Source organism: Pelmatolapia mariae, linkage group LG22, assembly GCF_036321145.2.
Source record: "Pelmatolapia mariae isolate MD_Pm_ZW linkage group LG22, Pm_UMD_F_2, whole genome shotgun sequence".
NCBI classification, from domain to species: domain Eukaryota; kingdom Metazoa; phylum Chordata; class Actinopteri; order Cichliformes; family Cichlidae; genus Pelmatolapia; species Pelmatolapia mariae.
In genome coordinates this window covers 10,365,219-10,509,397 of record NC_086245.2, presented here as the reverse complement: position 1 = coordinate 10,509,397, position 144,179 = coordinate 10,365,219, and the positions used below count along the sequence as shown (strand labels likewise).

The following is a 144,179-nucleotide window of genomic DNA, read 5'->3' as shown; positions in this document are numbered from 1 at the left end:
ATCTCTGTTAGCGAGCTAGCACGGATCGCCCCATGCGTGGGGCTGAACGGCGTCAACACGTTAGCGCAGTTAGCTCGTTAACGCGTTAGCGCCCCACGCACGGAAAGGGTGGAAAGTTTTGCTTTTTAGAGACCTGCATTTTTTCACTAAATGCTAGGTGCTGCTGTTCTCGAAGGATTTTAGCATCAGGTAACATTAGATCCAAATATAGTCAGTTTGATATCTATACTTCAGGCTTCAAAACTGGACTTCACTGACCAACTGACCCCCGTCGGTCACAGCAGGTGATTGCTGCTTCCAAGTCTGGTTCTGCCAGAGGTTTTTCCTGTTAAAAAGGAGTTTTTCCTTCCCACTGTCACCAAGTAGTTGCTCTGAAGGGGTTTTTTGATTGTTGTTGTCTTTTTTAGCTATTGTAGGGTTTTTACATTGCAATATAAAGTGCCTTCAGGGGACTGCTGTCACGATTTGGTACTAAATAAATAAAACTAAATTGAATCGAACTGGTGACATTATTGTGGCTATTTCCATCTTTTATTTACAGCCTTCGGTTGAAGAGTCTGTGTTCAGTTTATGTGAAAGATGTTGCTGTGTAACACATGTCTCGCCATGTGATTGCAAAGGTCAAAGGGTCCCAGTGGCCTCTGTGTGACATCTTCCTTGTCTGACCTCAGGTCAGATTAAGGTCACAGAGTTGCGTCAGCCTTATCTAAGATAAGCGCTGCATTAGTACAAAAACTCCCTACTGAGGAGTAAACATCACAACAGGATGAGATGACATCTCAATCAGTCAAAAATACATAGTTGAAAATACAAATGATGACATTCTCATCATGTGGGTCTCTGCACTGGAACCACAGACTGGCCATAACTGGTCTAAATAGATTCAATGAGATAAAGACAGATAATGTATGCTGTGCTTTCTTACTAAGAGAATGAAAGACAAACCTTATCAATATCTGTGCAGCGAGTATTAAGGTAACGTTGCACCCAGCAATGGTTAGCTTAGCATGACAGATGGGAACCAGCTAGCCTGGATTTGCCCAAAGGCGGCAAAATTCACTATGAACACCATTAAAGTTCAATTAATTTAGACTACTTATTGAAATGAGTTAGATGAAACTAGTTTAATCTAGAACATAGTTTAAATAGAGTGTTTTCTTCAAAATAACAACTTATCATAGGAATAATATAAAAATAATTGTCATGTAGGAAAAAAAAACCCTTTTATATTTCTGGATGTCAACTTGAATTTCGAAATAATGTGAGTAGTGTCCTATTAATACTAATGATTGTAGGTATAGGAAATATAGCCTGTGGTTGATGGTTTCAGACTATTTTAGAGCCATAGGCATAATGTCGGTTCTTTCTGTGTGACTGAGTTACAAGCTGATACTAACAAGCTTAATTAGCAAGCTCCATTTATTTATTAGCAGATACCTGTTAAATTTATAATACTGGTGTCGTACCATACAGAAAGCCTCATTTATCATTTAGTTTCTATAAAAATGTTTGAAAAGGCTCCAATAACACTGATAGCCCTGTTCAATAACTTGAATTAGAGTAGTTAATTTGAAGCCTAGCAGACAATGAGGACCACCTTTCAGTTAACGGGAGTTTAATTCAGTGTCTTACATTTGTTATGAAGAGTGAACTAAAACCATTTTTTGTACTGAACTGTAAACATGCTTATTCCTGAGAGTCTCTGGGGACTGATTAGCTTTTGAAGCCACCCTCAGGTCTGATTTTCAGCCCTGGAGGTGGCTGTAAGACTGCTTTTACAACAGGTTAATTTACCTGTCATTATGAAAAAAAACCCCAAACAAAATACAACCACAATATAGCTACAAAGTACTTAGAGACTACTGTAGCTGACCTCATAATAAAATTAAAATCAGAATTTGTCAAAGGGCTTGGATTCCTTGGAGGGGAGGGGGTAACCTGTACAGGAACAGGTAAAGATATTCACCATTCTCTGGGGTTAATGAGGTTGAGGCAATTTCTTGCTCAGGTGCTTTCACTTCCAGGAAAGCGATTGCATGTCTAATAGTAAGGCAACTACATTTTGAGTCATCACACAGCCGGTTGCTTCCAGTTAATGTCCTCACTGTGACAGGGATGTTAGCCAGATGAGGGGGCTTTTCCAGATGACTCACCTGAGGCCACGACCATCTGCCTGAAGGGGGCGGAGGGCAGAAACGCTAGAAGACAAGCACGCTGAGAGAAGGGATGACAGAAAGACCGCAGCGTCGGCGGATAAATGGGTTCACGGGGGACGATATCTCACCTGGCAGATCGAGTTACACAGAGGCAGAAATGAGCACAATAGCCTTCATATATATGTTAGGTAAAAGAAACAGGTCCAAAATACTGCAGGTCCTCACAGCACCTCAAGCTGACTGAATGGATCTGTGAAGGATACGGTGACATCTCATGTTGCCCCCACCCCAAACGAAAAAATCTCCCGCTTGTGTGAAAGGGGGCTCACATGTCCTCACTTTTCAAAAGCACAGAGTGACACTTCAACAGTATGCAATAACAGATGTGTGAGAATATGACAATAGCAGTCAGTCATGAGTCACGTCCCCAAAAAAAGCCAAACACAGTAATTCAGTGGCCTTGTAACCCACTAACCTTAAGTCATTTTGTTTTCCAGACGTCTTTGTTGGAAAAAGGAGAAAAAAAAAACAGCCCTCTTATGGAAAACTACAAGTAAGGATCGCTTTGAAAAATGGGAGAAGGAATCCACCTACTGGCCAACAGGAGGAATCATCACTCTGATTAGAGCAGGCAGATTTATAATTGAGGAAGTACTTCAAAGACGGGAGATGTTTAACATGACATTTTAATCTGTCTGCTGCCCTATTCAGTGAGACTCATTAATCATGGTTCTGACCTAATTCAGGTTTGACCTTTATTTTAGCATCCAGCCGGCAGTTCATTAAATCAGCACGACTCAGACTGCATTTGATATGTTAATAACTTGTTTGTTTTCCATGTGTTCCTTCAGTAAACAAAATTGGGGTGTCTCGGGGGTAAAGCAGAATTATTTTTCCCAGCTGGTGTTTGTGGTTATTAGCTGACAGCAAACTAAAAGGCGAGACTCTTTTTGTTCTTAGATTCATGCTCCAGGACAGATCAATTCAAAGACGCGGCTAAAGCTGTGGGAGAGTCAAAGGACTCTTTCATCCCACTCCTGGACCCACTGATGTCTCTGCACCCTCATAGCCCCTCCGCCCACATAGAGCTCGCCCTGCTGACCCTCACATGGGTCAGCAGGATCAGCAGAAAAAGAGAAAAAGAGCATCCGCAGTAAATTTACCATAAAATCCACCACAGTATAATAAGGAAGGATAAAAACAGATAAACAAGGGCAACCTCCCGAGACTAATTAACTTTGTACTGTCTGCTCTGCAGTCTTCTGAAATAAATGTAGTAAAACTGCTAATATTTGGGTCACTGAAACTGAAGCTGATGCTTAAAATTGTCGGTTGACTCTAGTGTTCATGGTTTGCTGCTAAGTCAGATCCAGGACCAATGCTCTTAACCGAAAACAGAAGTGACTAAAATACACTTGAATTCTGGTTAAAATGACGCAAATGAGGGTGGGTGCAAATGTTCTTCCTCAACTGTACTGAAACGGTATCATATTATCTCCATTTTACCTTTGACCTTTGAACTTTGATCTTGAATTTGACTTTTCTAGTAGCAACAAATTTATAATGTGACCCACACATGTATTCTATTTTCTTTTTATTGACTTTCATTCCTCTTCTCTCCAGCACATACCTCTGGATCAATACTGCGATTAATATTCTCAGGACCAATCACAGTGCCATGTGTGAACACCATACTAGTGACTCTTGCTTGATCTCATCTGTCAATCTGTCCATCACTGCTGCAGACAAGAAGTGCCTAAGAGCCGATCCCTGATGTAATCCCACCCCCACCTTGAACCCATCTGTCATTCTTAGCCACTGTCTCACTGTTGTCATCCATGCCCTGCACCTTGGATGGTCCTGCATGCTGTTTGACCACCCTGACTTCTTCATGCAGTACCACAGTTCCTTCCTTATCATATTTCTCCAGATCCACAAAACCACACAGCAGTTCCTTGTGGCCTTCTCTACACTCCTCCACCAAAGCAAACATCACAGCTGCTGGACTACTGCAAGCCCCTTTGCAACCCATTTCCACCACTGCTCCCTTTTCCATGCTGTGTCATCTGCTGTTATTATAATGCCTATGCCCATAGTAGGGCAAAAACAGCGATTGTCTTTTTCTGACTGAACTAATATTTCACCCTTTCTATATAAGAAATTCAATTTTAGGATTGCAGTGTTTGCAGATCAGTGTTTTCATTTGTTATTAAATGTATTTTAGTTTTGACTTAGCTCATTTTATTCTGCTTCTGGGATCCTGTTTAGGATCGTTTAGAGAGTTAAATATTTATTTGATCATTTATGCTCATCTGATGTGAACCCTGTTATAGAGATGGACTGGATTCTGGCTGTGTTGCTGTGATGTAACCAAGGGGGAAAATATTCTTTCTGGGGAATTTCATGGTGGAGAAATGTGCACTTGTGGTGGATGTTGTTTGAAAAGTCAAGCATCCCGTGGAAACAGAGGTTGACATTTGCTTAGCAAACCACCCAATGTCCTCACTGAATCTTTGCTGTTGTCTGCTCGTTCTCCCAAAGCCCAGTGCTAGAGTAAAACAGCGCTTTATTTCTTTAGTAGATTATATTGCATGTATTTAACAACATAATGCTTGGTTTTCCATGATTTGCTCATTTTCTATGTATAGATCACAGTTATATGATAATGACAGATTGTAAGAAAAACCACAATGATGTTTGGTTTGTTTGTTCTTTCTTCTTCTCTGAACCTTTTCCTAAGCATGTTAGTCTATCTTAAGTCCCGAGGGCAGGAAGAGATGCAAGAAAAGGTTACAACAGAGCTGTGATGAAACATGGAGGAAGGAAGAAGAAAAGTGCTAGAAGCATTTCACCAACACTTTGTATGTATCTTATTTCAGTGTGTAAATACAGGATATGGGTGAAACGTCTTCTTACATTTGTGATAGAAACACGTGATTCACAACCATATCACTGGTTCTGTTTTTTTAAAACAATTTACCATGAAATCCATTATCCACTATTCAGGACAGCACTTGGCTGTGTTTTAGAAATTTTAATTTACTCTCTACCAGACAACATGCCTATAGTTGCAGTGAAATGCAAAGATAATGCAACCTTGTGAAAACCTGACAGGACAAAGCAATCTGCTGAGTGCCCACAGAGGCAACCCAGCAAACGTGGTTAAAGCAGTGATGCTGTTCGTGAAACTATTCGCGGTATGATGGCTAAAACTGCTGCGCAGATGGAAAATGCTGATGTTTCCACCAACAGTAGTAATCCACTCAGGCGGTCTCTAAAAAGGAGAGAAATATTTCTTAGCATCGCACTGAATTAAACAAATGTGTATCTGATTACTGAAAGGCTGAGAACCAACATCCACATATATATATATACATATTACAGGATGCCTGTGTTTTTAAAGTGTACGCAGCAGCCTTATGATGTTTATCTGTTCATAACTTTTTTTTTAATGTTTGCATGGTGAATTTACCTCTTAAGACTTACACAAATATCACCTCTCTGCCCCTGATGCAAACATTACAAACCATATAGTTGAATTACCACTAGATCGGTAGGATCGGTGGAGTGAAAATAGGACAGCAACCTCCTTGCGCCTAAGAAAAATCGGTGGTTGCTTGGTGATTGCATTGAACTTTATTGGTGCCTGAGACCAATTGCAAGTAGTTGCTGCAATCAGTTGGTTGCCTACAGGTTGAGCATGCAACTCCCTCAACTTTTGTGCAACCATATACAACTGCAACTGGGAGTGCACAGGTTGTCTGTTGTGAGACAACCTGTCTCCAAACAATTGCGGTCCAACTTCAACTGATATCTATCACCTGTCTTCCTGTCTTCCTCCTCTTACCCCAACCGGATGCAGCAGATGCCGATGCCCCCCCCCCCCACCTCTCTGACCTTGGTTCTGCTGGAGGTTTCTTCCTGTTAAAAGGGAGTTTTTCCTTCCCACCGTTGCCAAAGAGCTTGCTCATAGGGCGTCATATGATTGTTGGGATTCTCTCTGTTTTCTTTGTACAATTTTAGAATCTTTACCATGCAATGTAAAGCGCCTTGAGGCAACTATTGTTGTGATTTAGCACTGTATAAATAAAACTAAATTGCATTGAAATGAATTACTGTCTAATTTAGAAATGCAGACAGATTGCCAAGATATTGCAGCAAATCTGACTCAGTAAGCAAATGGTTAAAGGCTAATACATAGCACACAACTTCTAGGTAGTAATAATGAAAATTTGTTGGTGACAAGCTCCACCTTGTTGCATCAATCTGTATTGTTGCACATCTCTTTGCAGTAGGGACTCAGCATTAGCTCGTTGCCGACTGGTTGCCAACTGTTTGCTGACCATTCCTATTAATTCATATGAATCATTCATATTAATATTACAGTTAAATCACCATGTTGTAGAGGAATTTCTGTATCAGATGTATGAAGTTCTGGCTGGACTCTGAATGTAATGTTAATTTCACTTTACTCAAAACTATGGTGACATCTCCAAAGCTCCCAGGCAATACAAAAGTCAGCAAAAGCAAGCGTTCTTTTATTGTCACTGGTCATATAAGTGAATTTATAGTACACTGTGCAGTATAGTACAGACTCGGCGAACCAAAAGGATAACTTGTTACCTTTCAAAAACCATCATCTAAAACAAATATATCCAAAAATGTAACATGATTAGATTTAAAGAAGTTATGTGACTACTTATTTTGGCTTCATTTGAAATAAAATGACTTATTGTGCTTTCGTCATACCTAATCACAGCTGAAATTGCCTGTTATGACTTGTTAATTTTGAGTTTTAGTCTTGTCCTTATTTGTGGATGCATATATAAACATATAGACTGGTTTAAGCTAGTACACTTATGTGTATCAAAAAGATTGCTGTTTTGGAGGAAAGTGTAAATAAAGTGTTAAACTTGCCTCCTGTCTCCTCTACAGTGAACGTTCTTTAAGAGTACCCGTCATTGTATTTTCTTCTGTTGCACGAATCTCCTCGTGATCCAGCTGTCTGTTTAATCCCCCCCTCTGTTTGCGTTTAGAGAAAGATCTACAGATTTAAAAGATGTCAGATGTCAGACGCTTCCTCGCCCTCGTACCTCTGAACTGGGACAGTTCGTCTTAAAATACTGCGCTCCTCAGAGAAATGTGCCAGAACATTCAGCGTCTACGTAACACCTTGTTCCCTCCCTGACTCCCCACATCACACTGTTATCTTCTTTTTTTTTTAAACATCTGATATGAGATGATGATGAGGATAAAAAAAAATTGTGTAAAGGTTCACACTTTTTAAAATAGCTTTCACCTGCTCTGATTTCTGTCTTACTGGGTTTGTCAGACTGGCTCACCACAGAGTTTTCTGAATATTTTATTCCATCTAAGTTAAAGCTCTAAATCAGATTTAAGCATTTAGGGGTTCTTTCTTCATATTACCAGATAACCCTCTATTCCTTTGCTTACATTCATCCTGTCATATTACTTTTTTATATCAGGTGTTTCGAGGTGACCAATAAGCGCCACCTTCCACTGACGTCATGACCAACGCTGCTTCTAAGGTCATTTAATTTTAACGTAGACTTAATTTTAATATCACTACAGTTGAAATAAAATAAACATTAATAAATCAACTAATAATACTTAGTATATATGGTATTTATTTATATATTCTCTGTTAAAGTAGTCTTTAGCATTAGCATTGATTTGGTTATTCGTTCGAGAGGTAACGTTATTACGTTGCCTAGCAACCACTCTTTCGCTTCCTGCTGGCAAATACTGTATAACGAAAAAAATAAAAATAAAAACATTAAATCTTTCTACAGCGTCTAAAATGTTATTTTTAGTTAGCTCTTGTCAAAATATTGATGTTGTTATTATTAGTATTTTATTAATATCCTAATATTAGTCACAGTGCGTCGTAATTACGTTACAGCGTCCCCCCCGTAGCTATATCCGAGCCGCCATCGCCACTACGCACGCTTTCTGCGCACACGCCACCGTGCTGTCCTTTGTTCCTCATTCATAAAGCGGCTTCACGAGCACGGGGATGTGTCACCGTGAACCCCTCGCACGAAAAGGACCGCTGGCCCTTTAAGGGTTATGTAGCAGGGCTAGCTGATGTAGGACGAGCCGACCGTGCGTTTCTCTGCTCGAGCTCCCGCTGCCATCCTCGTCATGGCCTCCGTACACCCGCCACCGACACCACCACCGAGGATGAACCGACCAGCCATCGACCCTTCCCTTCCCGGAGCGGAGACGGACGTCAAGCCGAAGCAGAGGCACCGGTAGAGGCGAGCCGCGCCGGGGAGAGCCGCCTCACATCCAAATGCCACCCCGGTTTCCTCATCCATGCCTTCGTTTAAAGCCAAGTACAGCTATACGATAAAGAGGGGTGCGAACCCGGGCGGCGGCGGAAACATGACAACGGACAAGGATTATTCTCTTAATCTGTCGGTGCAGCAAGTGCTGAGCCTTTGGGTGCAAGGCTCGGCGCTGCACCACTTCACAGGTATGCGGAATGAAAGGTGCCGCTATTCTGCTGCTTCTTCTTTTTTTTTTTTAATTTAAATGTGTTCAGTGAAAAAGTCATCACCACCAGCAGCATGTGCAGCTTCCTTTTTAAAGCAGTATATATATATATATATATATATATATATATATATATATATATATATATATATATATATATATATATATATATATATCATTCAAATATATATATATATATATATATATATATATATCATTCAAATATATGTGGTCATTTTTCTTGTAGCCAGCAGGAAGGGCATGGCTGCTGTCATGCATAGGGGGCATCTGTGTGCCACCTTTCCATCCCACCTCCCCATCTCTGTCTCTCCAAGCTGGTGTGTTTTATTGGTGATGCTGGGCCTGAACCACAACATCAACAAAACAAAACAAAATCTCACTCCTCTATTCAGGCGTGCAGAGTCCGTCAGGAAAAATAATGACAACATTCGGCTAATTAATCTTTCTGCTTCGTGAATGCGTAGTAAATGTGGCCTCCTCCCCCTCCTTTGTCTTTCAGTAAAGGGGCAATTAGAGGGAGGGTCCTCTGAGCGGGCAGGGATGCTGTCTGGGATGGTCCTGACTCTAGAAGTAGGGAGGCTGAGTTAAAATCCCTGTTTTATTTGAATGCAGTTGAGCCAGAGCATGTCTGCTTTGATATTGAAGGTAATATGCAGCTGTAAATACGAGATTAGGGCATCTCTGTGGGCTGATGGCTGAACTGTCACTTGTTGATACAGATGATTGAGCTGCTGTCAACAATTATGTGCTTTGTACCAAAACAAAATGCTTACAAGATTACTTTCTTCCTCCTTTTTTATTTGTAAGGAGGTTTAAGAAAAGTGGAAGAAATGCATGAAAGTTCCTATGACACAAAAACAGATCATGGGGCACCAAAAAAGCAATGTGTGGGCATTTTATCTCTTCTTTCCAAGCAGAATGAACTTCCTCAGCAAGAATTATTATTACTTGCCAGTTGTTCAAAGCATTGTCATCACTTTTCTTTTTTCTTTTTTTTTCTTTTGAGGAAGTGGACGGGGGACCGTGTGTGTTGCACAAACACAAGATTATAGAAATTCTTTCATTTCACTCTGCAAAGTGAGGAGCCGGACGTGTAGTCATGGCTGGCTTGGCACAGACCGGTTGTCTAATATGCAGCTGACATCCTGTGTTGAGAAACACATCATGCAGGGATGGAAGGAAAAAAAAGGCACAGTTGATCACGCTGACTCAGCAGGAAGTTGCAGTGCAATGTAGAAGTTTGTGGTATCTGAGCTGCAGTGGCGAGAAGAGAGCTGTGAGGAGCTAACGCCCCGGGGCTTTACAGAATACTGTTCACAAATCTGCCACCTGACCCCCCCTAAACCCCACCGTTCAGCAGACAGGTGAAAAACGACCTCCTGAGACATTAAAGAAGGTCAGGGGGGACAGCTGGGGAGCCCTGAACGTATAGATAAACTTTTATCTGTGCCCCTGGGGAGTGCTTCCTGTTTATGAGGTGCGCGCAGCAAGCGGTTTCACTTCAGAAAACCAATGAAAAGAACATATTTAAATGTGAACAGCTACTTTGAAATTGACTCACTTTGATGAATCACAGTCAATAAAAACATGCTGTTCTTCTCACTCATTTATTATCTGTCTGTGGGATTTGTGGTACGATTGAGATGCATTTAAGGAAGTGCCATTTACACACAGACCTTTCCGATGTCAGAGTGTGTAACTTTAGAAATCTGGGCAGTTCTTTTTCCGTTCGAATGCAGATAAATATCCAATTCTTAATCCAGCATGCACCAGATGCTGTTAATCTGCCGATTGCTAATTGTGTGGTGACACAGGCAGAACAGCAGAGCTGCTCATGTGCAGCTCATGAGGAGAGAGGAGGAAGAGCAGAGAGACCCTAGCATAAAGTATTGCATATGCATAGATATTTACCAGCTGGAGGGCACTGAAATGTATTTAACCTCATTTAGTACAGCAATGAGTGCTTTAGCCTGTCTTGATTAGAGTAAATAAGTGTATGAATATCGGTTGAACAGGGAAACTCATATAACATTATGTTTATTTTGTGCTTTAATCTCTTTTTTGTAGTTTTTTTCCCAGCTTTGGTCTTAGAAAATGAAAAATATTCAATGCATTAGCCTACTTGGGGGGTGGTTAATTGACACCCAGCGGGTTAATGAACTTGCAATAGACTTGCAGAAATCCTGTATTATCAGTTCATTATAATAATGTCAAAAGGCTTTCTTAGTTTTAATTGTTTGCCTGCTGTGATTACGCGATGATCAGATTGCTAAAAAGTCATTTTATTATCTCACACGGTAACATGTTGTGTAGCTGTTCTTCGTGTAAAGCTAATCCGTTGTGTTCACTCTGCATGTTCCCTGATCTGCAGCTTTTTAGCTCAGCATGTCTGGTGTTTAGCTGTTTGTTTTAGCCTTTATCTCTTTGCAAGCAAGCACACAAAAGCAAAAAGACTCAGGTGAAGCTGTAAAACATACACACAAAAACAGAAAGCACAACTTGGCTGCTCGGTTAAAGGTCCAGATATTTCTGTCAGGAGTTGGCAGAGAACGAAACAGAAGGTATAGTGGAGTTTAGCAGGTTCAGATAAAAGCATCGAGTCTATGTATGGGCACATGCAGCTATATTAGGAGTTAAAGCTTTGTGCGAATGCCAAGCAGCAACCTTCAGGATTTATAAACATTGCGCCAATGCTGAAGTGGCAAAAGCTGCAGTTCCACCAGTGGCCACTTGAGGCGTTCTCCTAAAACAAGTCAATGCCCATAGACTCCTGTGTTAAAATAAACTTTAAAGCATTAAAAGCATCTTTACAGCCTCACTGGATGTTTTTCCACATCATAACTATCAACACAGGCTTAAATTTTCTTTTCTTTCTTTCTTTTTCAAAATAAATTATGTATCTGGATGCTAAAGTGAAGATCGTGGTCGCTTTGAGTGACAGGCGTTCCCAAAGCACCTGGATTTGATCACAGTCTGCTGGGCCTCACCTCCACTGCCATGTTTGTGCTGTTGGTGCCTTTTGGAGCATTTGCAATGGCATTATCTTATTGGTCTGTTACTTTGCACTAATTAGCAGGTATGCTTTTCTATGTGGTGCATGTGTACAGTTTAACGATACTGCTTGCTACCCAAGTTTACTATATTGTTACCTGATAACTTTACGTTACATCGCATCACGTCATGGTAGCTTGGTCCTCCAAAAAAGAAAAAGCATCATCCGAAATGGAATCAACATTAGCATAATCCTCTTCTTGTTCTGCATCACATGACAGAGTCACTGCCAGATGTGTCAGGCTTGCTCTCCCTCTCTCCACGTTTGGACAAATCCATTCCTTCATCGTCTTGAGAGGTGAACTCGGCAGCCTTCTGCTTCAAGAAGCTGCGGCTTCAACACGGGAATGGTTCATGTTCTGCAGCCGCCTGTGTACTCCAACCTCTTATGAGGCACCAAATACACGAGCCCCTGCTTTTTAAAAATTCTGTCCTGTTCACAGGCGAGCTCTAAAGCCGCCGTGCTGACAAAGACCTCGGCCTGTAGTTGCGGATTAGCAGAAGTTAATACTGTGCTCTCACTGTGTTTTAGCCTGTGTTCGCTCCTATCTCTGAACATGACACAGCACTTTACTGCACTCATTTCTCACCCCATAGGTGCTCTTTCAGAGCTGTGACCACCTGCGCTGCCTGCTGTCCCCTGAAACTAAATGTGCACCTCACCTTCCAGCATCTGCTGTAAGGCAAAAAAAATTAGCTGCCATGGATAATTTTAGTCGGCTAAGATAAATAACGAGCCTCGTGTCTCCACTGAACATTTCACCCGACCCATTTTCTCTCTAAATCAAGCTTGTAATTCATCAAGAAATGCAACAGATTTCCTCCAACTATGCTATTAAATATTATTCTGACCAGCATGACAGGTTACTGTTACAGAAGAGAGATCACGCTGACATTTGGTCCTCAGTAGGTGTCCGGGTCAGGCTCCATCCATCAGTGATGGTATTTTATCAGTAAGTAGAAACACAGAATATCCCAGCTGTCCTCTCCATTTGTGAAATTTTTGGCGAAGTTGATCTCACTGAACCCTGAACCCTTACATATTGAATCTAACCCTGAAGTTTAGAGGAGAAACTTCTGGCATTTGCGGCTGGTTACTGTCAAAATTATTACGAAGCACTTCACATGTAAACCGTCTCAGCAGGCTTTGATTTTAATGTGGCATTACTAACTGAAAGAACAGAACTGCACGTTAGCGAGTGTTCGTTTCATCCAGTTTGCCTCACGGTGGAAACAGACCAGCTGCTAGCCAATCAGCTTACCTGCCATTCACCGTTAGTTACGTTGAACTCCACATTTTTCTTTTCTTTTTCTCAGACTTCTGCTAACCAACTCATTCCCTTAACTACACATAAACTAATGGTGTTTATGATTGTCTGTTTAACCTGTGGATGTCTGTAGTTCTTTTGACCGAGTGGGCGATATCACAGTCTGTGTGCGATGATGTTAGCATTGCATAACCTCCTCCAGGATCTTTGAGTTTCATCTTTTCCAGCCTGCATTAAAGGCCGGCTCGCTCTACACGATGCTGAATCCTGATCAGCTTTCGTGTCGTCGGGGCTAAAGTTAAGCGGCGCTCTCTCTCTCCCTGTACTTCCTGTATGTGTGTCTCTCTTATGTCTTGGGTCCCATCACAGATATCCCTCTCTCCTCTGCTGCTGGATGCTTGCAGAAAGACAGCAGTGGATACACTGCAGCGTGATCTGCGTGCTCAGTCATTTAAGACAAAAAGCCATTGTGTTACTCCGCTGTCACGTCTCTCTCCGCCTGGCCCAACGCTCGCCTGCCGGATCAATAAGTAGATGTAGGCACTCAGTGGACTGTGGAGGAGCTCGGTTAAATGGATATGCTAAAGAGCTCCTCGTGTCCCAGAGCTCTGAGAAATACTTGGTAATAGAATTGGGTGTTCTGATGTTTACACTGCAAAATAATGTCACGTTTCCTGTTTGCATCCAGCCCACACACAGACAGCATTGCCATGCTTCGGCTGGGTCATCCTTTCTCACTTGGTGTCTTTTCTTCTTCAGTTATCTCACGGCCAGCTGGCTCCTTCTGGCTCCCACGGTGCCAGGGGTTCAACCAAAGGCCCCTCGCTGGCAAAGTGCAATGAAGCCGGAGCCTTTTTAGACAAAGCTGGCCTGTGCCACAGAAAGACAGGGAGAACGAGGAGGAGGAGGAGGAAGAGTGTGATTTTTAAATGCTGTTTACTGTTCTCATTTTCAGTGGAGTCCGTTATAACGGCAGCACAGTCTGGACCCTTGCAGGGTGCATTATGTGTATTCTAGGAGAACAGTCGTGTTTGGTGGAAGCTAGATGATTTTGCTGGCATTTTAGGAATTATCAGCATTTTTAGTTTGCAGACGTTTGTTTCTACGATTACATTTTTTTTTTTCAGAAAGCTTATCTCCAGTCAGGATGGTCACAAAAGGCGGCCGTACGCTATTGTTTGAGACGAGATTTTCCATTTACCGCTTCATGTCGGGCTCGCTGTCTGAAATGTCGCTCTGAGCGGTTTTATACATCTCCACCACGGGTCCATCGCCACGGTCGGCTGCCTCCTTAATGAGGCTTGACTTAGACGGTGGCTGCTATAGATTGAAATCCTCCCCTCGCCTCACAGACGTGCAGCAGCGGCTGTAGCTCTGCATCTCAGCCGAGCTGCAGCGTTTCATCTTGGAAGCACTCTTTATAAGCAGTAAATGTGAATTTTTCAAGACTAGAACGGCATATTATAAGTTGTCTTCCCCCTCTGGATCACTTATTGTCGGCGTTTGTTTGCATGAAGCTCTTTTGTTCAGACGAGCTTCTTATCACTAATGCGGTTCAGTAAGGTGAAGGCCTGCCTCCCACCACTGCATGACTCTGAGACAGTAATTCACGCTTTTACTACCTCTCTTAGACTTTCGTAGCTCTTTATACGTCGGCTCTGATCAGTCGTTACTTCGTTGTCAGCAGGCTGTAGAAAATGCAGCAGCTCGCCTTTTGACAGGAAAGAAACATGGTGATCACACCTTTTCTGGCCTCCTTACACTGTCTTCCTGTCCATCAGGATCCAGTTTAAAATGTACTTGTTTTTAAAAGTCTTATTGGTTTGGTGCCACCTTACTTAACAGAACTTTCGGAGCCTCTGACCAGATAGTCCAGTCCAGGCTTAAAAGCGAAGTCTACAAAGTCTTTTTAGTGGCAGCTTCTAACTTTTGGAACAACCAAACTTCCCACATAGATCTCAGTCATATTAAAACAACTGCTTATTCTTGTTTTCTTTCAGGTCTAGATGAGCAGGATAGCCTGATGCAAATACGGCCTAATTAGTTTTATTTGTTGATTCTTATTGTATATTTGCTGTTTATTTATTGACTGTATATTTTTTTATAACCTGAGGTTGAGGTTTGTTGAGATAGTTAAAAAAAATTAAAGCAGCTGATGTACAGATATCCCACTAAGCCCCTGCTTCTGTCTGAGTTCAGGTTGCAGTAGTAAATAAGCAGCTTTTATCTATAAAGCAGGTTTTCTGTTACAAATCTGTTGTCTTTAAGTCCTGTTTCAAGTTTCATGTGTAATCGACGTTATGCAAACCAAAGCTGACCTTTGTATGTAACTGCAGCAGAGGTAATATTTCACTAAAATAAAGGGAGCATAATAAATTACAAGGGCTTAAATCACCGTTTCCCAGTATCATTGTTTTGATCATTGTGATGTAAAATCAAATCACTGTACATCAAGGATGGACATGATCACTGCTTTAAAACTTAATTAGATTAAATCAAGCTTGTAATGTATCAAGAAGTGCAACAGATCTCCCTCTGACTAAGAATTCAAATGTTATTTTGGCCAGAGTTTTTTGTATGACCATTACAGATTTATCCACTGAAGGCAGATTTCACTGACATTTGGTCCTCGGTGGGTGTCGAGGTCATCCATCTGTGTTTGTGCTCCATAATGGTGGAAGGAATATTCAGAAGTACCAATACAACTGTGTTAAAGTGCTCCAACACAAGAAAAAGCATTGTAAAAGTATAAAAAAAGAAAAGTGAAGCCTTAAACGTGCTTTCTGTTTACAGACCAGCAGGAGGCGACTTTTATATATACTCTGTGAAACGGTCAGAAACACATAAAAACATTAATAGCTGGGACCAGTCTGTTTCAGGATAGTTTCTTTGGTAAACAATTCATAATTCATTTTGTAAGTGAAAGCTGCTTCTGTTCCTGAGATCGATATTTAATTTCATGCTTCATCAGAAATGAAAGTACTCTGTTAAAGTCATTGGAGAGACCAAACAACCACTTCACAAGCGCATGGCACAACATAGAAGAGCCACCTCCACAGGACAAGACTCAGCAGTCCATCTGCATCTTAAGGATAAACGACACTCTTTTGAGGATGCCAATGTTCACATTTTGGACAGAGAGGACAGATGGTTTGAAAGAGGAGTGAAAGAGGCCATCTATGTCCACTGTGAGCGACCATCTTTGAACAGAGGCGGTGGTTTACGACATCAACTGTCTGCCATTTATAACCCAGTTTTGAGTTCCCTCCCCAGACGCCTTAATGCCCACTCACATCCTGGGCCATCTGACCTCAGGAATTCACATGACAAGGTGGGGCCAGGTTTCACAATGAGCACACCCGAAACCTTGGCTGATTAGATCCCACACCCACTTTCACACCTTGGCTCATGTGATTAGAGGATCACCAGGGGGTCCTTTGTCCCTCTTTGGGGGGATACTCCCACTTGGTTTAAACCTGGGACTCTCGGCCATTTGACCTTAGAACTGAAGAAGCTTCTCGGATGAGAGGTGAAACGTTTTCAAGCAACTTAAAGAAGTCCAGACGTTTTTCTTTGCAACTCCTTTGACTACGATGACCTGGATGACTGAGAACCTTCACAGACATGTTAAAGTCATATATATTAGAATACGGGATTGTTGTTACTTTAATGTGCCAGCTGACTGATTTTAAAATGGTGACATAAACCAAGAAATAGGGAAAAAAGTAGTCTTTATGTTTGCAGTAACTATCATTATACATCATCATTGTTATTAACCAGTAAATATAAAAAAAATGTAAAAATATTTATTTCAGTGCAAGCGGTGATTTCTCTAATTTGTTGCCATGTTTGATGTTCAGGCTAAAAAATGTAATTGTCTGATTAATATTTATGAAACTAATCGATAATTTATTTACTGCAGTTGTTACATTAAGAACCCCTAAGACATTATATCATACTGTACTGTAGGATATACTTATACTACTATGTGCTATACTTATACTATATCCGGAGCAACTGCGCATTGTGCTCGAGAGATATTACCTGATATTGAACTTCTGAGGCTGAGCTGTACTTTTATATAATACTATAATATAATAGATGGCGCAGGTGGTCAGTGCAACCTTAATTCAGCGAGTAAAAGAAAAAAGCATTTAGAGGAGAAAACATTTCAGCACACTGCCCCCTGCTGGTGAAAGCTTTAGTTAAATTGTACGTAGAGCACCTTTAATGTAAGCGGTAAATCCTGTGCTTTCAGGCTGTATCTGATCTGTGTTGTTGGCTCTCTCTCCCTGCAGAGATGTGGTACTGGGTCTTCCTGTGGTGTCTCTTCTCCTCGCTCTTCGTCCACGGGGCGGTGGGGCTGCTCATGTTAGTCATGCTGCAGCGCCACAAGCGGGGACGCCTCATCACCCTGGTGCTGGTCAGCGTGGGTTTCCTGGCCTCGCTCTCCGGAGGCGTCATCACTAGTAAGCCCATTTACTTCCCCTTTTGTTTTCTTGCTGACGGTTTATTTTTAGAGCGACCTCAGAGTGCGGCGTTCAGCACCCAGAAGAAGACAGGAGGTGACAGGAAGGCAGAGCGAGCGCTGGGCGAGGCGACCGTGTGTTAACTCGTGTCAACTAGAAGAAAACAGAAGCTGACAGAGAGACATGGAGGAGGAAGATTTTTAGACCAATCTGCTTCTGTGTTTACCTGCCTGTTTGTTTATGTGGCCCAGGAAACTTCAACATGTCGGCACGATAAGGGTTCATTTAATTTAACATTTTTGTGATTGGCTGGACTGTTGTCGCTGGTAGGAAGTGTTTGCACCCAAAAAATACCAACCAGAAACACACACACACACACACACACACACACAAATGAGCTAAACACTAACTTTGAAGATATTCCAAACAACAACAACAAGAACATTTAAAGGTACATTTTGGAAAATCCCTATTCAGATTTCTTTTTAAATTCACACCACTAAGTGTTAGATTCGTCTATGCACTGTAACAAAGACCTCTAACTAATCTTCACCTGACTATTACAATGTTTTATGTTAAGAAATCAAGGATATACTGTCCACTTTCACTCTGTCTGTTAAGCAGTCAGTAGTCCAACCAACCATCCCAGTGATGTAATGTTCTGTACGGGCAAAAGATGGCGCTAAACATGTTCTGTAACTTTAAACACTTCTTAAATCCAGCTTTACGTGCAGTGTTACATTTGTGACAGTTTTAAGAGTAGGGCTCTGGTGTAAAGTAGTCTTTATCGATGTAGTGTTTCATGTCCACTTTAAAGGCGTGGAATAAATACGAAGGGCTGTATAATTCTGGAAGAATGGGTGAATGTAGAAAAAGGGCTGTATGGTAAATGGTTCTTATGTATCGCTTTATAGATCAAGCCTTTTCAGATTCATACCCTGATGAACGCATCAGAGAGCAACTTTTGTTCAGTATCTTTCCCATCTTTGCTTCCTCCTGGGCTACAGTTACTGCCCCCCCAGCTTGGCAGCCTCCCATCCAAGTACTAACCAGGCCCACCCTGGCCAAGATCAGCTGAGATTGGGCGTTTAGGGTGGTATGGGGATGAGCTGTGACATGGTAGTATAAAGTTAACAAATTACACTCCTACCTGGTCTTTGAGCTGCTTGGAGAAGTCTGGCGTGTTTCCTTTTTTTGTTCCAAATGCTCAAACGATTTAAATGCGGGTGTTTACTCATTTGCTTGAAGCAGACTTTTAGCTGCATCTACAGATTTTCTACATGTTGCTGTTCATCAGATATCTGCAGTAACCTCAAAACAAATGGGGAAAAACAAAAAACAAAATCTTAGTCTTATTTCTTGACACCACCCCACTTTAAGTTAACAGTCAGTTCCTTTAGTCGAGTCTAAGAGCTACATCATTACATCCAAGTGAATGTGTTAAGGTTTGGGCGGCTTTGAGACAAATTCTCAAATAGCGACAGGCTGTTACAGTCACAGTAGGAAAAACAGTGGTTGGAGAATGGAACACAACCAAAATGAATGCAGCTGACAATTTGATGTGTCAAGACAGCGATAAAAAGGCAATAAGATGAAGTCTGACTGTGATTAGATGGGGTGCAGTCAGTCGATTGAAAGTGGTGGAAAGTAAGCATGCATCCTCAGACCAGGAGCTGTTGGTCACTGCAATTACTCACTCAGAGCAAAACATTTTTCTTTTCCTTTTTCTAGTCGCAAAAAAGGTGCTTTCCTATTTTTACTCTAGTGTGACTGATCCATTAGGGTAAGAAGTTAAGAAGTCCCGGTGCACCTCAGGTCACGTTCCCTGCAGAGTCCATGGGTATCACATTTCAGCACTAATGATGATACCTGCAAGTCTGCATTAGAAATGAGGGGCAGCGGATCCTTGAAGACCAGGGGTAATTAGTCTGAGGCCATCTAATTCATCTCTCTTTGTTAACACTTAATATAACACAGTAGAGAGGTGCAGATAGTTATCTATAATATATGATGACATCTGTGGTGACTGTGAAGTAAAAATACCCTATAAGAAGGCAGAAATCAGGAATCATTAATCATTTATTTTCTACTGTGAATCAAAATGGTGAGGAAATCTATTCGCTGTCTTCACGTTTTAATAACAGGCACTTGTTTTCATTGTTATACCAGGTTTGCTATATTATCTTGAGCTAGGACAAATATCAGTATTTTGTATCCAATATTTTGGACTACCTTAAATGGGGATCTGTAGGATAAAGAATTTATGGGCGAAAGCTTGTTTCAACATTCTGACTTTAGTCTTCTGAAAGCAGATTCTGCATCAGGACCCAATTTTTATGTCCCTGCATTGCCTGAAATGAAAGTTAAGCTAATGAACTATTTACCTTAACAAAATTGTAGAACTGGTCTTATCTGATCATATTAAACAGGAGTAATCAGATAGTTTATAGTTTAAAAATTTGATATATCTGCCAGTTAATCATAATTTTTAAGCACAAAATTATTCACTTTATTATTTTTTTAAATACTGCAGGTGAAGATGATATCCAAGCCTTGTTTATTTGCCTTTACCTTCCCCTCACTGTATCAGAGTGTGAGCACAGGGTGTGTAAATAGACCTGCGTCTATCGTAGTGTAGGGCTCTGTGGATGACTCACTCACCGTCACAGATGTGAGCTGGTGCCCCAAAAATAGAAAAGCCGCTTTATTATTAATGTGTAGCAATCAGAGTGAGCTAGACTATTGACTGCGTCACCAGCCATGTGTACGCGAGCCCGGCACAAAATCAGAGTGTGTGTTTGTGTGTGTTTGGGTGTGTGTAGAAGGAAAAGAAAGGTCATGCAGCACAGAGGAAATGTCAGCCTTTAATAGTTGTTTTAAAGTCCTTTTCTATAACATTAAATGTCCAGGACTCTGATTTGAATCACTGAATGCTGGAAATTTGACCAAAAAACCCCAAACTGTTTGCCACTGTTTAAAACAGATGTTTGTTTGAGCTACAGTTTAGAGTCTACGGGCCTCAGTTGACATGTTACATGTTTTAGTTTATGTTGTGTTTGCAAGGTTTGCATGGTGGAACAGCTTCGTGTGTTACATCTAAGCAAACCACAAGACTTCTGGCACATTGTCCTTTAGACAAATGAGTCTAAATCGGAGATATTTGGTAATAATGCAAAGTGCATAATATCAGCAGCACAAATAAATTTTATTGTCATGCACAATGGAGGAGGCGTGATCATTTGGGCTTGGTTTGCAGCCAATGGGTCCGGGCACCTTCCAGTGCCAGACTGATGTTTAGGACCTGAACACTAAACCCCTGTTGATACTAAAAGCTGAAGATTTTGGCACAGAAACCAATCTCTTTCTCTTTTTAATCAGGACACACGTGCAATTTTTCTTTTAGTTTTTAATACAAACACAAAGCAAAGATGAGAAACAGTCCAACTTTAAAGCCAGTGTGATGCTACTTTAGAAATACTGGTTTTCCTTCTGCACACATTATGTTTTCTTTATATCCGCCTGACGTGCAGATTACTGAAGAGCCTTTTGTAACGCATGTAACAACATAATATAACTCTAATCTAATTGCTGAGTATAGCACAGTAACCTGTTACATTACTGTTACTAAAAAATGTAATGTGATCACTTTGTAACGTATTACACTAAAAACACAGTCTACAGTTTTATCTGATATAATCTGTGTGCGTGCTTCCCCCTGCACCTCGAGGCGTCTTCAGTATCACACTGCACTGCTTTTTACAGGTAACTCTGTCCTGATGCTTCACTTATACAGATGAACTGGGATGATCCTCGTTAGTAATTAGAAGAGAGCAGCAGTTCGTGATGTTCATTTATTAGAATGTGCATCAAAAGTTACTCAATTATGTCTGCTCCCTTAATACATTTAAACTCAGTACTTGGAATCCGGTCAGAGGACTTTTTAATATAGCGATCTGATTCACTGTGAATTTAAATACTTAAATACTGCTGCCTAACGAGCTATGAAACACTATGAAGCTGCACTCTCTGGTTTCATTTGGACATTTAAAAAAGTGGCACGTGCTTCTCTTCATTTGTGAGCGTGTGTAATATGTCTGTCTACATTTTTGTACACACGAGTCTTAGTCAGGCTACCTGCCTAAAAGAAGGATTGATTTGGTGGATTTTGAGTGGGGGTAGTTTTCTTTAAAAGCACACAGTGAATATGATAACCTTGATGAAGGGAGGATTCGCTGGAGCGCTGCTGGTAGCTTTAACTAATAAACTTTGTTTAGATGTTCTCGGCCTTCGAGTCCAGCAGTTTAAAAATAGCTCACTCGGCTTTGGTGCCTGGATTAGAGAAACGTCCTCTCCTGCTGTTTGTCTCAATCATGACCAGATGGACAGCGTGCAGTGAGAACCGCTGCAGGAAGAGCAGCGAGTCCGCTCAGAGTGTGGCTGCGAGGAGGCATGCACCAACGCTCCTCCTTCACTGACAGAAGGGCGAGATCAGGAGGGACATGTTTGTCCGCTGATCCCCTGACTGTGGATGTTCAGTTGGGTTTAATGGTGACAGACAGCTGTGTGTGTATCTTTCTCTTTGCCTGACCTTATATTAACATTGACTTTTTAATTTTTTTATCTCCCTCAGGCGCGGCCGTGGCGGGCGTTTACCGCGTGGCGGGGAAAGGCATGGCACCGCTGGAGGCGCTGGTGCTCGGCGTGGGCCAGACCACCCTCTCCGTCGTCATATCCTTCTCGCGGGTCCTGGCCACGCTGTGAAGAAAACCCACGACGGGGTGAAAGGGAGACACCGACACGGGAGCAGAGCGGGCAAACCGAGCCGGGCAGAGACTTTAGGCCTGCTTTTATGGAAGGAGATGAGGCACAAGTCCTCTGGACCTTTGAGGGCCGGATCCAGGGCAGAACGCCCCCCCAGCGTCTCTGCACTGTGCAGGAAGGTCGTCATCGTGTCAGAGAGCAGCGCCGGGCGGAGGCTCGGCCTCAGCTTCTGGACCTGAAAGCCATGTTTCTGAGTTTCCAGAGTTACGCCACTTCTTCGTGCCAAAGCCTTCTCTGTGAAAACAGCAAGCCTTGGTGGCCGACTGACTCTCAAAGGCTTTCTGTTGAACTTTTGAGGGAGGAGGAAAAAAAATCTATTTTTTAAACAGCGACCTGTAATCGTGAGCTGATGATCTCCTTTGGCGATCGGAACAAAAGAACAGCAGTAAAACACCTTCATCAGTATTAAACCGCCGCCGCGCCTCTAGGCCTGCATACAGCTTTTCACTCCTTCTCCTGAGATGGCTCAAAAGCCGCAGCGTCCGACTCACGAGCAGGAAGAAGCTTTGAATTTTTGCACTTTGTAAATGTTGGCGAAGAGGCAGAGGAAAACCAACATATGATGATCGATTTTAAAGCGTGCCAACAACAACTCGGAGTGGAGTCAGAGGAGCAGTTTGGGGAGTGTGTTTATTGGCTTTCTTCCACAGACAGAGAGAGAGGATGAGATCGATGTCACTCTGATGTCTTTACTGTAAACAAGGGTGGAGCCGGGAGACAGTAAAGTTATCTACCTGCATCTGATTTATCTCTATTAAACAACATAACATTTTAATGATGTTGGTCGAGTTGCAGGAATTTGCTGTAATAATAAAAATATTTTCATTCGAAAAGTTGGAAAAGAACCAGATTAGAGAAAAGAAACGGAAATTTGACCATCCAGTATTTCCTGTGTGTGTGAGGCAAAAGTAGGTGTACCTGTGCTGTCAGTATGCAGGTTTTACGCCCATGAGCAGCAGTAAAGGCAGCTAAGTGTTCCTGTAATCATCGATCAGTCCTGCGCATCGACTCGGAGGAGTTTTTAGCCCATTCCTCCATATAGCAGCGTTCAGACTCTGAGATTGCGGCGCGTTTCCTCGTGTGAACGCCTCGCTTCAGGTCTTACTTCGGTCAGGGATTTTACTTTCAACACATGACCTTTATTCTTCTTTGATCCTTCTTTGAGGTTCAGGTCACGCACGCCTTCCTGCTGAGAGGCAGCGGGCCAGGCTCAAACCTTGGCACCCCTCTTACATTTTATCCTCTAACGCAGGGGTGCCCAATCCTGGTCCTCGAGAGCTACCGTCCTGCAGCTTTTAGATGCATCCTTGTTCCCACACACCCGAATCAAATGAATGGCTTGTTATCAGGCCTTTGCCAAACATGATGGCATGCTGACGAGGTAATCAAACCATTTGATTCAGCTGTGTTGGAGTAGGGATGCATCTAAAAGCTGCAGGATAGTAGCTCTCGAGGACTGGGATTGGGCAGCCCTGCTCTAACGTCCCTCTAACGCAGGGGTAGGGAACTCCAGGCCACGAGAGCCGGTGTCCTGCAGGTTTTAGATCTCACCCTGGGTCAACACATCTGAATCAAATGATTAGTTCATTACCAGGCCTCTAGAGAACTTCAAGACATTGAGGAGGTCATTTAGCCACTTAAATCAGCTGTTTTGGATCAAGGACGCATCTAAAACCTGCAGGACACCGGCCCTCGAGGCCTGGAGTTCCCTACCCCTGCTCTAACGTGTTTGATAGATCCCCTTTGTTTAGATATAATACACCTGATTGGCATCCTGTTGACTGAAAACATCCTGAGCTTCATATTCACAGTACAGACATCAGAGGGGCATCATAAAAAACTTAGCAAGAAGGCAAATAAACGGTTTGTTGAACAAAACAGGAGGACGGCCCGGAGGAGGCGTCTGTAATAGGGAGTGATTTGGTTTGGCTCTTTATAGATTAATTCTTCCTTATTCAGGGTAAGAGGAGTAAAGGTGTGTCAGCATTGAAAAGGGTCACTTTGCTGCTTGAGAATCAGCATATTCCCAGAGAAATCGCTCCGAGTGAGTCTGTGAGTCCTGCAGGTGCAGATTTTCTGGAGCCCCGGTCCTCCTCGGCTCACCGTAGTGCTGCTTATGTCTGCACTGCTTCAGTATAAACTCCCCGTGGAAAGCCATCCCTCCCTCCCCGGAGAAGGTCACAGATTCTGCTGCTCTGATTTATTTTCTTCTTCTTCTTCTTTTTTTCTATGCCGACTTTTTTCTTTATTGTTTTGTTTATGAACCCATGCTCCTTAAGTTTAACTTTGCACGTTGCACTGACTTTAATCTGCCTTGTTTTAGATCAGTGTGCATTGACCCGATGCTATACACACGCAGACACAGATTATGATGATGATGTTTTGAAAAAAAAGGAAATAATGTGAAGAATGTGCTGGAAGTTACTGTATTTAGACGCCAGACACAGACGGTGCCGAAGAAAGTTCAACTTTGCCCAAAACTTCACCCAGGAGGTCGAAATGCCAAAGTATCACTCACAGTCTAGCTTTACTCATCCCGTTTTCTCATCTTGCTGACGTCAACATAAAGAGTTAGTGGTTTTATGTACTTTTTAGGGACATTTGCACATTCAAAAAGATGCTTGCGCTGTTCAGATTGTGTGATTTTTATTTATTTTATTTTTTTGAGGTTTTGTGGCTCTGAAGGTAAATTATGTAATGATGTAACACAGCTTACCTTCACTACCAGCTCAGCACACAGGAGGGCGATATTGCACTGGAATGAAGTAGCAGCAGGAGCCTGAATGCCTGTGAGATGATTGTGGGGTTTGGAAATATTGAACAAAAAAAAAAAAAGGTAAACGAGGAGTCACCTGAAGCCCCTCCCCCTGTTTGTTTTCTCCCTGTATCACTGGGTTGCTCTGCACGTGGTCTGCACCGCCCGTTTGAATGTGTAAGCTCAGCTTTCAGGGACCAATCGTGACTCACCTGCTGTCATAGCAGTGAAATCTGTTTCTGCGGGGCACTTTGTGCATGTTCGTATGCGGCTCACAGGAGACTGATGAGCATCGTTGTCGCCGTGTTCGGTGTCGGTCTGTGCGGTCGTGATTGTGAGAAGAATAAAAGGATTTCCATGTGTTTTCTTTCATTGTGCTGGTGGTCAGGGGTGTTTAAAGGGTCGGAAAAGGGGTGTGAGGACCTCCAGTTTTACTGTCTTTACATAATGTGATTTTTTTTTTTAAATGTGGCGATTAAAACTGCAAGAATGGACTCGATGCTGTCAGATCTGCACATCCAGAGCTGTATATAGTCGCAGTGTGCTTCGTAAACAAACTAACCGCTGAATAGCATTCACACCCCGTGCCATTACTGGTCATGACGGGTGTGTGTGTGTGTGTGTGTGTGTGTGTGTGTGTGTGTGTGTGTTTTTCCGCTCCAGGTTCTGTGATTGAGCCGTGTGACCGTGAGTGTGCGCTGTAATATCTAAAGGAGACACCCAGCAACTAATAATCCCCTCTAGACTTTTAAAAAAGTAACGCCATCACGCTGCAGAGAGACACCCAGCTCAATAATCCTGTCTCTTTCAATAGGCTTATGATAGAAGCTGCACCCACCGTTCGTACCACCACAGCCACCACCTCAAGTCTGCTGTTGCCCAAATGCCACAAATCCCAACCCCGGACACATACTGTGTACCCGCCGCTGTGGCTGCATGTGCAACGCAGCTCAGGTAACATGTGAATGGACTAACATGGACAATCCACCCAGAGACAAAGCTGTACATAAAACCCAAAGTGGCACTTCTCCTGTAGATAATGTACAATATCTTCTTTTTTAATTTTGTACCAGCCAAACTGCTGATATTTATAACTATTGCCTATTTATGTACAAACTGTTCTCCTGTACATACTCAGCAGGCGGTTGAAATAAAAATCTTTTGCAGCATAAAAAGCTCAGGAGTGTTGTTTCTGCTCTTTATCGATCGTCTTCGTCTCACAGCACTAACAGGAGCAGTGTGGAGGGACCCCGGTGATAATGTGATGATATGTGTATCGTATTTAATGCATCAGTTTTTGAGACCTCTACATCATCAGTGTGATTTGTCTTAACCGTAACCCTCTTATATGTTTTCATAATAGCCAGGAAACCTACGCCTTCTTTGGGTAAACTGATGGCCAGCAGGGGGCGACTCTGCTGGGTGTGGAAGAGTCTGCGGGGAAAGCGGCCCTCTGCTCTCTGGTTCTGTGACCTCATTGAAACTCTTTCCTGTGGGCTCAGTCAATAATTTCTGGTCATACTGAATAAAAAATGAAGTTAATTTAGTAAATTATTGGTCACTGAGTGAGAAAGTGAGCAGTCCTTCAAAGCAGGCCTTCACCAGCTACTGAGTTACATTATGGTGGCTGCATCTGTCTTTTATACTGTGTGTGGTTAGAAAGTGAGTGGAAGATTTAAAAGTGTAGATTCAGCAGAAAAAATTGATACTTTTGATGGAGATGTACAGTCAGGTCCAGAAGTATTTGAGTGGTGGCACTTTTTTTCTTTTGAGCACCGCCTCAGTGGATTTTAAATCAAACAGTCAAGATGTGACTGAAGTGCAGACTTTCAGCTTTAATTCAAGGGGTTTAACAAAAGTGAACCATAGAAGAACTGCAGTCATTTTTGTTCACAGTCCGACGTTTTCAGAAGTTCAAAAGTAACGGACAACAGGCAGTTTCGTGCCCAGGTGAGGCTGGCCATGAAACTAACCAGATAAAAGCTTTGGAGTTGATTCCAAGTGTTGTTCTAAGTGCATTCAGTATGACGTCCAAGAGCGGGAGGCCATCATTCAGCTGAGAAGCCAAAATAAGCATATCAGCATATAAAGACCATATTATTGTCCAAATACTTAATGGACCTGACTTTATGGGCTTTTTAAAGGCTGTAAAATTTAGTGTTTACGATCACTAACAATGGTGACTGTGCCTTTTAATCTACCTAAAAGTGATAAAAGTTGTAGTTTTCTTTAACAGTTTTATTGGATTTACTTAATTGAAATTGAAATTTGAGCAATATTTCCCCCTTTTTACATATACAAGGATCAAAAATTACTCTTTAAATCTGACCAGCTCCCTGTTTTTATTCTTGGATTACTTCCATATGAGCAGCATGGACTAATAATCCTCATTTGTCTCAGAACTGGCCCTTGGTGCAGCCTCTCAGTTCATCCTTCATCTGAAACAAACTGTTTCAGCTTCTTTTGAAGATCAAAGTAATCTTTATTAGGGGTATCTGCTCTCACTGACATCATGAAGAGCCAAGATCAGAAAAACTGTGTGAAGCTTTGCTCTTATAGGGATTACTTGCCCGCGTGCTCGCCTCATTATTTCAAACATGTTTAATGACAGAAAATAAGCCAAACACAGCATTTTTCTAGCTTTGTTGACCACTAAAAGCACTTAACACATTAATATGGTGCACTTTACTGAACAGTTATCGCACATGCTTACACTGCAGCTTTGAGCCTCTGTTATGTATTTAAACTCTCATTATTTTTTACATTGTATGACTTATGTGTTGTTGTGATTGTTGGCAGTAGACCTGCCACATGTTTGCTGATTGCTCATATTCTGTGAAATCTGTCTTCTATGTTTACATGCAGGTACATTTAGTTGGGCTAATTATTAGACTGTAAATGTAAAGATGTCTTCCTGTGCAATCACTGTTTGTTCTTTGTGAATGCCAGTGTGTCTTCTGGACCGTCGCCTCCGCCCAGTGCTCGTCTCCCGGCGTTCCCTGGCTCTGCTGTACGTGCCCTCCCGCAGCAACCATTTTTAGAGAAGGTAAAGTCATGTTTTGTCTCCGCACGGACTCGAGGAAGTTGGCTGTTTTCATTTGCTGGTATGATACCCAAAAAAAGCCTCCGGTACGTGATGCCTCCTCATTGTAACGGCGGGGGCAGCGCCTCCTGAAACATTTTGATTGTGGCCGTGACTCCAACACACAATTGCTCATTCTCATATCTGATTTGACATTTGGTTGCTGTTCCAGCCGTGTGATCTGCTTTCCTCTTTGGCTTGAACAAGGTTTTCTTTCCCTTTTTTGGGTTGCATATCCAGCCCACTGCACACACAGGTTGCTGCTGAGTGTAATGTATTTTTAATTCTGCAGGGACGAGGAGGAGAGGAGGAGGGGGGCTGTGAATAACTGTGATGGAATTTAGTCAGCATTCTTGTGGGCTCAAAAGGACAAAGGTCTCGAGTTGTTATCACCTTGTTTTTTGTTATTTTATTCTTTAATGGCTGAGAACAGAGCCTGTGACTGTGGCTTTGGTTTCCACTCATCAGCCGCAACGACCAATCGGAGAGAGAGGCTGAGGTGAGCTGATAAGAAGTCAGCGGCAGCTACGGAGGCAGGAAGTGTTTCATAAGAGGCCAGGGAATGTAGCTGTGGTATTTATGAGTGTTTGATGGATGTTTGGTAAACTCGGCAGCAGAAACAATGATGTTTATGCTCTTAACTGACCTTAAATCACACTGAAATTGATGCATCGATGTATTATTACAGCGCGTCACCCGGCACAGCACATAAATACAAGCTTTTGATAAATCGTTGCAAAAATATGTGACAGGTTGGGATTTCTTTGGAAACTGTACAAAGATCATCCAGCAACGTATTTTCCTTATGTCACCAAAATAGCTCTGACCTGTCAGTGCTTGGAATTTGCAAGACTTCTGTCCTCTCGTATCTGAGAGCAAGACATTAGCAACAGATCCTTTGAGTCCTGTTTGCTGTGACGGGTAAACCATGTACAAGGATGTTCAGGTAGGTGACATCCACATCAGTTTTCTTATATCTGTGCCTCTGTGTCTCCTCCTGCCAGCACAATCTCAATCACTCTCAGTGCATGTATTGAAGGATGTCTCAGTTCCTAAAATGCAGAGGACAGGGCAGGCTATAAATAAAGATGCATAGGTGAGGCACAGCACACAGGTTGTCCTTTTTATCTTTAAGTTGTTTCATAACTTTAATGTCAGGAACTGCATGAACAAATCATCTTGCCTTTGACGTTTGTCCTTAACAGGGTCGTGGGGGGGCTGGAGCCTCTCCCATCTACCTTAGAGCGAGACGGAGGGAACACATCAATCTGACAGCCTGAACAGAGAAGCCCAGACCTCCCTCTCCCCAGCCACTTCCTCCAACTTATCCAGGGGAACACCGAGGTTCAACAGCTCCTCCAGGAGAGACACCCAGGAAACATCCTAGTCAGGTGTCAAAACCACCTGAACTGTCCTCCTTTACTGTGGAGGAGTAGCATCAATACTGGGCTCGTCACCCTGCCTCTAAGACAGAGGTAGGATGAAGGCCAGAAGGTTAGCTCATGCAGTTCACATGCACACTCTGGTCTGGGTTTCAGCGTGTTGCCCAACATGCAAGTACAGGGAGCCAGGGATTGAACCACCAACCTTCTGATATGTAGACAGCCTGCTTAAACTCCTGAGCCACAGTCGCTCGGGATGAGGTTACCTAGGCAACCAGAGCCTGGAACACACTATTGACTAACCATCAGCTACAAAGTGATGCTCAACGCCGTTTGATCACTGATATAAATAAATTAATGACAGGATTCATTATTTTTTATATCGATTCCACAGGTCACAAAATTTGAATGAACTGAACAAAGTCTGTAGCTCAAAGTGCCGAGCTCACAGCTTTCTTTTTACATCAGCATTTCTTTATAGTGTCAACAAAAACTGAGTGATAATATTTTTCTTGAGGCAGTTCAGGCTGATTGATTCATAAATCAATAGTTCATTAAATGTGAATGCTTTCAGCAGCGTGTACTCAAATTGATAAATTCTAAAAGAAAAAGAGGTTTGGAGGTGCTGTTTTTAAAGGTTATTGGACAATAGATTTACTGGTCCAGCCCTCATGAGACCAAACTGAGCTGTATGTAGCCTGAACCAAAAAAACAAAAAACCTTTGACACCCTGGTCTTAGATAAAAGCAACACTGACACAAAACACAACACAAAGTAACGCTGTGGAGCCCAGTGGTGGGACACGGTTCCAGCTACAGTCTGTGATGATCAGCCTGCTTTAGACTTTATAGACTTCTAAATCACTTCATACCACTGTCTGGAGTTACATACTAAACTAAACTAACAGCCTAAACACACAGCTTCTCTAATAATCCTATAAAATCTAATATTTAAAAGTAGAATGGGAGACAGAGGCTTTAGATTTCAGATTCAGGAGACAGACACCATCTCTACTATTTTAAGGCTGGAACATGTGACCCTGAATCCTTCATTAGTTGTGTTGCAATAGGCCTAGACTGCTGGGGACTTCCCATGATGCACTGTTTCTTCTTGACTCATTATGTTTATACATGACTCTGCATTCAATAAACAGTTATTATTTTTCTCTAACTTTCTTCCACAGTGGGGTTTTTTTTTTTGTCTTCCTCACCCACTGGTCGCAGCAGATGCTGCCTCTCCCTGAGCCTGGTTCTTTCTTCCTGTTAAAAGGAAGTTTTTCTTCCCCACTGTTGCCAAATCAAAGCCAAAATGGGTTTGTTTGATCGCTGGGGTTTTCTCTGTATTATTGTAGTGTCTTTACCTTACAGTATAAAGTGCCTTGATGTGACTGTTGTTATTATTTGGCCCTATATAAATAAAACTGAATTGGAAAAAAAGGGTTAATCTTTGTTAACATTAAAGCAATACTTTAGAAATAACAACAACTGTTAAATAAAATTTCCCCCCACTTGGCCTACAACATATAATTTCAAATGAAAACTGGTACAGTTATTCAATTTCTCCTTCATTGACTTGGAGCTGGAACCTTTAAAAAGAACTCAGGAAGCCTGGGGACTGCTTTGGCGCAAGCACCCTTGGGAGAAAACAGGAAGGTAAGAAACAATCTTGTAGTCAATATATTCACTCATTAAGGAATAAATTGGTTTTGCTACCCCTTAGGATAAAAAATCAGGTAAAAATAAATAATATATTAATATGTTCGATTAACCGCAATTGCTATACTGTTCCTGACGTTCACCAGTACCGTTGAGACGCTGGCAGTAAGAAAACATACAATAAAATTAAATTAAACAAAAAAAAAAACATGTCAAACCTCTTTGTGTGAGCACATTTTATACAAATAGTGCTAGAAGTACCCATGTGTAAACATATACTGGATAAACTAGATGGTACGGGGTGTACAGAGGCACACAGACTGTACGTAAAGATGGCTGCATGTTGTTTACACTTTGTCCAAACAAAACTTCTTTGCATCATCAAATTATTTCATGATGAAGCCAGATTCCTGAGAAATGCCCCCTTCGCGCTGACCACCGAGCCACTTGCTGCTATTGTCTTATTGTTTCCTCCACGGGAAATACTCAAGACTTGAGCGTGAGTGCAGACGAGGGGATTGCATGCTTGCTTTGAAAAAAACACCCTTCCAACAATGGCTGGCAGCAGGCCTAGTCTTTTGACCCTGCGGATCACTTCACATTATTGACCTTGCCTTTGTGCTGCCTGACTTGACTCCAGCTGCTCATAATGTACAGTATATAAAGCGCAGACAACATACAAACAGTTCATGAGGCCAGTCTCCATCGGAGGCCCGGCCCGCTGTCAGAGCAGCGCCGGCCGTCTGGATGAAGCTGTGATCTCTGTCTGGGTTTACTTTAAGACAGATCCTCATGGACTCTAATATCCTAAACATGGAAGAAATTCTCCAGCAGTGACCACACAATGAAATCTGAGTCGGGATGTTTACAGTCTAAAAAAATGGCAGAAATCTATGTCTTTATAGTTTGGTTTTTGTGCTGTGATTTCAAAGAGGCCATTCGCAGTTTTTCAGCTTTATAATGATCCTTTTGATGGATTTATCAAAGCAGAGCAGCGGCTGGTCGCAGCAGGTGATGGAGATAAACATGTTCTCGTTTCTAAATTAATAACTGAACTATAAAAAGGAACAAATACTGACACGGCCGACGATCACTGAAGTGGCAAATGGAATACAAACACTGAAGTTTAAACAGCGGTTTAAAAGGGGAAAAAATGGCAGGTTGAAATGCCACTTATGGTGGAAGTGCAGGCTGTAATTGAAAGAGGAGTGGAAGCTCAGAAAATGAAAGGTGAAGTGCTGAAAAGAAATCAGAGGCAGTTTATTTATTCACTGAATGAACAAAAGCATTGGCCCACACCTCTTAATCAAATTTGGGTAATTTCAGTCCCTTTGCCACAGGTGTATATAAAAGAAAGCACCTGGCTATGCAATCTGATTTACAAGCACCTCTGAAAGGTCGTTCTTAAGAGATCACTGAACTTACACTCAAATAAGGTGTAATAAAATGTCGCCACTGCAGTCAGTTTGAGAAATGTCTTAGACAGTCCATTAGCAAAGTGGAAACGGTCACCAGTGTTCTGCTGCATAATAACTGCAGAGCTCCAAACCTCCTCTGACATTAACATCAGCACAAACACTGTGTGCTGGGAGTTTCATTGTCAAGCAGCTCCTGTAGGTGTCATCTTCAGCATATTGTGCTCATGTTACTTTGAGTTGAATTCTATGTAGATAAAACATAATAATGCTTGGAATAACCCAAACCCAACCCAGAATTAATGACCAAAGGCCAAGGCAATCAGTCCAAAAAGAGAGGGAGAGAGAGAAAAAGGAAAACGTGCAAGGTCGAGGTTGAACTACGCACAGGGAGGCGGGAAACCCGAACACAGAGAACATCTGCAGCACAGCAGCAAGTATTAACAAACAGTGTGACGGGGACCCACTGGGCTGATGTGGGAATGACCAGCAGGGGGTTAACAAGACACAGTCACCAGCAATTAGGCAACTACGGGAAGACAGACAGGAAGCAAAAGAAGAAAAACAACAAACTTCAAAGTAAGAGCCATAAATATGGACACCAAACAAGATGTACACGACAAATGGAACAAAAGGGATGGAAACACAAACACAGTGTGAGACAGAGAACGGCATAGATGACACACTGTGGATGCCACTCGTACTAAATGACTGTAAACATAGAAACGAACCAAAAAGACAAGAAAACAAAACCTGATGACTACAGAAAACAGACAATGAAACAGCAAGAGATAACCAGAACTAAAGAAGACAAAAGAGGAATCCAGAAAATATAATAAACACAAAACTTTAAACTTTATATACAGGAACACCAGGAGAACCCAAACGGGAAGCAAAACTTTAGTTTGCTGATATTTCAAAACAGACAACAAGGACAGTGTTTTACCTCAGTGAACTTTTTTCAGTGTTTAATGGGACAGCAGCTTCTACTTTAAATCAAATTATTAGCATGTCAATTGTGATTTTAGGTGGTTGCCAGGCAACATGATAACATCGTATCATGCACAATTCCCATTTTATATACATAAATTGCAGGTTATTGTTGTTCAATTAAAATATGTGACATGATGCTTTTATGCTGCGTTACAGGTGCCAGATAGGTGATTTTAGCCTGTTGGTAGGTGGTTGCTAGGCAACAAGACAATGTTAGAATATATGATCTAGATAAGAACCTTCAGGGGCCTGAGATGTACCTGTGTGTCAGGTTTGGTTGCTCAAAGTTAATCGTGTACAGATTTCAGTTATTACAGTATTTGAAATCTGTGTCAGGAGTCTCTCATAAAACAATAAAAATGCCCAGTAATGTATTGATGATCATATTCATTAATAAAGTATTCTCATTATGATTCTGTTTATTGACTAAACCATAAAACCTAAAAAATATTAAAAGAATAGATTTGGCTGCAGTTTTTAAAATACTTTTATTATTTTGTTCTTTTTGCTTTGGCCAAACATGCAGTGTTTATAAGATTTTAATGAATGAATTTTATTCGATTTGACCTGCTGAAAGTAAAACCGTATAAACAGTGGACGGTTTAAGAGTGAAGGTGGATCAAGGCTTGCTGGAATTTTTAACTGGAGGTGAGAAAGCTCGATGCGTCAGCAGTTAAAGGACAGAAAGCGTCAATTTTAGTGATAATAAGCAACAAATGTGAGGAAGTTGTCAATTAAAAAAGGAGTAAAAGATGAAAGCAGATAAAGTGCAAACTGAAATATAAATAATTAAAAGATGAAGCAGTGAAGACAGCTAAAATAAAAGCAGTGAAAGTGATAATTGGTCATCACTTTCTGACTTTGTTTGTTTATGTGGAAGAAGCAGCAGCCTGTGGGTTTCTAATTATAGGTAACACTTGAGCATTGTTTCTTATCATCATGCTTTGCAGACAGGGTAACCTTTAAAGCAGCTAAAAGTAATCAGCTACAGGAACGTTTAAAAGAAACCACCTCTTCCTGTCTTCGGGACAGTTTTTCACCCCCTGACTTTTTTATTTTATTTTAAATGATGATGACAGTGTGGAAGAAAAGGCCTTTTTCTTCACCCCCATTGTTCCTCGGAGCGTCGGCTCGTCACTCCCATCGTTTCTCCTCTTTGAACAATGAGGAACAACCTCCCCCTGCCACGTCTCCCACCCGCCGGGTTTCTCTATGGCGATGATTAGTTTCTGATGTGAGACCATTGTCCTGACCAACAGTGGTCGCGTGCGAGGGACAGTGTGACAAATATACAATAACACCCCTCGCTCTCTGGCTCTGTCTCCAGCAGCAGACAGGAAGGACTGCGAGCTTTCATGATTGACCAGAATCCAGGAAACTCTGAAAATCACAAATATGGGGATGTGTTATTTAGGAGAAATAGGACAGGAACTTCGTGTACCCAAACTCTTCAGTACACCTCTGATCTCTCACAACTAGCACATTCACATTTTCTAAAAACAGCCCTGTTGCATCATCAAATATTCCAGTGTGTGTTTAACCAAAACCAAACAAAGCAGTTGATAACATTCAGCCTGCCATTCCAACAACTATAATCTGAAAATAAACACAAACACTGGTCTTATTCTTTATTATTATCTCAAACAAACAGTGCATTAGTCCACCTGTCAGTGTTTTGGAGCTGTAAGCAGCAATTTGTAAGGATCAAGGGCCAAATAAGGAGCAAACTGAATCATTAAAGACCACAGGTCCTGATTCTGAAGGATAAAGGTGATTTAGTCAAAACATACCTGAAAAAAATACTTAAATTAAATTTAAATTAACTAGAAACTACTACTTATTTACAATGTAATTAAACATTACTTAATCTCAAATTAAGTGATTAATCTGCTTGAAAACTACAAAACTGAGAATTCAGAAGTGATTTTTTCAGTAAAATTTTTTTAAGTCTTGCACCACTGCAGACAACCAGAAATGGCTTTGAGTAGTCATGGTGGCAGTTATTTTAAAGCACTATCTTTATTATCTTTAATTTCAGTGATCGCCAGGCACATTTGGTAAAATAAAGATTAAAAAGTTTGCTAACATTATCCCAATATGTTAGCAAACTTCTCTCTGGAAGTTACAAAAATCCAACAGATTTCCATTCCAGGATTATGAAAAAAGGAACCTTTAGAGTCCAAATGTAGAATTCATCTGTCGTTCTCCCCAAAATCCACAAGAGGGCAGCATAACATGTCTTACAGAGCTGTGGTCTGCAGTCCAGCTCTGACTTTTCTCACCCGCTGGGACCCTCACAGTGACTCATCCTCTGTGCAGCTGGGACTGGCAGCTGAGTCACACAGCTCATCACTCATTTAGCCAGTCAATATCGGATCCAGGCGGCGATGATCTCCTGTAAATCGAGGCATTATCCTTATATTCACCTGTGGCACTGTGCTAACTGGAGTATAAAAAGAGGGGGTGGGGCTGCTGCATTGGTTCTATGGTTTATTATTATGCTTCTTTTTTTATGCCACAAAGGTATATTTCCACTAAAGCCTAATGCTCATATTAACTAGATACCATCACCACATAACACATTTGACTGACTGGGACTGAGGTGCCTGACCTGTCATAATAAATGCTAAAAAAAAAAAAAAAAAGCCCCCCAAAAACCATTTGATTGACAGGTAATTATCCATACTGGCTTGTCCTGTGAGGCCTCCTGAGGGGCTGCAGTCTATTCCACCTGACAGGTGGCGTACCTGTCATCTATCAAACAGAGAGAGGGAGCTGTTATTGTCTTAGAGTAGTTGCTTCGTCTGTGCTGCTATACCCAAACAGAAACAAGAGGGAAACATGCAAACTCCACAAAGAGATGCCAAAACCCATATTCAATATACATTTTCTTCCTGAATTTATTTGTTAAAGCTTCTTTTAGAGTTAAAGTGGGCCTGTTCTGCTTTTCCTTACTTTCTGTTATATGTATATGCTGTTATAATGGTCCACTCTCAGATTAAACATAGGTAAAGTTTCGATAAAGACGCCAAAGCGCATCTAATCCACTCGAGTTAGAGGTGGATGTATCAATCCAAATATCGATAGTATTCACAGTCTGATCCTTATCACCTCCAAAACTAAAGAGCTGATTGGTGATTTTGGAAGGGAGGCAGGTCAGTGTCTTCACTTCTCATCCATAGCTAGGTTCTTTAGAGGATTTAGAATAGAATCGCCCCTTATTGTCTTTTTACCTGTATAACAAAATTATAGGTGCTCCACGCCAACTTTGCAGGATTAAAATATAAATAGTATGACAGCAGGAATAAATAGCAAACAGGAGAGATATATACAGTCTAGAGGAATATATGCAAAACAAGAGAAAGGCACACATTGGACAGCAAAGTGTTTGGAAACAGTACAAAAAGACTTGGTCTGAGTAGTGAGTCTGTATGTGAGTGGCCTGAGTGATGTGGGTTACTTACCCGGGGGAAGAAGCTGTTTTTGAGTCTGGAGGTGTGGGACTGGATTGACCTGAGGCACTGACCAGAGGGCAGCGGGTCAAACAGGTGGTAGGCGGGGTGCAAGGGGTCACCTGTGATGGCCCTGGTTTTCCTAACACAGGAGGATCTGATGATGGCCTCCACGGGTGACAGAGGGCAGCCAATGATTTTTTGGGGAGGTGTTCCTGTTCCTGTGCAACCTTCCTCTTCTCGGTTGTGGCCCGAGTACCAAACACCCAGGCAGGGGCGGTAGAAGGCCAGCAGCAGATTCTGGTAAAGGTTATTTTTCCTCAAGATGCGGAGGAAGAGCACACTAAAACTGCTGGAGTTTTAGTGTGCTCCATCATCGGGCTACCTGTAGATCTGAGATAGCTCTCTGTTCTGTGATGATGAGCTAGCAGCCTGTCTAAGGTGTAGCCCGCCTCTTGTCCAACCACTGCTGCTGGCCAGTGTGACCAACCTGCTGGTCAGAGGGACAGCCAATCAGAGGAAGTCTGCTTAAAAGAAGGGTGGTCTTCAAAGGACAAAATAAATAAGAATATAAACAATATGCTACTATAGCACATAAATGACCCAAAAGAGTCAGTTACAAGCATAAAAAATAAATAAAATCACATCACATGAAGGAAATCCCTTAATTTTCCCACTTCAGGCTCGCCCACCTCACCTGGGTGCCTATTACAGGGTAAAAAAATTGAAGTAATTTTGCAGTAAAATCAAAACCCATACTGCTCAATGCCAAATTTTCCCACTTCATCACTTCAAGATGCATGCTGAAGTGGAAACTGACATTTGAACATCTACTATTTAGCAACACTACGTACACTAGGTTTGTTCCCAAAGCCTCAAACTTGCAATCTGTGAAATTTAAATTCTGCACAGCATGAGACACCGATAGATACTTAGATCCTTCTTCCAGAGTGGACAAGCATTTGCTTCTTATCAGACTCAGACTCCCAGCTATTTTGGCCTTTCCCTTCTGATCATATCGTAAGGACAACACAGCAATTCTGTACTTAAACTCCACTGCACATCTTTTTAAGCCCATCAGCTTATGTAAGTTTTGGGAATTGAACCAGCCACCATGTTGTCTTTCTCTGATATATTTCAACAAATCTCCAGAAATAGCTCCTATCTTTCCACCCATTTATTTTCATTTCTCGTTGCTTTTTCAGACGGGCAGAAGCGATCTGGTGTTGTGATAAGAATCTCCATCAGATGCGGCGTGTGTCTTTGAAGATGACACGGTTATAAACACTGAGATGGTAAGACAGGGCATGTCTCAGCTGATAGCATCACGCTGCTCACTGAGCGACTGTGTCAGATGCTTCTCAGATACAACACCAAAGGATTTCCTCCTCCTTCCTCCTTGCTGCTCTGTTATGTAATGCGCTCGCATCAGTTGTAAGTGCGGAGCGCCTCGAGCCAAATGAATGTGCTCTAAACAAGCTTCATCCTCATCAATAATGGATTCACGCCGTAAAAGTGTCAGCCGTCCCTGCTCTTCAGGACCACTCAGCCTAACGCGACGTCCCACAAGAACAGTTATGCAAGACCAGGCGCAGGTTGAAAAACTTCTACGAGCTTTAAATGTTTGAATGTGGACACAGAGCTGCTGTGTGTCTGCAGCTGTGGACACATGACAACACAAAGCCTTCCACCTCTTCATCCGGACTCTCTGCGTCATTTTGCCTTCTTGTATTTCCTTTTCTCGCTGTTCTGTTTACCCAAGCATGCCAGCACCATAGCGTGTTGGTAGACTGTAGGTGTGAAGCAAAGCTTTGCCGAGATGCGTACTCACCACCAGAGGGCAGTGTTATAAACATGTGAAACGACCAGAGATATGGACTGCTCTTATTTCCATTTAAGCCGTTTTGGATCGTTTAGCTTATTATTCTGCAGTCTTTGTAAACACTGCATGGTATTTGCATTTGCTTCTGTTTGTTTGAGACGCATTTGGCCCTCTTTGTGCTCATTTTATATCTCTTTACCTTCATTTTTCATCTTTTTGTGCCAATTTGTTTCTTATTGTGGTCAATTTGTCTCTCTGTGGGATGGTTTTAATCTCTTTTTGGTCATTTTGTGTTTCTTTCTGACACTTTTGTGTCTCTTTGTAGTCATTTTTTATCTTTTATGGTCTTTGTGTTTTCTGCTGTGGTCATTTTTTATTTCTCTGCATTCAATTTGTTTCTCTTTGTGTTCATTTCTTTGTCTTTTTGTGTTATTTTGTTTTTCATTGTGGTCCTTTTTCATTTCTCTGTAGTCAGTTTGTATCTCTTTGTGTTCATTTTTGTTTTTTTGTGTCATTTAATATTTCTTTGTGGTCACTGTGTGTCTCTTTGTCATCATTTTGTGTCTCTTTGTGGTCATTTTTCATCATTTTGTGTGCTCAGGCATGTCCCTTTGGCTCGGCCTCTGTGTGGATAATTCAGTAAAATGCCACAGATGAACCAGTCTTGTCTTCAGAATAGTTTGCACAATGGTGGACCCCTATCACCCCTCTGCAGACCTGCCTACTCGGACCCTCAGTCTTCCTGCCAGGCCCAGGCCCTGACATTTTGATTGAGCACACAAGGTCGATGGCGGTAACAAGCCACAGCTGAGATGTCGCTGCTGATTTGGGCTTCGTCTGGCACCCTGTGACTTTCACTCAGCGAGGAGGTGGGGGCAGCTGGGGCATTTTTATCCCCGTCATTACTCTCAGTCCGCTGGCCGGGACGCTGACCTTTCAGGCACTGCTGTGCTGGAAGTAAATGGCGATTAGCGCTGTTGTATGTGACAGCGATGTTCTGGCAGGTGTGAGCTGAGCCTGCAGGTTGCTAAGCACAATGAGAGCGTTTCGGGCAGGTGTAGCATTACGTAATAAAACCTAATGCTGGATTCTTGCTGACTGCAGTCTCTTAAAATAGTGACTCTGCACCAAATCTGATCAGTTCTTGTCAGAGACAAAGAAGGGAGGGAGCGAAGTACACTTTACTGTGTGTTTGAACCACTGAACACACTGAACAGGAAATAATCTGCAATGGTGGGGGAGATGGTACTCAGTTTGTCATTTTTAATGTATACACATATTTGTGCAAATTTAGATGATTTTAAACATCAAGACAGACTCGGTCATACAGAAAATACGCCAGCATCACACCTCGACATGTGACACCGGAGCCAGCCTGCTTTCAAGAGCTTTTTACAGTCCATTTTTATCTCAGTTTGGCCGTAAAACACATTTTTAATCTGTTCTAAACTGGTGGTTTAGACCAACCACTGCTCTACAATCTAGATAAAGATCTGCAGATGTTTGTGATTGTGCAGATGTTGGCACTGGACAAGAGTTTTGGGTCAGGAAGCTCTCTGGGTTACATGTTTGAGCGGGCTTTGTTAGCTTATAGTTAGTGTGGAGAGCAAAAGAAATACACCCAACAAGCATCTGATAACATCTTAGTCCATTATTAGCTTGTTCTCAGTATTTGTAAACAGAGGAATAAGATAAGATACCTTAAACCAGACATCCATCATTCATTTACCAACAATCCTGGCTATCAGCCCTAATAATATGTCCTTTGTCCTCAGAGTGTGTGTGTGTCTGTTTGTTTGTTTTCTTTTTTTAGGGGGGGGTTAACTTCTGTTTTGTTCAGAAAGTGAACTGACCACTTTGTTAGGTACTTATTAGGTAAGAAGTATGCTTGTTGGTCTGAGTATTTTAGACACTGTTGACCTGCTGGGTTTTTCCCACATAGCCATGGTTTACAAAGGATGCTGTGAAAAACAAAAGAAACTCGTTACATCCAAGGTGCAGAAGAGCATCTATGAACGAACAGCATCTGAAACCTTGAATAAGAATAGCTACAGCATTTGAGCAGTTTGAGCTGAGTACCAACTAGCACCACAGCCTACCTGAGTATTGTGGCTGAGCAAGTCCATTCCTTTACAATGATGCCAAAAAGCTCAAATAATCTCAAACTGGTGTCTTGAGCATGAAAATGATAACCTTTGGGATGCGATGGAAAGCAGCAAGTGTATCTAATAAAGTGGCCTGTCATTTGGATCTCAGCTTCCAGAAAGACATTTAGATACAGATTTATAGTTTATAGAGAGGAATGAGTATTTTCATGTGTTATAATTTACACCGCAGTGTCATTTATGTGACAGTCTGACTGATGAGATTAATCTGGAATGAAGAAGTCTCTGCTCTCACTCTGATGAGGCTGCAGTGATATTTTAACATCACTGTACAGATGGGAAATTCTGAGCTAATATACTTTTTTTTTTTTTTACAGCTCCCTGTTCTTCTAAGAAATAGGTGGTGGGTGGGTGGGCAGAATGTGGGGTAAAAATAAAGAGCAATGAGAATGAGTCATAGCTCCTTCAATCCCAGGCTGGATATAAATACATCCACATAGACACGCGTACGTGCATACGCTTCTCCACGCGTGGCTGACATTACATAAGCTGCAGCGTGGGAGGTGTGATGCGAGGCATGTACAATTCATCAATGTGGGACTGAAGTCGGGGGTATCTCGTACACCCAAGTGAGCCCCCCGAACGCATCACCGTAGTTTTGGGTTTGTTTCACGCTCCTGCGCGGACGAACCTCGGTGTAAAATCGTCGAGTTTAAAGTGACGGATGACCCCAAGGCTCCACGCTGCGGCACTGAGCTGTTATCAAACGTGACTGAAAAGTGAGGAGAGTGATCGGACTGTGACAGAAGTGGAAATGGGAGGTTGTGCTGGAAAAATCCTGGAATATGGGGCTTATTTAATTCTGAGTCGATACAGCTTATATTCATATATGAACCACATTCACAGGTTTTTGTTTGGGGTCCTTTTTGTGTTCAATATTAACTTTGTATTAGCTCTAGTCTGGGTCTCCACCTGCTCCTTGTCTACTTTCCATATGTAATAGTCACTTCGGTTCATTCAGAATCTGGAATCTGGATAGTTGATATTCCCAGAGCTGAACAATTGATCAAAGAGTCAAAAAATGTTTTTACATCAACAGCCTTAACTGCTTGAAATTGAGGCATCTGGACTTCTGTTTGGTTCATGAAGATGTACTTTGGTAGAGGTGGTCCTGAGACTAATCATGTGACTTTCATGATTAGTCCAGTTGCCTGCATTTAAGCACTTGAGACTACCATGACTTCGACCACTGAGAACCTACACAGACGAACTGCAATGAAAGCCTTTCGGTAGATGGCTGCTTATCGCTGAGCCTGGTTGAGCCAGAGGTTTCTTCCTGTTTAAAGGGAGTTTTTCCTTCCCACTGTTTCCAAGTTTGCTCAAGTTGGGGTTTTCTCTGTATTATTGTAGTTTTTACCTTACAATATGAAGCACCTTGGGGTTGAATTGAATTGGATAGACTGAACTGAAACAGGATACAAACTGTGGTCTCTGAGTTCATAGCCACCACCAGCTATCCTAATATCTTATTCAGCCTACCTGTGAAAAACACCCCTGCATTTTCACAACTTGGACTCACCCACACCTGCGACTGGTGACTTCATTAACTCATGCCTTTTTGATCTTCTAATTGGATTCAAACTAGTTAACCCAAAGTATAAGCAGTTGCAGGAATGGCTGCTTTTCGTTGAGGCATTGCACATTTTCTGCATAGATAAGTTTTAAGTTAACTTGTCTGGGGAAGCATGTCTTCCCAGCTCTAATGTGTAATGCTGGAAGGTTTGATTATGAACACATTAAACATAGCATATTTTATCTACACACATATTTGGTACTTTTACAGTAATACGCATTCCTGGAATCCTCTCACATGAACAACAAAAGGTGTTATTATTATTTCAGTTCAGAATAACAAGTTTAAAATAAAAATCACAAAAAGGTTAGCAGCTTTGGCAGAGTTTCTCCCAAGATGGAGAACATATTGATATCTGAAGCAACTCAATAAAGCAGGTCTTCTTTAAACTCCAAGATATCTTCAGTTTTTGTTGACCTGGACTATATTACATTATCTTGAAAGAATTATCAGGTTTCTGTATGTGTAAACTCTGTAATAGTGGCTTTTTTGGCAGAGCTGCTGCCCATGTGTTTCTAATAAGGCACTCAGTCCATGTGTATATATACACTTTCACTCAGAGCGGAAAATAACAGACAATACCTTTTGATGCCTTGAGGAGAAACTTGTGGAGCGTATCATCGTCTTGTTTTATTTGTATAACGTGCAAGACCAGATTGAGCCTTTAACACACTATGATTATCGGTTTCGTCTAACCTTTAACAAATCTGTCCGTCATTCTTCTTAACCGCTCGTCCAGGGTCGCCGTGTGGCTGGAGCGAGAATCATAGTACAAGTATAATACAAGACCTGAATTTCCACTGATTGATCGTGTTGGTATTATAAGGCTGGATGGAACCATGTTTTCCATCCAAAAGCTGCAGCAGAAATCAAGATTCACCCGATCAAAACCTTTGTGTTTAATTGTTCCAGTTTGTGTGAATTGTAGCCTCAGTTTCCTGTTCTTAGTCCTGGTCCTGGTCTTCTTCTGCAGTAGTCCATCTCCTTCAGGGTCTGACATGCTGTTCAATCAGAGATGCTCTTCTGCATACCTCGGTTATAATGAGTCAAGTTGCTGTCGCCTTCCTATCAGCTCAAAGCAGTCTCCTCTGACCTCTGGCACTGCATATTTCTTATTTTCAAACCAGCCCATCTGACGCTAACAACATCCACATTCGCTTTTCTTTCTCACTCTGATGCTTAATCAGAAATTCAGCAGGTCACCATGACCTTGTCCACATGGCTAAATACGCTCAGGTGTTGTCACATGACTGACTGATTAGAAATTTGTGTTAAAGAGCAGCTGAACAGGTGTACCTAATAACGTGTGATTTGTGATCCTGTTTGTTGTTATTTTACCCGTTGACATCGACACCGTCAGCTGTTTCCAGGGTGATCTGAATTTTTATCTCCTCTGACACATTGAGTCAATGTCCCACATCTTGATGAGCTCCCCTTTTCCAAAATCAACACTGTAATACGGACACTTTCCTAAACTTTGGCTTTTATTGAATGCCTGTGAAGACATCACGGGCCTCCTGCAGGTTAACATGGCACGCTCCGAGGTGGAAAATTACAAGTCGGTACAAAGTCTCATGGGACTAGGATGAAAACTACCGCAAACAAAAGGAATTTCAGCTACAATAAAGACTGGAAAATATTTAAGAACTGGGGAAAACTGGTGAAAGGAGATTCTTAAAGAGGCTTTATGCTTTTTATTAATTATTTATTAATTATTTTTGAGCCTAACAAGAGAGCTGTGGCTCAAAAAAAGACACCAGTTGATGAAGTCATGCCCACTGAAACCTGAGTGATTGCTCGATGGAACAGTAACTGAGATAACACTGAGCAGTTTCAAAGGTTAACAGGTTAAAAATCTCCCACACAAACATACTCTTTGGCCCACATTTAGTTTGTTGTGATCTGGTCACTCCGACTGCTTGGCTGCTCTTATAATTTTAATTAAATCTCCAAAGGGTTATCTAGATGAGACATGAGCATTTACCATATTAAACCATATTTAAACCAGTCCATTACTGTATAAAAAATGTGGGTAATAGTTACAGCAGTTAGTTACAGTGTGTGTAAGTGTGTTTTGTCCACAGGGGGCATGAGAGCGCTTCAAACCCAGTAACCACTGTATGAATCTGCACTGTAGCTTACTCCTCAGCAGTAAACCCACAAAGCCCACAAATTGTAGAGTTTACATGATCCGGGATGTCTGCGGCACTCTCCTGAAACAGTTTAATTTTTCACTAATAAGACTGAAAAATAATATGTGGTTAAAACGTATCTTCCAGGGGGAAAAAAGCAAAAAAACTTACTTGAAAGGCAGAGTTGCTGCCAGCAGTCGTATCCAGAGAGCAGTAAAGATTGCACTGGGGAAAGCCTGTATTTGATTTTGATTGCAGCTAATATAGTTAAACTGCATAATGTCCCATGTTTCCAATCCCCAGCCCTCAGATTGGAGTGATTTATTACCAGTGAAGATGAAGAAGTGAAATAAGTGTTGCTACATTCAGGAATTACTGACTGAGGAAACCCAGCGCAGAGGTTTAAATCAAACAGTAAACTCTTCTGTTTAATGCGTTTAAGGTTTAATGTGAAGACAAACATGACTAAAGAATATAATTAGTGTATATGGTTGGATTACACTTTGGGAAGACCTTTAAGGCCCCTGTTTGACCTTGACAGTTAGAAATGACCCACTTTTAAACATCCTGTTTTTTGTGGGGGGGAATACTTCATTTCATATGTCAGCAACAGTAACCGAGACGGTTTCATTTCCTCATTAACTTCAGATGACAGTGCGGTGAAAGAATGGAGCAAGAAACCAAAACAAAACAAACTAGTTAATCCCAAATTAAATGATACAAATATGTGAAATATGAAGCTGCAGCCAGTGGCTGTTTGTCTTAGCCCGACATGCGGACAGCAACGGGTAGACAGCTCGACTAGTCCGAACAAAATCTGCCAGCAAGGACCTCTAAAACAAACACGTTTGATTAATCTGCACAAGGAAACAAAGTCTGTGCTGGTTTTATGTCGACCTCATTCTGACAGGACTGAGGAAAATTTCTGTACCCGGCTGAGAAGGTCGTTAAAAAGTTGCAGATTTTTAAATTTTTTTGGTGTTTGAATGCATCCATTTTTATTTTTTAGATACTGATGTTCACAAAAATTTAAAAAACAAACAAACAAACAAACAGCTGAGGTCTGAAAAATACATGCAAGATGATCTGTAGCAATGATGTCTTAGTCAAGGTTATTATAGGTACACTTTTCTTCTAACGTAAATTTAAAAAACAGTAAAATTAGGTATCAAAATCCTTTAGATTTAACTGAAATAAAATTATAAGCTGGTCATAAAACCATCAGTTTGGACAGTTAAACTAAATTATGAATTAGTTTCAGTCTTTTTAGCTTACAGGGCTGAAGGACCGGTGAGCTCGTGCCATGGCGAGGTGCCAGTTCACAGTTCAAAAGAATCGCTGCTCCCCCATTGGTCAGTGATCACCTAACGGGTCTTCATTCAAATTCTGCTGTCAGTCTAAGACGTGTAAAGAGCAGTGTTGCCAACTTAGCGACTTTGTCGCTATATTTAGCGAGTTTTCAGACCCCCTAGCGACTTTTTTTTTCTTAAAAAAGTCGCTAAAAAAGACGTGAAAGCGCGTATCGCTTTTACTCTGAACAAGCAGCGGGTGCTGCAACGCAGTCAGTTCTTCTTTTACTCTTTTACTCTTATGCTCTTTTGTGGATCACAAGGTTTAAAACTACTTATAAACACACACACACACAAAGTAACTCCACCAGAGTGCCTATTTCGGGTCACTTTTGCCGGTCCAAGCCCGGGTAAAGGGTTGGAATTGTGACATTAAAAAAACAATAATTGCTAAAAGAAATTTAATTTGTAGTTCTAAATAAACTCTAAATGCATTTAGGACGTTTTTTACTCACTTTATGTCTCTTCCACGATGTTATTTCTCTCTCCAACAACATAGGTTACAATTATATTAGCATGACCAATTATGCAAATTAGGCGATGACGTCATTTAGCGACTTCTAGCGACTTTTAGGACAGCCAATAGCGATTTTCCTTACTGAGGAGTTGGCAACACTGGTAAAGAGGTAGTACATCACTGATGTTCTGGTTGAATTTAGTCTGAGCAAGCTTTAGCTCACTGAGGATTTTTTTAATGCTCTGAACTTCTTATATCCTGACAGAAAGCAGCTATATTATAATAAAGAAAAACTAAGCCTTTTTATGTCTTTTGTACACATGTAAACTGAGTTTGCGGTCAATGAAAAATCTTCAGAATTTACATGTGGCAAAGAAAAATACAGATTTTGTTTCAAAAGTCAAAGCTGTGTACCTTTATTTCCTTTCCTTGTCAGAGTGTGCGATGTGTTATAGCTTCTGGTGCTGCTTTAGCATGCTGTTGAAAAATGCTGGACATCATTTTGTTGTGTGTTTTTCATGTAACCACAAAGAGATTTCTCAAAGTAAAAGTAGGGAATTTCTCTTTATCATGTACGTGTGGTGTGGATGTAGCCCAAAAGACTCAAATAAACTCAACTTAAAGCTTAACATTTTCAACCAACAAAACACTAGTACTTGCTAGCTTGTTACTTGTTAGCATACAGGATGGTAGCGAGGCTTTATGCCATAATGCTATGCTAGCTAAACAGTTGCAGATTGATTGAGGGTACAAATATCACTGGTAGTTAATTTGACCTTTTTATAGGACATGAGCATTGATAAGAAGCCAAAATGCAGGACTTTGAAGTCAGACGTGACTGGATGATAGAGGTTGGTGTGACATGTTTTTGTTTGTTTGTTTACTTTGTACTCTGATCCCCAGTAGAAAAGATAGCTTAGCTCACAAAAACAAGATCCGAGTTGTAATAAGCAGGATTTATCTCGTAATTTGACTCAAATGTCAGACGTTCGGTGCCCCTGCGTGGGTTTGTGGAGAAATGTGAACCCCACAAAGGTCTGACCTCAGATTCAAGATTTTCCCTCCAACTCTCAGCGAACAATTAATGACTCCATAAATTGTGTTGTGGAGGTTTCCCACTGACCTCCAGAGCTCCCAGCTTCACACACTGTGCTGCCTTGATGCTCCCCAGGGCCCACACTCACAGGGACAGTGGAGGGTCATTAAAAGCTGTGTGTAACCCATAAATCAGCTCATAGATGAAGTACCAAGGGAGCTGCATCCGGCTCCTCCTCACCGCCTCGGCTAGTGCAGCATTTTCCAAGCAGAACCGCTGGGTTTGCTTCCTGCCCTCTTTTTTTTTTTTTTTCCAGAGAAGGATCTAAAAGTAGCAACGACGCAGATGACTTGATCTTTTTTTGTTTTGTTTTTTCAATTATGCTTTTTCCGGGAAATGTTTTCCAAGCATTCAGAGTTCAAACAAATGGCACTGGGAAGACTTTAATGACTTGATGTCACATGGAAAATGGACTTTTAGAAACCCACGCAAGCTCACTGTGCAGCTTTCAGAACTCCCGACTACATAAACACACATTAATTTCAGAAAAGCCTGGGAAAAATATTTGGAGTCGTTTGAAAATGTGGCAGTTTCACTTCAGTATTTCTATATCTTTTTTTCTTTTTAAGAAAGCAGTCCAGTGCTTGCTGTCAGAGGCATGTTTACATCAGCAAATGTGGACATCGCAGTCAGTGGAGGCTTATTTATAAACTACAGTGACAGGTAAAAGTCAAAAAAACACCTTAATAAGGTGTTTGTCCACCAAGCGCCACCAGAACAGCTTCGGTGCATCTGATTCGACTGGACACGTATATGAGGTCACACGCGAGGTCACACATGATGTCACGGTGCCTTTAAAGACGTTGCCTAGCAGCAGCGGAGAGAAGACCTGTAAAAATGAGACCGCCACTCATCTAAAAGACCTCAAACTCTGGTGCCCACAGTTGCCAAGGTTTATGAGAAACACAGAGAACAATAGTGACAATGACTCACTGCTCATTATACGTAGGCCGGACTTAAATGTCCCTGCAGGGATCAATAAAGACATCCTCATCCAACTTCTCCTCATTTCTAAAATGTCAGATAAGGACACTTCACCAGGTTTACCAGGTGTCCTTATTTGTTCAGTTCAATTTCATTTTATTCACAAATCAATTAAAATGCAGTTACATTATATTAGATTATATTATATTAGATTATAATTCTGCATAAAAATGGGCATTTGTTAACCAGGACTCCACAAAAATCTATCTAAGAGTTGTTAATAAGGGCCCAGACATCAAATAACATGCATAAAACACAAATGTCTAAAGGCCTCTAAAACAAATCCTAAAATTACTGATGTACAGAACCTGCTGTAAATCTTCAAGGTGTTTTAAACATTACATTACATCACCAAAACCAGCCTGAACCGTTGAACCGCAGCAGAAATAGAGAATCATCAGATCAGGCGCCGTGTGAATTGCAGCCTCAGTTTCCTGTTCTTACTCTGCGGGAGTGGCAGCCGGTGTGATCTTCTGTTACTGTAGCCTGCTTTAAAGTTTGACGTGTGTGTTCAGAGATGCTTTTCTGCATATCTTTGTGGTAACAAGTTGTTATTTGAGCTGCGGTTGCAGTTTCTAGCAGCCTATCTAAGTGCAGGCTGGCTATTCTCCTCTGGCCTCTTACATCAATAAAGCATTTTGACCCAGAGAACCTCTGTTCATTGCATATTTTCTCTTTCTTGGACCATTCTCTGTAAGCCATAGAGATGGTTGTGTGGGAAAATCCCAGCTCAGCACCATGGGTTCACCATACCTAAATGCATCTGACTGGTTGTGTTAACGAGTAGTCGAACACCCTCAGTCGCACAGCGTTTTACTGAAGCTGTTGTCTTAAGATCCTTTTGACAAGCGTCTTTTCAAGCTCATCCCAAACCTGTGGACCTAAACTAGAGAAGCTGGTTGCATATCTGGCTTTTAAAGTATGTTTTTGTTGTGAAAATGTGTATTTTACTATGATCCCACCCCAATACCAAACATCTATCAACATAATTTACTGCCTAATCTTAAAGGAAAACCAAACAGCTACAGAAATGGCAGAATCAACAAAGAAATCGGCAGTTTACGTTTTCAAACATAAAATAAAGCGGGAGAAAAGATTAAACGTTGTCAGTGATAATAAGCTATTCTTGGAAGGTTCTAGGTTTGAATCCGTCACCTTCTGCGTGGACTTTGTTGACCCTGTGCTGGTGTGGTTTCTCTCTGGGTACTCTGGCTTCCTCCCACAGTGCAAATACATGCTGGTTAGGTTAACTGGTGATTCTGAACTGACTGTAAGTGTGAGTTTAAAAGGACTGACAACCAGAGCAACTTGCTATATGGTCTGGTAATCATTTGTGTTCCCGTGGGGATGCATACCTGAACTCTTTGAGCCAAAGAGATTCACTCAGGCACTAGAAATTTTCCAGTTTTTATCATACCTGTGTTTCCTTTTATTTGTGGTAGTTTCCAGTATAGTAAAAAAAAATCTGTACATCTTATGAGTTTGTGGTTACTTGATGCAAGTGTCCTTACTGTGTTGACTTTTAAAAAAACTCAAAATGTGGGACATTGTCTCAGCATTTGTGGACAGTATTGCTGTGCAGTCCTAAATGAAACACACCACCTGGTCAGTGTAGCTGCAGACAGTCCTCCTCCTCCTCCATCTGTACAACTTCCTCCAGATGCTACCATCTCTAAAGTTTCTGGAGAGTTTTCGCTGCCGTTCCTGAGATTGCCCAGACTTGTTCACAGCACCAGTGTTTACACCTGGCTCCACATGACCGTGTCTCCCTGCACACTTCCTAATGCGAACGTTTGTAGGTTTTTTTTTGTTCTCCGTCACTGTGGAAATCAGTGCTAAACCGTTCATCCGGTGAGTCAAAAAGTGAAACTAACGGGGGAACACCATGCACGAAATATAAACAAGAAGGGAAGTGGGATGGCCTCACAATGAGATCGTGACTCAGAGGAAAGCAGCCTTTCAGAATGATCAACAAAGAAACTTTTTCCCCCTCGTTTGAAGTCGTTTCAGACAGTTTATGGTGCGCTTTGTTTTTTTTAATTTGGTTCGGTTTGGTGGTCAGAAACAGAGCTACTGTAATGTAATGCCGCACACTAACAGAGATACACTGAAAAAATACAAAGCACATGTCATTAGCTTGATAATATGGCCCATTTGAAAACAGAGGTGAATATTAGACGTGGCAAACCTAACATCAATCGTATAGCTAAACAATTATATTTCAAATTAGATTAAAGAAGATAAGATACTGTCTGATAAGCTGCTTAGGCTAGCATTATCATAATTAACTGCCAGGTGTAAGCATTTCATGCACATCAAGAAACAGCTGCGAGTCTTCAAATGTTATCCTTAGAGAGAAGCTCGGTGGGATTAATGGATTAGATGCAAATAAACAACCTGAAGAGATAAAAAGATGATAATTAACCATTAAAAACCCAGATTGGACATGCTATATGCTAAAATGCTATAAATGGCTAATGGACTTTATGATTTTTAGTTTGATTTGCCCCTAAACAGCCCGTGTGCTTTGGTCCAAACATGCAGCTATGTGTAAATTCTACTTTTACCCAGCCTGATGTGATGCTACTACAGCTACTATAAAATAATGCTGTCATGACTTCTGAGAAGTATATTTGCAGTGTGTATGCATATATAAAATATATATGTTCCATTGTTTTGTGACATGATCTAGCCGTTAAGCACAAGTAGTGGCCTGTACTGTGAATGAAGCAGGATTTACTTTGATATATTCAGGGAAACTCAGGTGTTTACAAGGTTACAAAGATGGCTCACTTCTGTCATGGTAACATGTGTTGCTCAGGAGCAGGTTATGTTTGAGAAAAGAGATCCAACCACTGCGTCACAAATCTGGTAGAATCCCAGTAGGACATTGATATCGCTCTTTGTTTAACACCGCTGGGGCTGCAGCTAGAAGAGTAAGGCTAAAACTGTCTTATGGACATCTAAGCAACATGTTAATTTAATTGAGGACAAAATTAATTACAGTCGGATCCTGCTGTGTCTGTGATGCTGATACGTCTGTTAAAAACACAACATAGTTGCCATCTTTTGTTGGCTTCAATTTTTGGCTTCAAATCAGCTAAACTTTGTTAATACTGAGAAAAACACTTGAAGGACACACACATTCATACACTTTTCCTCTCGCCCTCACACAGCAATGATTTGTCTGCAGCTGCTGTGTTGCTTTGAGCCTGTAGCGAGTGCGTAACCTCTTCATATTTTCCTTTTCTAATAGCTTTATCCATCCATTTTCTTCTGCTTATCCAATCCAGGTCAACGAATGTATTGTAGCTGTCATAAGGCAAAAGGTGGGGTATGTCTTGAGTGGACCACCGATCTACATCTTTGGGGGGGAGCTGGAATGCCTGTTGAGAATCTGTAAACGCCACACAGAAAAGCCCCAGACAGGATTCAACACAGGATCTTCTTGCTGTGAGGTGACAGTACAAACCACTGCACCAGCACGTCACCCTAACAACAAAATCAGTTGCTCTGCCATCGACAAACCTGCCTATCTTTCTGATTGGTCAGACGCTGCCAGTGCTACACCTTTACCATGAACCTGCTCCTGCCTAAGAAACCCTAGGTTGACTTCTGTTGTCTAATTTCTGACGTTAGGCCAAGTGAAGCCAGATAACTTGGCTTTGTCTAACATGCTCCATATACCAGGCCCCAGTCTTCGGTTTAGTGGTAGCTATGGCTCTGTTTACAAACACTGCTGTCAGAATATATATTTATTTTTTGGCATCGAGTCCTCTAATGAAGTACAGCCCTCTTTAATATGTCTTTCTGTTTATGTTTGGGTGGAATATCTGAGTGTCTTCTCCTGCTTTCCTCTCAAAATACTTTATATATACTGTCATCTGACACTCAAAGCATTTTCCCTCATTAGTACTGCCTGGCCTTCTTGGCTGCTGGGATTTTTCCCTCTGTGGCAACGTCACTGGAAATGTTGACACAACACAAGGCTTCTCCTGAAAACACTCTTCTACTTAAGGATCCAGGATTCCGGTCTGGCCTCCCTCACCCCACATCCTACTCGGCGAAGCCGCTGAGATGTCGTCACGGCCCCGGCTCGGTGTCGTGCGCCAGTTTGCAGGTTTGTTTCTGCAGCTGAATGGAAAGTCTGCCAGCGATTCACTGGCAGGGACTCAATAAAGGGCAACAAAATCCGAGAGAAGAAGAAGAAGGATGTTGGCCGTACTTTAAAGACTGGCTTAAAAAACATTGGATGTTTTTTTCCTCTGGACTCATATGTGGGTCACAAGGGAACAGTGAAAAAGGAGAATTTATTTTTCCTAAGGGCTCTTTTTGCAGTTCTGTGGAGCCTGAAGAGGCCACAAATACAGCGCTTACCTCAGCTATATATTTTCCAAGGAGGGCTGTGTTTAACGCTGGCTAAGGTGATTTCTTTGTCACCATGGATTATAGCAGAGTGAACAATCTCTGTGACATCTTTCCACCGTCAACTCCACATGCTGTACAATGCTTAAAGTCAGCGTAAAAGGTGGCTTTTACTTGAGGTATTCCCAGCTTTAACCAAGACGGTTTGCACAAACATTTAAATAGGTAGAGACGTCAGTTTCTGACCACAGTGCTCGATTACTCTGAGCTGTCTAGCTTTGAGACGCTTATCATGCAATCACTGCACAGCTCAGCACACCATGATGAACAGAAAAGTTCAACTAACATAAACTTAATTTTTAATGGTGAATATTTCTCCACAGAAGTCCAAAAAAACACATGTAGACTGCTTGGGCAAATTACCGTCCGCCTTCAAATATTCTCAAGAGGATAAAGAAACCGCATTGTTGCTCCTGCATCTGAGGTTCAACTAATCAACTGAGGTTCAACACCCTTAGAGTTAGGGTAAAGCGCTCAGTCATTCAAAGGCTACTCTTCCACACTGAAGGAGAGCCAGTTGTGGTTGCTCGGCTATTTGATGTATCCTGGGCGAGATGTTGTGGCAATGTTCTACTGGAACGAGTCCCCGGGATAGACCCAGGACACACTGGAGAGATTATATCTCTTGGCAGGGAACGCCTGGGTGTTTCCTCGGATAAACTGGAGGAAGTGGCTGGGGAGAGAGAGGTTTTGGCTTCTCTGTTTTTCATGCTGCCCCCGCAACATGGCCCCGGATAAGCAGAAGAAAATGGATGGATGATAAATATTTTTGGATCTGTGAATGAGACTTTTGGGAGAGTTCAATTAGAAATTGCCAAGAGATGTCTGCAAAAGCAAGAGAATCCCACGGTTAATTTCTGTTTCTGTGAGACAAATTACCTATATTCCACACAGGACCAATGAGAATATTAGCCAAGGAGAACTAATTCTAACTTGATTTAATTATAAAAGATGAACGCAGCCACCACGCCATCCACCTCTGGTTCCTGTTATGAAGCCTCGAGCTGAGCGGTTTTGCCATTTTGGCGTTTTGAAAACCAGACGAGTGAGGGATGGATACTCATGTCCATCTTTTATATACAGGCTGTATATTGTGTTATCGTCCCTTGTAAGAAACCTAAAGTAGCTTGGTAACATTTCATATTACAGCCTGTGACTTATTGTGTAAATTCCCAGCATTTGTAATTCTTCTGCATTCGTGGTGCCATTTTCATTACAAAAAATTCCTGATGATGCTAAAGATGTAGGTTAGTGAGTGGAAAAAAGGAATAACAACTGGTGGTTTGAAAGGAAAGTAGAAACAAATCATGCTCCAAGTATCTGTTTGAGTAATGAGTACCTTTTGGGTTGTTGTTTTTTTGTTTTTTTTTAAAGGGACGGGGACGGGGGGTGGTGGTTTGCTAATTATATCACAAGAAAGAAAGTGATGGGTAATTTTGGAACATTTTAAAAGGAAGGACACATGCCATCTTTTTAGTGTTGGGATTTGAGTAAAGGAGAAAAATGTACCTTATTTTTATGATGTGTCCTCCAGCTGTTGGCAGCTGTGTGCCAAAACCTACGATTTCGCAGATGTGGCCCTCTGAAAGTCTTTGGTATTACTATCGAACAGTCCACAGGCTCTAAACTTAAAGTTAATTAGATCAGTGTTACTGATTTTTATCCTCACGTACACTCAGTATCAAAGTTGCTGAACAGATTGCTTCGTGTCAGGTCTGGGTTGAATTATAGCCTCAAATAGTGCTGTAACAGGAAAAAATACAAATCATGGCATGTAATAACAAAATAAAACTTCCTTCCTGAGCCCGGTTCTGCCGGAGGGTTTTTCCTATTAAAAGGGAGTTTTTCCTTCCCACTGTCGCAAAAGTCATCGATCACACAGGGTCATCTGATTGTGGGGGTCTCTCTGTATTATTGTTGGTCTTTAACTTCAACTTTAATATGAGGCGCCTTGAGGCGACTGTTGTTGTTGATTTAGTAAATACAGTTACATATACATAAATACAGTTAAATTCTTTTAAACACCAAAAGGCAGCACAAGATGTAGCTGTAAAATAATCCATATTAATTAGATAATGGATCAGTTTGCTTACAGATATCATTTTCTTATCCTCACATGTCGTAAGTCGTTTCCACAATTTTATTTTGCTTTCCTGATTTATAAATAGCTCTTTAGATTGCATTACATTTCTTATTTTTCCTATACTTTTATGGTATTTTATTTAGATTTTTAGTTATTGAGAAGCTTTTTTTAATATAATTTTTATTACTGAGAATTTATTTTTTGTATTATTATTTGTGTTTTTTGTTGTAAGTTGTGTTTAATCTGTTTGGCCGCTGTGTCACAAGAATTCCCCCACTTTTCAGATAAAATATATCTTATCTTTGCTGTGTCGGGCTACATCCTGGACAGGTCATTAGATTATCGCACAGCTAAAACAGGGAGGAGGGAGAACCAGTTATGCTCACATCCACGCTCATGGCCATTTAACCAAACAGAACATCTGAAATGAGTATATCAGAGGGACCAGGAGGGACAGTCGACATAATGGACAAAAAACACACAAATGACATGGAAGGAGTACATGCAGAGGGTTGGTGTGATCGAGGAGGAAGATGATCTGCTGTGGGAGTCCCCAAAAGGAGCAGCTGAAAGCAGAAGAAGAGGAAGACCATGATAGTGATTCTCAAACTCTGTGCTGGTGTGGTGGTGAGGGCAACCTCCAGAGTTTAAAAGTGAAGCCAACACTGAAGTGACAAAAACTGTAGTTCCTCTTCTGGCCTTTTGGAAAAAAAAGATTGAATTTCCATAGAGTCTAATGTTAAAAGTCCAACATCATAGCATTAAAAAGCATGTTTACAGCCTAATAAAAACACTTCGGACTCTATGGAAAGTTTTCCCTTTCAAAACAGCTCAGAGTTGCTAATCGACTTATGGGTGTGCCTTGCTGTTTGACAGGTCTCCTGACACACTGACCCGGAAGATTGTACTTTACTTTTGGTGAGAGAAGTTCTGGAATGATTTTTTTTTTAGTCTAAAACTTGGCAACTTATTAACAGATATGTGTGTGTCTGTGGGTTACACCTGTACAGTTTATGAATGGAGCTGTACCTCCAAAAAAACAACATGCTGATGCTGAAGCTTCAAAATGCGAGTTCAAAACTGGTGGTTAATGTCACCATGGCTGTTTTTGAATACCCTCTCTTAAGGTTTTGAAGTCATATGATGGCTAATCACATGACCACTAACCATGTCATTGTTTAGACCCTCTGAAACCTTGTTTCTTCTACTGAAAAGAAAAATTCATCCACATCTCAAAATTTTGAATTTATACATTTAAAAATTTAAGACAGTAATTAAAAGTTTCGAGTTACCTCTGCCAATCAGGAAGCTCTGTGAAGATATATTATTTCCTTGTTACCTGGAAGAAGTAGGCTGAAAGCCTCAACTGTCCAACAGTTCGACATGAAGACATTGATCCACACGTTTATGCTGTTATGATTTGTTAGAAGGTATTCAAAGCTGAGGAACCTGGCACCAAGTTGTTCATGTTTCCTATGCATTGGTAGCTCACCAAGGCTGATTCTTCTATAAGTGCCCCCCTCTGCCTTCAAAGTAAAAGTTGCATATTTTGAAGAACACTGGTTACTGCACTGAGACACAACTTTTGGTTCAGAGTTGAACATGCTCCGTTTGGCTGGTATTTGGCGAGTGTTTACAGAAAAGTCGACGCCTTCCATGCAAACTACAGGCAAACGCAGCAATCTGCTTGCAACCACCAGAAACTATTTTCCAATAACCACTTTTCCCTAGCAACTGGTTATTACGCATAACAATTAATCATGTTCACATTTCAGCTTCCAATGAAATGTTCACTGCATAATCTACTGTAAGCTTTAAGCTGTCATTGTTTGTATTGTCACTGCTGCAGTCCAACATCGTCTCTTATTTAAATATGCAGGAAGGCGATGAAATTACCAAGCCAAATCTCTCTGGACGGACACATTACAAACAATTTTTAAAATATGTCAGATGTGATCAAAACTTTGAGAAGCCCGACTCCATTGGGAGCGGGACCATTGTAACCTGGAACAGAAGCCTTCTTGCGGAACTGTCAGACGTGAATGGCACTTTGAGACAGTGCTGAGAGCTGAGAGAGTACTCAGTGCTGTACCTTTCAACACAAAGAGACAGCTCTTATGTGGGGAAGTCTGTTATTGTATGGCTCAGGAAACCAGGAGTGCCTCCCTGACCTTGAATTCATCTGGCTGAGCTGATTGCTTACACACAGTAATGAAAGCTGACACACACGGTTGCCATTCACCCACTGACAACACGCGCATTGTACGGGTTGAGAGCTTACATCACTTTTTCTTTTCTTTTTTTTGTTCTGTTGGCTGTGCTCTGGTTAAAAGTCATAAATAACAGGACTGTTCCTGCACAGGTAGTAAAATGTGGTGAATGTTTAATTTGTTTATCAAACAACACCGCGGTGAGCCATCATAGCGGAAAGATGTTTCTCCTCTGGGTGACTGTTAATGATCTCTTAGGAAGGAGGATTTCCAGCCACCAGAGAGAGGCCATCTTGTTAGTAGCGTGGAATGCCATGGATGTTAAGTCGTGCGGTCCTGTTAGTCCAAAAAAGTGTGTGTACGTGTGCATGTACACATGTGTGTGTCCAAAGTCTGGTTGGGTAGGGAAGGGGTGGAGTCCTGGTGTTGCCGTAGCAACAGCCTCAGTTATGTAATATCATATGATGTGTTGTAAACAAAGCGTCCAGCAATGTGCACACCCCACCTTTTAGCAGTGCTGTGGAGGATACAAACCAGTGAGCTACATTTAAAACCGCTCTGCTGTGCCCAAGGATCCTGCATGGACACAAATTAGTCTGAGAACAGGTGACATTACAACCTCAAAATTTGCCTTTTACAACCATGCATGGCACCTCTAATTGAAAAATCCTGAAATGTAGATAGAATCGTTTGCACTCTGCTTCCTGACTCTGTAATGGTGTTTAAGTGGAAAACCCGTCCAGGGTGATATGTGTGTGACGCACAGCTTGTCTCCACAGGACAGCCTGGGTGCCAAAACCATTGTACTGTAGTTGTATAGGGTGTTTATGTGGAAATGGGAAGTGTACTGAGAAATCGGGGGGGGGGGGAATGAAAGGACAGCAACCTATAAATACTTCAGCGACATAAATCTTTATCCAAATGCTTCTCTGTGTGCCAAGAGAAATAGGACACTCAGGCATTCCCTTATGAATACGCTCTTTCTTTGGAAGGTCGCATTCAGTAAATATCTATTTTTGATACGAAGAGAAACAACATCTCAAGAAACCCCATGAACATGGGTTACAGAAGGACACACACAGCAGTGCCTTCCCTTTACATAAGAGCCTATTGTTCAGGAGGACAGTTGCGGGCAGCTGTGCTTTTATTTATTTTTTTCTAGCCACTCCAGGATATTAATAGCCCTGCCGCCATTCACTAACACTGATGCAGGAGCAATTGAAGCAGTCTTATTCTTTTAATATAAAGTGTAATCATCCTGCTAGCCTGTCAGAGTTTGATCTCACTTGGCAGAGTTTGGGAATGTCAGGGAACTCGAGCTACTTTGGGCTGCTCCCTCATTCACAAGGGGTCAGCACAGCAGTTGGCTCAGCATGTTTCATTTGGCAGGATTTTATGCTGCCAAATGAAACCCCACAGCGAATACGGGCAAAAATAAATAAATAAATTTTTTTTAAAAACTGTATTCGATAATTACATTCAGAGAGATGGAAATGAGACAGAAAGGGAGCCTGCTTGAGTCTTAGATCCTTCCTGAGTTGATTTGCATTATCTTTAAGATATTTAAGGTCAAGTTTTCAAACTCTGTTTCCTTCTGACCTTCGATTTGGATAAGGAAGGACTATCTAGCCGGTAGTACTGAAGGCCAAGGAACTGACATTCAGGGTGAGTTTCTTGTTTACACCATGATTCAAAGATTTCTACAGCCAAATAGGGTTGTTAAAAAAATCAATACTCAGTAACTTTTAGTATTGATTAGTGTCTATCAGATAATCATTTACAGCATTATCGATACCAACATTGCTGGCTATGCTTCCTCCAGCAGACGCACAACTTCCCTGGCCACACCACTCGCTAGCAGCTGAAAGTAACATTCACAACACTAAACAACACTTTATGAGAAATTTTGTAAAGTTCCTCTTTCAGCATCACTGAAGTATTTGTTTTCATAAAGGTGAGGCTGGCTGGCACACATGTTACTGTTAGCCATTTAACTGTTAACAGATATCCAATAACCACATTAGCCATCTGTTAAGTTGTCAGTAAGGTGGCAGCTAGTGATGTAGGAGTAAAACAGCCGGTAACAGCCCTTCCTTTTTGCACCATTATTAAATTAGGAAAGCATGTTTCTGCTAATTAAACATTTTTTGGCCACCCAAGAGTCAAAATGTAAGTTTGGTATTTAAACATGTCAATTTAAAAATTAAAAATTATCTCCAAATTCCAAGTTGTGTATCTTGAAAATTAGACTAAAAGCCATTACACACTGAGTGTGTCGTCGAAAAGCAACACGAAATTCAGAAATTTCCAGATCAGATAAAAATCCGTCTAATGTAAATACAAACCAAATGCAGCTCAAAAAATCAAAAAAAAAAACCCCACTGTGATAAAAAATAAGTCAACATCAGACCATGATGAGCTCATCCTGATGTTTTTAAATAGGAAGAGCAAGAAACTGAGAATCTGGGTCCAGTTCACAGGTGAAGGCCATTACTCATAAGTAGGTGCAAATTTGGAGTTACTTAGTCAGGAAGTTAAAATATTGAGATAAGACTTAGTTAAACCCGTTTTGCTTTTTTAAAACTGCGTATACAAGCTTCCATAATAGGCATAATAGGTGTTATTTTACCATGATAACACAATTATTACCCTATTTGACTAGCAATGACAGTTACACAGCACTACCTGTTTATTTTCTTAAAATCGTAAAATATCTTAACATATTTGTCACATATAATATACACCTTCCTGTATTTTGTTCACCATATAAGACAACATATAAAAAGTGCTGTAATTGTTTGTGTTCTTCTACATTTTATAGAAGACTAGAACAAACAAACAATGTGTGGCATCACACATGGTATTGAGTATTTTTTGGGGTTATGCTATCAAGTTTGAAATGCTAGTATAATGACAACCCTAGAGCCAAATATAATGTCACACAGCCCCCAGAGGTCTTTTGGACATGTCTGTAGTTTAACTAATCCATGTGTGATCAGGTTAGATGGATAATTGATGCAGTTTTCACCTAAAGGAAGCATGTTTAACATAAAAAGAATCGGCCCCAACACAGAACCCTGTGGATGCCCATGAGATGATTCTCTGCTAAACAATTGTATATAAATTGGAATCTATCAGCTAAACAAAAAGAATAGGAAACAAACAAAGCTGCCCATGTTATCATTTGCACATGCCTCAGTTTCTATCTGTCTAGAAAAGCTCAAACACAAATCTTGGCGTTTTCAAACAAAAACAGGGTCAGCAGCGCTCACAAGCTTGCTTAGAGTCCTGTAAAAACCCTTCTCCTCATGAGTGTAGGGCCTTTTTAGAGCGAATGAACCAAACAAGTCAATTCACACCTAATCAGATAGAACCTACGCGACAAGTAGATTTGCATGATGAATTTTAAGCTTTCGTGACAATACCTAGTAATTGTGAAACTGTGCCCCCTCAGAAAAACTGACTACACAGAAACCCAAGGGGGCCGGACTTAGACAAACAGGCAATAAGAAGCAGTTTTTCACTGATGCCAGCGCAAACCTCTGTCGGCGCGATCAACTGTCTTTACAAGCAGATTACATACAGTTCAATATAATCAATCCAGCAGTCACAATTCATTCAGGTTTTTATTTGTTTGATAGGTCTGCAACAGCGATTTCTGCCTTCACCCGTTGTAATACTATAAATCTAAACAACCTTCCAGGCTAATAACACATTTCTGCTGATCTTTAGAGACACACGTGGATCGGCTCAAGCTACAACCACAAAATTATTATTTTTTTATTGGATCACTGCTTGCATTGACTTTGGCTAACACGGAGGCATCTGAGGGCTCAGTTCATAAACAGTTGTTCTACTCTTGGCATTGGGTTAGCTCAAACCAAACAAGCTATCTTCTCAGGAAAAATGTGGTTATGTAAACACACACACACGATACCCTCCTCGCTATATTCATCTTGAGCTGAAAACCCCAAAACATTTCAGTTCCAATGAGAGTGTACAGACAGCAGTCTCATAGAGAAGAATGAGAATCCTTTGCAACAGCGGCCGCTGCCATTTTAGCCGATGTTAATTGACAAAAAGCCTTGTTGTATTCGAGAGAGAGGAACCGAATCACTGCAGCAATTTTCAGATCTGACTGTGAAAAGACAACAATTTGTTCCTGTCCTTGCAGAAAAAAAGTTCCACTATTCAAATGTGCCATTTTAAGTTCTTACAGTTGAAACAGGTGAGTCATAAAGCTGAACTGAGCCAGGAGTCCTACTCTGCAGACTGCAGGAAGCCTGTGATATGGTGGTGGGCGGCTGTCACAAAATAACTTATTAATGGGTAGATTTGCCTCACTGCAGCAAAGTTTCTTCGAGTGGTGGTGTGTTTCTCAGAGACTTTTTGCAGCATATGCAGCTACTGACATATTGAACAATGAGTTCAAGATGCATTTTATCTCATTGTCATCTTCTTTTTTTTTTAATACACTGTTGCAATAGGATGGAAATTATACCAGGAGGCTTCTTAGACGTAATCTTGCTTTCCTAATGCACTTCGAACAACTGGTTACCGGGCGAAATCATTCATTTTATTTATGCATTTATCTGAGAGCTATTTTGGGGCATGGGGTAAAAAAAATAGCATGACCTTTTGCATTCAGTGATGTGTCATTGCTGGACTGGACCAACTCACACTCACCGTGACTGTGGAGCCAGGAATACAGACATGGGATAAAAATAACAACACCAGTGCACCCAGGCAACTGCTGCAGAGCGTTCTGCTGCGGATCACATTAAAACACCCACAGCTTAAATAAATAATAATAAAATATATCATTAGAGTCATTTTAACGGTTCGTGTTGTTCCACAGACCTCTGTGTGTGCCTGAGTGGGCTGTGAGAACATGTAGCATTATTGTTTCATGCTTATTAAAGGAAACTGAGCAAGAAGTAAAATTTCCCTCCATGCTTGCAGGTTTCTCATCACCTAAATGGCTCGCAAAGATGAAGCTGCAGTGGAAACTGTGAGTTAAAAGCTGTGTGTAAAAGAGAGTGTGGAATCACAAAGGTCATGTAAGACATAGCACATTTGACACTGTAGAGAGAGACCAGCAGATTTGTACGTTTTGTATTATTTCTGTTAAACAAACACAAAGACAGTAGTTTAACTTATAGTTCCTGTCAGGTTTGGTCTCATTAGGTCACATTAGCTGTTATTTTTCATTAACTGCATTTAGTGAGGAATTTAACTCAAAAATCAACAAAAAATATTTATGGTAAGACTGCCAGCAGGGTCTCACGGGAGAATATTTTTTTCATCTTCTTTTTAATAATGCAATAATGCTGTTTATTGCCAATGTATATGAATTTGTTTTAAAAAAGAGAGCTATTCCTTAACTCTCTTGGTTGCCTTCATTAGCTGGTGGACTGATTTCTATGCGACGGACATGGGTTGAATTTTATGCAAGGAATGTGACGCCTAGTGAACAATTCCAAGTGAGGTCCAACGAGCTCATGTTGAGGACGAGAAAATAAAAAACAATATGTATTTGAATAGTTCTTCCCCCGTGATAAGTTTAGCATGCTAGGGTTAAACAAAGGTTCAACTTTAGAAGGAAATGGGTGGCCAAAAACACAGGATGTTGATGTGGTGATGGGGTGTGTGCACTGACAACAGGCTGGCAGAACTGGAAGATACAAACAGCCTTTATGCAACAGGTGGGTGAGCAGGCACTATCTCCTGAGGAAGCTGAGATGTTTAAAAATATGCAACAAAATGCTGGAGATTTTCTGTCAGGCAGGTGTGGAAAAGTTTTGAAATATTTTAATTTGTTATAGTTTTTTAAATTTAAATGTACGCTTCCAGTACCGTGCAAAAGTCTGATTTCTTTGTGTTATATTAGGCAGTAGCTTCATTTTACAGCATGACAGTGAGCCCAAACACAGTGCCAGTAGAGTAAAAGCATACCTGGATAGAAAAACATACAACGAAACACTATCAGTCGTGGATTGGCCAGCCCAGTGCCCGCACCTCAGCAGTACTGAAGCACTGTGGGGTCATTTTGACAGAAAACAGAACAAAAGTAAGACAAGATTCAGAGAAGAGCTTTGAATTAGCTTCAAGAAGGCTGGAGCACTCTTCCTGAAGACTACTTAAAGAAATGACAAGGAAGCTTAACTAAGAGCGTTCAGGCTGTGTTGGAGAGTGAAGGAGGTCATACCAAATATTGACTTTCAAGCTCATTAGGATTATACAAACTCTGTTTTTGCCTTTTATTGTGCATTTCCATTGATGTTTGTACATTAAATTAAATGGCTAAACCTAGTTCTCATTTTCCTGGTGAAATATAAAGAAATGAGAACGACTTCGGCTCAAGACTTTTACACAGTACTGTACTGCTTAAGCCCTGTTCACATATACGTGGATAATTTGGTAAATATTATTTGGTGACCGAAAAATAAGCTTTTGAAAAACTCCTTCCAGGGTGAAGATTGTTAGAAACTTGATTTTTTTCATCAGGCATGAGGAAAAATAAAAGTGTGCACCTTTTTTGATTTATTACTATTATTATTATTATTATTATTATTATTATTATTATGTTGTAATGTGTGTCAGTATTATTTGTGGGCTTCTGATTGACCAACACTTCTATACAGTTAGGGTTATATTGTCACCTGTTGCTTTGGCATGTTCTTTACTGTGCTCGACATCATTTTTGAGTTTTTAATGTAAATAGCAATTAAACAAAAAAATCAGAAAATCCAATTTTAAAAAAACACATGTATGCATTGTAATGGTTAACATATTCGGCTAACTTGCAAAAATTCCCAGTTTAAGGCTGGGAGATAAACTCTCCTGGTTTTCTCCTAATGCTTGTCCTTAAGCCTGGACAAATGGGAGGACTGTGTCAGGAGGGGCATCCAGTGTAATGTCAGATATGTGGATCCATCAGCTATGGTGACCCCTTGCTAATAAAGTACCTTTGCTTTGTTAAGTTGAATTTTTAACTCCTGTAACAAAGAAATTTCCGACTTTGATATAGCTAAGCCATCCAGCCTAAATATTATCTACTCATATAGTGGTGAAACGCCTTCGCGAAATGTAAAGAAGTCCAGTCTTGCTTTCCAAGCTTCTTACTAGAGAGAACTACAGTCTACATCAGCTAGGGTTTAATGGAGGGAGCGTTTAGTTTTCAGGATCAAATCCAACCCTGTTTTTCTTTAAGCTAATGTTAGCTAATGCTAGCCCACCTGTTAGCTTTCCTGCTGACGAACTGCCGGCTAGCTCAGATAGCTAAATACAGTTTTGAGTGGATAATGTTGGGTAATTAATCCAAAAGATTTACTTTATGAACTATAATATGAAACTTTAGTGTCTGAACTGAATATATATCGTGTCTGTAGTGCGCACGTTATCGAGACTTTCTAGAGGGAATGCATCAATCCAAAAAAGAAAAGCGGTGTCACAAATTGTGATACGTAAGCATTATCGCATTAATTGGTTTGTTACGCTTGAAAACCCACAAGCGATCACATAAAACAGCAAACAAGCAGTTAAACTCTGAATATTGAACAGATGAAAACCTCCCAGCAGAGATGAATTGTTTATCAAACTTTTCCCTGTCAGCTCAGGAGAATCGGTTGGTGTTTTTTTAGGTTACTGTGGAGGAAATCATAAGTCACATATAACAAGGGCCAGTAAAACTCTTACTGGCCCCTTTGATGCTACAGCTACAGACTTACAGTACATATCTGGAGAGACACATTCATATTTCAAACAGACATATGAACACTAACTGAAGGAAGGACACACCTGCAACCACTGATTCAAATCACATTTAACATTTTACTCACTCAAGTGCAGCAGCAGCACGCTTCCTGTTTTTACACAATGTTGTTTTAATTCTTGTACAGCAATGTCATTGTATTTGTGCTGCGGAATAGGGACCTTTAATGAAACCCTTTAAATTTTTATAATAACAATATGAAATCAAAATGAGTCCTAAAAATAGATTTCTGCCCTGGAGTATTAGTATAGGACTATTTTCTTTATTATTTGTATTTGTCAGGAGATCAAGCACAAAAACTCACACTGAATACAAAATACAGATATATAAATATGTAAATATATAATATTTTTAGATGTTTTACATTATCGACACAAATAATTGAGACCCATCTGTAAAATTACAGCAGAGTTGCAAAACAAATAACAAAGACGCATACTAAAAAATAAAAAATACTATTTAAAGTATCTGTAACTGATAATAAATTGTACAGAGCATGCAATAACAAATAAAGCTTACAGAAAACGAGTCACTATATATTTTAATTGCAATATGTAGGAAAGATTTTCCAGATTTTCTATCTTTTTGGGGCTTGTGGAAAATATTTAATCTATATTTTTTATGTTTTAAATTACATAACAGTCTGAAACCTGATATCCCACAGTTTCAAATCTGATTTAGGTTTCAGATGGAGATTCCCAGCCTGGGAATTAAACCCATATGAGGTAACAAAATCACTTAACTGGGAACCCAAAGGCACCCGAATATCCACACTTTCACTGGTGTTTGTGGCTTTATATGTTAGTGGAGGAAGAAATCCCATAAAATAGGCCTTCTCGGGGAGTCATTTTGAACTGTATGCATTTCAGAGGCTGTTCGGCACCCGTGCAGGCCACGGTTTATCCCTCTCCTTTGTTTACCGCCACGGACAGCGGTCCTGGTGCACGAAGTCCTCCCCCCCGTTCACGCCCGTGCAGCTGGATCCATGCACGGGGAAGCCCGGCCGGTAGTGGCGGAGGGGCACAACGTGACCTGACAACAAGGAACCTCCGGGAAAACCGTCAGTCCTGAGCTATGTGCAGAAGAGAGGCTGAGTGGGGGTCCGGCAGGGGGGTTGCAACAAGCGACGCGGAATGCGGCGCCTCACCTGCAGACGTGGAGGGAGCGAGCACAGGGAGGAAGAGGAGGAGGTGCGGCTCACTGAAGGGGCATCGACGAGGAGGCGTCGGGGCCTGCGCTAACGTGGCGGCCGTCGGGAGCCCCCCGCTGGCCTGGGAGGACACCCCTCGTGGCTGGGAGGCGGAGACGGGACCCCCGCTGACGTCAGTAGGCCTGTCTGTTTCCTGCAATAGAAAGTGAGAGAGAAGGTGAAGGGAGAAAACACAGCGGATCCCCTTCTTACTCTAAAAGGTGTGCTGCGGCCCTGACACGAGCCAAACCCGCACCTGTGAGTATCACCGCGTCCCGCGCGCTCGCTTTGCTCCCCCGCGCGCGTTTGCGGCTGCTAAAGGTCGAGCTCGGCTGCTGCAGCCGGAGACAGTCCGACATGCTTTTATAGCTGTGTGTGTGTGTGTTGCCCGGTTTTAGCCCGTCGCTAACTTTGAGGGGGGGGGGAGAAGGAGGGGGAGGAGGAGCAGGAGGAAGGGGGGTCTGTTACTGAGAGAGGAGAGGTGTGAGTCTGTTTGTGCATTTATTTTATTATATATTTTTTGCGCAGTGTTGTTTTTGGACCCTGCAGCACAGAAAAAAAGAAAAAAAAACTTGCGGCTTGCCGGGGTCGCCTCTCTGCGCAGTGCCCGCTGTTGCACTTGGAGGTAAGCCAAGCAGCTACACCTGCTGCTCCTCAGTGTGTTTGTGTGTCCGCTGTTGCCGTGACAAACGTGTGTGTTTGTGTGTGTGTGTTTGAGTGGCTGAACTGGAATCTGACTGCATTTTGTTGGATAAAGGGAAGCGTCCCATTCGAGCGCTGTTGCAGCGACAAGCGAGGGGTTTTCCCTGGCTCCTCCCTCCCTCACAGGGCGTTCACGTGTTGCAACAGGCACAAAATACGCTATTCCCACGCATTGTTTTTGCTGACTTCATTGCACGCAGTTAAATGCCAGTAATGCCCTTTTTTTCTTTTTAGCTCTGCTGTGCTTCTAATGACTGCACTGCATGAACCCGGAGCACACATGGTCCTGCAGCCCGCTCTGCATCGAATGCTTAATATTTCTCAGTCTTGTGATTAACTCAGAGCCAGTGGGGGCTGCTTTTGCATTTCGCCCCTCAGGTGTGAAATCATCACTCTTTGGTCACCTGAACGGGACGCAGCATTGTATGTTGTTCTCCCTCGCTCTCGCTCCCGTTCTCTCTCTCTCTCTCTCGTGTCAGTATCGGGGTGTTTCCTCGCATATCTGTGCGCGCACAAACACACAGGCAAGCAGTCAGGCTGGCTGGCAGACGGACTGACAGACAGACGAAACGTCTCTCTCCTCCTCCTCCTCTAGCTCCTCCAGCTCGTCCGCGCCGTCGACCCCTGCGCTCAAACACCACCCGGCGAGGAGCCCCTCTTCATGCGTCTGCTGAAGCCGAGCTTGCATGTGTTTTTGTGCGACCTGCTGCAGCGAGTGTGAGTACCGTGAGATGATGTCATTGCTCTAGCGCCACATGTACCAACTGTATGGAGACAAATCATCACCATCATCATCATCATCCAGTTGTAGTAAGTGTTATGTAACATTGGTGAGGAAGAGAGGAGGGGGGAGGAAACAAAAGACTTGATTCCTGAAGCACTGCTGCTCACTGCAACGTGCACGTCTCCTGCAGGGGTAAGGGGGGTGTTTTGGGGACACGGTGGTGGAGATGATGCAAGGGCAAAGGCAGGCTAATGGTGCCATTAAATGAGAGGTTTTATTCATGATTTTTAGTGATTTCCTGTCTGCGCAGAGGGGGAGCGTTTGCTCTGCGGTTGCTTGTGCATGTCAGGTAGCTCTGTGGGTTGACATCTGGGTAACATTTAACTTGAACGCCCACCTTTTTCTGTCAGCCGGAATTTGCATTGCAGCCATAATAAGCTTCTAATCTTCCACTTAGGGAAAGGTCATCGATTGATATCGGTGCGAAAACAATTGATGGAGGGTGCAGACCTGCAAGACTGAACTTTGACAGAAAGATCTCTGACACTTCTTCACCTGACGCTCAGAGGGGGGGTGGTTGTATAGTTTGCATGATTTGAGATCCACGCTGACGTTCGTTAAAGTGATGAGCAGTAACTCTATCATTTCTGTGTCAGCCTCGAGATCAGAGCGGCAGATAGCAGCCGCTGCAGGGTTATGTTGATATCGACAGAATGTCTTCACACCTCCTCCCCTCTGACGGCAGAGAGCAGGCCGAGCCTCACCGCGCAGCGCTGCACGTAGTTTCAAGGCGGCCCTGAAATGGGGGAAAAACTCCGACCCGGGCACCTGTTTGAGGAGCACGCTCAATCAGCCGCTCTGTCCTGGACTCCCAGACAGCTGCCAAGTGGGAGCAGGAGAGGCTGCACAGTGCCTCATTGATCTGTGGAGCTCATGTTTGGCCTCTGCAGACTTGATGTATTCACAGTATATGTGTGTGTTTGTTTATTCCCCTCTAGATGTGCCAAGACCGCTCAGGAGTCGACTCACCTCAAGGTTAACAGCCACTCCCCCCCCCACCCCTCAAGATGCACCTGTGAACTGAGGCGGAAAGATGCCGCGCACCAAGCAGAACAACCCCAAGAATTTAAAAGGTGAGTTAGCGACCGTCCTGCTTCGAGGTTTCCTCAGATACTTTCGGCTATAGGACGCGTTGGTTTGGATGGAATTTTTAAGGGGAAGTGCTCTGTTGACTCGCCGCCTGGTTGTATTTCTTCCTTCAAGATGTGTGATTCGATTGAAAATAGCATCTTTATTTCCTGAAATGTCAGGCGTAGAAGAAGAAGAAGATGAAGAGAGGAGCAAGGCATGAGCTGAATAAGAGGAACTGCAGCCTTGCTGGTTGTTGCTGTGATAACATTATTTATGCTTATCTGAGAACTGAGTGTAGTGTTGGAATAGCTCTCCAGTGTTTGGGTTAAGTTGTGCTGTTTCTCCTTGAACTCCAGGAATTTTTATTTTTTTCATGAGATGGTGAAGTAGTTTTGGTTCCTCCATTTGCTGTTATCGTCTTCATGCTGCGTACAGACGTCAGTGCGCTTTGTTGCTGGTTTTCGGGCTAATGCGGTCGCCTTGTGGGAGTTTAATTTAGAGTCTTTGTGCTCATTTGCAGCCTAAAATTTGAGATTTTCTGCAAAGTTGGCCTGCTGACAGCTTGTGTGCTGGAAAAGTAACCCTGATGCTGGTTTTTTGCTCTGTGTTTCTAGACAAACAAAATAACCTGTGTAGTTTACCAGTGCACACGTGGTACATATACCTGCACTCACAGCGTGCACAGGTCAGCAGTTTGCCTTTACACCGATCTCCTGATTTTCTTAGTAATGTTGCTCTGCAACCATCAATGCAGCTGAACAATTGTGTTGCTTTGATCTCAACTTTGCAACTTGGCATTGGACGCGAGGGGACGTTAAACCCTTTAGAGCACTTCTGAAGACGAGGCTTTGGTGGATAAAAGGCTCAAAAGCAGAACTTCCTCCTGCGTGAGACCTGGCATTGTGTCCCGTGTGAAACCGAAAGCAAATATTAAAATTATTATTTTCAGATGTTACACAAAAATATTTTGAGTTTTCAGTCAAACTCTGGTTTAGCTGAGGCCACAAAACTACTTGGTTAGGTTGAGGAAACTTGTGGTAGTAAAAATAAACACACAGGTTTGATGCTCTTCATGGAAACAGCCACAAAGCTAATCTCGTAGGCTCAGCTCTGTGGTGGTTGGAGATCTCACAGTATTAGTTCTTATTACTCAAAGATGAAAATTCTGCAGTAGGATATAGACTTAAATAATAAATAATGCTGTCAGTAAAATTCATCTTTAATTTTAATTTTGTGTATTTCTGTAAATTACATTAAAAGTAAAAAAGAAGGCTAATAAAAGGACTAATCTAATAATAAATATAATAGAATTTTAAAATATTAAAGATATCAACGGTTATCTTTATGTTCCAGGGATATGATGATTGTGTTTCTGACTATCCCGGTTACCCTGATCAGGCCTTTTTCTTTCCTCTCTCCTCCACCTTGCTTTACTTCATATTATGGATCGAGTTTAAGGTACTTTCCAGTAGTGGCTGCTTCATTGGTGTGCCCTCCCTCTGGTCACTGCAGCGAGAGCAAACTGAGAGGCTTATTTTATCGCCGGTCGAGTTATCGGTTCACCTGAGACATCCCAGTGCTCCCTGCCACCAAACGCTTCATGTAAAACTTGTATCCCCATTTTAATTTTTTTTATTTTAAATTGTGATGTGATGCATTTTTGCTTTCACATCTTTGTGTCCCAAGTTCATTAATGTAAACAGAGAATTGTGGCTTTTGTTTGCCTTTCAAAGCGCAGTATTAACATAAAGCGAGCCAGTGTTTTGCTTTTAATCTCCCTCAGTGGCTCTCATGGGCCTGTCACCTCTTACACAATGGTGCATTACAGGCAGTTTTTGGCGCTTGTGAATGTGCAGATATTTACTTTAATACACACATTTAACAAAGTTGAAGATTAAAGGCCTGATGGAGGCATGCTTAAGTCAAAGCATCCTCCCGCGGAGCACCAATTGGCTTGAAGGATTCCTTGTTATGTCGAGAATTGACAGATTTGTGTGTCAACAGACGTTTGCAGTTCACAGATCGACAAATGTGCAGCGTTACATGCTGGGTGTGAAAATGTGCATCACTGCCATTCCCCAGCAGTCAATCCTCACAGATTTGTCCACGAGCAGCCAGCCAGAGTCCCTCTGTTTATCTTATAAACACTTCCTGTGTGTGTGTTTTGTTTTTTTGCTCCTCGTGGAGCCTCTTTGGACAAACCACATAAATAATTGAGCTTTACAACAGTTCATTACTTTGCCCGACAGAGGACGATAGAAATGGCGGTCGAACGATGCTCGAGTCTGTTTAAATGGTGTTGGTGCAGACGGCGGTGCTGCAGCTGCCGCAGTGTTTGTGGAATTTGAATTTCAGAGTTTCAGAGGATGATTAGCAGAAATTTGATGAGCGCAGCTGATCGTTATTTCAGGGGTGTGTTTAGAAGATCTTGAATGGAAGCCAGAATTGTTTTTAAGTAAAAATGTGCAAAGAATGAAATTCTTGTGACTTTGTATCTGTGTTTGGCTTCTTGAAGTTGTCCTTGAAGCAGAAGGTGACCTGAACCTGATGTTTTTTGCACACGTATACTCAGATCTGTTCTATCATGACTATTTGAACACCACAAACCACACGAATCTGATAATTTTCACTTCTGATTAGGGTCGCTTTCATATGTGCTTCTTATATTAGTTGTATACAGAACACGTGACCTTTCCATCGCTCACCTGAGTGTTTTGCCACGAGTCTTGTGGTGGAGATGCTGACATGTGTAGGTAAAAGTGACCTTTCACTTCATGAAATTTTGGTTTCAGTAAAGCCATTTGTGTCAAAGTGAAACCGCTCCCTGCTCCAGCTCCTCATCCACATGCAGCTCTATATGGGAGAAGCCCGTAAGTTTAAGTTGACTCTGTTTGTCCTCTTCAACCTGCCTGTAAAAGCTCTATTATTGTGTCAGCTCAGGAATGTTTTTAAAAACAAAGGAGAGAAAATCAGACCGGAGCAGCAATGTGAGGGTAGGTTATTCTGTTTGTCTGGGGGCATGTGATGTCTCCCTCAAGCCATTTTCTGTGTTTGAACTTTTTTTTTCTTGCCTTGTTAAAGTTGGTTTGTGGTTCTTCGTGTGAAAGATGAACTGATTGTGGAAATCTGGGCCGATACAGGTGCTTTTAAAGAAGAATCTGGCTCACAGCTGATGCCGAAATTGATGTTTTTAATTGATTTGTGTCTGTGTGTTTTATCAACTCTTCATTTTTCAACATTTATCCAGTACAAATGCTGATGTTCGTTTTATCATTACTGCCCAGCTTTGTGAGCATATTTTTTATATTTTCTTTTAGGTTTTCTGGTCATTTTGACCCTTTGTAGGTTTGTTTGATGCATCCAGCCCACTTCAGTTGATTCCCAAAGTCCAATTTGCTTTTCTTTTTTTTTCTTTTTTTTTTTTGTACAGCAAATGTATGAAATGTGAAGTTGTGTTGGCTCTGATATTACAGAGATAACATTTGGCAGTGGTGCAGCTTTTCATTGTTTGCCTAAGTAAACTAGGAGGGGTTTCCACAGATTTGGATTGTACTTATAGCAGATAGTTGTTGGTGTTTTTGTGCATGTGTTGTAAGAAACATAAGTTTTCCTCTGCAAATATTTCAGTCTGAGCCCCAACTGCACAGTCTTGGGCTGCAGGTGGAGACAGGAGTCCCTGTTCTGCTCTGCAGCTTTGGTTAGCTCGGTGTAGCAGCGCTCTAAACCAGCCTCTCCACCTGCTGTAGGTTGTGGTTAGAGAGGCCTTCAAGCTCATAAATTAATCACATACGGTGCTGGTCTGAGCCTGCCTAGGTGAAGTCTATGTGTAATTTCTGAATGTGCGGTAATGAAAACTATAGCCCGAGACATTGTTTTTTGGCAGTCTGCTCTAATAAACTGTACATCAGAAAAGGCTAAAAGGTTTTTACTTAAATGGAAATGTTAGTTGTTCGATGGGTTTCTGTGGCTGCTCGGCTCATTTTTGTTCAGTAGGAGGAGAATTAACTGTTTTGACATTTTAATGTGGAAGCAAGTGTAGAAACAACTGCACTGTGGGAGGATTTTTACATAAAAGTGTGTTCAAAATTTACGATTTGGCTCTTTATTTTTGGTCAGATGTTCTCGTGTGGTGGTAAAATCAAACCTTACAGTTTAGATGCAACTCTTTACTCAGTTTAAAGTAAAAGTCTCTCTGTGTTTCTCATCTTTTAAATGCAGTACATTGTCAGCTAAGTGCTGACTTATTTCCATCCTCCGTTCTGGTGACATTTCTGAACGTCTTGTGGGGAGTACCCACTTCACTTCCTCATCACTTGATGACTTGTTGAGACATTTGTTTGGCGTCTCCTCATGCCTTTTGACCCAGTTCATCACCTCTCCTCAGGGCTCTGCTCTCAAGGGGTTTTCTTTATCAGACAGGAAGTGCTAATTGCATGGCGTGCAATCACATGCTTAAACACTGCTGTGGAGAATTTCTTTTTCTGGAAACTCAAAGAAGCCTCTTCAGACTGCCCTGAAGCTGTCACATGATGATGCTCAACGCCCAAGTTTTAAAAAACACCCCGCTGCCTTTAACACAGAATTTCCTTTGCATATTAACACTCCAGTAATTCATCAAGCAAAGAGGTGCTGTTTAATTCTTTTCTCAGGTCCTCTCTGCCTTACAGGCTTGGCAGCATCTGCCTGGGATATAAAAAGAAGCACAGTAAAAAAATTTTCCCTCCAGTCAACTGAAATCTGACTTGACAAACATTATACTGTTAGGAAACGAAGAACGAATGTTTTCAGAGTGTTAGTTACATTATTTCTGTTTTCTTAAAGTCAGTTTTTATTGTTTTAAGCCATATTTTACAGAAGTGTGAGCCCCGTGGTGAAGCTTTTAGTGGAAAAAGAAAAGCGAAGATGAGTTTTAAGCTTCATTAATTTATATACTTCAGAGAGCAGGTGTTTTTTGTTTTTGTTTTTTTAAAGGCTACGGCTCAGGTGGTACAACGTGCTTGCCACTAACCTCAGTTTAATGGTGGTTTTGTCCCCGCCTCTTCCACGTGTCAAAACGTCCTTGTGCAAAAACCCAAACTGACTCCCAGGTCTGCTCTCTGTGTGTGAGAATAACTGAGAAATGTAAACTACTTTAAGCACCACAGAGGTAGAAGTGTTCTAAAAGTGGAAACCATTAATCATATCTGTTGCATTCCTTTGCGTGTTATCTTAAGGTTAAAATCTAAAAAGACCAAAGCATGAGGATTTATTTGAAAAAGAAACAAGCACACCTGAGAACAGCATTCCTCCTCCAAGGCTGAAAATGCACTCAGCTGTGCATGAATCCAGATTAGTTTGTGCCAATTTCTTGAAGTTATGAAGTGGTGTTATGATGGCAAATGTCCAATATAGCCTTTTCTCACAGTGGAGATGAGTCCACATCAAGATCCTGGTAGACTGAAGTTAATCACTGTTAAGTTGGGCCAATCTCTGGTTAAATCCATCCATAACTTTTTGAGTAATCCAGCCAAGCAAGCAACCCACCCACACATGGAACCTCCTTGGCGGAGGTAGTTATAGCCATGTATCAGTGATGTTTTTGTGTGAGTGAGAATTACCCGCCAGTCAAAACAAGATGATGTTTTTTCATTTTAAATTGTCTGTCAACTCATCTTTTCAACCCAAAATGTCCAAATGTTCAAAGTTGCAGTTTCTCTAGTGGCCACTTGAGGCTAGCTACAAAAATGAGCTATTTCCCACTGACTTCTGTTTTAAAGTGTCAAATCTGTTTACAGCATAGTACAAAAAACAACCTGGTATTAACACGTAACACCCTCTTAGAGTTTTTCTTACCTTCACCTCTGCTTATTGGAGTCACAGAGCTGGACTTTTTGACTGTGTTTGTGCCTTTTGTTGTGCTTTCAGTGAAAATATCTGACTAATAATACGGCTCGCTGTGTGGTACAGACATCCAAGAAGTCCGTGCTTTAGCGTTTGGCGAGTGAAAGTTAAATATTTTATTGGTTTGTTACTTGGCGTGAATCAGCAGGTATCTATGTCTGTGCCATGCCCATGCATAGATGTTCAAGCTAGCGAGCAATAACTCAGAGACAGTATGGGTGCAACTACCATGATGTCACCCGCTGGTTTCTGAATTTCTGTTATGACCCCTTTGAGTTGAAGGTTTCTGCTGTGGCCATCTTGATTGTAAGAAACGGGAAGTGACAATGAGGGGTGGGTCTGGGTGGAAAACCGCTTGCTTTTTGGCTGACAACTTGTGACTGACAAGTCGTCAGCCAATGAGTGAGTGGAAAATATAACGGCTAATGCTTCTTAAAAAAATAAAACTGAATACTGAATAAAATGGGTTATTTAGTATGACCCAAAATCAGTGACTAAGCCTGCAAACTCAGCAGCAAAGTGTTTCCAGAGTTCAAGAAAGAGACATTTTATTTTTTTTCATAGGCCTTTTATAGGACCTGAAGTCTTTTTGCAACCACAGCTATTGCATTCTGGTGCCTTTCAGACAGAATGCAGGTTTAAGGGATTTCCACATTGGCTTAATTTTTCCGAGCAGGAAGCAACAACCATCTAACTTAGTGGTCTACCCTCTTGTGTGACATGACCACATGACCGCTCAAAAAACCCCCAGCATGCTAACTTTCAGTCCAGACACCAGTGAGCGATGCCACAGTGGCTACATCCTTCTTTTACATGCAGTCTCTGGCTACCACAATCTATTTTAAACTTTAAACGACATAAAATGTCAGTTAATCATGATTTCTATTGGCTCATTGTTACTAGGATTTTTTTTTTTTTTTTTTTTTTTGTTGCTGTTGCCAGGAGTTCAACGCTGGTGTCAGAATGGACTTTCAGCATTAAACTGGATAAAAATAACAACCAACTGATGTTCAAAGCAGGATCACTGATGCTTAGTTTCTATAAATTACTATTTTTTTTTTTTTTTTGTAGAAAGAGAAAAATCTTTCTACACTATAAGGACAGGGTGTTCAGTTTAAGATTAATAAATACTTCCAGAAGCACTTGGAGGACCTGGAGTGACTGATAAACTGGTCACTTGGTGTTTAACTGTGGGACTGAATAAGAAACACGCAGATCCAAACAAACGGCCGAGAGGAAGGAACTGTGAGTTTGTTTTGTTTCTGTTAAATCTGTGGGCTGCTCTGGGAGAGCATTCGCTGGCTGTATTTTTGTCTCAGTCATAACAAACCATCGCACACAGAGCATTTTTCTCATGTGAGACACAAAGAAGGAAAACCCTGGTCCCAGGTGATCAGTGAATCATTTACCCTCATGGGAAGGCTTTAAGATTGATTAAAGAAGCTGAACTTCCAAACTAAATTAACTTTTTAATATTCTTTACTGCCAGGGTTGCATCAGGCTCCCTTCAGTATATAGATCATGTGTTTGTGTGCACAGTCAGGAATGATCTCGTGACGCAGGTTGTGGGTAACAGTGCAGGAAGTTAGGAACTCCTGTCCTCCCTCCTCTGAGTCTTTGTTTACTTTTGTGAAACAGCTGCTCTCTTAGCTCTGCTGCAGTGGTTTCCCCTTCAGAGGAACACACACACACACACAGACAGAGAGAGAGAGAGAAACGCAAGCAGAAATACAAATAACAGTTGGTGTACTTAGTTTTGTTAACGTAAACAGTACAAGTGCATCAACCTCAATTTATCCACTGTGAATTTATCCTCAGTGATTAAAAGTGACTTGCATACTGGATTCATGCCCACAAGCTAACAAACTAAATGGAAGTAATGCCCGTGCACTTCTGCTGGGAGCTTTACTCACTTTTTTGTACCATGTGCACAATTTTCACATTCAAATTGGTCTGTGGTTCGCAGCTTAAATAGATGTTTTCAAACTGTGATACTTTCTGTTACATATCAGCTTTCACAGTGGGGAATACTCATATTAAACATGGCCAAAATTTCAGCTAATCAAGTCATGTATAAGTAATCACTGTTAGTCATTAGCTCAGGCTTTAAACGACTTTAAAGACTCAAGTTTTTTTCTCTCTTGACTTGTAGGTGAAAGCAGATGTCCCCAGTATGGTCACCTTGGGCAGCTCTGGGTGTGAGCACAGAAGCCCCATGTTTAAGCTTTCTTTTTTCTGTGGGGCAGCTAATCAGAAGACAGATCTAAAGAGAGAGATAAAGCAGCTTGTTTCAGACAAATGATTACCTCAGAGTCTCCAGCAAGGCCTGATGTAAGATAAATAAGGATTACTTTGAACTTTGAGTCATGCAAAGCTAGTCCAAACGAGAAATGAGCATGCATCATCTTTAAGCTTGTGTTTACAGTTGAGCCGATGGCTGGTGATGTGAAATGTTAAACTTCAGAATATCATTTGAGCCAAACATCTATAATAAAGTGTATGTAATACTAAAATGTTTAACATCAACCTACACTGACTGGCCTATCAGAGCTTATAGGACTGAATAGGATAACCTTTGGTATACAAATGCTTGGTAGCATCCAGTGTAAGGTTTCTGGTGCTTCAGATAAAAACAAAAACAACAAAAATGTCGTAACTGTAAGATACAGCTCGTCTCGCGCTACGTTGAGGCGTCGGCCGCTTCACCCTTGCTGGTCTGTTTTGGTTTGTTTTTTTTCCAGACCTGGTGAAGAAGCACAGCCACAAATGTCCTTTTGATCCTCTGCAACGACATTAGCAAGGAGGGAGGTCGACAACCTCAACAGCGTCACAGCGATGAGGAAAATCCTGCACCATCTTCATGATATTTTTGCACTCATGTAAACAGTCGGGGGCAGCGAGGCTTAAACGAACAGAGCTACGACTCCAACCTCAGACCTTCAGTTAAATCTGGACACTTTAGTTTAATTGTGCATCGATGAGCCTTCACTTTAATAATATTCAGATTTAGAAGCACAATAAAATTATTAGTTGGTCATTAAGTTGTTGCATTCGACATCCCATCGTATGTTTTAAGACAACTGACTTTTATTTTTAAAAGTTTAACTTCTAAGTTTGTTGCTTTAAAAAAAACAGCACAAACAACTTTATCAGTTAAATTTGTGTTATTTGTTTTATAAATTTATAAAATACAGTTGCCTTCAAACCCTTTGTACACAGTGTGCAACAACATTACAGAGTGGGAACCAGGAAATGTGAATAGACAGAAATAGTTTGTGAATTTTAACGGTTCAATTACAAAGTTAGGTCTCTAAAATGTGATCTATCGATAGCATCTCTTTCTCTAAAAGATATATGCTATATGAAAGTGTAGCACGAAAAAATGAAAAGTGTGTGAAAGAGAAATGACAAATAAACATAATACAAAAATGTTCGTTTGTTGTCAGCACAGTGTACCTAAACTTGATATTTAAAGTTCAAGGAGGTGGGTGAGATATCCTGTGCTCTATACTGGGAACTAGGTTGACCATCTACATGTGAAAGTACTGTTTTAAATGGTGGTAAAATAAACACCTTCACCTGAGCGACAGCTGTGAATGTCAGATGTGTTGTGCGTCTAAAATAGGATGTTTGGCCTAGTTGCAGTGGAAAGTGTGGCCTTGAATTCAACTTGCTGATTGAGAATTTTTATTTTTTTTTTAAAATCTTTGTGACAGTGTGCACCGAGCTGCGTTCACTGTCTGTCTTTAGAGTATTTATGGGCCATTTTAAAAAGTCTGAAAATATCTTAAATTCACAGTTACTAACAGAAACCCCTCAGATTTTCTTACATTACATTTGGAGTTATAATTGTTCTTAGTCACGTCACAATGCTGAAGGTCTTGCCCGGGTTGATTTTAGGTTCAGTGGGCTGATGCGCTTTCAGTTCACTGGTGGAAACCCTGAAGATGAGTTCAGCGACACATGGCTCAATAAAAATAATACTCTTGGTATTTAATCTGCACTGTGTGTGCGTACTATGAAATATTTTCAATTTTAATTTTTTACTGAAATTCTCATGTTTCATATTTTTTGCATTCCATTGCTGGTTTCAGTTCAAGTGGTTATAAATGTTTATGAAGTGCAGTATAGGAAGGATTTGCTCTTTTCCTGATTTCTTGGGGTTTTGGATATTTGTCACTCTTACACGTTTCAGATCTAGTCAAAGTCAGACTTAAATCACATTGAGATTATGAGGTTTATTTTTGTCTAACATAAATTTTTTCAACCTTGGAAACAGTTGAGTGTGAGAAATGTGCAAAAAAAAAAAAGAAATCAAGAAGGGGCCAAAATGTAGGGTACCTAACCGTAAAAGGAAGCCGAAGTTTTCATTCTGCGATAGTCTTCTTACTCCTACTAGTCTTTAAAGCTGCTGTTTTGTCTGATGATCATTTGTGTTTCCGTGGGGATGCCCTCATAATCGTCTTTGTTGGGCACAGGTTTCTGTTGCATTCAAATAAATGACAGAAACAGGAAAAACCTTCTGAGAATAACTTTCCATCGGTTTCACCCAGTCACCAGAAGTTTCCCAGTCTGTATTTGTATCTGTACATCCTTTTTGTTTGTGGTAATTTTCAGCATAGTCCACAAACATCTGTGTGGTGGTTCGTGGTGTCTTCTAATTTCCCCTCTCGGGGGAAGCACATGTAGAAATAGACAGTGAGGTGTTGACCTGCAGGAGACCCTTTCTTTTGCAACCATTTAATAAAAGCCAGACTTTAGAAATGTGCTCATCTTACATTGTTGGCGTTTGAAAACTAGAGCCAATCAAAACGTGTCTCAATATGAGGGAGAGGGGATTAAAAATGCTGTGTAGTCCCAAATAAAGAGGCACACCTGGTACCTGTAAGACCATCTTCCAGATGCTGCCTTCCATGTGGTGTTTATCATCTGTCTGTGTGGTTTCTTGGGTTTTCTCTCCCGTTCCTGGACAAGTCTGCCCCTGAAAATGCCCAGACTTGTTAGCAGCTTCAGTGTTTATTGAACTGACTCTGCATTCCTCGTCTTATACAAAAAAAAGATCCTTACACCGAAGCCCTACAGGTCTGATTTTAGCTTTACCGGGCATCACGCTGTGTGATTAATGGTAAACAACTGCAGTGAATGCAGGTACATTTAACAAGGTGAAAAATGTTTACCCTGTAAAGCTGATGCAGGGAAAGGGAGATGGTATTTCCCATCCCTCAGTGTGCTGACACAGATATAAATAAAGCTTCTGCATCTTATTACTTTAACCTGTTGGCTGATTAATGTGTAATGTGTGAGAATGGGGACTTTATTACTCTTCAAGCAGGTGCAAAATTATCTTTACAAGCCAAATTCTGGATTTGATTTGTCTTTAAGCTTGTGTTGTTTTTTTTGCTTTTTCTCTTTTCGCTGCTGCAGTAATTTGCAACAAACTGCCATCAGTTTCCCGTTAATGATCAACCACTTCTCTGACCTCAGCACTGACTGTGGTTAAACATCCACGTCCAGAATCGGCTACAGCAGCTACTTCCCTTAATCACAGTGGGCACGCTAACCGACCCAAGGCCGACACTGAACACAGGAACAGAGTTGTTTGTTGCTTGAAAGCTGCAACAAAAGTTGAGCTTCTCTGGTCTCGCCGCCTTTGTTTTTTAGCAGAACTGACCTTCTTCTAACCCTCGGGAGTGTTTTGCGATGCCTCTTTGTCAGCTTTCTGCACTGGCCTTGTGCTTTGGCTTTGACCTGCTATGCATTTCCTTCCCAATCTCCCTTAATCACAGAGTCACACCAAGGTCAGGGTTTCTTGAAGATTTTCAACTGAATGTAAATCATTAGGCTTATCTAGTAGTTTCATTTTTCATTTAGACTCAAATTAAAAATAAATCTGATGTAAAATCTTAAAAAATGGTGTCTTGTATACCGATAGGAGGAAAAATAAGTTGGTATTAAATTATATTTTAATGTGAAATCATGATAAAGAGCTTCATTTGCAGCTCACATCATTATAGTAACCTTTCTTTCACACCTTCATAGGTTTGCTTCATTTTAAAGGTTTAAAAAAACACTACAGACAACCTGCTCAGCACCACACAGCCTTAAGACACAATGAGCTTCGAACAGAGTGAAGCTGGAGGCAATCTCTGCCAACCGTTCCACTTCCTGCTAATCAGAAATACAGAAATTTGGTTGCACAACAGGGAGCGCTCCTAAAATCGTATTCCTTAAATACGAGGGAATGGAGGAGAGCTGCTAAAATAATTATATAAACCTGCTTCTAGACAAACAAGATGTTATTTCAGTTTTCAAAAATAAATTGTCACTATGTCCAAGTAATTCAGATTTTGTCCTTTAATTTTTTTTCAGCTACATTTTGACCATAAAATTGTATTATTCTCATAATACATATAGCAGCACAAAAGTACTGAACCACCTACACATACAGCTACAGGAGCTGCTTGGCCATGCCATGAAGCTCCTGATGCACAGTTTTCTGTCCCGATGTTAATAACAGAGGAGGTCTGGAAGGAGTTGTTGTGGTTCCAAACACTTTGCAATAACACCAGTAATAGTTGATGGTGGAACATCTAGGAGAGAAGAAACTGACTTGTTTGTAACAGAGAGCTCTTCTGTGAAAGAATGAGTCGTGCTAATTTTTGTAAAGGCAGTCTGCACGGCTGGTTGTTTGTCTGTGGCACCTGTTTGTAGACAATAACTAGACTTTAAAAGCGTAGTTAAACTACAACAGAAACTTTGATGTGTAGTTTAACTCGTACTGCTTGCGTCATGCCTGAAATCAAATTGGCAGATCCCATAGAGTAGCCTACGGTGCTGTGGTGGCCTTTCTACTCAAAATTAAAATGTGAATTATCCAATGTTGCAACAGCTTTTATCAAAAATATTTCCAAAAAATGAGGTTGACTTCACTCTGCATGAATACCTCCCTATGAAACTGGAAGTCTAAAGAGTGGAAAACTCTAAACTTAGAAGTTCTTAGTGGAGTGTTTAGCTGCTAAAAGGCCACACATTTGACTCAGGAGTGGGCAGAAACCCCAAACAGAGTTAAGAGAAGAACAAACACAACTGCAGAAAAATGACGATATTGGTGTGTATTTGCTGGATGTGTATAATAATAAGGGGGGGTTGTTGAATTTAGAGTGTTGGCCCTTCTTTATCTTGACTGATCGATGTTGGGCCTTAAAGCAAACTGTGATTACTCTGGCGGTGAATCCTGGGCTCCGAATATCACTGCAGCGATATCAGGAGAAAGATGCATGAAGGGTAGGTTAAATGTTTGGCATGTAGGGGTTTTTTTTGGTCACTACGCTTGTCTACTGAGTGTAGGGGATTTGTTAGCATGCACTTGGGTACTTCAGACTGCAGGAGAGGATACTGGGACAGAGCCATGATTTAGGGCAAATACAGCAATGAGTGTGCAGGTGACTCAATGTGAACACAGACTGATGTCTTGTGGGAACGTCTGAAGTTGCTAGCCTGACTAGCTTCTGCTTTCTTTGTAGAAAAGAGAATCTGGCTTCATCTTTGCAACCAATCAGGGCAGTTATTGAGAAGCTCCTATCTAGAAAACAAAACACAAACACTTAAAATCATTGAGAACTTTGAGTAAAGTTTAAAAAGCATGTTTTTTCTTATTTCTACTACAAATGTGCTCACAATGAGCGTATCATAGCATAGATCATTCTCTTTTCTGAAACATAATGACCAAAAATTTAAAAAATGAAGATGATATTTTATTCAGTAGGACTTGAAATGAGGGCTTGAACCCTAAAACTCATCAGAGAAGTGTTTACAGAGGTTAAGTGTGAGGGTTGTTTTTCCTTAGACTTCCTAGCGCCAGAAGTCGTTGTGCAACCACTGGTATCCCCTCCTTCCCCTCCCATTAAGAGTGTAGATTTTAAGCACTTCCGCATTGGCTTCACTTTTTAGACATGGAAGCTATGTCCATCTGTTATACTGTCTATGGTAGATATGCCCGGCATCACATGTCTGAAATGGTCGTAAGCATCAGAGCAAAACAAAAATTAAAAGTGTCCTATTTAGAGTCTTGGCTGGCTCCTTGCGGTGGCAGGGGGTGAGTCAAGCGCCTTCTTTGCTGTTATGAAACTCTCACGTTTTCATTCAGAGTTCGTGTCTCTCTGTTATGTCTTTAAATGGCACAGTGGCCTCTTCCAGCTGTGTGTCACGGTGACACCTTAAGTTTCATAGTGTTCATACTAAGTGGTATTGTGGTGGTGGTGGGGGGAAACACTCTGATTGCACATTTGAGGGAAATACCAGAGATATTAGAGGTTTTCTTTTCACTTCGCCTTATTTTCAGTTAGTTAATAAAGCGGGTTTGCTCATTTCAGTTTAGTATTATTATTGTCAGGGTTATAGTTTTTTGTAAAAATATAAGGTGGGCAGAAGTTCAAAGTAGATGCTACCAGATAAACATCACCGTGTGGTAAAGGGCACGACCTCCTGCCGCGTAAGGGTCGTGAACCTGGTGCAGTGCTGCAGGGAAAGGGTTAACAGCCCGGCCTGAGAAAATGGATTTTTACATGTTGTGTCACGCTTAGGCAGCCAAACCAGTGTTTCCGTACAGTCCCTTCAAATTACAGTGTGCGAGTGCAGCGAACTTCACACAAAGGGAACTTCTCTCCCAGAGGCAGGAATAAACCGGGGTTTTAGCAACAGTAACTACAACAGACAGGCTGCGACTAGTTCAGGGATGCCTGTTTAACTCGGTGGCAACCTTGGAGAAGGTTTCACTTTGACACGGGCAGAGCTGGGCCGGGGAGGAACCCGCCGGGGAGGAATTTTTATGGCCATATATTGTGTGAATGAAATTGAATATGGTGAGAAGAGGAAGGCAGCTGCTCCCTTTGCCATCCCGAAATGTGGGTTAATGTCTATTCCTTGTTTTTAGCAAAAGAATGAAGGCTTATATTTTAGCCTCTCTTCACAGTGAGCGGGCTTTAATGGCAGACACACAGGCTCAGAGTTCAGACGCTGTGCAAAATGAATTTTTGATGATGGAAAGTGATGACTATTGGAGACCAGAGACTTTTGCCCTTTCTTCATTTGCTATGAACTCTTAATGTGAGATGAATCTCGCAGATGGCACGGTGGTTTTAATCACCAGGGGCTAAGTGGAGGGCGGTTTCTCCCTCAGGGTAATTATGCTGTGGCAAACCTCCTCAACACCTGGTAACATCTGTTTTTTGAGGAAGCCAATTTGTCAGTTAAGTTGTTAGGACTTGTTTATGTAATTTGTTGTTTTATAATTAGTTTTGCATGTTTTTCAGGGGTTTATGTCAACACAGTAATTCAGAAGAAAAACAGATTTACAGGTTAGTCAGTAAATGAAGATATATTTTATTTAATTGATAGAATCAAATCACTATCTTCTAACCTGTTACGCCTTTATTCTCCTGGTCTGATCATGTTTAACCCCCAAAAGGCTAATGTGATTTGACATAAAAGCCTTTGCTGGGAAATTTAAGGATGCCCTCTTATGGTCTGCCTTATTTTCTGTCATAAATATGCTGTTGCAATGGTATAAGCTCATATTTAACATGGCCAGAGTTTCAGATGAGGTCATCTAATGGAGAAAAAATCCATGAGAGGCAAAAGCTCAGCTTTAGACAGTTGTTTCTACTTTAGCCTGTATGATTTCAGCAAGGGGAATATGGCCAATGGGGTCATTGCAGGCACAGAAGCCCTGCTCACCTTCAAACCCTGTTTATGAGGGGCAACCAATGAGAAGAATTTTGGCTTAAAGGAGGAGGAGCTTAAACAGAGGGGTTGTTTAAGCTCCAAGGCCCAAAATAGGACAAATAAGGATCATTTTGCACTGCGAATCCTGAAAAGCTGCTCTAGTAGAGAAAATACGGAGCTTAATAGAACCACAATCATGGATTTATCGTCATTTATTTAAGTATTTTCATCATTGTTTTACTGGAAATTACTGACATTTGCACATTGTATTTTGTGTGGATTAAATACTATAAATGAGAGTTGTGATTAATTATCACTTTTGATCTAACAGTTTCATGCCTGATTTCACATTAGATTAAATGTCTTTGTTTTTCAGACCGTGAAATATGGAGTTTTAATAAAATCTGTGCCCATAGTTTGATCTTTTGTGGATCAGTTATTAGTCATCCGTTATTTGAGGAAATAATCAGGATTTATCAGCTACCACGTAATTATTTTTCAATTTTTTCTGACATGTCACAGTGCCCAAAGACACTTTTATGCCCTGTAGATCTCTTGTTATGAGCTGATATTCACCTCCTTGATAACACCTCCTTTTTAGAACAGCAGACATAATATGGAAGAAATCTGTCAATCCTAATAGAGCTGTTTAATTATTAAAACTTACAATCACAGCTAGTTAAGCCCAGTCAATCCTATTTTCAATATCGATTTGCCTGCTGAATATTTTTTTTCTATGTAATGAATGTAAAATGCCACAGGTGATGCAGTCTAAACTCAAAATTGTTCAGGTTTCAATCATATAAGTGTAAAGAAATGTGCAAATTTGATAAGAAGAGCTGGATGGTGGTGTAACTCCTCATTATAAGCTTTAACTTGCAGGTCTATTTCTGAAGGGTGCTGTTACAGTTTCGTGGTTGTGCTTCGGTATGCTGATTTTTTTTTTTTCTACTTCTCAGTCCTACTTCAGCTTTTCTTCCTCCCACCTCAGCTAAACCCATTCGCCGTCTGCACACTCTCAGTTTGAATGTCTGTCAAACTCCTGCCTGTTTACCAAACGTTGGTGACTAATACTGTAGCTAACACTGCCCGCCTCCCTGTGCAGAAAAGGTCTTGCATGTGTGTTTCTTCATTTGTTAAGTCGCGCACCTTTTCATCTGCGCTGCGAGTGTTACTCTGCGGAGGCACACATGTATTCTCCCGTGAGACAAAATGATCAAAGCGTCATTTATTAGCTGCCTGTCAAAGTCTTTTCTTTTACCTGTCGCAGCTAAGATCCTCAGATCTGCCACCACCCACTTTGGCATTTACGTAGGGCCCCCTGAGGACGGCTGACCTGAGTGTGTGTGTGTGTGTGTGTGTGTGTGTGTGTGTGTATAATGTGCTCCATCTTAGGTGTGTATCAGGAACTTCTGTCCAATCAGTCAAATTATTTGGCTTAAACTTTTCAAAGTGAAGCATTAGTGAAGGGCTCAGTTAAATTGGAGCTAACGAATGCTGACCTTCTCGGACTTGCTTGGTGCATGAGTGCACACACACACACACCCTTACATGCACCCTCCCACCTCCACAGGTGAGCTCTTGCAGCCTGCTGAGCGACTTCCTGGAAACTTGGTTGAGCAGCATTGATGTTGGCAACCCAGAAAGGTGAGCGTTGGCGTCGGAGCGGGAATGATGAGGGGAAAAAACAGGGTGGGAGCCGGCGGGATTTGCCTCTGCTCACGTCAGCACAGGGGCCCAGAATAGTGGAAGAAATCCTCCCTGCGGTGGCGAAAAAGGACCGGTGCCGGGGCTGCGTGTCACATTATTTTGGAGATATGCTCATGACACAGAGAGGAGGCGGAGAGCTCCTATAGACTCTGAGGATGTATGTCATCTGCAGAGAAATGCCCCAACAAAACCTGCCTCTGTTAGACGGGGGCTGCTGCCTCCCAGGGGGTCCGTTTTTATGATTGTGGGGAAAATGTGACGCAGGTCGGGCTGCTGGAGTTGAAGTAAAAAGAAAAAAAAAATAAAAGCTTTGGAAAAACTGCTCAAATTAAAAAAAGAAGTCTGCCAGCCGGAAAACCCTTAAAAGGGTGGCTGTGTGGGGGCGCTCTTCAGTGTGTGTGTGTGTGTGTGCAGCTGTGTGTGTGTATGCAGAGCTGGCATTGCTTAATGGTTTGCACAAGCAAAGCCCAATGTAGGGGTTGCCAGGGAAACAGAGCAGCATGAGTCTCGCTCTGCAGGTGCTGTTCTTGTGTCCGACTGCTGGAACCTCCTACGAATGAGGAGGGGAGGGGAAGGGGGTCAGGGAAAACTGCTAAAAAACACGTCAAATGGTAAAAAACAGGGTAAGTAAACAATATTAGGACTGTGACGTGTGACGAGAGCGGGATAAAACGAGAGTCTGAAGCGAAAATAACACCTCCTTATAGCTGTTTTCACACATAAACTTCAGACAGTTCTGGGAGAAATATTTTCCAAAGTTGTCCTTACTCAGATTTAGCACAGCAGGAAATAGTCAGATTCAGACATGTTTGCACTGGGAATGCAACATTTATGGTAAATTGAGTGGAAGGGAAGAAATTGGAGAGAATGATCAAAAAAAGTAAAAATGCAACACAATGTTTGAGGTTTAATATCATCGTTGTGTGTTTTTGTTAGAGCTTTTAAATGTTTTTTTTTCTATAATCAGAGCTGGTTTAATGTGGCACTTTGCAGCATGTAAAACACCGCGCACACACAATGTTGGATTATTTTGGAGACTCACTCACATTACAACTGTAAGCCTTTTTTTTTTAACATAGACTGTAAATAAAGATGCACATTACCACTGTGATATCACCCACTGGTTTGTGAAGGCTCGCTACGAACATCCTCATTCCCAGAAATGTGATTGAAAAGCCAATGCCCTGTCTATTCCAACACATAAATAAATATGACCTGAAACCAGTGACTGAGCCTCAAAAGTCATCACGAAAGTGTTTGCTGAGGTAAGAGAGTGAGTGAGCTGGGGGCCATTAAAGGTGTCGCTCTCTACTGGCCATTGAAAATGTTGTAGGTTTAAGTCTCTTTGGTTGAGTACTCTGACATTGCGCACGTGTAAACGTTAATTTGCTAAATACTAATAATACTAGACTATTTGTCTTAGTTTGTAGCTTGCTGGTTTTATAAAGAGGAGTGCTGCCCTGCGCCAACGCTGCAGTCCTAGCTAGAGGGAAATGACTCCATAACTTCTTGGGAAATATGAGTTCAGCAGACTAGCATTTCTGATCTTAACCAGCAAAATTTGAATATTTATTTGGTTATTTAAAAAAAAATAACAAAAATACTAACTAGCAATTGCTTATCTCACTTGCAACTGGCTCCAGGATAGCTTGTTAGCTCAGAAATTTAGACATTTAAATAGAAACTTCCATCCCCGAGCTTTTTTTTTTTTTTTTTTAACGCTACTTAACATCTAAGGGATGACATTCACTAGTCAGACATAATGAGGATCTCATGTGTACGAGTCTCAATGTTAGCTCAACTCAGCAAAAAAGGAGGTGGAGGAAAGATTCACCAGGAAGGAGGTATCCTTTGCAAGTTAATTTATCCCATCCCTCCTGTGTTTGAACCGTAACGGTTACATAAATCCAGCCTGTTGAAGGGCGTTACTCTGAGGACTGTGGCCATTTTGCAGAAACCAAAGTCAGCCGTGTGTCGTCGAGGGAGGTTGGAGGGGAAAAGAAGAAACGGCTCTTGTAGGAAAGAGTTTCCTGCCTGAGAGTGAAGTGGTGAGATTCTGCAGAGAAACGGGTAGAGTTTGTTTGGATGCACAACAATGGCTGATTCTGTGGGGGAAAGGCGCCGTTTCCCCTTCTGCCCTGACGGTGACAGGCACGCAGGTCCATTCAGACTCGTAGCTGGCTCAAAAACAAGCTCCTCACCTTGTCATCATTTTTCCAGGCAGGCTGCACTCAGATCATGCATTGATTCATGAGGCTGCTTGGAGAGCTGCTGACTCTCATTTGCCTTTTATATGTTTATGAACACTGCTACACTGCTATTAGTATTAATGGGAGCAGTTTGCTGCAGCACTATAATACCTCACCGCATAATTAATTCAATTCCAGTGTCTTTACATCCATCTGGGACATTCATTTTCCTCCCTGATTACACACATGCTGAATTTGAGCTCCATCGTTGTATTTAAGTTTGTCCTTGACTAGAAATGACAGGCCCTCTGCTGCTGTGCGAAGCAGATGTTGTGGTGGAGGAAGCGACAGGTGGGCAGATGGGTGAGAAGGCAGAGGTTGAGTGTGCGGTTTCCTTAAGGTCAGGCCGTGGGCTGTATTTATCAACACTGACACTTGCTGTTTCTCTGCTGCGTGGGTCGTCTGCCATCATCAGCATCGCTGCGGCACATCAGCCAATCAGAGCGCAGCTGTGGGCTTCTGCTTCTCGGGAGTCACATGCATCGGGCAGGGGAATGACTAACAAACGGGCCTCGTGGGAGCAGAAGCCGTTGCTTTGCTCGCAGGTGACAAACTCTGAAGTGACCCCCTCCTCGCTTTACACAGCACGTTAAAACTTGTCAGCTGACATGTCTGTACGCTTTCGAAAAACCTCCACGCGGCACGTCTCTGCTCTATTACAGATTATCCACCCCCTCGCCTCACTCGGCCTGCTTTCTGTCATCCCAGCCTGAACACTTTTGATCTGTAACGCCCATAAGAAGGCTGCATCACAACAAGCAATTCGAAATGATTAGAGAAAATTGCAGCAAGCTCTTTGTGGCGTGCAGTGAAGGATTTTTCCACCGTTTGTTTGTTTGTTGATGCAGCACTGCAGAGACAATAGCGGCTTAATGGAACTGAAACTGGGTCTGCTTTTACTTAAAACCAATACATTTTGAGTAAATGGTCACAAAACAAAGAAAAATAACCAAACATGATAATTTTACAAAATTAAAAACTTAAAAATGAGAGAATCATCATATTCAAGAAGCACTTGAATATGATGTGCTGACCAGCTGACTAGTTTTGTATGACTTTCTGAAAAATTCTTTTCTGTTGGTTAACTGCTTGATTTGTTACCTGTTGTATGGACATATGTCTATTTCAGAGCTCATTTTTGATTGTGTGACCTTTTGCCCAATGATGTCACGTTAGTTTGCTGCACGTGGCTAATGTTATCATTGCAAGCAGCCTGCTTTCCTTGCAGGTTAATGTTGAGCTGTGCAGGGTGAGATTTGCTGCTGGGGATGCAGGGGATCCCCCCAGCCCCCTCTGGTCTATATGTCTCTACCTCTGCTAAATACATTTTCATGCACGGTTGCGATAAAACTTTATTCCACACTCAGATTTTTATTGCTGCATCTTGAAATAATCTACAGCACAAATGTCAGCTTTGACTTTCGGCGCTCTTGATGCCATTACGGTGGAGGTGACGGTGCGTAATGATCTGGATCGGTTCCGCTCCAACATTTCAATAAGCCAGAAAGCATCAGTGTCTCAAAGTGAAGACTACGCTTACAAAATAAGAGCATGAAACGGATTAAGAGTGTCCAGAAACTCAAAAAAAAAAAAAAATTCTAGAAATACTGTGTGTCAATCACTTGCCTGATTTCTGACATCAGAATTCCCTACAAAGGCGAGTTGCAGCTTTTTTTTTTTTTTTCAACTTGTTGAACTGTGTACCGTGCACACCGTGCACCGTACCACATAATGGAACACTTTGTCCAATAGTCAGAGGTGGAAGCATACACTGGATATCTTTGTGAGGACATTCATTGACGTGTCCTGAACCTTAACTTGGACAAAAGTCTAACTCTAAGCCTAAAACAAGTTAATGCTCACCCTGGTCTTTGAAGCAGGGTAGAAAAGGCTGACTAAAATGTCTTAACTTTTACAAAATCTCATCACTTTAAACGGCCAAATACACCCTTCACTGTGTGACTTCTGCTATTATTCCAGCGCCGATGTGTAGGATTTTAAGAAGTGACACCTATTGTTCAGGCAAATACTGCACTGGGTACCCATTCCCCTCAGGGAATGGTGACGTCATTGTTTCCATGCAATGAGACAACTATAATGGGACCTTTCACTGAGGATGTGGTATATGTTCAGTGTCCTGTTCAAGGTAGTTGTTGAGGAAAGAGCAGAACAGGTTTTAACACTTCCAGCTGGATGTCTGTGTTGACTTTATATCTTTTACTTGTACCTGAAGAGCATTAATAGACCTGTAGATCTGTTATGGAGGTCAAATGTCAGATAAGCTACCTACAAGTTAAGCAACTGTTTAAGAACTGTTTCACCAGATGTGTCAGCTTGGATGGAAAATGTTTCCAAAAAGGGTTTTCCTCCTGTGGTCTCCATACAAAATTAAACAAATGTTATATAATTCAGTTAATTATTAGCGATGGCATTCCGCATCTGCTGCCACCCTTCATCAGATATTTGCGTGTTGGTGTTGTTCATAAGGGTCAAAATAGCAACTGAACCTTTCTTCTGTAACAAATTTCAGGAGTTTATTAATTTACATGATATAATAAATATATTATGAAGTTAGGTTCCTGTTAGCCAAATTTAGGTTACTCATGTTGGTTCGCATTAGCTAACTTCTACCAGAAGATCTACTGCAGTGATGTGATTGGTCCGTTGCTATGTTGATCTTGGGCTAGCACTGTTTTGATGATGCAGGAGGAACACCAACACAGTGATATCAGTGCAGTATCATGCAGGCAGTCAGTGTGGGGCAATGTCAAAGCGCAGGGCGTGCCGCCTTCTCTGCAAACAAACTCAAACTGATCTTCAGAAAGCTAGCTGGACATGTTGCATTTCATTTAGTTTTGCCTTTGGTTTCCTGTGACAAGTGACATCACTCACTCACTGTTTCGAGCCATTTTCAAGAAAGCTGCACTCCATAATGTGCTCACTTTGCATGCTTTCAGCAGGAATAATCACACACACATTCAGTGAGTGTGACCCTGTAGCTGCGCTTTTTTCAAAACAGTAACTTAATGATTGCCCACCTTTGACATGTTTACCTGTTTTATGCTCTCCCAGAACAACCTCGGCACTAGTTTATCAAAATAGTCGCCATTGCTCGACACTAGCAGGCATAGAAAAACTCTGAATGAATAAAAAGCAACAGAAAAAATGGCAAAATGTTGAATTTAATCAAAAGGTTTGTAGTCAGAGAAACTTTAAGTTTTTGGCTTCCTGGCAGTTTTGAATGCTTGCTATAAATGATCCCTAACCCTGCTCCGGTTCACCACTGAGCCACACTGCAGGTCTAAAAGTTACTCATGAATCCTTGTGACTGTTTGCTCTTAGTTTAGAAACGCGCACAGGCCTCAGCAGACAGTCAGCAGAAAGCAGGATGCTGAATAATGGAGCTGAAAGCTGTATAACTCCAGACTGTGGGCGTTTTATACGAATCGCTGGACCCTTCGCATGTCAGCAAACAAGTTCCCCCCGTAGGGCCTCTTAAAAAAACAGGAGCCCTGCCTCGTATCACGGAGCGCTGCTTGTTCATTCATAAACTCTGCTCTTTGTTTTGATTGTTTCCGTGCTGCTTGTGCAGGCCACTTGCCATCAGCAGGAAATATGTTGTTTCATCTGTGTGGTTTGTGTTTGTTCGACATCGACGGAGCCAGGAGGCGGAGGAGGCGTGGGAGGAAGTGAGTGCTGTGTGCCCTAAAGGGTCTGTCAGTATCAGGGGAGCAGGATAAGTGAAGGAGGAGGTCTGTCCTTGGGTGTCCGGACCCAGTGGACTGCAGCGGGTCGATGGTGAAAGATTGAAACCCCCTAAACAGTCACAAGGGTCAGCAAGGTCGGGTCAATATTTTAACGACATGCGTACAGATATTTGACCATTACTGTGTACGCATACGTGCTTTCAGAGAGGGGGCGGAGCTTACCATGCATGATCGGTACAAGAGAAAAGGTGTGAGAACTTATCTGTAGGTATTTACACACACTGAGCAACTTTGAAAAGCCCCAACTTCAAACAGCTTCTACAACTGTTTTTGTTTTCACCATTTTTCTGTAGTTTGTTCTCCTTTCTTTTAGATTCATACATAGAATTGCTCTTAACAACACAGATGAACTAGCTGGCTTTTTAAAAGTAGCCCAGACTCGGAGCTTCAGGGATTATGGCTTTGACTTTTTAGCTTGATACGAAGATCGTCAGTAAACTGCTGTTTATGTACACATGCAGCAGTTATTGAGCAGTTCTAAAATATATTTGGACTCTGTTCCTCACCAACCTTTTGCTTTGTTTTTGGTGTATGCCAACTCCTGAGTGAAATATTCGGCTGAATACTCAACATTTTAGTTGTTTAATGCTCCATTATGGTCACCAGGTAGTTGTCTCATTTTTCGTAGTACTTCTCCGTGTAGTGCACGAAATGCTTGTTTGTGCTTGTTGTCTGCTTTCTCAAATCGAAAACAGAAAGCCAGGAACTTACAGGAAATTACAATATCAGTGTTTGTCTATGACTGTCACACACTACCAGTGAAGAGGGCAGTTAACAATACATAGTCAAAATTTGCTGTGGAAAAATGAAAGTAAAATAAAAAGTTAAAACTAATTAGATTTATTATAGTTTTGTATTTTCTGAGTGGGTGGTGGCTGCACATGTGGACTGAGCCCAGTTGGACCTGCTGAGCAACCTGATGACCCCCTCTCCTGGGCCTGGCTCCTGGGTGGAGCCCTGGTAACCCTTTGCCAGACAATGTCACAGGGTCCAAAGATATTACAGCATTTAATGCCTTGAAATCACCAGTGCTGATAACACATGCTCTTCCTATTGTTTGAAAATTGTTTTGTGGACCTTTCTTTTTGCACGTAGACAGCAACATTTGAGGAAGAGAGTAGAGAGTTTGCACTCCTTTGGGTAGTTGTGTGTAATGCACTCCATTTTTTCGGGGCGATCGTGGCTCAAGAGTTGGGAGTTCGCCTTGTAATCGGAAGGTTACCGGTTCGAGCCCCGACTCGGACAGTCTCAGTCGTTGTGTCCTTGGGCAAGACACTTCACCCGTTGCCTACTGGTGGTGGTCAGAGGGCCCAGTGGCGCCAGTGTCCGGCAGCCTCGCCTCTGTCAGTGCGCCCCAGGGTGGCTGTGGCTACAATGTAGCTTGCCATCACCAGTGTGTGAATGTGTGTGTGAATGGGTGGATGACTGGATATGTAAAGCGCTTTGGGGTCCTTAGGGACTAGTAAGGCGCTATATAAATACAGGCCATTTACCATTTAGTTTGCAGACATATCTTGTTAAAATCATCATTATTATTATTATTTTATTGCAGAAAATTTTAGGCCTAGTTCATTTTTGATGTTACTCATATGTTATACTCATATGTTATACTGCACAAACCACGATGCAGATGTACACCACGAAGATTAAATATAAAATGTTTAGATTTTAACATCATATTTTATTTACTTTGATTCAACAAAAGGAAAGAAAAGTATTATTTAAACCCTTGATGAAGAGCATAAAAAGTAACTTTTTTAAAGGGTGGTTTACTGGTAAAATGTGCGTCTATGTGGGAACAATAACCTTAGAGAAACGGTTCTGGAAAAAAGGATCTGCTTGGAAAATAGTTATTTAATATAACTCTAGTTCTATGAGTGTGTGTGTAACTGTCCAATGGAATTTACTACTTACTCCACCCCCGCATCACATAAGAACACTTTTGAATTTGTGTAAAGACAATAATCGAGTGGAACGATGAACCACAATGGTAAAGTTTTAAGCAGTGAAAAGTGTGCCATGAAGCTGTGAACAACCCCGCTTCTGTGGTTGCAGTTTGTAGAAGGCCTCAGCGAAGACTGGTGACAGATCACCAAAGAAGACATCCTCCAGAAGCAGCAGTGACTGAGCATTTAGAATATCTTAAAGATTGTTGTAGTTATGTAACTGGTAGGCTTGGAATGACCAGTGGCCCATGAGCTTAACTGGGTGGACTGGGATCCCTTTGCATGAAGCGGAACTAGCTGCTCAGATATGGAAGAATGGCCGGAGAAAAGATCAGGAGAAATTCTGGACAATGAGAGAACTTGGTGATTCTGGTACTGACATGGCCGGACTCTGTGATGACGGGGAGTCTGAAGGTGAAGTGTGCTGGGATTTTCTTTTTTTTTAAGGCTTCAGGGGTGAGTACATCTTAAAACAGAACATGGATGTTGCGGGCTGCCTGACTCGCTAGTTGGTAAATGAGAACAAACACCCTGTAGTGTGAGAAGGCATAGTCAGATATGTAGTCAGAATTGGTAGGGGAGTACTGGGGTGTGATCTAGCTTCTGAGATAAATGATCTCCAATTAATGCATTATTATAACAATGTTAAAGTCTTAAAATAATTGCTGGCTGTAACTACTGCCAACTACTTTCTAACTCTGGGTGTCAATTTTAGCAAAAACTTCACACCATCTTCTATTTTCTGCCTCTGGTGTTCTTTTGGTTTCAGGGATTATTGGTGTACATAGCGAGGCACTGAAAAAGTGTTATGCAATAACAGATCAGTCTTGTCTCTGCTTGTTTTCCATGCCATTCTTATATTTTAGTCAGTGTGACACACAAACATGTATTAAAGTTAATTGTGTGTGGGTTTTAAAAAGGTCTTTAGTTTATCGTGGTGAACCCTGCAGAAACTTGGGTCAAGCGGTCACGCTGAGCCTCTGAGCAATTGTGTCGTACGAGCTATCAGGTCAGTTGACTGTAGCACCAACTTATTTTTTTTTAAATCCAAAGCTGCTCAGGCGTGGAGCACCAGCAGCGACATTTCTGCAGTCTTGGACGAAGATAAATGCCACCCACAGGGGAGTGAAAGGGAGAAAGAAAAGGGGGCAAAGCAGCGGTTGATAATAGGGAAGGGAACGGCGTGGATGGCAGCGTGCCAGAGTTCAGCGTGTGAAAGTGCGAGGGAGAAAGATGTCTGGTTAGGAGAGCAATGGGGATAAATGTAAAGACGGTTAATAAGGAGGCTGTGAAAATATGTGTAGGAGGGTAAGGAGGAGGAGGAGGAGGAGGAAGGGGTTCTGCCTACTGGCAAAGCTTCTTCCTCTTGCGTAACACGGGCCATCTCTTCCTTTAGCTGCTGTTGCCATGGGGAGAGATGTTGGCAGTGGAGGGGAGATTTCGGAGCTCCCGATGCCTCTCGGGTTCAAGAGTCTCTCGGGAATTCTAAACCACGATGATCCCCGACTTCCCTCCTCCTCGTTAGGGCGCTCACTGAGGAAAAGCTGGAGGAAAAGCCTGATTGGTTGTATTTTTAGACCTTGCTTTCTGGATGATTTAAGCAAATCTGCTCCCACCCCCAAACCCCTTTTTAGCTGGTGCCATGTGAAACTCTGTGAGAGGGAGCGAGAAGTTGTGTGCGGTGCTGTAGGGCCTCGATGTGTGACTCAGGCTTTAGTTCAGGTGTGCCTCGTGAAATGAAATGCAGGCATTGTTTATTACTGTACCAAGACTTTATTTTCCATGTGCACAGAATGACTAACTATGAGTCTCAGGCAGCGAGTACAGGTGTTCAGAGGAGAGAAGCTTATTCCCGGGGGTGGGTGATGAAAGAAAGCTTCTGTGGTGCTGAAATGATTAGTTAAAAAAAAAATCCTTCCAAAACATTAACCCTCAATTTGGTTCATAGCTGCTTCTAATCTAACTTTTTGTGGAAGTTGCAGTACCATTGACTTCAATCAGTACATTTTCTATCACTCATCTAGTGTGGGGTTTTTGTTAAACTTGACTAAAACGAGACATGAGACTTAATTTGTCCAGCGTGTTCTGCGTCTACCCTGGGATCTCCTTTTGGTTGGACATCCCAACAACACCTCACCAAGCCTCCAGGAGGCTTCTTAGTCAGATACCAAAAATATTATATGGCTTGTTTCTACTGTTAGCCCCATCTAAGGTGGTTTGGTACCCTAACCTAGCATATAAACTGCCACATGAACTACAAAGCACCTGCCCCTTATCTAATCTGTTCTAATGATAGAGAATGGAAATCTCGAGCGGTCTTTGTATGTAGAGACATGACAAGCGGGGTTAACTGCTAGCTAGTCTCTTTTAAAGTTTATAAAAAGATTTATATCCGTTGTAATTGTAGAACACGAAACTTTGTGGAGTCTCCATGTGAATGGTTCTCTCTGTGTTATCCCTGCAATAAACTGGTGGCCCCAGTTTAGGCGGGTGCCCCGCCTCTCGCCCTGTGAGAGCTGGAGGCTCCAGTCCCTCCAGCAACCCTGGAGGAGGTAGGATGGATGGATAACCAAAAAACATAACACTCAGAAAGCACATTTTTATGGCAGAGGTTAAACTCCGTCTATAGGAGTATTGCACATATGTTTTTAGTATTTGAAACTGACTACTTGGCATTTTTCAGATGCCTTTGAAATGTGTGAAAAGTGGATGTGTTCTGTGGTTTCTGGCCATTGGCATTGGATCGGTTAGGTCTGGAGACTCAGTGCCTCGCTCCCGATCATGTTGGGACGTATTGATTTTGGTGGCCAGTTTAATGACTTGGGCTCTTTAGAGTATTCCTCAAGCTTTTTTTTAGAGCAGTTTGCGCATTTTTCTTCGTTTGGGGACCGTTGCCATGTCCACAGAGGGTGTGCTCTGTCTGAAACGATGTTTAGGTGGGCATGCATGTGTCAACGTACCAACGACAGAGATGCCAGGCATTGTAATGAAAGCTCAGTGTTGTTCACATGTCTGCAATTTTGATGTTGTAACTGATCGATGCATTTTACAAAATTCTATCCTCCTGAAAAGACATCTCGCAATGTTTACATGGTGGCAGAGCTGCGTACGGTTCAGACTGAAAATGTTCATCACACATCCCGCAGACATTTGTGTTTCAGCGTCTTCATTAGTCCCTACAGTCGTCTGCACAGATCAGATCAATGCACAGAGCAGATAGATGGGTATTTATAGCCTCTACGGGGGTGTGGGAGGTTGAATGCCCAATGTAGGTTAGCGGATAATCTGATGTGGACTGTGTGTGTGTGTATATATGTGAGCCTAGGGGAATTAGGGACCTGTGGTGTTTATAGAGCTCCCATCCTGCTCTGTTTTTTTGTTTGTTTTGGGGGGGTTTTTCTTGCAGGAAGAGAGCACTGATACACAGCTCGGGGAAGTCAGTTCTCAGGCAGTGAGGGCTTTCCCAGATTTAGAGTAGGGATTAGAAAAAAAAAAAGAAAGGAAGGAGAGCGAAGAGGATTGGGGGGAGGAACACGAAGCCAGGCAGGGAGGAGAAAGAAGCGTGGTTGCTACACTGACAGTAGAGAAACCAGGCAGAAGTGAGAAGTGAAAGCACAGAGACACAGCTGTGCGTTAGTGTGTGAGGACAGACGGCAGCCAGACGCTCGGCTTTCCGCTCTGCAGTGCCGATTCAGTCTTGTGCTTTTCTTTTCCTCTTCTTCTCTCTGGGAGACGGAGAGAGCACAGAGGAATGTCAGCGGTTATTGGTTGGGAAAGTGAATGCCGTCTGGGTCGGAAATGTCAGGTGTTTCCCCGTAAGCGTGTCTGACTCCAGGAGGGAAAACCAAGCGGGAGCAGCCAGCTGCTCTCTGAGAAAGTCTCGACTTTCTTTGGTACTCTTCTTCCCTCCTATCAGGTATTGTGTAGCCGCTGCGAGAGCTCGTCTTTGTGCTGATCAGTTTGTATTTTATTCCTCGCTGCAGGCTTTTGTTTCAGTGTGGGCTGCTTTATTGTCTGCTTGTTTCTGTCTGTACCTTCCTACTCATTTTCTCATCTCACCACAGGTTTTTGTAGAAGTTTGTAATTATTCCTTAGTTTGTCTCCCTTTTTTTTCTAGCATTGTTTCATCCTGATGTGTTGGGAAAACGAGTTTAACATTTATTAAGATTCACCTGTTTTTTTGTGTTTTCAAAAATCCTGCCAGTAGCTGATAATCTGCTCATTATTTTCTTGACACAATGCCAGAAAATAGCAGAAGATATTCTCCATAACCTCCCCAGAGCCCAAGATTAGCTGTTGCCTTCACAAGTGCAACAAGTGCTGCATGTAAATGATGCATAAAAATGTTGAATTAAATCAGAAAGTCGTCACATTTGAGGAGCTTAAACTTTCAAATGCTCTGAAGCGGCAAATCATTTCAGCTCTCTCTCTCTCTCTGTGTCTTTTTTTCCTTCGATGGTTAAATTAAAAGAAACTGAGTGTCTGAGAGTTTCAAAACTTTATCAGCATTTCATGAGTGAAATATGATCTGATTCACGACGACGTCGGTTGAGGGGTTTAACGTCTCCAATGGCTCACTAAAATCCCCACCAGCAACCCAGCTCAGACACTCCAGCGCTCGTCTGGGGCAACGAGTTCGGCCTCGGTGGCCGGACAGCAGCAGCTGACGCACAACATGAGCTAGAGGAGAGCGTAAGCTTGTGAGCTGCAGTCGGGGATGAGCTGGAGGCGTTACGCAACAGCTCGTCCAGAGATAGAGTGAAGCTGAACTTAGACACTTTTGGCTTCTTCTTCTTCTTCCACACAGTATGAAATCATCACAGAGCTCCTCTCCCTCCCCCGCTGAGCAGATTCATGCAAGAATAGAAATACCTGTTATGCTACCAGAGTGTTTAAGAGTTACCTGGAGATCTGTTTATTTGCAAGGTTTCCCCCCTTTTGCCTTTTTCTGCAGTAATTTTATTACGTGCATCATCTCGTTAGCTCTCCCTGAAGCACACGACTTGGCAGGGGTCAATACTCCGGTGCCGGACGGTTTCCTGTTTACCACACTCGCTCACTATGTGTGTCCGCCAATATGGAAATAATCAAAATAAATGATGATTTACTTGACGCTGTGTCTTAAAGGTCCACTTAGTGACATTAGGTTTGTTTCACCTGTGGTGTTTTGAAGCTACCATCTCGTTGCGTGATCTTTTTCTTCAGTGGTCTGATGGCAAAGACTGTTTTACAGCAGTGGATATAAACTGGGATACACTTACATTTTCTTGTGCATTTGATTTGATTTTTTTGCTTCACGCTCAATGGATGCTTGGAGAAAAACAATGCTGATAGTTGGCTCGCCTTTTGAAATTAATTGAATATTAACATCAATGTTGTCAATAAAACCTAATTATTTGTTGTATACCACACATATATGCAAAGAAATCATTCTTATTTAGCTACAATTATACCACAATATCATAAATAAACAGAAAGTAACCTAGGTCATGTAGACAACCTGGAAATACCAGGTAGGTCTTATGACCGAGATGTTATGACCTTTAATTTGAGTCCATGCTCAAACCTCAAATCAAAACTACTGATCATTCTTTCACTTGAGTCAAATGACTTCCTATTCATGTATAAAGTGAAAAGCAAAAAAAAAATACAATAAAGAAATGAAAAATGAACAAAAAGGAAGTGGATACACACTGGGGACTCCAAGCCCAAAACTTGAAAAAAAGCACTACTCTTTCTAGAAATAAAAAAGTCCCACTACAGGAGCTGCAGGATCAAACATAAACTTGTGCTCCCTGGTTGGACACAAAACGGGAGAAAAAAGCTTAGAAATGTATGGCAGAGAATTCCTGCCGAGCTCCCACTGCCTTTTTCTGTGGGGATTTAAACAACACAAGAGAACAGGAGCTAAGTTTACACATTTGCAACAAGTTACTTTCACAAACACACATTTTGACTTCAGCCACATAAACCTAAACCCAATAACCACCAAGGAAGACTAAATGCAGCTTTTCTAGTGAACAGATGCTGCAGAGCTGTGGCATTTGGGCAAATGTGGAAGACTGAGAGTAGGGGCAGCGCTCTTCTAGCAAGAGGCCAAAAGGTCAGTGTGTGAAGTCTGTTGGCTGAAATTTACTGGATTCAGGCTACTGGCTGCTGGAGTCTACTTACTGGGGATGTCTATGTGAGTATGGGAGTGATGACCACTGATAAAAGGCTGTTAAATGTCCATTAATGCTGGAAATAAGAGGTTTATTGATACTATTGGTTGAAATAACTCTGAACGTTTCTGAAGATTAGCTGTTGGAGGTGTGAGTGTGTGTGCAATGTGTGTGATTGTCAGCTGTATGGCAGCTAACAGTCTGGTGAAATTAACCTTCTCGAGCAGCATCATCACCTACACCAAACAGAGTTGGTTTAGGCTGAAGCAAACTGCATCCTAACTCGGTTTTTACGGCACTATCTGGACTTTTTTTTTTTTTTGAAGACTTCTTTAGTGAGAAACTCGCTTGCTGCCAATTGTATTTTGACTCAATCTCAATAAAGAAACTCTCCAGAAGCTTCTTTACTTACTTGATTAGTTGATTAATCAATTAGACGACTGAACTGTGATTTCGAGCTGTTCTGCTAATTGCCGATGGTTCCTAAATGTATGAATTTGCTGCTTTTTCTTACTTGCCTTACATCGGAGTAAAGTGGATGTGTTATAGGTTGGAATTTTAGGTTCAGGAGTTTTTCTGCAGCTTTCTCACAAATATCATTTGTTTTACTTGGACTGATTGTGAAAGAGTGATTATATTTGAAGCCGATGGCAACAAAAGACAGAGGAGTGGGTAAGAAGCGGAGAAGATGATGCCGGTGGTGGTAGTGATACAAACAGGGAGGAGGATGGGAGGACAAGGTGGTAAAATTGAGGACTGAGAATGAGACGAGGAGGAGGAAGATAAAAAGACAGTGAGGGAACGCCATGTCTCTTTCGCTTGGATTATGTAACATTACCTCCTGCCTACTGCCGATGGCAGAGGAAACGCTCAGAAAGCAGTGAAAGGGGCGGAGGTGGGCAGCGATATCAACATCAGAGAGGGAGAAGCAGCAGTGGTGTCAGTCAGACAACGACAGCATACCTAAAATAATGCTGGCGATCATTCAGTTAGCTGATTAACAGACGTGAATGTGACGGTGTTTTAAATGGCAGAATCCACTGTTTGTGTTGTTTTTCTTTGAGATCAAAATGCTGTAATTTTGGAGGTTGTTCTAGTTTAATGTGCCTTAATGTGGCATTTTATCTCTGAAAATCTTTCAGATATTGGACTTGTTTGACAAATCATTGAAAACATGTTATGGAGCCCTGTTTGTTTGTTTGTTTGCTTGTTTATAAAACATATATATATATATATCAACATGTTGAGCAAAAACTACCAACTGATTGAAGGTTTGATGATACCAAGATGATGCTTGTTAAAGGAAACAATCATGTGGCAGCGGCCAATACAGTGTACAATATATTGAAAGCTGCAGAGGACCACAACTTTGCTCTGACAAACCCTGTTTCTTGTCAGATAATAACAGGTTAAACTGCAGTTTACACAAGCTTAGCAAAAATGAACAATATAAGACTGGACAAACGTTGTTTGCTCTCTTAAATCTTAATGCCTGCTGCAAAATTCAGATGGAAGGGTCAGAATTTGGTGTAAACCACATACAAGTTTGGATTCATCCTGCTAGTGCCAGCGATTCAGGCTGTGGCTGTTGGTGTAATGGTGGGGGGATATTTTCTTGGCACACCTTGGGCCCTCTGTCGGAGTATTGTTGTTGACCATGTCACACCCCTTGTCACGAAGCTCAAACTGGTTTCTTGAACATGACAATGAGCTCACTGTACTCAAATGTCCTCCACAGTCACAAGATCTTAATCCAGTACAGCACCTTTGGAGTGTGGTGCAATGGGAGATTGACATCATGTGCAGCCATCCAATCTGCCGCATCTGTGCGATGCTATCGTGTCAATATGGCCTCAAATCTCTGAGCATTGTTTCCAGCACCTTGCTGAATCGGTGCCGTGAGGAATTACGACAGTTCTGAAAGTACAGTGAACTCATTGTCATGTTCAAGAAAACCGGTTTGAGCCGACTCGATAAAGTGTCCGGCGAGTGTTTGTTAGTTTGCTCTTTTAGATTTTTAAATGGAAGCTTTGATTTGATTTGTTTCGCTGGTTGACATACACAGGGCTGTTTGTTGTGGCCTCTGTTGAGACATGTCCCTCTGTGTTTACATTCAGCTCCAACCCCGAATATGCAAGAACGTGTATGTGCTAAATGAGCTATAAAAGCAGATGGTTGTCTGGCGGCATCTGCAGATAGAGAAACCAGAGAGAGCCGCAGAGCAGCTGCAGGAAAGCCCTGTGGGAGTCTACAGCACCGGCCACCGGTCTCTCCGGGCGAGCCGATGGCACTCTGTAAGGAACAAGCACACTTCTCGGTATGTAAAAAGACTGCAGCTGTGGTGGATTTCGTCACTGAATATGTTTTCAAAAAGCTTTGGCTCGACAAAGCCTTCGTAGTCTTTATCTAGTGGCTTCTTGTGTAATGGTTTTGTACTGCTTTCTCTAGAAGTCGCGAGTCAGTCAAAGATCACAGAAACTTGCTGTGACATGTTGGTTTCATGTACGATTATGAAACGTGTGCCATGGGTTATGGGAAATATGGGCTCAGCTTCTTCAGCCTCTGGTTTTTCAAAATTATTTTCTTGCAGTGGATTTATTTTGAATAATGATGACAAAAATATCTCAAACCACCATGTTTATGTCTTCTAAACAATAATCAAAAATCTGGATAAACATATTTATGTATAAATGTGTACTCCACATGGCTTTCCTGCATTTCTTTAAAATTTAAAACTATCAAAATATTAGAAAAAAGTCCTGAAAGGACCTCAGAAGAATTGATTTATTGTAAATATGCAGATATTTACATATGATATATGCAGCATTTTAGACTTGAAGATTTGTTGCTTTCGGAAGGGTTAAGCAACATAATCCACCAAATAATTTGTGTACACAGCAGCAAATATAAAAAATTAGTCGGGCTACAACTAATATTTAACCTGACAGTTGTTATCACTTCATAAAATGTCAAAATAATAATAATAAAAAGTGAACATTCCCACAGCTCTACACAACGTCTGTAAATCTCCAAAAGCCAATAATGTAAAACGACAAGCAAAGTAAATGTCTGGCATTTCCACTCAGCCTAAACAATCACAGATCGACTAATTGATTAAACCTTTCAGCCGCACACTGGGTTCAAACTGAAACAACAGCGGCCTTCATCCTACAGTCAAGAGGAGATTTGTTTAAATTAAATCATAATGGATTTTCATGCCATTAACATGCCCCGTGTTTCCACATCACAACAGCCCTCATTAACATCTCAGCTCCTCCCCTGAGGGCAGCAGTGGGAGGCAGCGGGTGGAGGAGGGTGTGATGGTTGAGAGACGAGGCTTGTTTTTCAGTATGCGCAGCAGAAAGGAGGGGGGGGAGACAAAAAGAGGCGAATAGGTGAGAAGAAGCCTGGATTCAGAAGCCGAGCCTGAGCAGGATCCTGCTGCTGTTCTGTAACATGATCAATGACCTTGCATACTGTCAGATCCCGGTTTCCTGCACACACTCACTGGCTTTTGTTGCTCTCTCTGCCTCTCACTGTACTCAGCCTCATAAGCTCCAGATCTAATTAAGACTTGTCTCTTTTCCTAGAAGGCTTGGCGGCTGTAATAGTCTCTCCTCCTGTAGCGAAGATGGCACTGTGATTAGATTCAGAGATACGAGAGCAACAGCTGCCAGCTGGATGAAACTTATTGGCCTGCATCGCGTTAGATTCCTCTGATTGGGACCGCGATTGCGTCAAAGCCTCTGAGTTATGTGTGTTCAGAAGTTTTTTCTACATTTCCTCAAAGATCAGCCTCAGCAGAGGGGTGGATGTACTCAATCAGTCAAATCATGTTTTTGTAGTATTTTCAGCAAATATACTTAAAGTTTCAAAGCAGTCAAATTACTCATTGCAAAGCCGAGAGGATCTATTATGGGCATTTCCACCCTCTGCATTTATAGTCTTGGATGCTACTAGACCAGCTTTGCATGATGTGCAGTTCAAGATGATCCTTGTTTTTCCTCATGCAGTCCCTTACTTTATCTACTATATGAAAAATAACTATTTGTAAAACAGAAGGTTTGAATAGCAGGTGGGCTATTCAAGGTTCATATAGCCTTGTTATTTTGGCTATATGAACGTCCACCACGGTCCCTGATCAGTCAGTTTCAGAAATGTTTTTACGAGGTTTGTTAGCACGTGTCTGTGTTGCTCATTTCTGTAACTTCCTGAAACCACTTAGGTCTCTAGTTTTAAATGTATTCCTTGACTTTTTTGGCATTTTTCCGAACACATTGTAACACAGCTTCATACACTATATACTAATACGGTCATCTCAGGCACACAGGACTGACTGTGAGCACAGAGGCCACACCCACCTGCAGTTCAAACCCCCTTGTTTACGAGGGGCAGCCAATCATGAGAAAGTAGACTTGTTTCAGACAGTGGATGAACTGAGCAGTAGGTGTAATGCAGCTCACTGTTTTGGATTTTACATTTTAATCTGAAATATCTGAAAATATGAATCATGAAAAAGAAAAGACAAATATCCGTTTAGTGGAAATAAAAACCACTAATCTGACATCTCAACCAAGATAAGTTCACTGGTATTGGTAGTATGTTCTTAATCTTATCTCTGTTTTTTTTTTTCAGAGTAAAATACAATATTTGCCTGCGTAGTGTGGTGTGGTGAAATGAAAGTAGCATAAAATCTAAGTATATACAGCGGATTTTGACCCTTTTGCCAAAAATCTGCTCGTTTCCGATGAGAGTGTGTGAATGTGGTTTTTGTGCTCGGCTGAAAAGATTTCTGATCGCGACGGTATGTATTTAAAATTCGAAGATGAAGCCAAGAGAAGAAATTTTCAACGTGAACTCCCCAAACAGAGGAAAAGCCAGAGAGAAGAAAAGGCTCCCAGCTCTGTGACTGCCCTGCTCACGTGGTTTTTGATTGGTTTCAGTTTGGTATTTGGAGTATGAAGGGGTCAGCGTGGGCGACTGCTTGTATGCAGCAAGGATAGGAGACTTTTTGGCAGTTGGATTCGTGGCTGTATTGAGCTGAATGACTGTGGTAACCCTGATTGTGCGAGTGTTTGTAGACATCTTAAAGCTAATGGACAGCCAGCACACACACACACACACACACACAGACAGTATTAGAGGTTAGTAGCTGGATTACTTCATTCAGGCTGTGCTGCATTATCACCAGCTCAGCTGTCATTAACTCAGATGTTCCCACAGAGATGAGGCGCAGTGTCCTCCACTGCTCCACTCACACACAAAAACACACAGTGATCCCTCTTTAGGTCAGTTTTAAAGACAGAGGAGTTCGGGCGCTTGGCCGTCAAAAGTGAGTCACTGCTTATTTTTGCTTTTAACATGCCAACACCAACTTTTTATGCTGCAGCTTTGGCCGGCCTAATTACAGTGTGCCGTGTTGATCCTGGAGTTTTTGCCTGTGAACTATTTATCTTCTTTACCCCGGCAATGACACTGCAAAAAGTGCTTGGTCATGCTGCATGTTGTCCCTGGCCTGGATAAATATTTATCTGATTTTCTGAACCTCTTTTGCGGCCAAACTGTAAAACCCTGAGAATTCCCCATAATGACTAATACAAAAATAAAGCAGAGGGAGCTTCCTCTTTTTTCCCAACCAGACCACAGTACAGTGAGGTTAAATGTGCAGGCTGGCGTCACTTAGGGAGACGCTTTTGTCATTTCACTGCCCGGCTCATCGCGTTTATGTAACGCAGGAGGCCGAGCGCTTGTTGGAGGTCTGCCTTCTGTGAGCGGGGTGAATCCCCTCCTTTAACTATTGACTCTGGTCACTTTAAAAGCTCGGAGTGAGCCCTCCCACAGCGACCTGCAGGCTGTGACCTTGCAGTTTTATCTCACCCCCTCAGTGTCAGTCAAGTCAGCTTTGCTCCGCCTTTGGGGAGCTTCAACTGAGCAGCACAATTTGTTGTTGACTTAAAAAATCCTCACAAGATCCTGCAGTTTTCACGGCCATTTCCAGGATCTTGTTTTTTTGTTTTTCGCCCACACACAGCCTTGAATGTCTCTTTTTTTTATTTTGGAGTTGAAAAGAAAAACAAAATTGCCGCTGGGTGCCTCTGAGAGCGGCAGCGGTTTGCTGTTGTTTAAGGCAAAGTAGAGGAGGCTGTGACACTTCAGGCAAATGAAAGCAAATCACATTTGACTCTGCTCTCCAAAGAGGGAAACTGACCATCAATCATTTCAAAATGACATTAGGAAAAAAAAAAGTCTAACCCTTATCCCTTCAAAAACCATCACTTGACTTCAATAACTCATGATGGCAGAAGAAGGAAAGTTTCTCTGTGCTCATACGTGAACATACCAGCATGAATTTCAGAGGCCAGTCGACTATTTTGAGCTGATTAGTTAAGATTTAGTTTCGTATTTACAAAATTGGTGTATTTGTCATAACATTTGAGAAGCTGAAACCAGCAGTTGCTTAAAAATGCACACATTGTTGATTCATTTCCTTTTAATTCGATTGTTTACTTTGGCTTATCCTGGAAACCTTGAAACAATATAAAGTCCTGTATCCAAAACACAAAAATATTGGCATATGCAATGTTAAAAACACACATTAGACAGGTTGTTTTTTAATGTCTGAAGAGAATAATGTATTAGGATCTTTGTTAAATATCATCAAATGCATACACACTAAGTATTTCCTGAATAACGTGTGCGTAAAAGCAGAAGCAGTCTCTGCACAAAAAATTAAAAACATGGTGTCCTCAGATAGAAAAAAAGCTCAATTTAAGACTCATGTAAAACTGCTTCAAATGAAATTTAGGATTAAACACTTCAAAAGTTTCCCTCAGCGTGTTGATGTCGGCATGAAAATGAACAGCGGTGTGTGAATGATATGCTTTTTAATGTGAAAAGGAAAAAAAAAACACCTCAGACTAACGTGCAGCCTCATTGTCAAAAAGGAACTGAAAGACGAAGGCTTAAGATCAGCAGTGATGTTTAAAAAAACAAAAAAGAAGAGGAAAAAAAGCAAAGTCCTCTGGTAAACACCTCAGTCTTCTTTAGCCGGTGAGTGAGCTGTTAGGCAACCAGCAGTTGGCAGGACGCTTTAAATTCCTCCGACACAAACAGAGAGAGGGAGGGAGGGAGGGAGGCCGAGAGAAGGATCCCCTGGAGGGTGCCAAAGCCGGTTTTAGTGACGTCAGCCGGCCTGCTCTGTTGCTCTGTTTGGCCGGGCCCTCCCTTCCTCCTCCCCCCCTCTCCCTGGGCCTTACAGGAATTCCCCTCCTCGTCACATTATTCTGAGGAAACCGCAGGCAACGCCCCGTGCTGCTGCGCAGCCACAGCTGATAGGACGGAAACGCAGGCTTGTGACTGCTTGTGTTGACACAGACTTAAGTATGCACTTGTTGTTCTCTGCAGAGTCTCCTTTTGTCTCCCGAACAAAAGGAGTTCACATCTGCAGCGTCTAGCAAAGAAGTGAGAGTTTTTGTCCCGTGAAAGAACCCACTCGTCACGCTCTCGGGGATTCTCTGCAGCATTTCCTGTTTGCCCTCTGAGGTCAGAGGTGTGAAGTTTAGCTTTTGTGGGGGGGGAGGGGTCGGCGAAGGCTTGTGGGACACCTTTCCTCGAGTCTGAGTCGTCAAAGCGAACGGCATAGACAGGAAGCAGTCAGTGAGCTGTCACTCATTCACGGCACCTCAGTAACCAGCCAAAGTTGGGCATCGGGGCAGTCGAGCCTGAGGGATCCAGAGTGTGTTTGAAAGTTGTTGTTTTTATCTTTGGATGTTGCTGTGACGGGAAGCAGCGCTGCCATCGGGTTTGATGTGCCACACTCTGTGCAGGATTGCAGGCAACACAGCAACAGATTGATGTGTAAGTCTGTGATGAAGTTTCACTTTTTCTTAACTTTGAAATATAAATATGTCATTTCTCATCTGCACTTAACTGTTTTGCAAGTATTTATCTGACATGTTTGCTATTATTTTGGCTTTTCTCCCCCTCCTCATCATTGTTTTGCCTTTAGTCAAAAAATAGTGAAAACCCTGTACAACAGATTCTGCAAACTGGAGGTGACGTCTCTTTAAAGTGTTAAAAAAATATTCTGTGGATTTCTTGTCACCTGTTAAGTAAATGTTGACTGCACACTGTGATGGCTGTAATGTGCTTGCACCTTTGTGCATTTAGTTTGGTTATTCATAAGCCTCATTTAGCTTCCTGTTGCCACTTGGAGGTATAGTTGGCGAATATGCTTATTTACTTTATTTTTGACAGGTGTGCGTGCGTAGTAATAATATACACCTCGAACCGGCAGATGCTCGGCTTAGCATAAAGAGCGAAAACAGAAGGAAACTGGAAGTGAATCCGCCTACAAGCATCCTTGAAGCTCTTTTATGAGCACATTTGACACATTATCCACCGTAAAAACAAGCCATTGCAAACAAAGAAAAACAGACTGCTGCTCATTCTTCCTCTGCAGGACCAGTAACGTGCTAGAGCCTCTGCTGGCTGCAAATACAATATAGCTTTAGTGAGGATAAGAGGTGTTTCCCAGAAGGTTGGTGGTTCAACCCCAGTACACTGAACCCAAGTTTTCCTCATTGCATTCATCGCAGTAATGTTTGTCTTTGTAAGAATGGGTGAATGAACCTTGTAGTTAAAAAGTGCTCAGTGAGAGTAGAAAAGCGCTTTATAAGTACCAGTCCATTTATTATGTACTGCTGAATGTACCAGCATGATTTGGAGAGGACGATACTGGTCCTGTGTGGAACTAACTAACAATTATTTTCAGCTTGTTTTTCCCACTATAATTAGAATTAACCTCATACTAAGATACCTGCTCACTTCAGCTTCAGATTTACTGTCCAGATGTGTGAGAGGTATTCATTTTCTTACTGTCACAACATCATCAAAAATATTCTTTCATTTTATTCTTCCTGTTGATGAAATGCTCCCCTGCTCTGAACATTTGCCTGCTAATATTTTGTCCAAAAGTAAATAAATATATAATGCTCGGCATCAGTTATACTAAGTGAGTGTTTATGTCAAATATAAGTCCATAAACAGATGGAAAATCTGCAGTAATAATGACAAAGTATCTCAGGAACAGCTGCTAAACTAACTTATATTCAATTTTAATTCATTTCAAGACAAATTTAAGGAAGGATCATATTTGAAAAGCTTAAATTTGAGGTAGCGTGGTCTGCTCTGAGCAAAAAAAATCATAATGAGAATTGAATTAGGTGGGTTGATTGCATTAATCTGAATATTAAATACCTTAAAGGTCTTTCAAAACCTCAAATTCTTATGGTCCCCCCCGCCTCCTACCTCCTCTCCTCCTCCTTGTTGCTTGTGTGACGCACGGAGCTCACCGTACGTGTGCAAAATTTCTTTTCACGCTGAAGTGACTGAAATGTGCTTCCTGTCCCACACGGCCCATCGAGGCGTCGCTTGACGCCACATCGGCCGTCAGTCGCCAAGCTCAGTAAAGCGGAACTGCCGCAGCGTTGTTTCTTCTGTGTCACAGCCCCTCAGCAGCCAGGGGGAACTCGAGACGCTGACTGGATGCAGTTTGACATGCAGCTTGTTTTTACTTCCAGTTTCTTCTTTTTTTAGACTCCTCAAAGAAAGAAGTGGGTGTTTGTGTACAGTTGAGAGCTCGCTGCTAAATTTCAGTGACTGTTTCACGTCTTATGTGAAACTGTCGGGCTCAAACAGTGACATCAAATCCAAACTGAAAAGTTGCTCACAGTTCAGTTAAGGGTTTTTTGGGTTATTTTTCTCACAGAACAGGAAATATGTGCTAGAACTGAAACAATCAGGGATTGATTGATAACAGTTTGATTTGATTTTAGTGGTCTGAATGATTGAATAAGCATTTTAATATCTTTTCAAATGAATAGTTCAAATTTTACTTCCATATTTAAGAGTTTACATGGTGTTGAACATGAGAAGAGTTGTGTTGTTAGTTGGGGTTTGGGTGCTCTTATTTTGGTAGATCACCGTAGCTGCAGGGGGAAGCTGTTCCAGCTGAGAGAGCTCGGTCGGCGGCGAGAGCCAGACGGGAACTGGGAATACTAAAAGCTGCTGGTCGATGGATCGATGGATAAATAACCCGGGGCGAGCCCGTGCATGTGTTTTTATGTGACGAATAATATTTTAATACTAATTTAATGCTGATTAACCAAATCGCTGATGGTCCTAACGCTTTCTACGGCTGATTAAATATTTCTTGATTTCAGCTTCTCAAATGTTAAAGGTTTCCCTCGGTGTATTAAATCACTGTAAGCACGGTGTAAAGTATTAAGCTCTGGATTGCTCTAATGGACATTTCTCACTAGTTTCCGATGCTTTTAACCCAACAATTAAGCGACGGATTTAAAACCCAAATGAATCTTTAATAGAAACAAAATGAAATAATTAGTCGCAGTCGTGTGTAAAGTAGCTGTTTCATTTAAATTAAATAGTGGTGTTATATTGAGAGTATTTTATATATAAACAGATTCAGCATATGAACAACAAAGTGGAATTTGAAGGCATAAGACGTGAGTTTTGGTACTGGAAGTCTTCTGAATAGGACCGACCAATCAGCTTTGACTGAGCTTTGACTGAATGCAGGCGAATAATTTCTACAAACAGACGTTGGCTGAAATAATGTCTTTAATCATTGGGCTTATTCTGATGTTGATTTATCTTTTTTAATTATATCTGCTTCCATGGTTGGACTGTAAACGATGACAGGAAGTCTTGGCGTGTGCATCAGGCATCCATTAACCAGATATGTGCTGGCTTCAGCACCAAAACTTCAGCTGTTACCCCCAAACCTGATTCCACTTTTACTTTAGTGCTAGTACGTCTACTCAAGGACCCTAAGTCTTTGTGTTCTTGGCTCTGCTGTTTTTGTTTGTTTTAAAACTCTGTAAGTTGAATATATTTTGTTTTTTGGTCTGGTTTTGTTTTAGTTCTGACACCTGGTTAAATTTGTATTTCGATGCAATTTTGACTTCGCATTTTGGTTCAAGGGTTCAGGAACAACTTTTCAAGCTTTGACCAACAGGGAAACAAATCTGCAGAGATCCAGAGAAATCACAACTCTGCACGGCTCAAATAAAAAAAATTTTTAAGATTATTTTTGAGCTTTTTATCTTTTTTGACAGTTTGGCAGCAAAGAGGGAGAGAGCGCATGGTAAGAAATGCAGCAAAGGGCTGCAGGCCGGACTCAACCCTGGGCTGCTGCACCACAGCCATAAGTCATACAGGCATCTGCTCAACCAGTGAGCTAAACTGGTGCCTGTATCTGTCTATTCTTTCTATTCGTTTTAAGGAAAGCCATACCCCTTAGAAACTACCTTGATTTTTTTTCTAAAGTAAAGATTAGAGGAAATTATTGGAATAAATTAGAAACAAATGATCAATCTGGGATATTAATTGCAGCAGTTTCTTAATTTTCTTGGGTAGCTTGTTAATAATTTTACTACATTACAAAACGAGCTTTACGCCTTCCGTGATTTGCAGCTGCGGGAAGGAACGCATCATTTATCGTGTCTTGGCTTTGCGTTTGGAAGTCTGGCTCTCTCTCGTCTATTTTGGTGCATACAGTTTTTTAGGGGAGAAGGTTTTTAATGCGTGCGTGGACCGAAAAAGATGGAAGAGGGTAATATTCGCATTCACGTTCATCTCCGCCCGCACCATTTAAAAACCCCTACACATGAACACAAACACGCACTCTTCTACCCACCCGGTAGGTTTCTCGTTATATCAATTTTTCACAAGGGTGCCCACGCGGTCCCAATAATCAGTGGCCTCCAGTCTGCTGCTTCTTCCACCTACAGTTTCCTGCGGGGGCAGCAGTACTGTACCGATAGCACACCAAACCTCTGTCTTTGTCTGTGTGCAGGAGGGAGGGTGTGATCTATTTTTCATTTGTTGACTGGGTGTTTGCAGCTTCATCACTGTGAGGATGGAGCAATAGCTTTAGCTCTTATTATCATTATTATCATTATTTTTAGAGGTAACTCAGACAAGTGCACCTCTGTCACTGCATTGTTCAGCTTGTGTCTGTGTTTGCTGCCCTGTGTATAAGATCCTCATCTCTCCTCTCTTGATGGTGATACATTATTAAAAGCTGCCCGCCTGAAGCTCCAGTTGATGCCGGGGTTTTTAAAAGATTTTTTTAACTCTTACCTGCCCTGCTGCTGTCACTTCCACTCAACATGCTGCTCATAAACAACACGGTAAACAGCTCGACTCCTGCCTCCCTTCATCCACATCCCTTCCACCTTGTCGCCCCCGCTTCGTGGGATGTTTAGCAGACAGCAGCTGATCTCCAGGCTGCAGGATGGGGGGAGAGGGGGGCAGGATGAGGATCAGCAACCCTGAACCACTTTTCCAAAAAACTGATGGCGCACTGCGTAAAATGTAAACACGAAGAGAAAATAATGATTTTAAAATATTTATTTTTATGTTTACAAAAAAGCTTATTTGTTCAGATATAAATGGGGTTTGCAGAAGAAAAAAATGGGACGGAGTCTCTGCTCTGACTCTGAGGGCAAACAGTCCCAGCAATTAAAACATAGCATTTCTCCAAGTAATATGCAAATAACAGCCACATATCTGTGGTACGCAATATAACTGAAGGAGTCAGAAAATCAGAAGTCAAAATCTCTGTAAGGGACAAGTCTGTGCAAGCACTTGGATGGCTTTACGTTTGTAACCTGATTCTGCGGCTCACTCACAAACCAGTAACACAGTCTGTTTCTGGATCTCTTTTCCTTGTTATTCGTTTTATTTACATAGTAAACTTTTACTTTGCATGTGTGGATGCAGCAGCACAGTTGACCTCCCTGTGCCTCGGTGCAGGCACTGTTAATGCTAAAGGGTTCTCTGCTATTCAGATGAGGTTTGGTTTTGTTTTTTTCCATAAAATGACTTACTTATTACAGCAAGACATTTCACACACATCACAGCATCCATATTAAGAGTTTATGTCCTTAACTGTCCAGCAAGTAGCCCAGACCCACTGAAAACATTTATTAGAAAAAAAATGGAGCAAAGGAGGCAGTGAGATATTAAATTGTCAACATTTTGCATTTAGATGACTAAAAGCATTTACCTTTATGAACTACATTAATCTCATCAACTTCTAAATGCGTACAGAGACTGCTTTTAAAGAAAACAATCGAGTCCAGTCTTTAAAATTTTGTAAAATTCATTTGTTATGAAATATTTGTACTTTATCATAAAAATAGGCTTATTTTTAAGTTAGTGTTCACCTGAGGCAGATCATTTTTAAAATGTATATACAAAAATAAAATTATATACATTTATATAATATAAACAATGTATATTTATAATACATTTATAACACATGCATTCAGTACATGACTTTCTTTTAAATTTCCTAATTTTAAAAAAATATATATATCTCGTAGCCTTGCACTCAACGATCCTAGTGGTCTATCACACTTGGGGCTTGCTATCCAATCTCAGGTGGGAGTGATGATATCTCCCCCCTGACCTGTCGTCCTGGCTCCCCCTTGCCATAGCATGTGTGTGCAGTAGGCTCACATGGGGGGGGGGGGGGGGGGGGGGGGGGTCTAGCCTTAGGACCCTTACTGGATACAGATGCCCCAGGCGGGAATCAATTTTGCGACGCTCTAGAGGCGTGTAGTCTTACCACTATGCTATCCAGCTTCTATCTATCCATCTATCTATCTATAGTCCAATGATTAAAGACTGAAATTTGCTTAAATTTTTGGAAACCTCAAATATTTAACTGGTGTATCAATATTAATGTGCCAATAACCATAATTAAAATAATCAGTCCTAAAAAGAATGAAACGTGTTGCACACGCAGTATCACGCTATGCAGTTGAAATGTTTATTTTCAAAGACCTGACTTAACACCAACAGAGGAAACTGAACCTTCTTCAAGTATAAACTAAGAATCCGTCCAGAAATTTGATCTCAGAAATCAAGCAGAAAAACACTTTAAAGAAATTTTAACCCGCATTAGATTTTAGATTCGATTTTTGTCCCGAGCCTTTATGCTCTCTCCCTCTTCATCAGTGTTAGGTGTTCCCATCATTCTCTCTGTGTCTGTGCTTTTGTGTTGATTAGATTTGATAAAGTGAGAGGGAGCTAATGCGAGGAAGGGAGCGGGAGTGGCAGTCGCCTCGCGCTGAGCTGACCGATGATGATGATTGACTGCAGGGTAATGGGACACTCTCAGTGCGTTTGGGGATTCCTCGGCTCTTCCTCATCTTTTGTTCGGTCACTCAGGGAGCACAAGCTGTACTTCCTTCGAGTCGTTTCAGTCTCAGTTCCGCATTCAGATTGGTTCACTCTGCTCGAGACCGCCGGCAGGCAGTTTTCACGGGTGTGTCCGCGATGATAAAGAATGTGTCACGCACTCATGGGAACTCTTATGGACACTTATTGCACCGGTCAGCTGCTGATGACAGCAAAAACTCTCCTCCAGAGGAGAAACTAAGATAAGATCGACAGACTGTCTTTAAAGGTGACGGCGAGTTCTGCACAGCTCATGCATCTGCCAGCTGTTGTTATGAGTATGAGGGGATGCCCATGTTTAATAATAGCGTCATTGTCAAATGAAGCCATTCAGGGAGCGATCAGGATTCTGTAGAAGAGAAAATATTGTTGCCTGTACATCTGTCATTTAAACTATAATTACATAAAAGAACAAACCGGGCGTTTATCAGAGTTGAAATGGTTCCCTATTTGGCTGCAGACAGCTTTATTTCCTACAGCTGGTGCAACTGGCATGATTTCAGCCTTTCTGTCTATTAATCCTGCTCTAATCAGAGGGAACCAAATTAAAAGACTGTAAGGAGAAGCTACGTACAGCACAGCTGAAATACTAATTTCATTAATCTGCTAAGTACTTTGTTGATTAATCTTTTTTTGCAAGTAAAGTAATAGTAATTAAAAAAAGATGTTTATGTTGTCAATTTTTCCTTAAAAACAGTTCAGGAACCCATATTGTTGGAATTGGTATCAAATGAGACACAACTGAGAGCAGATTTCTAAATATTTTATGAGGAAATAAAAAGTAAATTGTGGATTTTGTCCGTTATCTAATCAATTAAAGGACAGAGAAGCTTTGATTTCTACCGTATATGCCTGTTTCATCTCTCACTTAGTGCTGACAATCCTTTCTTAATAATTTTTGCCAATAAATTGATTTCTTGGCCCCCTGAGCCACATGTGAAACTGCCAGATTTCTTTTAAAAGCTGCACAAGACAAACAAAAGCAGGAACATTATCTAAACAGCAAATGTCTTAACCACAGTTACCTGAATAGGTTCAATGCTTTAGTGCTGTTTTGAAGCAGGACTGCAATAAATTGTTTTTATTCTAAGTCAATCTACCGTTTCTTTTTAATTTTTATTAATTTATGAATTCATTTAACTTTTTTTATATTATTTAGTTAATGATCTGTAAACAAAGCAAAGAAAACCAGCTGGAGGAAGGGAATGTGGAGTACCGTATATTCCTTAATAAATGACTTAATTATGCATAAATGATCAGTGTGCTTTATTTGCTAATTAGCGTATGGTTGCTCAACTAATTATCAGCATCTATTGCCCATTTTTACAGAGTTGGAAAATGTCCTCGTCTGTGAGTGAGCGCACGCATCAGCCAGTGTGAGGGTGTCTTTGATGGGTGTTTGATGGTAGCGTGTGAGTGAGTGTTTGCACAGAGCCGGGTGGGTACGGCAGGCTGGTGGAGGTGCTCGAGTTACATAATCCCAAACTCCCTCCCGCGCAGTGACAGCGAAGAGGGGGGCAGCTGCCGAATCCCATCTTGTCATCTCCGCTCTCCTTCTCCTCTTCCTCTCCTCTTTCCCGTTTGATCCAGCAATAAGCGCCCGCTGTCCTCCTGCTTCCTGCTATCATCCACACATCAGCTTCAGGCACTTCAGTCCACCTATCTGGATCGAACTATCACGGACACGACACCAACCTTTTCCACAGAATTTGTTCTAATTTAGTACCTCAGACGTGATTAAAAAGACGGCTCAAACTATGGTCCAGCAGCATTTTTCGGGCTTCTCGTTGGTGTGCTGGTGTAGTGTCGTGCATACTGATGACACCTCAAACCCCTCGCAGATGCTGTTTTTGTGAAAAACAATTATCCCCCTCCCCACACGCACGCATCTTTGATGCTATAACATGGGAAGCTGAAGCCAAACTGTTGGGGCCATCTGAAACACGTGAATTCTGTGCATATGGCTGCCATGAAACGCTGCCACAGTGCTGTCGATGGCCGCCATTTGGCTCAGCGAGGCCCAGCAGGGAAGGCTGTTGAGTAAAATATGAATTTTTACAAGCTGGCAGTGACGGGAGGAGGGTGTATGAGCCTGGTGGTTATTTGTTGGCCAACAGGCAGAGGGACTCTCAGCGGGGATCCAGTGCCAGGGAGATGCAGTTGTGATGCTGCTCGATGTAGGCTGAAATGTAATATTATTATTATCCATTAGAAGGGTGGGGATCTAGTTTGACATAGGTTGTTTTTTTTTAGAAGTTTAGATCATGTTTAGATCTGCAGCTCATCTGTTTGGATGGGCTTCCCCTCCTACCCAACACTCCTCCCCCCCACCATAAGTGTAAGGTTGTAAACTCGCATCAGGTGGGCGCTGGTATCGAAAAGTGTGAACGTTTTCTTTGCAGTTACGTCATCTTCGCCCTGGGGGTAACGGTAATCATATTTCCCAGTCATCGTAGACAGCACAGAGAGAGGAGTGGGCTGGAAGATGTCGAGCGGAGGGGCATTAAAGATTCGTGGTTGTCATGACAGCAACAGACTGACTCCCTCGCCCACTAACCCCAGCCTAATTGACATGCACCCGCCCACTCAGGCCTCTCCCAGCCTGATCATATCCCGAGATATCACGTTTTATAGATCAAAGATCAGGAGTCGGCACCCTCGAGACCGAGGGCGAACTTCCATCTGTGTTTCGCTGCTGTCCTGTTGTTTTATTTGCCAGCTCAAAGAGCCGCGTTTGTAGGAGAACAGAACAACCTGTACAGCTCTTTACAGCCATCGGCTGCACATCAGACTCCTTTGTGATTTAAGTAAGACAAAGTATTACTACTGCATGTTTAAGTTGCATATCGATCCATGATCCACTAAATTATTAAAGCCTCTTGCTTACAGTACAGTCTACTTAAGCTCACCAAGCTCCCAGGGCAGCAGCCCAATGTGCTTTGCAAGGGCGATGATCATTTTTTTGTGTTTAATGGCTAGAAGGAAGCAAAAGAATTGGAGTATGTACAGCACAGTGTTTTTAAAAAGCAGTTCAAGGATCCTACAAATAGTTTTTCTTCCCTTCTATGCTCTGTTTAAAACCACACTTGTAAGCAGTTGCGCTATAAGTGGCTCTGTCTGACTTTAATGTCCTCAAACTGTGTTGTTTTTTTTGTTTTTCTCACTTCCTTCAAATTTTGTGGTCATGTTACACAATGCAGCGCTCTGCTTTTCATCACCAGTAACATTTTGTATGGATTCCTTTGTGCTGTTTTTCCTGCGGTTATGGAACAATTACACCAATTTTTTCTTTTAGATGGCACTGGGATGGTCGCAAGGCTCCGAAGTGAAATATGTAGCCCTCACCCACACTACCTCAGCAACCCCAACAGCCATAATGAGGCAAATATGAGCAACCCCATAATAATTCCCTGCTTGTTTAATAATTCGGGCGCTCTGAGTGGAATATTTTTCCCGTCCTTATTGAGGGTAGTGCTGCCTCGCCCCTTTCCGCTCACCCACGCTGGGGTTTCCTGATCTTTTCCACGCTCCAGAGCTCGACTTCATGGGTGTCATTCAGTGCGAGGGGGTCGTGTTTGCGGCTTCTTATGTAAGAAGAAGAATCTGCTCTATGATAGCTTACACTCTGCTCTCCTAACATAACACAACCACTAATAAGATTTTTGGTGGGCAGTAATCACTTACGCCCTGGTTTGCCAGCGCGCTCTAATACGAGACATATGTATATCACGCTGTGTAGGCTATGAAGCATATGCTCTCTGAAGTCTACCTCGGAACCTCCCGACCACTAAAATAAGCATTTTATTATCTCAAATTGGTTTGCAGCAGCGCAGATATTTACACGAGGAAGCCGTGAGGGTGAGCTGTGGTAGCCATGACTCTGAGGGAAGCTTCGGGATCCTCTCTGTTTGGAGAAATACCATGCCGCCTTCGTTGCCAGGAAAACACAGCGATTCCTTTGCCTTTGGGTGCCAAGGGCGTTCACGTGGTCATTTATATGTAAACAAATGTGTACCTCTGTCTTTGCTCTCTCGCTATCTACCATTTTGTTAAAGATGTGCAGATAAACAAATGCTCTACCCTCATGTGCCTCGGTTGCTGTGTTTCTGCTGGCAGGGTGCCTTTGTTTTGCTCTACAGCAGCGCAGGGGTGGGGACGCATTATGTAATTCGCGGCGTGTGCCTGGGATATAGAGAGGGAGAGAGACTGAGAAGGGTGTGACTATAGTAACACAAACACACAGAGATGATGACATAATCCCTGACCTCCTCTGTGGCCTGCTTGTGTCCTCCCCTCCTCTGAGTATTCCCGGCATTGGACTGTAAATTTGGGAACCACAGAGGAACATCCTCTCTCACTCTCCATCAACATTTGTGCAAAATTACTCCCACCGGTCCTCAAGGACTCCGCTTGCACTCTAATGTCAGAAGCAGGGCATAGAAGTCTTTGTGGGTTTGTTTTTCCATCCAGTTTCCATGGATGGTCTGGGAAGGCACGAACATGCTACAGTAGTGGCCAGGCTCTGGTATTGTGTGTTGCATGCAGAATTTTACCTTTTGCTTATAGAAGCCTGCAAAAAAAAGTCAAATTACTGCAGTATCCAGGAAACAAAGCTGTCAAAACAGCTCAGAATATGTTTTGCATAATAGAAAGTGAGGAGAAGAAGAAAGAGCTGCTAATGGTTCATCAGATTTCCTGAAAGTAATGAGTTTGCACTTTCATTTTTCACATGCATTTTTTTATTGTTGGTTTTAATGAATAAAATATGTCTGCCTGTTGCTTAAACTTGGAGAAGAAGTCAGAGTTTTGAACATAAATTAGAAATAATGAGTGCTGGACACGTACTTTCATATTCTATATGCTTCCTCACTCCCACAGCCAGTGGCAGTGACCCTGCAGGAGCAGGAAACCAGAGGAATTAACTCATCTCTTTGCCTCTATTCCACTGTGTATAACCCACTCACGCCACAACGAGCCAGTCTATATAATTAATATTGATTACAGTACTGCGTCACCTCCCACACATCCATATGGGTCATACAAAAACAGGTTCTTAACCTGCTGGATGTGGGTGATATGCTGTGACATATAGAAGAGCTGAATTGAATACTCTTGTGCCCCCCGAGGGGCGTAAACTGCAGTTAAATATGCAAATTGATCTGTGGGTTAGAGCGCACACTGTGATAATGACAACAAACCCACCTTATAGACTTGTTTGCAAACTTAATCTGTGTATCAAACACCCTCGTACTGCTCTTTTTTCTGTAAGTGGGTGTGCCTGCATGATTGTGTTTTTGTGTACGCCCCCCTTCATATGATTACAGTAGTTTCCATAATGGAATAGTGCACTCTCTCTGCTATGGAAGAATGTCTGTTTTTCATTTGAAAGACCTTCATCCTGCTGCAGCCGTGTGGGAAGCATCCCCAGAATCATTAGTTCATTCTGCACTGCCTCGACTGTCGAGCGCGCTGCTCTGTGCTGAAAATGGTTTCTGTTCTTGTGTTGCAGATAAAATCGAGGAGGCACAGAAAGAGCTTAAAGACCCCAAAGGCTCACAGAAAGGTAAGAGATCTCTTATCAAAACTTGCAATTTCCAGAGAACTGCGAGGAAAGCTTTCTCTTTCATTTTTAATGTAGAATATCTTCTCTTTCACCACCTCAGGGTTTAAAGTGAATTAAATAAGTAATTTAACCTAAAATAAAGCACAAGCAAAAAGCGCAAAATAAATGCAAAATCACTGATGTGGAAAGGAAAGATTATTATATCGGTCACATCAGTGAGGCACGGCAAGCACATTTCACCCAGAGGAAACCCAAAGTGCTTCAGGGTACACGGGCAAAAACACTGAAAAAATTATTTTTAAAAAAGTAAAAACAACAGTGATTTACTGTTATTAGTATGAATAAATCCTGCATTTAAACAGGCAGACTCATTAAGAGCAGGATATCTTTTACCACAGTAACCTGTGAAAGCATCAGTTCAGATTATAAAAAGAGATTTTTGTGGTAATAAAGTGCTTGAACTTGTGTTTATTGTAAGAGGGTACAGCTAATGTTAGAAAGGCTTGCAAACCTGATATTATAAGTACTGTATTTAAAGGTAAAAAGAGAGCAGAGGTAACTGCCCTTATAAATGTGTGTGGGGTTTTTTTTTATTTTAGTGAAGACTGTTGATGTATTTATCATGTCTTCTCAGCGTGAAAGCAGATATTAGTGGCAGATGTTTATGTGGTTGCACAAAAATGTCCCATTTAAATTTTAAGGTTTTCTTTAAAAGCAATTAGATATTTAACTACCAAGTACTGTGCTGCAGCTCCATCTTCCCCTGATACCCCTGTTGATGCTGCCAGGTTGGTGTGAACTTGTAATTTCTACCTGGTCTCCAGTGAAATGTGTGATTTATACTTCTGCGGTGAATCTATGTAGAGCCTACGACGGTGTGTGACGCTGTTGCCATATTCAACCCCTAAACCACGATGGGCTGCCAGTGATCTGGTGGATGGAGTTTATTTATTTTTTTGTTCATGATCCATTCATAATCATTTAATAATGCTGCAGTTAAATTGAAAATATTTTTATATATATTTTTTAATAAATATTTAAATTATTATTATCCGTCTCCTCTAAGGATGAATCCGGCAATTAAACTGGAGAATTGCGTCATCTACTAATCAGAAAATCAGGGTTTGATCCACAGCTCCTCTAGCCCTTTGTGTTGACTTTCTTTGGACAAGATGGTGTTAGAGCATGTATGTAAAGGGTAAAAAGGGCTCAACGGCAAAGAAGAGTGTGCGGTCTGCACCTAAGAGGACTTTAAGTACTCAGTAAGAGTAGAAAAGCACTATATAAGGACCAGTGCATTTACAATTTAATGTTTCCTTTGTTTTGAGCTGTGTGCATACATTCTCAGTAATCTTTCCATTATGCCCCGACTGAACACATGAACAGTTTCTTTGATAAGTGGACTGTTGTGTAACTACATTGAAATAGAAAAGCCAGTTTGACTAAGCTGTGCCTGAGAATCAGCCTGCTGTGCATTTTCCTTTTAATGACACTCAACCTTTGATTGAATCATCCACTGTAAATGGGATTGGGTGATGATTCTAAACAGGGTATAAATATCTCAGTCCACCTCTTAAAGTACAGCAGGTAGTTTTATCACTGCCAGCAAGTCAAAGGGTAATCCCTTTGGCAACCTGCCTTATGAAGAAGTATGTCAATTGCCCTCGGTCTAGATAACTAAAGGATCGCCTTTATTTTACATTAAATATATTATTTTAATGCAGTTACAGGAACATAAGTGTTTAGAAATGAGGAGAAGGTTAACAAAAAGTGTTTCTTTTATCTCAGTGACTGTTAATGATGGAAAACTTGTGGTGAAGTCATGTCCCTTTTTTGAGAACTGGTTTGTGTAGTTTGGATGAATAAATATCGCCTTTCCCATGTCTTTTAGCTACAGTTTGTACAAAGATTCTTTTTAAGCATCAATTAAAAAAGGTTATTTATTTAAAAAAACACAGGGTTTGTTCAGAAGACCTTGTTATATTGATTGCATGGCAGTTTTAAAGCCTCTCGAGTTGCATGGTTGCGTGGAGAATGGATTTACTTATGTAAAGGGAAGCCCTTGAAAGAACCCTGAAGTCATCTTGGGAAATACCTACACAGGCCAGGAAACTGTGACAGGCTGTGACACTGCTACTCTTGTGCAACATGCCCATGAAAACACTTGCCTCAGTCATTATTATGGGACACCATCGCATGGGTGTGCCCTTTTTAAAACAGTGCACCTATTATTATAAGAATGCAGCTCAGTAAGCATGCAGATGTACTTTGTTATACGCTAGTTATTTGCACCATTTTCTGATCAGCCGAGCCTTCATAGGTCAACATTTCTTATCAACAAGGGCAAGAAATGACTGTTACTTGCATAATAAAGCGTGGGTCTCCGTGGTATTAGTCACACAGCTAACGAGTGCGAGGGCGAAGTATCTTCACTGTAGTATACGTCTATCATTATCTAAATTAAACAAATTATCGATAAGCTGATGGAAAACAAAGTAGGCTGCAGAGAAAGCTTTCACAACTGGAATGTTGAAGCTCTCAAAAAGCTGTTTAATACATATTTTTATAAATAACAACCACAAATTTTATGTATTCGTTTTACAGTTGGATTAAAATAATAATACATGTACATGTAAATGATTATCTTGCTTATGTAACTGTGCAGTATGATCCAGAATAGTGTCACTATTTGTCACTAAATTTGTCACTGGAGATAACACAGCTTATATAGTACAGAATTAATAGTAAAAGTAGTTAATTTATTTAAATAGTGGGAAATAAAGCAAAAACAGAACAATCAGTAATTTTAATAGTTTAGAAAAAGAGGAGAACTGATAGAGTTAGTGGAGATGACATACCTGTGGAGTTATGGAGATGCAGGAGGATTAGTTAGTTAGTTCACTTTATTAAAGATGCACAACGGTGAAGAAGTGTACTGGTCCAGTTTTTCAAAAACGAGGGTGATGTGGAAGTGGGATCACATCAGTGGTCGTCTCTGAGTCTTTTCTTTTGTAATCACTGATTAGTTGAAACTGTCTATAAGACAAAATCAGCTGCTGTTAGTTCAGACAATGGTATTTTCCCGTTGTTTTCTTTAATGTGCTTAACTGTTAATGCAGATATAATTACATATGTTTAAATGTAAAAATTAAAGTCCTACTGCTCGCACACGGCAGGGATCCACTTCTTAGTTTTATTGTTTCCAGTTGTAAGATGCTGCTGGTATTTATATTATTGTCATATTGAGATCAAAGTGTGTTTCAAACATTCTTCATGTGCAATAAAGGGGTAAAACAGAAGCACTGTAGTGTGTGAGCTGTTGATCTTTTTCTTTTCCTGTGTGCATTTTTTTAGTTAAATGTAACAAGAAGAGACCAAGTTAGTTAGTTATACGAAAAATGTGATTTTCAAAATGGCATTAGAGTTATTTCCTGTGTCCAATAGAGATTACATTTAAACTCATTTTATAAGCCAAGGTTGTCAGCAGTAGAAGTTAATTTTTTTTCAATAATGTCGTTTGTGCTAGCACTGGAAGAGAGGAGATGAAGGAAATGGTTATTATACCACCTTAATTATTGTTGTCTCTGTCTCCACAGGGCTATCTGACAGCAGTCGAAGAAATGCGGACAGCATAAAGGGTCTTAAGAGGAAGAAGGTTGTTGCAGAGAATCAGCTAAAGAAAATTCCTAAATCTCCAGTGAAGAAGCCCCTGCAGTCAAAAACATCTGCTGAATCTGCTCTCCGAGGATCTTCGTCCAAGGAAACTCCGCATTCTTGCTCCTCCTCCTCCAACAGTCCTTCCCACAATCTTTCAACATCGCCCAGTGGAGAAAGTGACCAAAAGTATGCTCAACCAGTTGCAGCGTCCCCTGACAAGGGGTCATTTTCTGCTGAGGCTGAAAGGCTGAAGCAGGAAAAATCATCTTCTAGGCCACCATCGCTTGAGCTCACAGCTGGTGAGGAGGACACTCTGATTACTGCTAAAGGAACTCTAAAGCCTAAAGAAAGCAAAAGCCAAGACTCCAGCTTTAAGGGAGATCCTTACGCCAACAGCGCTCCACTTGATGTCCTACTTAAGGCCATGGAGCCTGATTTTAGCACACTGGCTGAGAGGAAAGCCTCGATGCAGGTCACAGCCATTGGTAAAGCCAGTGGTGAAATCACAACAATGCCAGGTGTCAATGTTGGTCTCCAGACCCAACCTTCCCATATGCAGACCTATTATATTGACAAACAGGGCAATGTCATTGGCATTGCAGCGCCAATACAGGGAAATCTACAAACAGCTCCACAGGGTACCGCTCCCCTTGCTACACCGCATTTTATGCCCGTTGCTTCCAATCCAGAAAATCCTAGCTTGCACATAAACTTTAATGCAGGACCATCTACTATAACTCATGCTCCTGTTCCCTCTGGCTCAAGTGCTTTGCCACAAAGCCAACCACCAGTTGTGCACACATGCCAGTCCCTCTCAGCCAGTGTTCCCAGCAGTATTCAGGTCCCAGTTACACCAGGCAGCAACCAAGTTCAGATGACCACTGTAATGACCTTTGGTGCTGAACAGGTTTCCAAGGACCAAAAGCCTAAAAAACCAGGAAAGTACGTTTGTGAATACTGCAACCGGGCATGTGCAAAACCCAGTGTGCTGCTCAAACACATCAGGTCTCACACAGGAGAAAGGCCATATCCCTGTGTTACTTGTGGCTTCTCATTCAAAACCAAGAGCAACTTGTACAAGCACAAGAAATCACATGCTCATGCCATAAAACTGGGTCTCATTGCACGCTCCGAATCAGGAGGTGGATCGCTATCTCAAGAGTCTGACAAAACCGCAGGAACACATTCAGAGGCAGAGGAGAGTGGAGACAGCGATGAGGAAGGTAGCACTGCTGACTTAGACCCCGACTCGTCACAGAGCAGTGTGGCTGCTTTGTCTGAAAACAGTTTACAGAGTGCAGGTGGAACACAAGCCAACCATGGGGAAGTGGACTTATCCGGTGTTTCTGACTCAGTCAAATCATCCCCAGCTCAGAGAGCTCACGAGCCTAAAGTAACAGCTGCACTCCCAAAAGTTGTTGTGTACCCAGTTAATGTCTCCCCTCTGAGGGCGGATAGTCCAAGAGTTACAGGAGCAGCACCTGAGCAAGCTGCTGCACAACGACAACGAGACTTCCAGACTGCCAGTCTGAGATCGAATATCACAGTCTTGTCATCTCTGAAAGGGGTGGATGGTGCAAATCCCTTACTAGAGACCGTCAGTGAAGATGAAGACCAACACTGCAAGTCTCCACTGTTAAGTGGGCATGCTCAGCTTCAGCGGCAACAAGCAACAGACTTTTCTCAGCAGCAACAGCCTAAGTGTCTACTTAGTCCACGTAGTTTGGGAAGCACTGATTCAGGTTACTTCTCACGTTCTGAAAGTGCTGATCAGGCCATGAGTCCACCCAGTCCATTTGTAAAGATAACTCCACCAGTAGATGTTGATATTGCCAAGAACACTCTTCCTAATGTCCCTCCTGTGGTTGCCTCAGTCATGCATGTAGCACATGAGCAGAGACCAAGGGCTATAGACGGACAAATGCGTCCACGATTAGAAGCCAGTGCACGCTCTTTAGAAGAACGAATTACAAAGTTGATATCTGATAATGAGATAGTAGTTGACAACAAGCAGCTGGACAGTGTAAAGCCAAGGAGGACCTCTCTTTCAAGGAGAGGTAGCATAGACTCCCCGAAGTCATACATATTTAAAGACTCTTTTCAGTTTGATCTTAAACCAATGGGAAGAAGGTCAAGTTCCAGCTCAGACATCCCCAAATCTCCATTCACTCCCACAGATAAATCAAAGCCAGTATTTCTTCTTTCTGTACCCCCCCAATACCCACCGATGGATTGTTTGCCAATAACAAGGAGCAACTCTATGCCTACTACACCAGGACACACTGCTCTTCCCCTTAATGTTGCTCCTGTCCCCCATCCTTTGCGCAGCAGCCAGTCATGTGATGACAAAATTAGTGCACTAAATGACGATGTATTTTCATCAGCTCCATCAACCCCAAATCCTGCAATGCATTCTCGTACCTTGGTCAGACAAATAGCAGTAGAGGACTTTTCCCACAATGACAGACATGGCCTCCCCTCTGTTCGCTCCATGGATGAGGGCTATATCGGACAAAGCAATTCTGCAGAGCACATGCAAAGAAGCAGGTCTTTTGAACACAGTCAGGAAAGAAACAGAAAACCTCAGCAGACTAAAGGCACGATGTACGAGTGTGAAACGTGTCGCAACCGGTACAGAAAGTTAGAGAACTTTGAAACTCACAAGAAATTCTACTGCTCTGAACTTCATGGTCCAAAAAACAAACCAATGGCTGCCAAAGAAACTGACCAAGATGTTTTTCATGTTAATTTACAGCAGCCCATAGCAGGAGCAACCACAACTGGGCCAGGGGTACTTGATCAACAGACATCATTCAGGAAGAGGAGGAAAATGAAAAGTGTTGGTGATGAGGATGATCAGTCTCCAACTGATACTAGTGCACCTTGCTCTGTTAGTTTTGAGCTACCAGCAGTTCTGGCAAACAGGAATTTTCCTCAGCATGCTGTAATAGTAGATATACAACCCAAAATCAACCAGCCAAAGCTACCTCAGATACAGCTTGTAGCAAGAGGCATTAATTCTCCAGATTCCAGACTTTCGCCAATACGAGAGACCCAGATCAGTACCCCTGCTAAAGGAGACTTGCAAAGGCAAGGCAGCGGCACTTCAGTCATCAGACACACCAACTCTCTCAGCAGACCCAATTCCTTTGAGACAGAGTCTATTGACAGGATCTCTCCTGTTGATAGCATGGAGAAGGATCCCCTGAACAAACCCAAATCAGATGTGGCATCTGGTGTCTTAACTGATGGTTACCATGAAACCATATCAAAACCTAAAAGCACGGACTATGGAAAACAAAGAAAGGAGCAGTGCACTGATAGGACAGTGGCACCAGTTGGTGAACACTCTACTCCTATCCATCAATCTCGCCTTGTTCGTCAAAATAACATTCAAGTTCCTGAGATTTTAGTCACCGTGGAACCGGACAGAGAACATGAAACACAGACTGCTGAACCAGCAGATAAACCTGCAGATCAGTTCAGCTGGCCTCAGAGAAGTGAGAGTTTGTCAAAGCTGCCAGCAGAGAAACTTCCCCCTAAGAAGAAAAGAATTCGTCTGGCTCAAATGGATCATTCATCGGGTGAATCCAGTTTTGAATCGAGCCTCTCACGAAGCCTCAGCAGGGACAGCAGTCTTTCTCGTGGCTCCAGCATCTCAGCCTCTTTTGACAGAGATGAGCCATCTAGATCGGAGAGTCCTTCTCGAGGAGAGTGCGTTGGTAAAATTCCAGAAACTCAGTGTTTGCCAACAGCTTTCAACACCCTTGGTGTGCCTGGAATGATGAGGCGTGCCGCATCTGAACAGATCACATGTACTCAACCCTCTGTGGAGATTTCATGTGACTACCGCAGCAAATCCTTTGACTGTGGCAATGTATCTCCAAGTAGATCTCTGTCACCTGCTGGACAGCCAAAAAGTGGACAACTCTCCCAGCTTTCCCAGGTGCCACTAATTGAGAGGAGACGGGGGCCATTAGTTCGGCAGATGTCTTTAAAAATTGGACCTGAAAGTCAGCAACCTGTTAGGAAAGCTGCCGCACCTTTAGACAAGCCTCTCATTGGAAATGTTAGCTCTTTCACTCAGAACAGACCCCAGCAGATTCACATTACTAGCAGGCGCACAGTGCCTCAGCCCTTTGTCCTGCACACAGAAGAACCACCACTGCAAAAGAATGAGCAAATGGTGCAAAGCATTAATTTGGGTAGCCCAACTCAGCAGCCTCAAGTCCATGGCCTTCCACATCCTTGGCACCAAACATCAAGGGTTCAAATTTGCCAAAAGATACAACAACAACCACTAAACCAGATCTTGGTTTGTCGAGAGAACATCCAAAACAAACCAGCTGACACAGAAGAAAAAAAACATTTTGTGCCCAAATACCAACTACAGTGTCCAGCTCTGAGAACAGGCCAAACCTTTTCCTTCTCTGGCACACAGGGAGCTCAGATAGCCCTGCCAGTTTTAACAATACCAATTGCCAATCCGATTTTGAGCATTTCAAAATCATCTGATGTAATCCAAAATTTGTATGTAGCTCAACCCAGTCAACAGGGTGCAGACAGTAAAACACAGACTGTTGTTTTGTCGGGTGAACAGCAAAGAGAATCATTTGATCAGACCCAAGGAAGTGCTATACCGCTGCCACAGATCTTGATAACTCACGAGCAGATCCACCCTGCTTACTCTGTGCCCAATAAAAATAGCCTGTCGTCGACTCCCAGTGTGGAAAGTGATTTTCGTGTTGCAACAACTGCAAAGAAAGATAGGACTGCAGCTCAGACAGGAGGCCCTCATAACCGCACTGTAGAACAAACTCCTTCTCTTGGGTCTTTACATTGCACGCAGAAACTGGCATCCGTAACACTATGCCCGCAGCAGGAACCCACTGCATCAAGCAAACGAATGTTGTCACCTGCAAACAGCTTGGACATCTACATGGAAAAGCACCAAAAACGAGCTAAAGATGAGCATGGTGTGGCCTGCCTCACCGATGGACGATCAGTCAATTATCTTAATTCCAAGATGTCGGAGGTGACCCGACAACGGAAGCTGACACTCGTTAGGCAGGTGTGCACAACTGAACCAGTGGACAGTCCCATTGAGACGGAGGCCCCACCTCTGCCCCAGGTTAAGTCAGATGGGGAGAAGGACTCAGAGGCTACTGATGATGTTAAACCTATGTCACCTGATGGTGCTGGGATAGAAAAAGATACAATAACTGTTATTCATGAAGAGACAGGCCCTATCCTGAATACTACACTTGGTAGCCAGGGTACCTCCATGCCAGCCAACAACAATCTGAAGCCTCAAGAAAAAGCTGAGGAACAGAGGTGGACTCCAGCCAAATCCCCAATTAGGCCCTCCAGTTTCCACGGTGGTCAAGTGAAATTGACCACATCTGTGTCTGTGGTTAACACAAAAGATAGCCATCGCCTGTCTTTCCCCAGCCTGAAGACCACCACCACTTTCACATGGTGTTTCTTGATGAAAAGGAAACCCCTCCATGTTCAACAGACCGACCTGAAGACTTCAGCATACGCTACCTGGACAGCCAAACCCAACAACCCTAACCCACTGGGGTTGCCTACCAAGGTGGTCATGTCTTTGTTTGACTCCAAGCAGAGCTCCAAGAAAATACACTACACATCAGCCATAAAAACAAGTGGGAAATCGGACATCTTGTCTTACTCAGGCAAGCTGAAGGATGTCATGCCCAGGGTAAGACTTAACTTTCTGCAAAGTCTGAAATATCATAATGTTGTAATGATGACTTGTTTCTTGAGTCACATCTAAAAATATCATCTTTTTCCTGCAGTTGCCAGTAACCCAAAAGTCTGTATCAGTTGAAACCAAAAGTAAAGTGCAGCCAGAGACTCAAGCCAGCAACGATTCAGACAAGGACTTGGTCACTACAACAGAACCGAGGCGAATCAAAATATTTGATGGCGGGTATGAAACGGAACAATCTGATTATATTCCAAATGTTAGAAACATTATGTTAGATTTTGTGCCTCATGGTTACATTTCAAACCCACAGGTACAAATCTAACGAGGAGTATGTTTATGTACGTGGACGTGGGCGAGGTAAATACATCTGTGAGGAATGTGGGATTCGCTGCAAGAAGCCGAGCATGCTGCGCAAACACATCCGTACTCACTCTGATGTCCGGCCGTATCATTGTGTCCACTGCAATTTCTCCTTTAAGACGAAAGGTGAGTGTTAAAGCCATGTGATTATAATTTGTACAATGCAGTTGAATAAGTCCCTTTTAAATGCAGTACATGCATGTATGATTTTTCATTTGCCTTGTCTTTTGATAATTAGTGCAGCCTCGTATAAACAGCAACAAATGTAGTTCTGTTAATGTCTTTAAAAGTTATAGCTCTTTCTCACGCCTGATTTTGCAATATCAAACTCCGTATCTGTAACACACTGGAACTGAAAGAATTTACTCCTTCCTTTTACAAGCTGTGAAATTAAAAATGTTATTCCACCATCTCTTAAACCAAGACAGTATGATTCACCATTCTTTATCGAACTTGCCTACCCACGCGACACTGCAGAACAGTACTTGGTGTCAGCAACCCACGTTCATTTAAAAATGTCTTTATCAGTTACTCACCCTTTACATAGAGCTTTCCCAAAGACCGCATACTCTTACATAAACTCCTTCTGTGCTATTGTTCAAGCTCTACCCACCCGTAAGACCTCATTGCCTCCTTTTTTGTTACAGGCAATCTGACCAAGCACATGAAATCCAAGGCCCACAGTAAGAAGTGCATGGAGATGGGGGTGCCTGACGGTCTAATTGACGATCAGGATGCTGAGGACTCTGGTACGGTGCTTTGCTGCTCGGGGTTTTCCTTGAGGGAATTGCGGAAGGATCATTATTTGCACAAAAGCCATAACTTCTATAAGATGAACGGTTTTGTCTGTAAAATATGAGTTTTGTATTACTACATACAGTTGCATATATAATAGTGACTTAATTCAGATTTACTTATACAGTCAGCTTTGATTTCTAACAGCGGGATTGCCCTTCTTTTAATAGTTTAATGGCATGAAATATAAAACATGGAGTGTCCCTGCTTGTGCTCTGTTGCTATGTCGATCAATGGCTTTGCCACGGTCTAATTAGAAATTCTAAATGCAGCTTCTTCCTCTTAACTCAAAGCGCATGTGGGCGACATGCACAGCGTTTAGAAAGAGGAAATTGCTGCATCTAATTTTAGAAAAAAAGAGAGGGAGAGAGAGGCTGCCTGAAAACATTCTGTGGTCCAAGTCTCTAACAGCTTATTTGTTTTTCCTCCTCTGCCTGTGATGGAGCTCAGGGGCGTATGGTGGTGTAGGGTGTGAAACACTGCAGCAGCAGCAGCAGCAGTACAAAACATCCATGAGTAGCGGGATTTTCAGTGCTGTTTTTTCTCACTTTAAGAAAGAAATCTTGGATGATAATGAAAGTTATTTAATGAATGAGTCTGGTTTTTTTCTAGCTGTGATGACGTGTATGTACAGCAGAATTCAGAGACAAGAATTCAGTTTTTCTTCTCACGTATTTCCTCTGCAGGAGACCGCAGTCAGGTGAGCAGTGCTGACCGCCAAGATTCAGACGGAGATGACTCCGATGGTCCTGATGATGAGGAGAATGATGACAACGAGGAGGAAGAGGAGGACAGCCAAGCAGAGTCGGGACTCTCTACCAATCCTTCTGTGTCTGCAAGCCCGCAGCACATCTCTTCCAAAGAGGCTGACGTCCCTCCTAGCGCACTCCTAGCCCAGATGTCGATCAGCTCCATCTCACTCCCTCTGTCCCAGCCTCCAGTTCCCGAATCCCACACAACATACTCCGAATCTGTCCCCATGATGAGCCCCGTGTTCCTGAGCAAGCATTCGGGGTCCTGCTGCAGTCCAATGCCTTTCCTTAACTCTCCTCCACCTGTTGCCACCACATCAGAGTCCTACACCTCAGACACAGAGTCGGTGCACATGATGAGCCCAGTGTCACCCTGCAGGCAGATGTCCATCGACTACCCAGACTTTGATGTGCCCCCTAGTCCCCCAGTGCAAGGCAAGGGCTCCAAAATAGGCCAGGTGAGACCCTTATTTTCTCACTGTGTCCCCCTCCACCCCTCCCTGTCTGCTTCCCTTCTTTCCTATCCATACCCTTACTTTGACTCCTGCATGCAGGGCACTTCCACAAAACTCCTCTGAATTCTCTGAGCAAAGGTGAATAATCCTATAGGTCTACTGGACTAATCCAGATATCTTCTAAACTTGGGTTTTGCCAAAATAATGTCAAGAAGTGACGATATTTTTTTCCTTTCACAGGACACCTCTGCGTCTCCTGTTGTGGCAACCAGTGAGTCAAGTATACCAGTGGACCGGGGCACACAGACTTCCTCCTTTGGTTCTCAAGTTCCTTCACACTTCCCCCTACAGGGTGTATCTCAAACACCGGGAGCAGAGACCCAGACACACCTGTTTAGTCACCTGCCCCTGCACTCTCAGCAGCCGTCTCGCTCCTCTTACAGTATGGTTCCAGTTGGGGGGATCCAGCTGGTCCCTGCTGGCCTGGCAGCTTATTCTACCTTCGTGCCAATCCAGGCGGGCCCCGTCCAGCTCACCATCCCAGCTTTGAGCGTCATTCATCGAAACACGAGCCCGTTGCCAGCTCCCAACACTCCACCCCAAACGGAGAGCTTGCCAACTCAGCCACTTGTGGTCCAGGAACCAATCAGCAGTGTCGTACCCTGCTTCCCTCTAGGGCAGGTTACTGGCCTGCAGGCTCAAACAATCCAGCCAGTGGGTCTGGAAACACTTAACCTCATGGGACTGACCAATGCAGGCCTGGCATCCACACAGCTGCTGCCCCAGCAAGGCCTCACCCTCAATGCTGCCCTTGGAGTGCAGGTTTTAGCTGCCAACCCCACCTCCCAAAGCAGCACTGGGCCGCAGACACACGTCCCAGGCCTGCAAATAGTAAATATTGCCCTGCCTGCCATCATTCCTTCGCTCAGCCCTCTGTCCACCCTCAGTCCCCTCCCCGGGTCCTCTGAGAGGCAGGGAAGCCCTGAAGCTCTGGGAACACAGCCACCTCATGGTGAACACAGGCTTGGTTCACCACCCGCCCCTTTTAAGGTCAGCTCCTCTCCAGAAGTGACCTCAGGCAGCAGGGCTAGCCCCGGAGGTAACAGTGGAGCAAAGCTCACACAGACTGTGGCGAGGGATTCACGAGAAAAATCCCCCCAGCAGAATCCATCACCAGCTCCTGAGAGTCAAGCAAGCAGCCCCAAACAGCCTGCAGCTGAAGGAGCTGGTGATCCTGCACCTCTACGACTGCCACCAGTGACCAGCTGGCAGAAGGTAGTTGAAGACTATAACGAGGCCTCCAGTGACGATGAAGACCGACTGGTCATTGCCACCTGAAACCCTCAAGTGGAAACACTTCTTCTTCTCCTTTTGTAATTCTTGTCACTTTGTAAGACTGAAAACACTTTTCAGGGGTTTGTTTCTCAGCAAATCACCTTTCAAAGCACAGATGCTGACATTCATATTGTACGTGCAATCATATGACAGTTATGATGATGATGATGACCAATCATTTAATTTTTTTTCCAAATTGTCAGCTCCAGACAGTTTCTTTTTCTTTTTTTTTGTACATGTTGTATAGACAATTGTGCCTTTATGGAGTTTCTTGTTTAGGAATCTGTACATAATTCCTTATAAATTCAGTCAATGCTTGTGTTTAATTCAAAAAAATAAAAAAGAACCATAATACTGGATGATATCAATTTTATTCTGGAGGATTCGTCATTCGTAAATTTATGGAATTATAAATGTTGTACTTGTATATGTACATTTCTATGGATTATCGGGCAATGTTTCTGTGTACAGATGTTGTGTTCAACTATTTATTATAATCCATCTAGTGCCCATTATGATCCATAAGTCCATAGGTATGTGCATTATGGTAGCTTTACATTGCTGTATCAATATTCTTAACTGTATCAGTAAAAAATTTGTTTATAAACCTTTAAACTGTCTTATACTTGATTGATTAAACACTTACTGCATTAAAAAAGAGGCTATTCGTCCCTCTGAACACCTGCAAACCTCACTCATTTCCAACAGTAAACATCAGTTTACAGGCTGTGCTTTTATATGCTGGAAATTGATGGAAATGAGCCAAGAAAACGCACTCCTGTCATTAAATGTAGACTTGAGTTTGCTTCTCCTCTAATAAAAGCTACTTTCATCACAGCAGGTAGCTCCACATGTTTGATTTGGCAGATTTATTTATTTAACACCTGATCCCACCCCAGAGGAATTTGGAGCCTTCACGTGTTAGGCAAATATGTAAACCACTACACTATGGATGTATAGTTAATGATGCCACATCAGAAATGCTCCAGTTAGTGAAAAATTGATCTTAACGTACACTTTACACTTTGTTACTCTCATCTTACGGGTTAATCAGTTACATGAATTATTATTGGTCTTCTCAGACTTGTAGCCATTACTAGAGCAAGATTGTCATTAGACAATTTTTGTGTCAGACTTGGGAATCGGTTACAGGTGGAGTGTTTCAGTCTAACAATAAATAAATCAATTACATTTCCTGGAAATACTTTAAAGCTATGTTTTAAAACAGAACTGGATTTGCAATGATAAGCTAACTTGGTTTTTAGGGTTTTTTGAGTTTATGTTAAAACTCGGAAAGTTTTACCGACCAAACAGGAAAAGATCTGAAAGATGAATTTGTGAGCAAATTGTTTGTTACAGCTGCAAATAAAATAACCCACTTGCCCAAAAGGATTTCATTACGAAATGAACACATTATATGCATGTCGTTAATATCTGGTGTCCCTAAGCAATTACATCAAACTGCCATGTAAAGTACACATATTAATCTTAATAGTTTAAACCATGAAAATATGCTCTGCAGAGCCAAAAATGGAGCTTCTTACATTACAAGTAGGTGGTTATGTTTGTTTTCAGTGTTCAGACTTTAGTTTCTTACCTCTCACAAAGATTATGTTGCACACGTTTGCTTCAGCACTGATGTTCTGTGTTCTAACCTTTGCATAGACCTGAGCAGAATGAAAATCAGCATGCTCACTGGGCTGTGTTAAATGATGAAAAAATACTGCAACAATCTTGAACCATAGTTCAATCTTTTTTTTCTTTCCTTTTTTTTTTTTAAATGTATCACTTACTACCACTGTTACTAAACATTACCTAAATATTGCAATTTGTTGATTTTAACGAGTAGAATTCAATCTAAACTTCGAATTGATTTTATTTTATACAAATAAAAAAAAAGTGACGATATGGAGAGCTCAAACATGGCAATCTGGCCTCAGTGAGGGAAACTTCCCTGTCGTCTTAAGAGGTTTTCAGTGATAACCCCCTTGTTCTTCACCATTCAGAAAGGTGACTCATCCATCCACACTGAAGACTAATCCTCCCACCCCTCCTCCCTCAGGGCTGGCTGAAACCTGTGGGTGAAGCTATAGCAAAGCAAACAGAGACCCCTAGAGGTCAAGATCTGCTACACTGATGAAGGGAAGAGCCAAAACAGAAGAAAACCTGGGCTGTTTCTAAAGGCTTAAGCACACCATGCATGATTTAAACTTGAGTGCCAAAATTTTTAATCCAAACCTTACAAATCTGCAGCTCCCCTGCTTTGTTTCTTTCCTGGACAAACTTGTTTTCCCAGCCAGTGGAAACTCTCAAGGCCAGTTTCTGAACAGGGGCATCAGAGCACGACAGGATACTTTACCTAAGACTTTTCCACTAAGGGCATGCACACACATGCAAACAAGACCAATTTTCCACCGCTGCCCACAGCAAAGTGTGTCTGAAAATGAAGTACCCCTCGGTTTCCACGGTTTATTACAACTGGTGATGGAGGGAAACCATCAGATTAAGGAGCTGCTAGGGAGTCTGCTCCAACTTGTGATCGCAAGGGGTGACGCAAGACAACAGACAATCACAAAATACCCTACATGCTACAAACATTAATGTCATATGTGGAATTCGACTACAATTAATCTGTAAATAGGACACTCCATGTGGCCCATGCTTATCAGCTGAGATGTTTAATCTCCGGCAAAAATCATGACCAAAGGGACCCCAGAAAAAGCTGTTTGCATCGGTTATGTAATGCTCAATGTATTGTTTCAGGCAAACAATGCTGTGAAGAACAGAGAGAATGACTCACATTAAACTCACTTCTTTTTTCCAGCTCATGAACAAGCAGACAAACATTTTGATCTGCAGCAGTGCAGATTATACAGAGAGTGGACGACACGAGTCCCAATACGAACACATGCTGGCTTCTTAAGAAAATGCTGGAATATCTTATTAGAAGCTGTGATTAAGTGGATTCACAGCAGACAATACTTTGTACTGTTTCACAGTCTTAGATATTGATATGTGTATTGAAGTAGGAAATGAAGGAAGAAACAAATTGCATTGTGCTGTAAAGGTCTAATCGGGTGCATACTCCATTTAAGCTTGCGGTGAGTTTATTTTCCCGTCATGAAACAATACGTGAGAAAGTTTTTCCACTAAAAATTATAATACTGCTCTCTGTTTTTCACAGGTTTAGTCAGCCAGTGGGTGTATTTATGGTTAGAGGTTTATAATGAGTGTATATATTCACTCATTATAAGGTAATTTAAAAAAAAGGCATACTTACATTTTTAGACTAATTTTTACACTAATAAAAATAAAGTGGAATTTTTTGGTTCTTTTCTTGCGCTTTAATTTGGTTTTTTCCCCCCAATGTGTAGATCACAGGTCAGATTTAAGACACTACAATTCTAAAGAAAAGTTGAAATCATTATCTAAGTTCTGGTGCTTTTTTTTTTTTTTTTACCATTTATTGCAGAGGTACAGTAAAAAGAGTGCTGGAGACTGAACCAGCACTCACTGCTTTAAAGCCTTTGTGCCAGTATGGTTGGCACGGCCATCTGGGCACTACTGCTTTTTTCAAATTGTGTCTTTAAGCTGTTATGCTGCTGTAGTTTGAAAGAATTATTTCACTTGACTGCAGACACAATACGGTGCATTCGTTATCAATAGAATGTAAAATTATTATGCCTATTATACTTTTACTTGACAGTGTTTTTGCCAGCTGTTATTTATAACGTTCCAAAACCATATAGTTTCTCTCCATCACCTGAATCTCTGATCCTGCTGAAGGCACATACCTTACATACCTACACATACCTTTCATGATGGTTTCTAATTAGTTTCTACCTCCCTTTGGATCATGGGTAATCTGCAGGTACCTGTTGTCTGCTTCACACAAGAAAATGAACCACTCCTTTTCCCCTTCACAAAGTTTGCCTCCTTGTCACCATCAGTTGCGACCATTGTTGCCTACAAATAAGATAAAGCTAAAAAAAATTAATTCATCCTCTCATTAAAAAAGGGCATAAGGGACTTCCACTCATCACTTTTTGTGCAGATAATAAACAAAATGGTATATTTAGTACTGAATACCAAGTCACGTGTATGGGAACCAAGGCCTTACTTATTGTTGTTTATCAAAACTTCCATTATGTATTTAATTGTTGAGTATATTAAACCTGCTGTTAACATGTTTTTATTATAATCCTGGGGGCATTTTTTTTTCCAGAAAAGGCTAAGGCATCTTTATTGAGGTTTATTTTTTTATGCAGGAAAAACTGAGTAATTTTCAGAAAGAACTCATGCTGATACATGTGAAGCATCAACATTTATTGTAGTTCTGTGTGCTTCATACAGCTATATTTCTGCTAAATAGCCCCAAGTCCCCTCTAACGCTGATGTATTAAAAGTCTACAGTGAATATTGGCAAAAGCAGAAATGCTGTCACTAGACTGCCACCTGCTGTCTAATCAGAGCACCACTAGATGAGTAAGGCTCAGGTCGCATTTACTCGCCTGGAGTCTCCCCCCACACTCCCCACACCCCCAAACTTGGAACCAAAGCATCTCAAACTCCTCAACTTGGCCTGCACGGCCCCTTATCAGGGACCAACTGCTAACAAACATCATTGTCTGGGTACAAGCCAAAGGACAAAACTGTACAGCGCTGCAGGGGGAGGAGGGGAGGTGGGAAGCACTTGTACTATAAAGTCAAAGGGCTGCACATGTGGGCCCACACTGACAACAGAGACTGTAGACCGTCGCTTCTGCGCTCCTGCGCGAATCTCCGAGGACTCTCGCTGAAACGCTCTGAGGGATACGCGCTCGTTTTCTCACCTCTGAGGGATTATTCATTTTCTTCAGCACTACTTTACTGCAAACTATGGATATATACGTTTGGATTTCCGTGTTATCAGTGATGTACTCCTGGATTTCCTCCACAGGTAACTTTTGCGAGATTTTTCCAACCACTTATAAACTTAATTTTACGTAAATTCCATAAACACCGAGCAAACCACTCACCATGCTGAGTGAAAGCAAATCAAATCAAAAACATCCCCAGCCTGCAGTTATGCAGATTAGTCTCAACTTCTCTTTAGTTTAATAGCTTGTAGATTGTGTTTTGATAACGACGCTGTAATTACAGTCCTGTCGGCCCCCGCCGGAGACGCGCTCACTGCCTCCACCGTCAAAGAGGGGCGCCATGTGCGGACCAAACGCTGTTCCTGCGCATCGTTCCAGGACAAGGAGTGCGTCTATTTCTGCCACCTGGACATCATATGGGTCAACACACCTGAGTAAGTATAAGTATTTAAGTGTGGTTAGTGGTCTCCAGCAGCGCGTAAACATGTGTAAAGAGAAAGTAAATAGCTTAGATTGATGTTTGACGAAGTTTTGCGGTGGTTTGGGAGTAAATTATGCGTTTTTACTCTCTTTAAGCAATCTCAGATTATTTGTATTTTTGCACGTGAAAGCGAAACAACAAAATTGAATCGCATTCAACAGTCTTCTGATACGTTTTTAAGCATTTTTTTTCCAGTTTTTGACTCTTTGTTTTAGTTTTATGATTCTAACTGTGTCTCTGTCGCATCCAGGCGCGTGGTCTCGTACGGACTGGGCAACGCTCCGCGGACGCGGCGCGCGCTCGCGGACTCCAGCGCACCCAGGAGCGTACCTCGCTGCCAGTGTGTCCGGGAAAACGACAACACCTGCCTGAACTTTTGCCGGCCTGAAAACCGCCTCAGGTGCGCTTCACACAGCCAAATCATATTTACTGACAGTGACACCAAAAGACGCTCCCAGTCTGTCGTTCTGCATTGTCTCCATCACATGTGGCGACAGGTTTTGTGTAGAAAATGAATAACTGAAATGTGATCCTGTTCTCATCGCGTGTTTCTGCTCCCGCTCTCAGGTATGAGACAACGGCCGACGTGGTGATTCGCTCCCCCGGGGGCGACGACGGTGCTGGGGCGCAGCGCAAACACAAGCTGGCAGCAGACACGGACAGGATTAAGAGGTAAAACAACACGCTTGCACTAAAAAGGGATAAACACCGCAGTATTTGCAAATAAAGTGGCAATTACAACCAGGGACATTAAGATGATTTTTTTTAATAGGGAGGGACTGGAAGGACAAAGAACAAGGCAAAAGAAATCAAAATATTTGATTTGAAATCTATAGAGGGCATTGTTCTCATGCTCCCATGTGGCCCTGTGCCACAACACAGGACAAAGTGGCACAGTGGAAACAAGCATTTGATCTCTTTAAGAAAAAGTCACAATCTTACTTAACATTCTCAAGGTTTTAGCATCAAAATATACTCAAAGTAAAGTACTCCCTACACAGAATCATATACATGATACTGTGGGTAATAATTCTTGTTTTTTCACTTTCATCCTGCAGCTGGTGATGATTTTAAATCATTTAAATACTTCTGGGTAGTTTAATTTATAATAACAGCAACATTTCTTAGTTGATTCATATTTAAAAATCACCATTAGTTAAATTAAAGCTTTGAAATAAATGACTAAATAGAGTAAGTAGTACTATATTTGTATTAAAAATGTAGTGGAGTAGAAGTAAAAAGCTGTAGATACATAATTAAAAGTGCTTTAACACTCTTGTCCAATTCTAGTCCAATAGCACTTTTGATGCTGGTGGGGCAGCAGGGGGCCATGCACCACCCCATGGCCACCCTCTATACTCGCCCCTGTACAACCTCACAGCAACACGGAGGTCCCTTTCTAGCGTGAAATATGTCAACTCTTGTGAGCGTAAAACCCCATGAGCCTGCAGGATAAAAACAGCCAGCACGTGTTTCAGAGGCAGAAATTTAGAGATTAACCCCCAAGCGAGGAATTCCTTGAAACTTATGATGACTGAGCTGCGTTATAAATTCCGTAAAACTCCTAGGATCGTGTGGAATTCACCTCGAGTAAGCTCTGCCACTTTACATCGCTTAACTGTGGGAGCCGTGTGGGTAAAAGAGCCACATTCATGTGCTGTCATGTCTCAAAGTTTGCGGCGCCACATGTCTGTACTTTCTCACTTATTAATAATTGGAATCATAAAACTCCAAACATCCATCTTCTCGAACCACTCAGGAGTAACAATTTTGTTTTGAATGTGTGTGACTGACTGCTCCAATTCACACACCCGCTTTTTACATAATCTGCAAAGTCACCGGTGTGCATGTCTAATGGCTTTATGCCTTTATCTACAGGTTGAAGAACAACAGTGATAAACGGGCACCGCCTCCAGCACTCAGGGCTGCACTGAAAACCCGCCTGCTCCTGGAGAAGTGGAGGGTGAGACAGCACCACAGGGCGAGAGCATGGGAGGGCGAGAGCGTGGCCTCCTAAAGAAGACTGCTTTCCTCTGCACTTTGTCATACAGAGGCAGGAAGGGGCTTTAAACCTTCTCTAAAGCCAGCGGGGACTTCTGTGCAGCAGCGCCCCTCAGGAAGGAAGTGGGTAGCCCGCATAAGGCCGGCTATAACCGACTCCACGTCGGTTTCACGGGTGCAGCAGAGCAGAGAGCACTGACAGCTCGACCGGGCTGCACTTCTTCAGGCGCCAGAATGACGTTAGAGACATTACAAGGAGTTCAGGTGAAAGGAGACAAGCTGAAAAAGAGAACTTGGCCCCAATCTGCAAAAATCAAGGACGCTCATTGATCTTTTCAGATGTCACGGTCAGAGACTCACGCTTATGGACTTTACAAAAAAAAACAAAAAAAAAAAACAGACACCAAATAACATTTCATAAACCTGATATTACAGGGAGGAATGTACTCAAATCTTTCTAACAGAATAAAAAAAAAATCTCTGCTGTATATTCTGAAAATGCCATAGTTTCTTTTTCCTAGCACACAACTGCAATAACAGATCATCTGTCAGTAAAAGGGATTATGTGCCTTGTATCATGGCTTTGCTCGAGACATGTTTTCACTGACTGAAACTGTATTTACATAACAGGGTGTCTCCTGTGTGTCAGCTGCTGGGAGCCTTTTTTTGTATTCCAGATGTTATCACTGATTTCTTGCCATTCACTCATCATAATTTATGTTTTCAGTAACTTTGTTGCTTACATGTGCTGCTCTCTATTTATTTATCATTTTTACACATTGTAATTTGATGGCCATATTGGTCGATCCTTTGTTTGTTTGGTTTGTCATTTCTGCGAAATGATTGGTCGCCAACGTGCCGAATTCTGGCCAAACTTTAATAAATTTGATACGTTTATTTAAAAGCGACGGATCGGCTCCTTCATTCTTTTTGTCACGTCAAAGGTTCATTATCCGCTGAAGAAAGAATGAATGTGGATTAAAGTTTCTGAACTGGGACTAAAGCTGCATGTGTTCAGTATGCAGGGCTTGAAGTTGGTAAATAAAAAAAAGGGAAAGTCAGAAAGCAAAGTGTGAGTAACAAGATAAAGACAGACAAACTGAGAGGTAACAAGAAAGTGCAGATGTGGAATACAACAAGGCAAAGAGCAGTCAAACGCAGCTAAACATGCCCTTTCATCTCAGCAACAAACCTGTGTGTACACTGCAATTTCTAAACGAGCTGAAAGTGGACGTTGGGTTTCTTCCAGCAGCTCGCACATCCAGCACGCGGTTTATGTTCAACCCTGTGAGATGTGTCTTTTTTTTTTTTAAAGCACTTTTATGTATCCACCTCAAAGTTTCCACATTTTACCGCCAAGTGACTCAGCAAAGTACAGCGTGTGTCACTCTTATGTAGTTCTCATTCCAACCTGCCACGGCCTCCCGGCTCACCTTTAATGATCATTACATATACAGGTCATTACGTACGCTTGCTGTCTCCTCGTCGACCTTTACCACGCCTCCTCCTCCAGGGGCATCTGTTCTCCTCTGAGGAGCTTCCGTGCATATCTTTTAATTTAATCTTGGCTCGCGAGTCAACTTCGTTTTATTTCAGTAAATCATTCATCCAGCTATTATCACTGCTGCAAAAGAAACCCTAGAGCCATGGAAATGTCAGCTTTGAAGGAATTAAGAGAAATTAGTGTATGAACTTCTGGGCTAGTACTGATACTGACATGAGACTGATATCTGACATTTTGGAGTTTTAGAGTTTTTCAGCTCTTCATTACAGTATTTGTAAACATTTAGCATCACCAAAATTGACTTGACACAAATAATAACTATCGATGACTGAGAGTGGGGATGCAGATATTCAGCAATGTATTGGTGCATCGTTTAAAAATAAAATCGGTCTCAAATGCTTAGAAGACAGATGAGGACTGTGGACCGTAACCTTCATCATCAGCTGGGATTCTCCCACAGACAAGCAGGTTGGAAGAGCACAAGCCAGCTGCAGCTGCATGGTTTAAGTGTTTAAATAGAGGTCATAAAGAAAGCTGACTGAAAACAAAAGTGTTGAAAATATATTACTCTAGGATCCATCCATTTTCTTAAGTGCTTATCCAATTTAGCATTGGATGGGCACTGGGCTCTCTCCCAGCTGTCATAGGGCAAAAAGAAGGGTACACCCCTGCGCAGGTTGCTAGTCTATTGCAGGGCTAACATAGGAATGAACCTAACATCCATGTCTTCAGACTGTGGCAGGAAAAATTCAACTGAAAAAGACCTGTTACCACAGATTTTTAAGTCCAGCTCCTGTATAATTTGGAATACCTTAGCTGTTTATCCCCATTTCCTTTCATGAAAAATGGGTTCCTCACAGCCACCTTTACCCTCAGTGAACATCTGAAGGGCCGGACACATCGCTCAGGTCCTCTGTCTGGTCTTTTCAGGATTTGCATGATTTGATCTTTATTTGGTGTAAATAGTTTTTTAGGTATGTCCTCTTTTTGTTCTCTACTAATCCAGTTTCCTCAAATTTTTTAAAGACACACTGCACACCATGCAGATATATGCATATACGTTTTTGAAAACACCTTTTTGGTACAAAACAACAGGTTGCTAGTAAACAAAGCACTTAAAGATACAATTTAAAATTGGTTCTTTCTTTGTTGTCTGTTACATTTAGACACAACACTGCTTCATCCCTTGACTTAGATCTGTAGACTCCTTGGAAAGAATGTATAAAGAAATAACGGGGAGCTCAAGACTTTTGAACAGCATTGTATAAAGTCATTAGGGCTAAAAACATCCAGGAAAAATAATACTTATTGACAAAAAGCAACATTTCAGCCCATCTTTATTCACTTTCACGACATGTCAAAGTGACATGATGATAAAATGTAGCTTCATTAAATATCCTAAACTTATAGTTTAAAAAAAACTTACCTGATTTTTTCCACATTTTGTCGATTACCTCTGGAATTACCCTGTAACCTGACGCCATATATGCATATGCATGCATTGAACTCAGTAACAAAGCAAAACTTTGCTTCGTGTCTAGTGTGAACACACCATAAGCTTCACAGTAATACTGGACAGGACTCACAAAAACAGCTAAACCTACAGTTATATCATACATTAAAGATCTCCAAGCACTTATTCTTGCAAAGCAGAGATTAAAACGGCGTGAATTTGCTGGATTAATCTGTCAGACACGTCCCTGCTCTTTAATGAACGTGATACAAGTTGTTCTTGGTTCGGCTCAAACACTGGTATACCCAGATTGTTCCGCCATCACTCATCAGAGAGCTGCTTGAACTAGCAGCAAAAAAACAATCCAATGCAAATTGGGTGAAAAGTCTTATCTATCCAGCCCATTTAGCAAACAAATCCGCGGTGGTTTCTGTGCCTCGGGCGTGCTGTAAGAAACACTGCTGTGTCCTCCCGCGCTCAGAGTCCAATCATAACAATGCTGAAGTCACATTTTCCACACAGACCTACTGTTTGTTTGCAAAACAATTTGGAGGCATGTCTGCTGCAGGAGACAGTCAGGACCAAAGATTCAGACAATAATGAGAAAGTTTAGATGACACGCAAAAAAGCTGGATTTAATCCCAGGTGCAGTGGTCAGCGCAGCCAAACAA

At 41.9% G+C, this 144,179-nt stretch overlaps 3 protein-coding genes across 6 annotated transcripts; all 3 read left to right on the top strand.

Moving 5' to 3' along the window:
- The first annotated feature begins 8,031 nt into the window (after window positions 1-8,031).
- tmem170b (transmembrane protein 170B) lies at window positions 8,032-26,222 on the top strand. The gene is made up of 3 exons (XM_065470523.1): window positions 8,032-8,655; window positions 17,314-17,484; window positions 22,115-26,222. The coding sequence occupies exons 1-3, from the start codon at window positions 8,496-8,498 to the stop codon at window positions 22,243-22,245; spliced, it is 462 nt and encodes a 153-aa protein (XP_065326595.1). The 5' UTR covers window positions 8,032-8,495; the 3' UTR covers window positions 22,246-26,222.
- Window positions 26,223-66,462: 40,240 nt separating this feature from the next.
- hivep1 (HIVEP zinc finger 1) lies at window positions 66,463-134,047 on the top strand. Of its 4 annotated transcripts, none has more exons than XM_065470519.1 (9): window positions 66,463-66,556; window positions 68,723-68,857; window positions 120,072-120,125; window positions 123,722-129,504; window positions 129,602-129,735; window positions 129,824-129,999; window positions 130,521-130,622; window positions 131,355-131,878; window positions 132,116-134,047. In XM_065470519.1, the coding sequence occupies exons 2-9, from the start codon at window positions 68,818-68,820 to the stop codon at window positions 133,211-133,213; spliced, it is 7,911 nt and encodes a 2,636-aa protein (XP_065326591.1). In that variant the 5' UTR covers window positions 66,463-66,556; window positions 68,723-68,817; the 3' UTR covers window positions 133,214-134,047. The 4 variants fall into 4 exon arrangements, with proteins under 4 accessions (XP_065326591.1, XP_065326594.1, XP_065326592.1 ...); XM_065470522.1 differs by having other exon boundaries at window positions 131,355-132,013; window positions 132,116-132,224; XM_065470520.1 differs by lacking the exon at window positions 66,463-66,556 and adding an exon at window positions 67,546-67,717.
- Window positions 134,048-137,956: 3,909 nt separating this feature from the next.
- On the top strand, window positions 137,957-141,459 carry edn1 (endothelin 1). Its single transcript, XM_065471807.1, has 5 exons — window positions 137,957-138,149; window positions 138,353-138,503; window positions 138,801-138,950; window positions 139,118-139,222; window positions 140,429-141,459. Exons 1-5 carry the CDS (start codon window positions 138,089-138,091, stop codon window positions 140,565-140,567), a joined length of 606 nt encoding a protein of 201 aa, XP_065327879.1. The 5' UTR covers window positions 137,957-138,088; the 3' UTR covers window positions 140,568-141,459.
- The last annotated feature ends 2,720 nt before the right edge of the window (window positions 141,460-144,179 follow it).

Excerpts from the sequence above, each read along its gene's own strand:
- tmem170b (XM_065470523.1), top strand. The coding sequence starts at position 8,496 with ATGCCTTCGTTTAAAGCCAAGTACAGCTATACGATAAAGAGGGGTGCG. Across the intron at positions 8,656-17,313 it reads GGCGCTGCACCACTTCACAG|AGATGTGGTACTGGGTCTTC; the intron begins GTATGCGGAATG and ends CTCTCCCTGCAG. Across the intron at positions 17,485-22,114 it reads CTCCGGAGGCGTCATCACTA|GCGCGGCCGTGGCGGGCGTT; the intron begins GTAAGCCCATTT and ends TATCTCCCTCAG.
- hivep1 (XM_065470519.1), top strand. The coding sequence starts at position 68,818 with ATGCCGCGCACCAAGCAGAACAACCCCAAGAATTTAAAAG. Across the intron at positions 120,126-123,721 it reads CCCCAAAGGCTCACAGAAAG|GGCTATCTGACAGCAGTCGA; the intron begins GTAAGAGATCTC and ends CTGTCTCCACAG. Across the intron at positions 131,879-132,115 it reads AGGGCTCCAAAATAGGCCAG|GACACCTCTGCGTCTCCTGT; the intron begins GTGAGACCCTTA and ends TTCCTTTCACAG.
- edn1 (XM_065471807.1), top strand. The coding sequence starts at position 138,089 with ATGGATATATACGTTTGGATTTCCGTGTTATCAGTGATGTACTCCTGG. Across the intron at positions 138,951-139,117 it reads CGGCCTGAAAACCGCCTCAG|GTATGAGACAACGGCCGACG; the intron begins GTGCGCTTCACA and ends TCCCGCTCTCAG. Across the intron at positions 139,223-140,428 it reads GACACGGACAGGATTAAGAG|GTTGAAGAACAACAGTGATA; the intron begins GTAAAACAACAC and ends CTTTATCTACAG.